At 39.3% G+C, this 118414-nt stretch overlaps 5 protein-coding genes and 4 long non-coding RNA genes across 12 annotated transcripts; 6 read left to right on the top strand and 3 right to left on the bottom strand.

The window, feature by feature from the left end:
- Positions 1–5457: 5457 nt before the first annotated feature.
- On the top strand, positions 5458–6691 carry LOC118438393. Its single transcript, XR_004836748.1, has 2 exons — positions 5458–5734; positions 5881–6691. It is a non-coding gene; the product is annotated as an uncharacterized LOC118438393 (long non-coding RNA).
- A 1964-nt stretch (positions 6692–8655) lies between these two features.
- On the top strand, positions 8656–33268 carry LOC118438388 (transcription factor LBX1-like). Its single transcript, XM_035858548.1, has 4 exons — positions 8656–11016; positions 12047–12353; positions 27623–27813; positions 29372–33268. The coding sequence occupies exons 1-4, from the start codon at positions 10585–10587 to the stop codon at positions 29645–29647; spliced, it is 1206 nt and encodes a 401-aa protein (XP_035714441.1). The 5' UTR covers positions 8656–10584; the 3' UTR covers positions 29648–33268.
- A 17743-nt stretch (positions 33269–51011) lies between these two features.
- On the top strand, positions 51012–52263 carry LOC110858154. Of its 3 annotated transcripts, XR_004836756.1 has the most exons (5): positions 51012–51201; positions 51280–51398; positions 51539–51659; positions 51764–51991; positions 52065–52263. It is a non-coding gene; the product is annotated as an uncharacterized LOC110858154 (long non-coding RNA). The 3 variants fall into 3 exon arrangements; XR_002548734.2 differs by having other exon boundaries at positions 51015–51398; positions 51536–51659; XR_002548735.2 differs by having other exon boundaries at positions 51017–51398.
- Positions 52264–52442: 179 nt separating this feature from the next.
- LOC110858011 lies at positions 52443–56099 on the top strand. The gene is made up of 10 exons (XM_022106636.2): positions 52443–52592; positions 52728–53707; positions 53775–53994; positions 54071–54197; positions 54266–54408; positions 54480–54883; positions 54976–55107; positions 55336–55564; positions 55624–55703; positions 55786–56099. Exons 2-10 carry the CDS (start codon positions 52748–52750, stop codon positions 55852–55854), a joined length of 2364 nt encoding a protein of 787 aa, XP_021962328.1. The 5' UTR covers positions 52443–52592; positions 52728–52747; the 3' UTR covers positions 55855–56099.
- A 7113-nt stretch (positions 56100–63212) lies between these two features.
- On the bottom strand, positions 63213–67026 carry LOC110858181 (homeobox protein zampogna). The gene is made up of 5 exons (XM_022106865.2): positions 66429–67026; positions 66076–66131; positions 65734–65829; positions 65214–65339; positions 63213–65102 (listed from the first exon to the last, which is right to left on the bottom strand). The coding sequence occupies exons 1-5, from the start codon at positions 66655–66657 to the stop codon at positions 64917–64919; spliced, it is 693 nt and encodes a 230-aa protein (XP_021962557.1). The 5' UTR covers positions 66658–67026; the 3' UTR covers positions 63213–64916.
- A 277-nt stretch (positions 67027–67303) lies between these two features.
- Positions 67304–71493, bottom strand: LOC110858177 (pituitary homeobox 2). 2 transcript variants are annotated; one of them, XM_035858597.1, is made up of 4 exons: positions 70420–71493; positions 69916–70087; positions 69553–69783; positions 67304–68569 (listed from the first exon to the last, which is right to left on the bottom strand). In XM_035858597.1, exons 1-4 carry the CDS (start codon positions 70749–70751, stop codon positions 67937–67939), a joined length of 1368 nt encoding a protein of 455 aa, XP_035714490.1. In that variant the 5' UTR covers positions 70752–71493; the 3' UTR covers positions 67304–67936. The 2 variants fall into 2 exon arrangements, with proteins under 2 accessions (XP_035714490.1, XP_021962553.2); XM_022106861.2 differs by having other exon boundaries at positions 69553–69774; positions 70420–71492.
- Positions 71494–81051: 9558 nt separating this feature from the next.
- Positions 81052–87506, bottom strand: LOC110858138 (homeobox protein vab-15). The gene is made up of 3 exons (XM_022106810.2): positions 86802–87506; positions 85071–85276; positions 81052–82410 (listed from the first exon to the last, which is right to left on the bottom strand). Exons 1-3 carry the CDS (start codon positions 87247–87249, stop codon positions 82234–82236), a joined length of 831 nt encoding a protein of 276 aa, XP_021962502.1. The 5' UTR covers positions 87250–87506; the 3' UTR covers positions 81052–82233.
- A 3206-nt stretch (positions 87507–90712) lies between these two features.
- On the top strand, positions 90713–92284 carry LOC118438404. Its single transcript, XR_004836757.1, has 2 exons — positions 90713–90845; positions 91966–92284. It is a non-coding gene; the product is annotated as an uncharacterized LOC118438404 (long non-coding RNA).
- Positions 92285–113242: 20958 nt separating this feature from the next.
- On the top strand, positions 113243–115194 carry LOC118438359. Its single transcript, XR_004836709.1, has 3 exons — positions 113243–113686; positions 113756–113951; positions 114098–115194. It is a non-coding gene; the product is annotated as an uncharacterized LOC118438359 (long non-coding RNA).
- The last annotated feature ends 3220 nt before the right edge of the window (positions 115195–118414 follow it).

The following is a 118414-nucleotide window of genomic DNA, read 5'->3' as shown; positions in this document are numbered from 1 at the left end:
ACGGACAGAGACCCACCACGGATGGATGAGAGAGAGAGAACATCATCTCATATTGCCACCCGGTTAGACGAGAGGAGAGTGAATAAAGCGAAAGCATTGTCAAAACAAATTGAAAAGGAGGAAGAAGACAAATGCCGTTAATTATGAGAGAAATGTCACGTTTTGACGAGCTTACTTACACTTGGAAGTAAATACGTAGGTACACGCTTAAAAGTTTCAAAATGGCGTTGACTTCTTCTTCTCCTGATGGGAAAAGAAGATTGGTTGGTGGATTGGATGATGCATGTCCTCGCTAATGATGCTAATGAAAAAGCCACCGCCACAGAAATAGACGCAAGTAAATGAATAATAACTCCTGGGAACAGAAAGAAACTTGTTCTTCTTATCACATTTATTCACGTCTTAAAAAGACCCTGTTTCTTGAGAATAATAATCGTCTCAAATCTATCCGTCCATCTCAAACCAACCAACCACGCCAACCGTGGCTTGCAAAGAGGAGAGCGAGGGAATAAGTGGAAATTAGGCGACTGGTGTCTTAATGCTGATTGTTGTGTTGGGAGAAGAAAACCATTTATTTCATGTTGAAAGTGTGGATGTCACTTTTAACATGTTAATAATCTCATCATCAGATAGGGCGACATACGTAATGATACTCGGAGATGGATATTTACCACCAACCAACCAACCGTCATGTGTGGCTTGCCTGGCGTGGCGTGAGTTGTGCAATGATAAAATATCATCTTGGTCCACTCGCACCTTGTCCAACTAAACGTTACTTATTACCCCAAGGACCAAAGTAAGCAATGCATGTACATCTGTAAGCATGGACGGACGGACGGAGGATGATCATCACGATGGTCGAAGGAAATCATAAATTCGTCAATTTTGCTTTCCGAAAAGCGTGAAAAAGTCATATTTCACTAAATATTATTTCTCTACCTCTCCACATCTGTAAATCTCTCTTGTACGATTTTCTATCATGTACATGTACGCAGCTCGACGTGCCCAAATATGTAAGCCATTCACTCCAACAACATCTGTTTTTCCTTGATCATTTATTTCCAAATAGGGCACAATAGAGGAAAAATTATGCTGCTGAGAAAAACTGGGAATGAGAGACTAATGCTCACTCCTCAGTTGTCCTTGTGTTTTGTGAGGACAACGCCACATTTATTTATTATTATTAAGCCATCACTAAACGAGGTGCTATTTATCAGAATCATTCTGAATTAAGTGAGTAAGGGACACTCAATGAAATGATGATGGATCCAGCCTCCGAGATCATACTCCTAATTTTCTAATCCCCTTGTTTTGTGTGACACAAAAGAGTCCAGTAGTCCAGCCCATCCAGTCAGATCAGAATGGAGAGACAAGAAAAAATTGGTGTGCAGCTACCTACTTATTATTATTTCCTAGACTTTCACACCCTGACTTGCCACATATGTACGAGTACATACATACATGCGTCTGTATTGTTTGTGGTCGTATATTCTTGGTGATGCGAGACCAATGGAGAAATTCGGCCTTAATTGAGTCAGCAGAGTTTCTGGTCCCTTTTTCAATTCGAATCGGTACCCCTTCGTGGCCACGTATCCTTCATGTGTGTGGAATGAATATGTCATTATTAAGTGCAGTTAAGCTACTTCCTTCCCCTCCTGGAAACTTTTGTTCTTCTTTTCCCTGAGTTATGTCTCCATCATCATCATCATAATCATGAAAGGTAGAGAATAACAACATACATAATCTGGGAACGGTCCTGTAACAAGAACGAACAAACTAACTGGCTCTCTCACACCACCAATAATAATATTAAAATCCACAGTTTTTCTCCCTCTCTGTCTTTATCTGGCTAGATTTTCAAAATTGGTGATGGTGGATGGATGCATATGTAAGTGAGGACTACGAACGAAACGAGCACTCTCCTTTACAACTTAATTAATCTCTGCATGCTCACTTTACGATACTTTTTAGTATTTCGTATGTACCATGGGCTTTGGGTCGAGGCGTTTATTCCTGTCCAATAAATCATGGTGAATTTCTGACTCGATCTTCTTCATCTTGTTGCCTTGCTTGGTACGGGGTATGATAATTTCTACATTTTTTTACTCCCTCCCTCTCCGTGCCCTTCTCAATATTCTATAAGAAGAGGTGATTTTATAGTCAGAGGATTTCAAAATGCGTGCTAAAAATGGGTCCATCGCTTACACAAAATTTGGCCGACCATGTATGTCTGCATACGATACCAAAGTAAGTAGTAAGTAAGAACTGCACCCTATTTATTCCTCTCCTATTTATTTCGCTTGTCGTCGTCATCGTACATTAGAAGTGGCACGATGATCACGTAATAATCCTCCTGCCTGCTTCCCATCTCTTCTAAATCTGTCTACATCATCATCATCATCAACGTCAAGGGAGCAGGGAGATACAAATCACAGTGTTCACAGTATAATGGTAATTGATGAAGTCCATCGTTTTTCACTGATAGTTAAGCGACTCTGTCCAACCAAATCTATCATCATCAGTTACAGCGCCTCATCATTGAACGGGAAGCTCGGCAGGAGGCTGCTATTTGCCAAGGATAAGAAAGAGCGACGAATATTATTATTATTGTTATTAGTCGATTTAACACTGATTCAATGGACGGACTAACTCGACTACTTCGCTCTCATCATCACGGCTTATTTTCTTCACCTCTCTCTCATTTCTAATTGACTCCTGCGACGACGTGCTAGTATGTGCATGGTTGAAGCAAAGACGACTAAAATACAAGGATAAAATCACACAAAGCCTTTTGTACTCGCGTTGTAAAGCATTGTCCTCCTCGATCCACGTTATTATCATATTCTTCTTAAACCGAAAAGAGGCGAGCACTGTGTAAAAAAAGAGGCTTCTTCTCTCTTCAATGGGGTTGGGATTCGAGCAAATTTTAGCAATTGTATAAGCATCTCGTTGTGTGGGAGCATGACTTGACACGTCAAAAGGATTTACTAAATCGAACAAATTGAAGCATGGCAAACACTCTACTCTGACAAAAAGTGGGGACTATATAATCTCCTGCACAATGAAGCACAAGTCAAACCGGGGACAAAAGTCGCCTTCATTTCATTGAGTCCGGCACAATGAGAAAGAGAGAGAGAAAAGTTGTGAGTTAATAGACCTTCGCTTGAATTCCGAAAAGTCAGATGTTGTTTGTTACAAGTTAATAACGTCATTGTTATGCCTGGGGAAAGTTGGTGCTTATGCAGTTGCTCTTCCTTCATCCGCATTGACTGACATGACATGGTTTTCTGTGTGTAAGCTTCACCCAGTTAGTCAGGGTTTGACCTCCTCATCGTTCGTGCGATGTGGCCTACCGCATTTCCATTGTGGACCATTATCCAACCTCTCTCCACTCCTTTGTCCTCTTTGAAAAGGTGCTGGGTGATGAGACGACGATGATCTGGTGGTGACTTGATCAATATAATGAACTAAAGCAAAATGCTGTATACACGGGATCAATGAGTCTCAATGGACGGATGAGAATCGAATATCATTTCCACTTCATCATCATCATCTGAATATGTATGTATCCACTGCGGATTAGTTTACCCAATTGTGCTCATATTACAATACACAAGCAGTTGTTATTCCACCTCAAGGGTCGCAATCTTCCTGACCGTGTGGATAATATACTCATTTTGAGGGTCACTTAACCACAAAGGTGTTATCGAGCAAAGCCTTTAAGCGACTTGCATGAAAGTGTGCTTAATTTGCCGAGAAGGGTGTGACCGACGGTTTATGTAGTATTCACCGTCCGTGTGGGTGAGTGAGATGCATAAGTAGATTGAGTAGTAAAAGAAATTCTATTCCTTGTACTTATTGTCCAATTTAGCCCATATTCAACTCTGGAGCATTGTTGCATTGAAATTTGAGAAGCAAACAGCTTTTACCGAGAAGTTGAACCATGCAATACAAATTAAGTTGGAGACATATTTTGGCAAACTTGTTGTTATGTTGGTGTTACAGGGATCGAATAACCGGAGGTGGCGGGGGGAGGAGGAGATCTGCGAATCTCTGCATACGCTCAAAATTAGCATGCATTTTGAATGTGCTGTGAAAACTTGGTCGTCAATCAGTCATGATCGAGAATCCAATCCAGTGGTCCAACTTAAACATGGTTAGAGACTGGCTGACAGAGTGGTGCGAAGTTGGGCTGATTGGACAAAAAGGTAGCTTCTAAATTGTGTGTAACGATTCCCCGATAAATACTTGTGTTTGAGAAGGAAAATATTGCCAACTTTATTGGCGGTCTCCTTTGTCGGTGAGATAAGTAAAGGGGAGTGAGTAAGAAAACACGATGATGAAGACCATAAAAAACTAATGTTACATCAATAATCAAAATACATCATAATGGGACAGAGCAAAAAATATGAAATAATAAAGATTCGACTCGTAATCATTTCTGAATGAGAGCAACGACTGGCTGGACGCAACTTCATCAGGTTAGTTTCACTGCAACAAAGCCGATAAGTCGTCCCCTCTTCTAAAGTCATCTCGTGCACTGCGACTACTAATAATCCCGACCAACACGTAAAACCAGGTGTGCATGCAAATTAAGCTAATGACCTATACAGCCTTTGCTTGAATGAGATCTTCTTCTTCTTCTCCTCCTTTTTGTTTCTCTCCAGCACGACAACACAGCATTTTAAACAATCCCTATCTACATATTTAGTAGTAAACTATTAGGTAAAACCACAACTGGTCGTTACACGAGATGACGAGTTTCTAGTTATATTGTCACTTATTTTTTACTCCAATTGTGAAGAAATACTTAATTGCTCCACTACCGAATTACCCACTTTTAATAATCAGAGTATTCAGTTACATCCATTTAATTGGAGACGTAGAAAACATGTAGCCACACTTAATTAAAGATATAGTGACCACAAGTCATTATTTATTTCCGGTAGTAGATACTAGAATGGTTTGATTGGATTGGTGGGTAGAATAGTCTTTCATAACAATTAAGACACTCGAGGGTCGGAAGTGGGGGGATTCCACCCAGACCAGTATTTCGTAAGATGTGAGATAATAAATATCCTCCCATGAAAGAAACGACTACTGAAAATGTATCACATTATTTGTTGCATAATCTCATCTCGAAAGGCACTAATTTAATTATTAGCCCCTAAATTGATCCGTATACTCCATCTGTTTGATCTTGAACTTGATGCCATTGATAATACATCGTCGTCTGTATGTATGTACACATGTAATTCTCCACAGCATTGGCACACATCGTCCACTTTCTTCTCCTCATTGTTGTGCAGCTCTTCAAGTAACAAATGGGAAACCGAAATATTATCTTCCTCCTCCTCTCTCAGTTTTTGTTCAGATTTGTATGTAATTGGGGTGTGGATTGATCACATCGTTCGTTCGCAGGATATTTATACAAAGCCCGACGAAGTAGTTAGTTAGTGGTGGAGAACAGCAGCAGCAGCAGCATCATGGAGGTCCAATTCCACCCCAACAACCACACAGATAGATCTTCTTCCTCTAATAATAATTAACACAATTACGGTTGAGGTGAGAGTAAGTAAGAGTTTGGGAGCGAGAGAGACCGTCCGGGTGGCAAATGTATGTTCGTAATAACAGTGATTCTATCGGGAATATAAAAGATTACGTTTTTTGATACCCTCTCGGACATGCGAGAGAGCAGAGGGAAGGATACAAGTCGGAATAGGAGGCAACAATGGTATGTATACCGAAACCCTTATTGTATCGCTGATGATGATGATGTATTGGGTCATATTAAACTATTATTAACAAGTAGTTTATGGGAGAAAAACACGAAAAAGTGGAGGATGTGAGTGAATAAAGGTTTTCGTTTTTTGGGTCTAGTATACAAATTAATGGGCCAATGTAGCAAAAATGTAATTACAATCCCATTCATCGGACGAGAGGACCATAACCAGACGACGAGGGAGAAAGCACAAGGAAATAAAGAACCCAAACCACCGCTACCACGAACCGCATTTATTTCGACTTTCATTGGAGAACAATACGCTACCAGAGAGGAGAGAGATCCAATCAAGCTACCGGTCTCGTAATTGGAGTCACCATTCCACTCTTATTGAATTACGCCACACAGTACAAACGAGAAATCAAGGAAGGTTTCTCCTCAAAAGAATGAGACCACCTCAAATTTTCAGGTTCCCCACATCAGTTATTTATCGGGACTCATTTTTTTTACTAACAATGTAAGTAATACAAACCCATTTGTAAAAATTTACTCGAAATTTTTTGTATTTACTCAAAATTTACTCAAAATGTCAGTTAATCACAAAATTTATTTTAAAATGTGGCAATTAAGTTTTAAAATTTGTATTCATCGTCACTAAAACGGTCCGTCCCAGAAGTCCTACCAGGTTTGAAGGACGTATTACGCCCATGCTGCTGCTGATGATCAATTAGTCGTCTTTTTGTTGTTCCGGTGTTGATTACGATGAATAACACTTTTACGCAATATGTTATTTTTTCCCTGCGTACGTAATGCTCCGTCATTATTTTCAATGTCTGGCCTAAAATTAGCACAAGCAGAGTAATCCAAGACAACGACAACACATTGTTGTTGCTCAATAATTGCGGTAATGATTATTTAATTTGTTCCTGAAATATAGTCCAGTGGCAGAAATAAAATAAAATAATCCAATTATTTTCGTAATTTGTTCCAAACAAGTGAGGACAAATAATGGGCCACCCACCCATCCACCCGTACAGCACGGATTTATTACAACAATACGCCATACGTAGCATACGCCATAGTGGGCTAATAATAAAAAAGTGCATATTATTATTTCACACAGATCTCATTTCCTCTCTGGAATGAGTTTTGTTTGTGCAATTCATTTTTATCATTCACTATTTGCCTGATCCCCTCATTATTATAATAACTTCATTTTCATTTCATTGCATTGTCCAATAATAAAAAGAAGTAGCTTTTCACGACGGCCAAGAAGGTGATGCATTGAGTCTTCAAATGCATGTGTACTAAAACGCATGTGGAGAGAGAGGAACTTCACTTAATTTAACGTTTGAAAAGTGGTTGCTACAATAAAACAAAATGCATCGTCGTCGTTGATCATTAATTACATGATGATATTAAAAATTAGACATTGTTGAATGAAATCATTACGCAATAACTTTGTGTAGAAGTGGATAAAACAAAATTACTATTACTCACTAATAATTCGCTCTCTCACTTTTCAGCCGAGTAATGAGCAAGGATTAAATTACTAAATAAATTAAAGTAAAAGATTTCATTTTATGGATTGGGCAGACATCAACCTCATTATTATACTTTGTGAGTGGTGAAGAAATAGCGTGATTTTTTTACGACTGAATAATAAGACAATACAGATGCAGGCGAAGAAATGTGAATAAATCAAGCTTGTACTAGGAGCGTTGCTTTTGCAGATTTATAAAATACTAGAAAAACCAGTTGTTTAAGGCGAGGATTTGTACACATTTTATTAGAAATTAGCATTTGAAACTTTCATTCTCTGTCCGTACATCATGTGTACATACAACGGTGTGGATTTATTATGGCACGGCAGGCTAATAGAATAATGTGCATTCACTGTGACGCTGACTAATACGAGGAGATTTCGTTACATGCCAACACACAAACCAGTCGCTAAACCAGCTAAACCAACCAACAACCAAGTAAAACTATAAACGCCATATGGATGTTGTTGCACATTTAGAAAAATGATGACCACTTTTGCTCAATGGCTTTCGAGAGGCATTAGCGTCTCCTAAATCAGACTGAGTAATAAGTGTGTAAAATTTTGGTCAGCATTTTAAAACTGGAATTAATCCGAGATGATGGGTAACTAACTAATTTAAATATATATTTCTTGTACTCTTCTTCTGGGTGGTGGGAGTAGATGCTGGCGGATGGATCATGTCATTATTATCATTATGCAAAATGCTGGAAGGGACGTAAATGTATATTCCGTCCAATATTATACATACATAATGATACATATGTACATACATCAGTACGTTGGTTGTCAGTTGAATAGTTTGCGGCGTCCTCGGCGTCCTCGTCGTCGTGGATGGAGAAAAAGTATCTTGAAGGAAGGAAGATAATAACGTGTCGGAAATATTTTATGGTAATGGTGTCATCCTGGTGAAGAGCTGGGTTAAGAGAATGGCTGTTGTTAATAAGAGATGTGTGTATCGGATTGGACGGAGAGGTGTGTGTAGCGTCTTCTGATTAGATGCTTGATGATGGAGATGAAGGATATTAATAAGAGAAATGATGAATAAAATGTATCGGCCACCCAAGAAATCGGGCCGTGGGGCCACCCAACCTGGTCTGCAGAGGACAAAAACACTAAATAGACGCTAATGAGCCTGGCTGAATACTGAATAGTGGTGGCGAGGGGCTCTCTCGGTGCAGTGGTGGTGGTAGCTCCAGACGACCAATGTGGCGAGTTGACTCCTCCCGACTACCTCGAAGGCGGCCCATCTGCGTAAATTGACCTGTCAAACACAAAACTCTTCGCCAACACCAAACCACAAGAAGAGAGCGAGACTCGTTCTCAGCTCGCTTGCCGTTTACCTAACGTTTCACCGTACCACATCTTGTGCTCAGTCCGCCTGGAACTGTACACGAAAGAGCAGCTTGTTGAAAACCAACGCCGAGAAAAACCAAAGCTGTAGCCTCAAGGTTCACATATTGAAGATATACACTCTTTTTTTTAGTGGGAGGCCTTGCCAAGGACCTCCCCGTCATCCTTCGTTTTCTTCGTCGTCGCGGAGTGTGTTGCGTTATTACCTCATTTTCAGTCCCGCAGAGAGAACAATAATATCGCGATAATAATAATCACACCTCACTGACATCTTGTCAGTTGCTGTCCTGCCACTGGCGTTGTTGGACGTTGTTGTTGTCTCCTCTTCATGCTCATCAATTTGCCACCTTGTTACCCTATCGACTCTGTTTACCTATATACGACGAGTGTATAGCACTCAAAGGCTCATTCAGTCATCAGCAGCATCACCGACTTCATACCGTTCCTTCTGGCGCGTATGCATGTCGTCCTCGTGTGGGTGCGTTTCCATCTCATGTCACAAAAGCAAAAGTCATTTCCCGGATTTGCCACAGATACAATAAATCAGTGCAAAAAAACAACGAGTTACCTCCTTCAATGAATCGCTTCGAGTTTGTGGGTCCATTTGCAATTTGGTTCATCGGTGGTGTTAATGGTGACGAGAATATTATTACACAGGATTTTCTGTCGTGTCACTCACCTGTTTAATCAACTCATCTCGTCGTCCCCACTCTACACAAGACAATAGCTTGTTGTCACTCTGTGAAAAATAGACGACAAAAAAAATTACGTTTTATCGAGAAAACATTAGTGCACGGTTCAAGCTCTCGATACATATTTTGACACTTGGGTGAAACTCGCTCGATTTGATTTTTTGGTGTGTTCTTTTTTGTTCCAAGTCATCAAGAACAAGTTCCTGTGGTGTTGATGAGACTGGATGATTTCAATTCATAGAGTGACACGGACAATTGTATTAACTCAACCTCAACGCAAATTTAGTGAAGCGTTACTATTCTACTCACTCACATTTGGGCAGATCACGCCTCGTGTAATTACACAAGAGACAAAAATAACCCTACCAATAAAAAAATATTATACGGATGAGAAAAACCATCAAGTGCTTGAAATTGGAAAATAAAAGGGATGAATGACTATGATAGGTGGCAAAACACACATACATATTTAGAAGAAGTGACCGGTTAATGACTGTAATGTATTTTGGTTGATACTCCAAAATCTAATCCACCCTTCTTAAAAAAGTGTTTATTATGTATTTGGTGACGATAATGATTACGTCACTTTTGAGCAGAAATAAAGTGAAGAAGTAGTGACTGAAAATTAAATACATTTCGCCGACTACGCCTACAAGACCCTGAACAAGTCGTGGTTTAGTCGAGTAAATTAATTTATAAAGTCTCAAGCGGAGAAATTAATTTACAACTGAAATCCGACAAACTGAAAAGCATTATTAAATATTGAGCCGTGTTTCTCTCCCGTGACAGGACAGACTTATACTTGTCATAATCATAATGTCATCAGTCAGTCACCACAGCCACAAATAACGACCACTGCGTCGTAAAAACTGAGGAAAGCGGACTAAACAATTATCGAATAATTTCCTCCATCCATTTTCCCCAGTTGCCACCTCCTCATTAAATATTAAGCCCCTGCGACATAGCCCTTTTCCCATCCATCCCAAATATCGAATGTCTGATTACGAATTAAATAATAGTGCGAAAAACGAAGGGGAGCTTTCTCTCGGGGAATCGCAGTGTCATCACATAATAATCATAATCGGCGTTCTCTCCCATTCCACAGTCCACCTCCATGTTAAGGATTTCATGTTATCGTCGTCCTTACTATTGTGCCGGGTAGTAGAGGAGGAAGACTTGTGTGCGAAAAACTATAATTTCCTGCACTCCAAATGAGTAAGGAATTGTGCATTTTATGAATTTCGCCAAGGAAAAAAGTGAGTGACTTGTTATTTATGCATCACAAAATAAGTTTTTGCTACACCAACGTGGAGAACGATTCCGCCCTGGCAGTCACACTGATTCACGGTGACAAAGTCCCAGAAGAACCAATGTGTGAGGCAAAAATGGACCCTGAGACTGCCGCTGGGAGTGATCGAATCGATGCCAAATCCCCCATTTCGTCCACTACTATAGCGAATGATGGTGGTGGTGGAGAGGGAAAGGTCACCACCACGATGACCACGACGTCCCCAGTGGTGGTGATGAAAGGACCCCTCACCCCTTTCAGCCAGGACGATGAAATGTCTTCCGATGACCTCATCAGTGTCGGAGGCAGCCCTTCCCCCTCCGTCACAACGTCCCCAGACACCTTCTCCAGAACCCATCCGGACGATGGGTGCGAAGAGGAATACTTCAAACCTCTCAAGAAATTGAGAATGCTAAAGGTAATTAAATCCAATTTTTTTGCTATTTATTTAGAAATTTCAAGTCGCACAAAAATCCTAATTATCGCAAAAGACGAGCCAGTAAAAAGTCTGAATGACGGGAAAGATATGATGACAATTGAGATAAGAATCAGGCCAAAGGAGTAGTTGTGACACGGTGAGAAGTTTGGTAGACAAGCGACGACAAATAGTAGAACTTTCAGTTCGGTGCTGTCACCCAATTTCAAGTGGAGATACATGTGTATGTAGTACATATAATCGTAGTAAATTACGGATAGATATGCAGTTCAGGGGGCAAAGATGAGACATTTTTTTGTATTCTCTTTGATTTTATTCTAGAAAATCCGAACTCTATTTTTCTACACGGTTTTATTCTCCCACTTTTACAATACAGTTTCTGAGCACAATTAAGTATTCGTAGAATTTGAATGAGATTCCATCTGGTGCATTATCATGGTCGTGTCTGCTCGTCTATAATTGCCGACAAAGCGTGATGATATGTGGTTGTTGGTGACTGAATGACTGACTGACTATTATGAGTGCACATCTTCTTCTTCTAATTCTCCCATTTATTCCTTTTAGTCTCCATTTGAATTGAAACACGTCGTGAAACGTTATTATGTCTTGAATTTAAAGCGATAAAAGGAATGCGGCAGAAGAGAGAGAAAGACTTACAGGATCATGATCATCATAGGTTTTAGGCATGCTCAGCTTTTTGTAAAGAATTTCTACTACGAAGGAAGAACAAGCTGTTTTATAGATGGTTTGGGTGCATTCTTATCAAAATGATACCATACGAATTTTGGCTCGTCAGATTAATTGGGGAAAGATAGGTATGCCCCTGTTTTGGTCAGACATGCAATGAAAAACCACCTTGATTTCATATTGAGGGACTAAAAATTTCTACCCTACTCCTCTCACATTATGGTTATGCCATTACTATGAAAAACACAGCTTCTACTCAACAAATAAGTAATTGTTGTGTCCTTGGCGTAGTACAAGTAATTAATCCCTTGTCGCCTTATTCCAGGTGGAGCCACCAAGTCAGGGCAACATTCCTGGAGTAAAATCCTTCTCGATAACGGATATTCTAAGTCACAAACCCGCCACGCCCCCCGCCCTCAGTAAAAGTAGTAGCCATCAGAGTGGGAAAGAGACTTCTGGTGGACGCCACAACAAGCAAGAGGTAGTCATCCAGCAGAGAATAGTGCGCCCATGGGACCCCCAAAGTAAATCGAACGGACGTCGCAACTCGTCAGATTCATCACCATTAGACGCTCTCTTCCAAATGACATCCAAAACCTTCGAAGGTCTCAACGGGCATCACGAAAACTCAGGTTTGTGCCCAATAAAATAAGTAATAAGCAATCCATTTTCCGAGACTCGTGCCGTCTTCGCATCCATCCATCCATCCTCACCTCAATCAATCATTAATCATTAAAATGCATGATCCTTTGAACAATGTATCTTTCTCACTGTGAGCGATACAGGTTTTACTGCAGCTGAATCTACAAAGTTGTATAAAAATCGCACACCATTTTTCTCTGAAACATTGTATTGTTTCTCGCTTTCTTTTCTTACCTGGTCCACGAAACGAATAATAATTATCGAGTATTGACAGCATCTGGTTTAATTTAAGACGTATAATTTATTCCGAATAACATTTGTTTGTTTGTGTTACTCCACGCTCTTTGTGTACACACACAACACCACAGCATGCACACCCACACACACCAGAGAGAGAGATGCCCATTTTTATGTCCTACCTCTGCATGCAACGGGAATTAAATAATTAACGGGAAAGGAAAAATGTAAGAAGAAATGATAAGAAAAGTGATTTTTTGAGCCACATGAATAATAACGAGGAGTGAAATGATAAAATTGGATTATTTTATTGCGACCTGTCGACGAGACCCTCGTTTGTTGGTGAGTAACAACGAAACGAAAGGGAAATGTGTAGCCTGGAAATGAATAAAACTCGTTGTGCATATAAAATATTGATTGGCCTTTCCGTGCTTAATAATGGATAATCCTGATGAACTAACTAAGCAGGGACGTAAGGACAAGAAACTTTTAACCTGGGGAGGTGAATTTTTAAGACACCACGTTCTCCTACATACACACACACAACGAGAACGACCCACCTACAATTAGTGGTTTGATTGACAGTAGAAGCATGTAGCGAACTGGACGACTTTGCGGTTTATTCATCACATAATGGTAGTTTGTAGTATCGTGGTGTGTGTAAAACCGGCATGGTGTCGGAGATCGATGATCTAACCCGTTCGCTGGTGTTTGTTGTGGTTGCCTTTTCCTGTCACCTCACTTACTTCTCTGAGCTGCAATTAAACCTGCCTCCGAGCCCTTTCTGCCTACCAGAGAGGGATGAAAGGAAAGAAAGAAACTTTTCGAGTCTCACCGTTTCTCAAGACGTGCATATTTGCCAATCATAGTCCCATTGTAAATGTGTAGGTAGGCAGTTGGTGGCGTATAAAGTGAGAGTAATCCGAGGAATAAATCCAATAATTATTTGGGTCGTGCGAAGCATAAATAGTTTTCTATTGGATCCTAGTTGTTGGAAAGTAAACAAGTAAACGCATTAGTATAAATCTTCCTATTTAGTTTGCTTTATTGGCATGCGGCAGGAGTGGTAAAAGTGCAGACCAAGGCGTTATTCATTTGGTTGGACTGGACGGTTTTTATTTTCCGTGCATTTCACCACAGTGATTTGTCCTCTCATTCAAAAAGCATAAGTAACTACGACGTGTACTACTGCATGCATGCAAAAAGCCAGGAAATACAACTCGAATGAACCACAATAATCAAAATGAACTGCACTCGTTGAGGTTTCCGTCTTATTTTTCAAAGTATTTTTCTTTCTCTTTCTCTCTCTCTCTCTTCACTTTGTAAGTAATAACAATTGCGTGTCGGAAATATTCTCTCTTTTCACCGGACCGCAGTCGTTTTCGGCTATACATAGGTTTTCGGTGGGTGGGTGGAGATGGTGTTTTTTCTTCCATCGCCGACTCGAATAAATGACAATGGAATGGTGATGGTGGTGGTGGATTATTCCGACCAACTCGATTTATCACTTGGTAAAAGTTGGCATGAACCCTGACTGAGCCGGCAGCATTTTTACTTTTTACTCACTCCTGTCCCCACACCTCATCCACTCCGTACACACACATGTATTGACTTTCTTCACCTTTGTGTCAGCCCAGGTTAAAAAAATGTGAAAGCATTGAGAAACTTTGCACCTGCTCTTTTTCTCGTTGAGTTTATCGAGTCCTATTTATTAAATGTCCAGCAGCAGCAGCAGTGGTGGCATGGCTGATTTCGTGCATATAGTACTTGACCCCAGTAAACAGGAGACCTGTCCAACTTGAAATAATAAATGGATCATCATCATCAACTCTATCGACCAAGAGACTTTTAATATTCTGTCAGGTTTCGGAATTATTATTTCAAGCAGCCATGACTTTTGCCTGCTTAAACTACTTGCTAACTAAACGACGACGACAGGGTATAGTAATAATGCGACAAAATTATTTGACGACGACTACTCGTCGTTATTGTGGGCAGGTTGTGACTTTTAGTGGGAGTGCGGATGGATGATGTGCGTCCAAGTCCAAAATGGTACACATGCATGAAATATGAAGTGTGGCTAAATAGCCTCAACTCCCCGTAAAACTCTGAAACGTGTACTTAGAGAGAACAGCTCATTAAAGTTTTTGTCGCCGAGAAGAAGGAAAGCAGGGAAAATAGTTGTGATGACGGAAAATAGAAACGCGCAGCTGTTTCGAGTTAACTCTGGTGCACCGATTAGATTGAGCATGTATGTATGTTGGCTTCCGTCGTTTGGTAAAAGTCACCGAGGCCAAACGGATACAGATTGGCATATTACATCCTCTTTTTTGATTCACCATCGCATACCAGCAAACGCGAAAACTGTCACAGAACGACTTTTTTAGTGTCGTGACAAGATGAGATGAGGGTGTGCCGAGTCGGCTGTCATGTTAACTCTAGACGAGGCGAGTAGTAGTAGTCGTCGTACGTAGTAGAATGAGTGGGGATACGTAAGTTTGTCCGTAAAACGCCAAAGTAGAAAAGGAGCGTCCATGTGACAAGTGTTGAGAACTTATCTGCGACATCATCGGATACTCTCTTCTCTCCCTTGTTCATGGCATGACTCTCATTAAGATCAAATCCGCACCACAATTTGTTAGGAGGACGATTGATGGAATTTTTAAGAATTAAAAAAAAACAAAGAGCAACAAGAGTTGGTTCAAGACAAGGACAATTTTCAACAACTCGACAACGTCCCACCAGACCAGAAAAAGATACTTAACTAGTCTCCTAAAACTGTGACAGCTTCTTCTTCCCACATTCTAAATTGTAACCGTCCGTTCTCCGTCCATCCAATTTTAACAAATCCGCATCGTCCTCTCACATTGATTGACTACGTAATGCACATATCTCTACATACCCACGTAATATTTCCCGTCCCTAGTTTGCATTACGTGATGACAATAATGAGCCCCATGTTCGCCCGGATACATGAGACAGACAAAATTATGTAATTTCAAAAGCCACAGAAATTAAAGCGTTCCTCTTTATTGGAACAAGCAGGCTTTTTGTGTATAATTACTCTCCCTGAGCATGACCCAACTATGTAGCGGTAATGTGCTCCATCCATAAATATAAAATTACATTCTTGGTGAGTGCCTCTAATGTGCCGACAGAAGTGCTCCTTGTGAGACTAATTCATTATGAGGCACGTCATAAAGCACATTCTTCTCGGCGAAACGTATGTCCTTCTCTGTGACAGAATTGGTCTCCACCATTTCCACCACCTTACATGTCCTCTCTCCAGCCTGTCTGCTGAATAAGGGCGACACAGTTAATAACACAGAGGAGAAAAAAAAATAAATCAAGTCTCCTCCAAAATTTGGACCTCATTACCATCTTAAATATTTGTGTTTCGGGGCCAGACTTTCACGACATGTTTTTATTTAACTCTCAACGAACCAAGTTTTAGTTTCTGCATTTTATTATGTAATATTTAGAAAGTGAATTTCCTTCCTTGACTTGGAACAGGTTATTCGCCCGACCAAATATGTCTGACACATAGCTTTTAATAATAATCTTTTTTTCCACCAGAAAGTCGAAATATGTGCGTCTATTGAATGGAATGGAATACTTGACCCAAGGCGAGAAGGGCTATAATAATAATTATTATTATCCCCCTCGACACGCTGAATAATCTTTTACGACACTACTAAACATTAATTTGGACGATAAAAAACGATATTCTTTTCCAAAATAATAAAATCACAGATAAACTGGGGAAGAAAGCGGAGGAAAATTGGCAATATCGTAAAAATAAATGACTGAACCTTTTACTTTGAAGCGTTATTATGAATCCAATCCTCAACAAAACACAGTACAAACCATCAAACTCAAACTACATACAAACACACCAGTCAACATTCCTCTACGTTTTTTTGTCCGCTCGTGCTTGATGGATTTCCTAAATAGTATTCAGCAGCAGCAGCATCGTGTTATTTGATCCAATTTATTTTTATTTTTACTTCACAGTGTGTCTCATGCATTTACAAATGTCGCAAAGTTGCTCCATTTGCATGCCTAATTCCGTAATTGTTTCATCGCTAACGTGACAATTTGGAGATGACGCCTCACCAACGAAACGGTGGCGAAATATCGACATAAAAAAGAACGAGTAGAGTCTCACATTTCAATAATTACGATTGTACATCTACCAAATAATCGGAGGGTGTAGGCGGACGGGTGGGTAGTTGGTTAAGGACCATCATAAAATCACATCCCGACCGAATAATCCCACCCAGTTACGCTGTAGCAGAGCAGCCAACTTATTTCGAAGAAGAAGAATGGACCGCGCTGACGCCGTGGGGTGTCGATCGGTTAGCGAGACTGGATATCGCTCCGTGCCGTGCACTTGACTGGGTTTTGAGACAAGTGTGAAGAATATAATATTGCTTTTCCTCCTCTTCTCGCCGAATTCCAATTACAATTGGAATTTATATATCCAAACCCATTTGCCTTTACGAGAAACCGTTTATCCCAATATTGACTTTTTCCACCTCGTTGGTCGCTCTCTCTTCTTCTCCTGATCATCCTCACACTTAATCGAACGGAATGAACCACCCTCGTGCAAATAAATGGTGTCTATCTCTCTCCTCGTCGTGCAATATGTATCCCGTCCACGCCTTTGTCGTCGCCATTCTATTCTCTCCATCCGCACCACCAGACTCGTCTTTGTGTCCTTGTCGTCGTCGTCGTCATGTCCCATTTTCACATCTCTTCGGCACCAAGGAGATGTGCAGTGCAATGTAGATAACGCCACTCCACTCGGAAGACGGGTAGTCCTTAGTGGTCCTAAAGTGCGGCACACAGGAAATCTCATTTCATTCATCGCCACGTTCTTCCCTATATATTTTATTGAATTGCATTGACACTGAATGGCTTTTCCTTCCAATCTCGTATTCTTTCGCCCATTAATTTAATACTCTCAACCAACCAAAAACCTAACCAAAAACCAACTTTGTCGTCGAAAAGGTATTATTGATCCTTCTCCACCAGCCATTAAATTTCAGACTCAAATTTTGTCCTCAACTATGTATAGCCAGCCACTCCTCGCTCCGGCATAATACATACATCCCCAAAGCGAAACCAAACCACTAATTATTTAATGTTTGCGTATTTAAGGTAAATCACATGGAGGGAATAATAAGGATTAGAGCGGAATAGAAAATTAAGATTTGTAAGATAACTGGAAAACCAGGCGCAATTAAAGTCAAGTCAGATGTACCTAATTTCCTCTTTCTCCGCTCTTTCTCTCTCCCATATTACCAATTTTCACCACCAACCACCCCATGAGTCAACAAGACTTAATACCCCGCTCGCTCCTGCCCTCCTTTAATCAAGTGGATTGGATTATGTTCTTCTTTTAATTTTAATTCCGTCCAAAAGTAAATTGATTAAAGACATCGCTCTTGTCTCCGCTAATAAATAGTTTACACAACGACCATCCAGAATAACAGAGGACAAGAGGATAGTAAATTAATGGGCACACACAACAAACACCATTTCAATTCCACATATCTGCCTACCCGGAGAGTTTTCTATTTTTAATAATTCCTCTCCTGCTTTATTATTATGCATACTTCTCAATTTGGGTGGAGAAATAAATTGTCACCGTAATTACTCCTATCGTTGAGATGATTAAGTCGAGCGTAGTTATTTGATCCAAATATTTCCTTTTCTAAGTTTTAAGTGTCGTCAATAAGCTCGTAATCTAAAATCTACAGCTCATATTTACTACACAATAATACCCTACGCGATATATGTATATGGGACGATATGCGATTATAAAATGGGTATGCACACACACACACAACTCTTCTGCATGGCAAAAGCAAGCAATTAAAACAAGTCTTTGTTTAAACGACTGAAAAACAAGGAGCTGCTCTGAACTCGCAACTCCCAATTGCGAGGTTGACTCAAATTATTTGGTCGAAATGGTTCATATGCATGCGAATGATATGCAGTAACACCGGGTTGTTTCGTAGTTTGCTTGATTATAAAAGTATTTATTAGCCAGGAGCAGAATAAGAGAGAGGCAAAAGCAGATATGGCGATGTGGACGTTGATTTTGATTTGGCTCTTTCTGCTGAATATTTCAGGAGCGTTTGAGCCTGATGACGGTTCATTTACGATTTAATCACTCTCAGTTTACTCACGCTTAGCAAAAGTTTAAACTTAAATTAATCACTCATCCTAAATTATCTAATGACATGGCACGATGTTATATTACTTACTGCCTTCATTAATTTTGTGACTTGCGAGACGGGGAGAAACGATTTTTGCATAGTTTCCTTCGAGTTCCTCTCCTATGCATTCATTCCCGTCCAAGCCATGCAGCAATACGACGTATGTAGGAGCATCAGCTAATTAAGTGTCATCATATCCTGGTGACTGTCTCGTCTCAAAAAATAAAATGAGCATAATATGTTCCTGTCACTTGAGATGTGAGTCTTTTTGGCATGTGTTGTTGTTTTGTTGTTAGTGGGTGACATAAAATTAGCGAGTGTTGGGAGGACGGGGACACACATTTTATGAAATGAAATGACATTTACGTGGCACCCACACCACCACCGTCGACACGACCAACACCATAAAGAGATTATTATTATGCAGGGGAAAAAACTAGTGGTTAGTCAAAACTCTAATGATTCGATACACAGAATACAGTTAGCTTGGATTTTTAAAGATTATTAGACTTTTGTTGAGTATTGACAGATGCAGATAAATACTTACGTTAGTTGAGCTTCCTACATTCCAATACTAATAATTGGTCAATAATCTAACCGGGTCACAAATTATCTGTATTTCACTCGACTACTGCCGTTCCAACTCGAGGTTCTTCCCCTATAACCGTATGTTGTTGTTGGAAAGTGTATACACAATTAATTCGCAAGCGTCGTCAGTTGGTGTTAAGTGTTTGGTTATTATGATATGCATCATCAATCCACTAAGCAAATAATCTCACCACCAGCTAGGCACATAGGTGGATGGGGTGGACGGCTGTCAATTAAATCAAGCAAATTTATTCTAATCCCATGAAAGAGGATCCGCTCAAGTCGTAAACGCTGTAATTATTGGTTCTCATTAAAATATCTGCCTTGTCGTGCCAGCTCCTTCGCTTCTTATCCTTCGCACACTGCAATTTTTCTTACGTTTCGCAATGCCAGCAAGCAACCAGTTTAGGTCAGCACTGCAGCAGCCAAGAAATACCAACATCTCTTCGCCTAATGAATATTATTATTCCATTTCTTTACATACTGTCGTATCCTAATATTTCTAATCCACACGGGCATTTGATTAATTAAGGGGCTTCCTTTCATCGCACGAACGTGGTGGTTGGGTTGCATTGGTGGTTGTGGAAAAATCCTGCTTTTTTTAATGCCGCTCTTATTGCATATTATTGTTTTTTTTCTGCAAATTAAGCAGTTGGATGGATTATGTTTCTCTGCAGGGGGATCGTTTCATACAAAGTTGTGAGTATTTCGTTCCATTGAACTGGACACGAGTGATGAGTTGTGCACACAACAGGGCGAGAAATATGAAACAAGAGTTCATTGTTTTTTGGAAGGTGCATGAAATGAATTGTGCAATTTTTCACGTCTGTAGCGTCACAGCTTTGGTGTGATGACTACATACTTGATTTCTTGCATTTATTACACGTCAAGAAAGGAGAAAGAAAATCAGCATGGTGAAGTATCCAACTAGTAAGTTCGCATAGATTGGATTATGTTGTGATGATGATGACGAACTGCAATTTCTAATAGAGTAGGAGTAACAGCCCATCGCCGAGAGGAACGCGCCCCCCATCGCTTTTATACATTCGCATAAATCCGTCTCATTTTCGATTTTCATGTCTCTCACTCTCATTCCACACTTGTTCTTACTGTTTTGTGTTCTCTTAATTACTCGTGCAGCCAGGAAAACCGTGTTGTTTGTATTGTGTGCTTGTTGGGCCTGCGTAGCGGAACGGAAGGGAGCAGGTGGTGATTAAATGTTGCTCAGTGACATGAAATGTATCTGTGATCGGGATAATAATATATTCATAATCATCACCACCACCACCACCAACCAGTCCCATTATTTGTTCGTTATAATTATCGTCTCGTTCACGGGCACAATTGACCGAAGCCTAAACGTTCTCCTACCTTCGTGCAGCTTCCTCTCACCCCGAGAACAACAGTAGATAACGTACTTCCCATTTTTAACTCATGATCTCGTCATCTCATCAGCTTGCTTCCACATTCATACGAAAAAATGGGAAACTCCTCCACTGAAAGAAAAAAATGGATTCATTCATTCAAACTTCTTCTCCTTCACACGGTCTCCACACGAGTATCTGTATAGGTAACAACATCGTCTTGAAAGTAAAAGTTGAGACTTTTTCCCTGCAAAGTAAATGTTGATTTTATTTACTCTCCGAAAGCGAGGTTTATGGGGCATGAATACAATGACGACTGGCTGGATGCAAGTGTCGAAGCCAATAACCAGCACAATGTCATCATGGATAAATCTCGCCCACGGATGCATGGCCACCTCAAATCTGTCCACATGACAAATGGTTGTAACTTATTGCTTTCTAAGCGTGTAACAAATACACTCGTTCGTCCTATCTATCGAGCTATCTATCCATCCTGTAGGTTGAACCTGCATCAGATTATTTCCAACTTTGTTCCATAGAATTCCAAAGGTGCACAGAAGCGAGGATGATTCATGGCCGTGTTCGTCTCCGAGTTTGTACAAGTATTACGCAACAAAACACACCACTGTGTATGTAATAAACCCGCACAAAGGCGACGATCCCCTCTCCATCCACATATTTATATACCCGGCCAGCAAACACTAGCGCTGAATGAACAGGAGCACATTAGTCTAGTCAATTTAACTCCCTTATTCATCTCCCGACTTGCTCTTTGCTGGATTGGACGGAGGAAAATAATGAGACAGTTAGTCATTCTGTGAAAGAGAGAGTTGAAGTGATTTCTCGTTACAAGACTCATCTTTTCACTTGATTAGCCATGAAATGTGCAGCCAAGTTCCCATCCGCGTTTTATTAGTGCAAACTTACTTATTACACCGATACATGGATGGAACATCATCAATCTTACTTTATGTTATTAATACCACCCAGCCAACCAATCTCGCCGTTTATTATTATTGCGTAATTTATAATTTATTTGTTTATTCCGCGTTCCTCTGTTTGCTTAACATGCAGACAAATACATTATGAATGAGCGTCATACTGGTTACTTTATCCTCGATATTAAACAGTTTGCCGTACAAATTCTCCATTTTTCTCATTAACACTGAATCAGTGTCGCTGATCCTGCGTGGAACAGGAAATGGTCAGTCGATTTATAACTGCCTGCGCGTTACAATTATTTTTTTCTGAAATTTGTCGAGCTGAAATAACACATCATGTCATCATCATGTTTCAAATTGTTGGTGTCCATAAAGCGAACAACGTTCCCATTCTGCTCCTGCCCTCACGTAATTAATAGTTGACAGGAAAGGAGAAATATTGAGGGATCGGTTACAAACTAAATAAAACTTGTACAAAAGTTATGGAGAACTAGTTAATCTTATTTGTTTTCCTCAAGCCCCTTTTCCACAACCTCCTCAGAGTCAACCCTTACTTGCTTAATGACGTCCCTTCTTCTTCAAAAGCTGACAATGTACCAACTTTTGAGAGCAGACAAAGTGGTGGGAGAGTGAAAATGAGAAGGAAAAGGCATATTTTTTCTCTCTCTCCAAGGGACCCAGCAGAACAACGTGATGTTATGTTTAAGGAAATGGATACGAAACGAATGAATAGCAACACAACAGAGAGTAAACTAAGCTAAACTAAACTGTGGGGGGTTTTAAGCAAGGCTTTAGGGCGCACAATGTAATGAATGAAGCGAGAAATGAGATTACGTCAATTTCTGTGTATTTCTTCTCCGCCGTATTATTTTCATGACCTGACTTTTTAATTCTGCTTTGCACAAGTTGTCCTGTCAAAGGGAAAAAATAAGTGGGGACGTAGATATCCATCCATGTTATTATTATTTTCGACGACTGAAATCGTCGCTAAATGCTGACTTAGGATAATAATAACGATGCCGAAAAAAACTCTCCCCGTAATTCAAAGATAATATAAATTTAGCCCCATTAGAAACTTCGTTATCCGTCACATCGATCAAAATCAGAATGAATTCAAATCAAGGGTTTGGGCCGTGCAATAAATATCGTATTATGCACAGGAGTATTATACCGAGTGACAGACTGGCTACGTGGGCAGGGTCGTATAGTTAAGTGCACATGTAGATAACAACAGCGCATCAATGATGTAATGATATCGGCTTAATTTGAGATTTAGTAGCAGAAACGATACGAAGTTGGCGTTTCTCTTGTCTATTAAATTAGGTGAGTATATTTAAGACTTGAGATTTATCTCGAAGGTAGGCAGAAGTGGGTAGTAGTGCTACTCGAGTCCGTGATATGATCTATAATTGCCTTGATTTATGACTCTTAATAATAATTGATCCAAGTCTACAAGGATAAATTATGGGGATGGTGGTGGTGGTGGTGGTGGTAGGTGCACACATAAATATTCCTAAGCAATATGCATATACGTACGTACACAGGGAAGGAATACTACCGGTTTTGTTTTTTATCGAAAAAGTGGCAGTACCGTTTGAAAGATTAATCAAGCTGCTGGATTTCCAATAACACGATTTTCTCAGTAGTAGAAAAATCTAGTAAAAAATGAAGAGGAGCTAAAACTGCTATAGAATAGGATCCAATGAAAGCCATGGTTAAATGAAGTGGTAAATGGTTCCTGGTTCTGGCTGGGCTAAGGAAAGCGTAAGTTTGTGGTGCGGTGGGAATTGGTTGTCACTGTTTCCGAGACCAATATAATTCACACATTTAGCTGAAAAGTGCTGAAAGCCAAAAGCCACTTAAAAATAAATGTGTGTTAATTGTTTGGACAGGGCGAAAAGAGCACAAGATGGGTTGTTGCAAAAGCACATGTACACGTAGCTGGCCTTGCTCACTCCCATGCATTTCCTTAATTTCCAACACTTCCAAATCGGGGATAAAGTGGGAAATTGGTTTATTTTATTATATGGATTTGTGGGATTGGTTAGTTTGGTTTTTGGGTTGTCGAAAGTGGTCCTCTTTTTGATTTTGAGTACTCAAATGGGTGAAATGAATATGTCATCAAGTGCCTCGTAAAGTTGGAGGCTTGTTCAGTTGTTAGTTTAATGGAGTAGTGAAAAACATGACCTCATATCTTCGACGCAGCAGCAGCGATGACTTCTTCTCTCCTTTCTAACCAACCAGCCAACTAAATGGCTCAATATCTTTATACCCACCAAACCACTATTAAAATTTTCTTACACTCGGCGAGGAGAGGAGGAGACTGCACGGGAAATAATTTTATGGGAATTAAAACTTGGCACAGGAAAACTTTTACTTTTCTAGGCCAGATCCTCCAGCACAACTTTTGTTTATTTTACAAGTCTCCAAGGAGTTAATGAAAAGTTGACAAGTCAGCTTTACAAGACTGTCAGCAAACCTACAAATAATTCTCCACTAAGCTAAATATGTTAAGGTCGCAGTCTCATCGGTTAAAAGACAAGCTCTCGTCATTCCCCGTTATGAAGACGTATAGACGTAAATCCAGGATTTCTACCATGCCCAAATTTTCATCTATCCGGATGTTTTAAGGGAAATCCAATAAGTGAATTTTGAACTGGGGAGGAGGAAGGAGGAGCCAATAAATCACGACGTGCACCCGGTGGGGTTACCAGATCGAGGAAAGTGTCAAGTTGGCGAGATTTATCATGCCTTTCGAAATTGATTTGCTTTCTTTCTTCTGTCGTCTACGGGCAGCAGGAAAATAAAGTAAAATAAAATAAATGCAATCAATTCGGTCTGAGGTCGGAAATCGTGTCGAATATTTCTCAATTGCTCCTGCCAAACTTTTTCACCCACCCTAAACCACGTGACGATAGGTGGCCCATAACACAGATAACACTCATTAGCATTAGGCCCATCAATAAGAAGCGAGTCACTTACTTTCCACAAATTTAGATTGATTTCATCTCGAAAAGTAGGAACAAACTGGATACAAATCCCAATCCTTACGCCATCCAATCCTATTTTGGGGGCGATGAATTATTCTAAATTTGAAGTGACAGGAGTCGTAATTCAGATTGATTTTGTGCTATTGACTCTTCGTGTTCAAACCCTTCCTTCCCATCCTCAGAGTCTGGTTGCATCACTTCATTACGCATTAAATCTCCTTTATTTAGGTAAGTCGAATCCCATAATCCATCAATCTCATCCTTCCTCGAGTAATATTGAGCTGATTGGTGCATAAGTTGAGTAGGTAATCATTTTCCCCGTGACACATTGTTAAAGGCAATTGAATAAAATTGTCTCCTCGGAAAGGGAGCCACATAATAATAATAATAAGACCATTATTGTACACGGAATGATGGAATCACTCGTCAAAACGGTGCATTGTGTTCCATCGCATTGTTCCAACACCACCACCACCTTGTGTTATGTGTCAACCGACGGGGTGGGTGGATGGATGGATGGTTATTTGGTTTAGCAGCGTATCATAAATGTAAGTAATAATGTATCCGACGACGACTCAGAATTAAGTTTTCACACACAATGAATGAGAATCCATGGTGGTGGCAAACAAGGCTGCTGGAAGTCTAACCAAATAATAAAGTAATCAACTAGGACCTCGTACATTAGAGAGGAAAACTATGTCTGCGTTTGTTGTTACGAGTCGGACACACAATGGGCCGCGTCCTCCGTGTCATGTCAGCCATTCGGAATCATCAACAACAACTAACTCACTACGACGACGACGACTACTTGCATCACTCATAATGTAATGGGGAGAGCCGTGGATAAGGTGCTGGTGGGTAGTGGATGGATTATTATACCTGCACATTGAGAACGGCAGGTTCGAATGGCTAGTCAGTTTTTTTTCATTTAAGTTGTCAGCCCCGAAACCGATGATGGGTCGTGACGTGGCAGCCATGGGGGAATATTTCATCCTAATAAATTATGATGGGAAGCTAAGCTGGATAAAATGTTGGGCAGTAGTCGGCTCAATATTATTTAAGGAGACGACGACGAGTCCCCCGCAACTGGACTGGGCTGACGATTGCATTATTGGTGATAAGTCTGTCACTACCACCATTTCGTGGTACATATCATTACGCTTTCACGTCATAATGGGAGACAGGCGAAATGCATGCATGCTCAGTAATTGAGATAACCACCACCACCACCACGAAAGGAGGAAGGGCGATGATAGTGAGACTGGTAATGAGGGGAACGCAGAATAGGATAACATAATAATATTTGCGCCCGTCATGATGGTGGTGAAAGCAGCATTCATTCGTACATTTACATACTTACCGTGTCTGCGAGGATAATGGCTCCCGTGTAAAAATCTTTCTTAATATGTATATCCTACCCAATCACCTCCACGTTACTTACTGCCGAGGAGGAGACATGGTTCAATTTCATGTCGTGACAGAAATGACATGCACACTTGACATAAATCGATAAGCCTCGATTTATTCACTCCTTAATCGAATAATGATTGCTCCTCTCTCTCTCTCTCCGAATATAAATATTACTGCTACATGCATATATTCGTCTCAAAAATGGACACGAAATATCGTCTTTTTTAAACGGTTACCCTCCACGGGTTTCGTTTGGCTGACTCGTCACGATAATTGGCGAGTTGAAATGTACATCCCTCTTTTTTCTGAAACGTGTTAACCAACCAAGTTCTAGTAGATTTTAAATGGGAGTAAGTACCACGAGAGTGCTATGGCCATGCAGACCTCATTAACTTAACAGACCAATTTAGCGAGGGAGCGATTCAATTAATTAAGGAGACCAACGACGACGACGAAAACGAAAAAATTATTCCATGTGTGCACGCTTGGTAACAAAAACAAAGGATGACGTTCTATCGAATTTTTCGTTAATTTACCTTTTTGCACATAATTAACTCGCGAGAGAGGGAAGCGCATGTGAGAAATGCAGTCCTTAATTGGACCCCGTAATAATAGTTCAACTTAAAAACATGACCTTTAATTGTCATATATGTAAGTTATGCAAGTTGCCTTTTAATGCATAACGTAACAAACTAGGTGTGTGCATAAAGAGGTCCGTTTTTCCTTATCGTCATCGCACTTTCTTTCTTTCCGTGGCAGAGGATAAAAATTAAGCGTAATCTCTCATTCTTTTGACGAGATAATGAACTTCTCTTCCCAACCAGGAGGAAGAGACGGGGTGATTGTTATGAGGGAGGTGAATAAAATGGACGTAACAGTTGCCAGATAGAGCAGCACATATACAGCGAGAGGCAGTAATGGTAATAGCCCGACCAGCGTTTTTTACACTATTAGAACAGATAGGAGAAGAACACACCTCACGGGATAAAAAATGACAGCACCATCCTGGATTGGATGCCTTCCCTTCCTTTTGGTCATCACATATCATGCAACAAGACCGGCCTTTGCCTGGCACGACACAAACACAGCCATCGTACCACTTATTTTCATAGTTTATGCATCTACGTCAAGTTTTAAATTTCTCTTTTCATCTAAATGGATGATAGGTTTCTGAGGAGAAATGTTAATATTTTATTATCATTATAAAGTAGCTACTTACAATAAATCTGAGTGTATCGGTATTTTAAAAGAAATTATAGTGGATTCATATTTCAGAAATGAAATAGTGACCCCAGAAATTAAATTCATGGACATGTTCATAATCGAGCAGATGGTCGATTTATTTTTAAGTATTTGCATGCATTTTATGGCAATGTTTCATACACCCTTTTTTAATAATGGTAAAGTGAAACTTTTGCACTGGAACCTTTCACGCAAAAACTTGTGAAAAATTTTATTATTTCAAAATGACTAATTTTTTGAAATCTTTGTACACATTGCAGATCACGGAAGAGGGGGAGCCGATCACCAAATGTTCTCTGGCCGACAACCTCCCAAAAAGAAGAGAAAATCTAGAACGGCTTTCACTAATCATCAAATTTTTGAATTAGAGAAGCGTTTCCTGTACCAAAAATACCTGTCTCCCGCAGACCGGGACGACATAGCGCAGCAACTAGGACTTACAAATGCACAGGTAAAAATACATAGAAAAAATGTCATCTTTTTCTACAGATAAACTATTCAAGTCCTTCTCTTCGTATGGATTTGACCAGCAACATTTATGTGGACGACAAAAATGGCTAAATATTAATAATGCTTACATGTAAATATGTAAATACACTGTGGATGGGGTTTGTCGTCGTATCCTATATTGTGCATGTCCAAATATAGGCAATTCTATCTCTCCGCAAAGCCAAAACCAAGAAACAAACTAATGAATGATAACTCACATTATTATAAATATCAGCTAAATGTGCAAATTCGTTCCCGTCGGCTGACACCTGACAAAGGAGGAAGACGAATAAAAAAAGAAGAGAGCACTTTAGAAAATCACCGTTTTAAGAGCACGCGTTCCAAGCATACACAGCCGCACCTCGTATTTGGAGAGATTATAAAAAGAAATTCGAAACCGAACCAAAAAAAACAAACCAGGAACGGATGCATATTATTCAAACGCTAAACAATCATGACTTTGGTTGGTTGGTTAGTTAGTAACGCAGCTGAATTGACTTTAATTCCTAATTCTCCTAATTTTGACCACGCTGTTTTGTTTGTGGGAGAAATTGGTTGGTTGGTTGGTAATAAATGCCTATTTTATGACGACGAGGGCACCTTCTGCACCTGCTGTCCAAAGTGGTGGTGGATTAACCGAACAGATTAACACTGTGCCTAAAGTCACAACATTATATACCTGCCTAGCAGACCTGCCCATTAGATTGGACCCATTTTGACTATTGTAAATTGGACGAGGTTTTACTACTACACTGATATTTTCACAGCCCGACCAACCAAAACTATTAACATGCATGCACGGACCATGATGATGAGATGGTTGTTTTGCTTTGTTCGGTGTGTGCTTCCTATTTATTACGGAACATGAAATCTCTCTCTTGAAAAGTAGTCAGTCTCACCCCAAAAGCGGTTTTCGAAACGTGTTTTCCAACTCTTGTGGTATGGTTGCGTCTTGTCAATTTTGGTAGTAATAGTCCCATTAAGTCGGTCGAGAGAGAGAGAGACGCAATCAGAATGCGGGATGGGCTTATTCTCCTAAAAGGGAAAATGTACATGTTGGTAAATAGAGCTCGGTCTCATAGCTCTTCTTCTTTCCTGGCCTAATAAAGCTTCATTTGTAGGCTTGGAGTGGACTTAATTTCCTCCTCAGCCTCATCTCATCCCAATAATTCTCTCTCCTTGATGATACTAAATTTAAACGAAAAATCAACCCTGAATAAATTAGGAGAGAAATGGGAATACTTTTCTGGAGGAAGCGGACATGGCACGAAAAAGAGTTTATGTAAATTTTTGGGTTCGTGTTCTTTAAAACAGATTTCTACGTCATGACTCCTCGTTCCACTTAAAAGGGTTGGACTCGGATGGATAATGTGCATCCATTTGCGTCTCTGATTATTGTACTTAACGTTTCCCATCTAAATAATTCCATCCACGCCACAGTTACAGATTTCTCATAGTAGATTTTATATGACGGTACATATTTTGAATACTTATGACATTTTATTTTTTTCTAATCGCAGGTGATAACATGGTTTCAAAACCGCCGTGCAAAACTCAAGCGGGACATGGAGGAGTTGAAAAAGGACGTCGAGTCGGCAAAACTCCTCTCAGCGCACAAGTCATTTCTCGAAAGCGCTCATGACCTCGGACTTTTAAAGAAGCGTCCTCAAAGTCAGATGGACATGAATGCCGCGACGGCTGCCTCGTACCATATCGCAGCCTCTCCAGCGTCCTCCTCGCAGTCCTCCCATTCGCCCATCAACCTCACTTCAGAGTCCCCTCCCTCGACCCACTAAGTCCACCCATCCATCCAGCCACCACCACCACCTCAACAACCACCGCCACGATACGCATACACACTGATCTCTGTCGTCGGCGTCGTCATTGTCATCATCTCGTCGTCGCTCGACCCGTCATCACTCGACAGCAGCAACAAGAACAACAATATTACGTAACAACGTAGTCGTCGTCTTCATCATGATCAACAACTAAAAATATGTAACGCCCGTCATTTCCATATTTCCAGACAATTTTTGCAAGTTTAGAAAATCCTGTTTCAAAAACCCACAAACTTGGCCACAATTCGTGTATGCATTTCATTTCATCCTTTCCTTCGGGATAATCATGTCTCGTTTCTCCCTCCTCGTCTATTTATTTATTTATTAAGTAAGTAACTGGTCTCTTTGTACCACAACTCCTGGGAAAAGGAGAAGGCGGAACGGAACGTAACGTGAAATGGAACCGGTTGACGTGTCATTTCTTATTATTCTACTCTTTCCATACTACAAAATGACAGCGTCACAAGTACAAGCAAACTTCTCATTCGTAGAAGTGAGCATCATGCAATCAGAGGTTTTAAACTTGGATCGGAGAGGGTGATAAGGGAAACTAGTTGACACACAGTACACACAAACGTTACCAGTTCGGTTTTAGAACGGTCTGCTGTTACTCGTGTACCCCAAATATTGCGTTTCCTTCCATAATAACTTAGTTCTGTCCAAGCAATTGCATTACTTCCGCTCCCCCTTTATCACAAACATACACACAAAAACATACTTACCACCACCCTACATATGCCGACCCAATTGGCCAACTTATTATTCCTATTGACGTGCTAAACTCCGGAAAGAATTTTAAATGATGAGGATAATTACGTATTCATTCATAAGTTCATGCTCTCCTTCCATCTGATATCTTAATTCGAGCAGTTTTTTTATTTATTTCAAATTTTTTAAACACTTTGTTTTAAGTAACGCGATGACGGACGAATTATATGTCACGAACACTTTATTTACTTACCTGAAATGCAATCACGAGTCAATTTTAACCATATACATAATACATATTTCGGGGCGATAAGACAATGCGTTAGTGCAAACAAATCATGCATTTTTTAGTACTATGAAAACTTCAATGTATAAAAAATTCACCACGCGTTAGTCACTCAGCTTGTGTGTAAGAAAGCCACAAAATTTTATACTATTCTTCTGACTCATAAATAATCAGAGGCGCCATGAAATGAATGCATATATTAATTGATCCACTACTTAGTTATCGAGCAGTGTATCGCATTACAAACAAATATTTATGATAGCTCAGATCACTGCCAGCAATTAACAGTATCACGGGACGACGACAGACCCTCCTCCTCCTCCTCCGTCTCATTAAGACTTGTTATTATTGTTCTAATAAAGCCCACCACGAAAGCTTGAAACAAAAAAAATGGATATTTAGCCCTCGTCGTCGTCGTCGTCGGGGTGTGTGCAAACATTCCAAAACTTTCCACCATACCATGAACTTTATTAATTAGCCGTGCACATATACCTACGACGCGTATATGCTTATGCGGGGGTGGGTGGGTGTAAGTGTTGATAGGTAGTAGAAAAGACACGTCGTCGTAGATAGAATTTCATTTGGGGCGAGTCAATATTCCGTATGTGTAGTTAGTCAAGAGGAGATATTAAATTATGGAATGAATCTCGATGTGTGGAGTCGTGTCGATGGGATTGCCTCAATAATCAGTATTACATTGTTGTTGTATACTTTTGTACCAAATACAATTACCTCATCTCTCTCTTCTCCATCCAATAATCCAATCCGTTAACTATGTGACCGACCACTATGCACGTTGGGTAGGTACGTACCATGCTTCATCATCATTATCACTTCTTTTTTTAGTCATGCGAACGAACGGCACGGCGTGAAATAAATCACCTACTTTCTAAATTCGTAATGTGGTGACAAGGCGTTTCATTATTAAAATCAATCCATTCTCTAAATGAATAATAATAATAATCGACCCGATCTTATGTTATTCTTGGTAGATAAATAGTGACACTGTTTTACATGGGAGAAAACGTGGGCAGAATTATTATTAGAATTTTTCAATTAAATTACCTCCACTAATGTAAATGTAGTCATCATAAATGAAACCAACGCCCATTTATTTTTGCGTCGTTACATCATCGCCGTTGTTAAATTATTAGCTATCCATCAATCCATCCATCGTTAAATACATTTCTTACGATATAAATTTATTACTCATTTTACTAAAAAAATATCTCAAAAGTTGCCACTTTTTACGAGAACCTTGGCAAATCCATCAGGTTATACTTTCCATTTCACTCATTCGTCCTTCTTCTTAATTCTTACAAGATAATGATTTTATTCGGGAAATTATTTTTTTTCCTCTTTGCCGACTCATCATTATCCCATTATTATTATGATCTTGTTGTTTGTGTAGTCATTAATAATGATAAATTATTAAGTCAGCCAGTCGCACTGTCACCGATAATATGTTGCCTGCCTCTCCATATCCAACGACTACTACAACCACTGTATGTATCTGTATGTACATACTTCTGCATGGTCTGTGAGGTTGGGATGATGATGATAATAATAATAATACAGAAGAATTGCGGTTTATTGTTCATTCCAAACCATACCACAAAAAGTTGCATTATTATTATTAATAAATTTGAACACTAAAAATGTCTCTGGTAGCTTCCTCACTCTTCTTACGTTGGATGTACTTCACTTGTTGCGGAACAAATTATGGATGGAAGACGATTTAGCATTATTATTATTGTGTATACACGTCTTGTATACCTGGGAAAATAATGCCGTCGTTTTGTTAAGCTGAACAATAGCTCGGGTTGCATATTGTTGTCTGTTGTCGCATCACATCACAAACCAAAGGAATACTATTTATACATGCATGCATACATACACACATAGAATATTTAGAAGGAAAAATGTTTTCGACTCGACTCGATGGTTTTTTTTATAGTTTTCGTTTAAAAAGATGTAGAAAAGTCGTTGTTCGTGTCGTGTGTATTTATTACTAAGAAAAAGAAACAGATTTACTTTTTACCCATTTTACTGGAAACGAAGGGAGAAGTAGAATTATTAATTTATGTAAACTATTACCGATAAGTCGTCCCTATTAAGACATAATTTTTAGTAACCTAGTACATAGTGTAGTCTATTTAGCTTTATGTCATACATATTTAGATGTAATGTAACTTGATACGTATTTTAGTCCTTAGGATTAGTGCGACGACGGCAAATGTCTCATCATCATCACCAACGTCGTTGTTTTCTCGTTATTGTAGCCACAAAATAATGCTAAGTTTGATGTTAAGTGTGCTCCTACTGATTGAGTATGTAATGTGAGTGAACAAACTACTATGTATGCTACGTTACGCCAAGTAGATACATAATCTAACTGCATAAGAATATGTATGTAGCTAAGTATACCCAATTTACGAAACGTATTACATGTATAACAAGTAAAAAATGAATGGTACAAGTTAAGTAAGTCCATAAAAGTAAGCAAGCTTGGCTTTAAAGAGTCAATCTGATGATGATATGATTAAATTGAAATAAAAGTCTCATGATGATCGTTACGATGAAAATGTGTGTGTGCGGATGTGCTCTATTTTGTGATCATATTTAAATCTATTTCTGCAGCCGTCGTCGTGTGGTGGGAGTGACTTTCCCCTCATTCATACACACGTCATTAACTCTTTGGAGGAGTTGTTCACCTCATCAACCTCGACCAACCAACGAACTGCTACCACCACGACTTGTTCTTCTTCTGGGGCTGGTTGACAAATGGCCTCGGGAATGATTTGTAGTTCTAATAAGATCAATTATTCGAGGACAGTTGCACTCGAGTAAAGCTGCCGTGACGACGGGGTGAGTAATTTCGATGCTGAAATTAGCAACAATGAGATTGATGACTCCTTTTTAGATGTGTATTTATAAATGGCAGGCCAGCTGCTGGGCTGTGGTCGTCATATATTCTGCATCACTGGGTCCGGTCAATACTGACGTGAATTGGTGAGGGAGAGAGACACTTGATTGACAACTGATTTGGTTTGTTATTAGCAAATCAGTGTATTTAGTGATGCAGAGATGGATGAACAGTACAGATACGCGTACATACATTTTTGCTAGGGGCGAATACGTGAGTGAAGTTATGCACACGATAAAAGGGGAGCAATTTGCACCATCATCAATATTATTGTTATTATCGCTTCTTAATCAGCTTTCGCACACAGGGTCCACCCGTCCATCTCATTTTACAGTCCATCCAGAAGTCACGCATAATAACGGCGTGGCTCAAATTAAAATCAATCCAGTGTCAACTTAATTGTGAAGAGTCCAACGTGCAATTATGTATGTACTGGCGAGACTCCTTTGCTGTGGTTAGTGCATGGGTGGTGGTGTGGTGATTGTGTAATGTAGATCTATATTCGCACGGTAAAAGCGATCATCGTCATTATTACAAGGTTCATTTACCAACTTGTGGGAGAAACATTACGTGACAGTTGGAAAAGCAAATCGTACAAAAAGTGTCTTGTTTATAGCCATCATGCCACCACCACCACCTCCACGACCACGCCATTATAAATGTGCACTTGCTTCCGAACACAACTGTGAAAGAAAAAAAAAATCTAAAATGAGTTTGACTCCGTAGTCCAACTAACTTAGTCGAAGTTGACGTTGGAAATGAACGGAAAGTTAAATGGGGCTCGACCCCTCTCTTTAGATTACCGACCGACTTGGAAGCATGTTGCGGAGAACAGCACCTCAATATGTCTCATAAAGTAATTAACCAAGAAAGAATGGCAGCGAGTCGTCGTGGTTGTTGTGATCTATGTGGTGATGATCCATTGCTTATTCATTACGCTCAAGTTTATTTCCGTACTTAAACTGCTCACAGAAAGAGAAAATAAATCGTTTAATCTCTGCACATCGTTTCAATCACGATGATGAGATGAGAGCTGTAAAGTATGAATGCCACGACCCACAAATAGTGAGTAGCTGAGAAAGAATGACTCTTTTAGTGAGTGCGGATCGTTGCAATATTACCATGGGCGGTCGGGCGGAAGAAGAGCATAGATCTTCCCGAGATCCAAATTAAACGCAGAGTGTATATTGACGACAAGACTACAAGATAATGACGAACTCAATGAATGTATGTATCACGTTGTACTTAATGCAGCACTGGTGAATTGATGGTGCATGCAATAGCTCTTCTTCTCCTGCTGGAAATGAAATGCAACGTGGAATGTTAACCTAACCTTACATGTAGATGAGAGAGAGAGAGAGAGAGAATTTACGGTCTGGCATGATTAGCGGAGACATGGTTCCCTTCCTTAGGAAAACTTGGTTGGAATGGAAAGTAATAAATACAGATTATAAAGAATGCATGTTGTTGTTAACCCAACATAAATTAACAAGGATAGATTAACATGATGGGTAAAAGAGCCGCAAATGTTTTCCTTGGCTCGCAAGAAGTCGCACACTCGTTGAAGCGAAACCAATTTCCTTCCCTGCGAGAGAGAGAGAGAGACAAAATGCTTCTTTGAGAGGACAGACGCGACTGCTTCCTTCGACGACCATTATGTAAAATGTGCCCGAATCTGCTGCCCGCCCTGCTAAATAAGGACGCACTCAATCCGGAGAGATATCACGAAGCCTACGCAAAGTTTTTGAGGAATAAGGACGACAACTTTCAATTTTTCGTATTCCGTCCATGCACAAATCCACCACTTTCTCATTCCGCCTTGATCCGAGTGGTGATCATGATTCATTGAATTGCAATCCACCCAACCTAATCCCTCCAAGATCAGTCAAATTAATCCACTTTTTCCTATTCCCGTATTTCTCTTCATTATATTGCATACATATTGCAAACACGTATATACATACGTGCATATTATGCATGTGTAGGCCTCAAGTCCGGTTATTTCGTCCCCTCCTCTCATCATCATGCCCAGTAATCAATCCCTGATCCGAAACAATTAAACCCAATAAATGGGTCTAGACCACCAACAACCACCAATTTTGCAGGTCAGGTCACTTTGGCCTGGAAAACATACAAGGTTTATTTTACGACCGTATAAATAACGCCTGCCAACAATACTCATACGTTCTAATAGATTCTCATCCACCTTTTTTTAGCATTCGAACCCATGTAAAAAATAAATTGAGCAGAGGAAACCATAATTATGAAGGATTCCGTGAACAAGTGCAATAAAAATGGAGAAAAAAGAGTGTTTTTTCAATGACTTTGAATAAACTGAAATGACAACTGCACTTTTGCATGTCAAATGGACTTAAAAAAATATGCCTTCTCGCTCATTGAGCACACTTATTTCGTCAATCCGTGCAAGTTTGGGAGTCCGGGGATCGTTTGGCATGTAGTAATAAAAAGCACCCTATTATTTGCGACAAACGGTAGCAGAAAACGTACGTGCACAGTCCCATCGTCATCATCATTATGTATCATTGTTAGTACGCACGTATAGTACTCTATAGTCCGTCAAGTCAATAAGTATGAGCAATAAATAGACTCCATTTTCATAGCGGAAGACTTGTAATAATTCTTGGTAATTTTTACTCAGAAGTTTTTACGAACTCGTTATTCCAATATTTTTATAGGTTTCTTTCTTCTCTGACTGGCGAAGTAGTTTTCTCAGGGGACGCCATAACGCCATGCAATTCACATTGCATTATTAGAAAGAAGGCAAGAAAGAGCAAATAAGGCCGAGATGTGGACGAGTGATTCTTGCGAGTGGGATTGGAAGGGGTGAATTAGGCATCATCACAAAAAGAAGAAGGTAATCAATAGAGGAATCGTTAGGTTATGATTACACTAATAAACTGGAGACAAACACGGTTGAATTCCAGCCGTTGCGTTGTTATGCACTGACGACGACGACGACGACGACGTGGATAAGAAGAAGTTCTCTTTATCATTTCATTTATTACTGCGTGTTGAAATTGAGCCGGGTTTCGTATGTACATATTATTCTGGTCTGGCAACTATACAAGATTTCCACCCATCCACCCACCCACTACATACTTATACTTATCCATATGCATATACTAATATTTTAAAAAACTCTGTTTATTCGCTATTCTTGGATAAATGCCGGATTGACTGGTGAAGAGAGTTGTTGTTTTTTATTACGAACGTGCAGACAGCAATAAGATCTCGAGGGAACATTCATAACTTTTGGTTTTTTAAAAAACGAAACGAATCCAAGTCGTCGGCACCACAGCGACCAATCTTTTTTAGAGCCGTGAGTTATTAATATTTTAGGAAAATTGGAAAGCGCAAAGTTTTAAGTAAAATAACTGCTACGACGGTTATTAGATTGTGCTGGAGAGTGAGAGAGAGAGAGAGTCGTTGGTGTTAATTGCCTCATTGAAGAGCTCATGTATAAATTTGAGAATATCTCCGAGAACGGGAATCATCATCATCATCTCACGAGGAGGAATGCGACTGAATGGAGAGATGTTTATGAATAATGTTGAGATTAGGAAATTACAACAATGGTGCTTTAGCTAAAGGGCCGGCCACTAAACAAGAATTTACTGCGTGCAATAGGCCGTGCTTTATAAAAAGAGTGGTTTTGTGTGTGTGGCCTTTATAGAGATGTAGCCAAAGCCAGGGATAAAGAACACCAGAGTCTCTCACAGAGAGAGTCGGACGGAATCATCCTGCCTTCCAAGACGAAGAGAATGAGAAGTGGTGGTGGTGGAAGGATAACAACAAAAACGAGTGTTTGAACCTTTTCCATGTGTGACGCGGCTTCGGAAGCTCCAAGGTCTTTCCCTGTAATTACCCCTAATCATTCCCCCTCCACAAAGGAAAGCCGATATTAAATATGCACTCTGATTCAAAATTTCTCTCTCTCTCTCCTCGTATCATGGTCAAATACTTACACACTTGTTTTAATTCATTTCAAATAATTTTTGGGAAATGTTCTCCTCACAAATTCGGATATTTTGATTGATTCCGTCAAATGAGGAGGGAAGGCTCGTCATTTTTGTCTGTACCCGATCGTCCGTCGGTCGGTCCAATTTGTCTCAGACTAAATTAATTCTGCTTAAAAAATAACTTCCTTGCTTACTCACACACTCAGAAATACAATGCGTAATAGTTGATGCCATTGTTTCGTTGTCACAGGTAGTTTTCTCAGTCGAAATTACGCCACCGTTGTCTTCGTCAATGTTGCGCCGTGGGATCCTTCCGCTTGCTGTTTTTCATTGTCAAATTACGAAAACATCATCATCACCGTCGTCATGAAGAGCATGATTGCAACGCAACGTCCGCTCCACCACTTATTCAATGATAAGTAGACAAAGAATTGTTAACTTATTTAGTTTCACCACAAATTTTTGGAGGAATGAACCATTACTTTAATATTTTTTGTATATAGATGAGACAAAAATTACGGTTTGAGATGAAGTCATTTCATTCCATTTTTTTGGAAGGGATAAAAATATATTAAAAACAATGGCGACAAGTTATGCGGTAAAACCGCGGAAAAGGATCTACTTTTTCCAATACCTAACGTATTAATTCGCAATCTGTGAGCGCGAATTTTAAAAATCGCAAGTAGTCCAAGGTTGATGTCGAAAAATGTGTTAATCTAACTTGAAGCTTGTCCTATCTGATTCTATTCAAATGTAGTTGGGAAAATTCAACAATATTAACTTTAAGCTTGTGGAGAAAATGAATACAACTTTTTGAAAATTTCAATGTAGCGCCTCAAAGAAGCCTTATTTCGAAAAACAGGTCCTAATGAGGGCACACCCCCACATCTCAGGAATAAGATTCAGATGAGATCCTGTCAAAAAAATCAAATTCGTGGTATGTTGTCTCAGTGAGAATGAAATGACACAAAATCCAACATTTTGAATTTTCATGCTCTTGAGAAGCATTCTTTCAAAAAATGTTTCAATATATACATATATTGTATGTATGAATACAATATTTGGCTATAGCCAAATGATCTGCGGATATGATAAGTTAATATTTGCAATGGTTCCCACCAACTAGTGGGGGTATACTGAGATATTCAGAATGTGTTTTATTTAAAGCAATCTAAATTTTCAGAAAACCAGCGATAACTTTTCAAAGAAGGCGAATTTCGAAAACATGGTTATTTTGAGGGCACTGCACATTACCCTCAGGAATATGATTCCAGTGAGAATGACTCAAGAAATCGATTCTGTGAACAATTTTCTCCAGCGAGAATGGAGCGCCCTCAAATATGACATTTTGAATTTTCCCGCCTTGGGGATGCTTTATTTCAAAAAAAGTTTCAAACGTTTGTTGTAGCCCAACTATCTCTGCATTTGACTCCGTCAATGGTTTTTGTCTATTTGTCACCCAGATCATTTGAAAAAATATTTTGTGTTGAGATCACGGCACAGAAATTATTGCATGTAAACGTAGATATTTCAAAAAGTTTTAGAAATTTTGAAAAACGGCATGCGTACCCTATCCCTCGATTTTAGAGATGGTCATAATGCCGGCGACCGCATTGCTCTATCTCTTAAGACGGACTCACACGAGCCCTCTCAAATTAACATTGGCTGTCGTGATTCCATACTACCTCTTCCACATATACTTCCATGAAAGTAAATGGGGAAAAAAGTAGAAAAATGGATGGATTGAGAGTTAGTCTCATTTTTTCCTGCACTCATTATTATGCATATTAAGTACTACCGACTCCTACTTGATGTCATGATGAGACAAGAGTTATTTATCGTTTTCTTGTTCTCTCGCAAATGAGGGAAGAATTGTGCAAGTTGAAGAAAAGTGAGCCAATGTGTGTGGTAAATCGTTTCTGATTTTTGTGTCTTTATTCATTATTTTTCCTCTCCTCGACTAATAAGCGAGTCATTTAGAGAGACATAAGGATGAAATATTGTCAGTGTCAGTGAGCCAATTGTGCTCACTTATGAAGTTACTGATACCCCTTTTCCACTAAATTACCATCTACTATTTGCCCTACACGAATCCTTCTGAGTTGTTGGATACTGAAAAAAATTGACTAGTTTCGCCTCCTCCTCACAAAAATGGTTATTTATCCACCTCATCACGGCCCATTTCGCTGGTGTAGATACGATCCAAGTTTTTGCAAGTGTTAGTAAAAAGCCAACATAAAATGAAGTACGATGTCGATATTACATACGCCGGAGAAGAGGACGATGCCGTTGCCGTTGCCCGGCGTGGATTGGCTGGAGGGAAGAATTGGTTCCAGTTAAAGAGTATCCTGTAATTAATGTGGATAGATGTAGATAAAGATATCTCGAAACGAAATGGCTGAGTTTTCGTACAGCTTTTAGTTTACTTTTATGACGTCCATTAAGCCGGAAATTGTGTATTAAGGTAACATTGATTGATTTATTACGGAGGATTGCTTACTAAATATTTATTTATTATTTACATGGTTGAATTGCGAGCGATTTTGTAAGATTGAATGAAATGTGATTTAAATCTGTCATTTTATAATGGACGGATTTCTTTCAACTGATTCGAGGTGGAGTAAAACCATGTCGTTATCGTGATTACGTACGTAACTGACTTTGTTGTGCAAACGATCCTTGTCAGTTCTCAACCATTTTAGAAAATTGAGGTGGCTCCTTACTTAGCAATCAGGGTTTCCTTGTGGTTTTAGGCAGAGAGAGAGGAAGTTGGGTGCACCAAGAAATTGTAAAAAATAAGACTTTTTGACTTGAGAGAGATCCAGCAAAAGTTACTTCTTTCTTGCTCTCAGAGTTCAATCCAATCCACTTCGTAGCGTTTGTAATGGAATGGTTGACGTTAAGTAATCTGCTCGCTCAGGCTCTTTGAGCTCAAAGTAAAAGTACAACCGAGTGATTAACTATCCTGAAAGGTGAGTCCAGAAGTCAGTCGAGTAAAATTGGCTTGTCACTAACTATTCGGGTGAGATGAACGGCAAGCACATCACGTATGTAGCTATATCACAACCTCGTGCATACACAGATAGCAGATGAGATGATGCATGAGTGGATGATAAAGAAGATGAAGAAAACCAACCAGTAGTGTTTAACCCACCATCACCACCGCTGTTAAAAGGAGTAAGTAATACATAAGTGAGCTCATTATTCGGGGGAAGGTTCCCAGATTTTCGCAGCTCTGATGCAGATTAGACATTTATCAAAGGAGCTTAAAAAACCGATGAAATATATCCCACGTACATGGCCGTGTAGGCATGCAACTTGTAATAAATTGCATTCTGGTCAAAACTGCGAGACCTGTTTGGACGAAATGAATTAAAAGTCCAGTCCGAGCATGTTGCGAAATCATAATAATAATAACAAGCCTTGTGCAATGACGGGAGAAGGAGGGTGCGCATAAATACAAACTACGGCTTTGAGCTGCTTAGACCGTCCTGCTTGTGGAATGGAATGTTTTTAAAGACTTTTTATTATATCGCGAATTATTCACTTTTGCGGGATATCTTGTAAATAAAATTGGTTTGATTAGACAAACCTAACTAGGCTCTGGATTGTTAAGGAGTGACTAATGAGAGAATTATTGCGTTAAGTTTGCATCACAAGGATTGAGCGAGAAGAAGGAGACGGCGGAGAAGTTGCTCAGACAGAGTTTAGGTAGGGAACAGGTGTGTTTGGAGGATGGTTTGTCGGCATTTTTCAAAGAGGCGAGGTGCGAATTGTTGTTAGAAGTGTAATCACGCATTGATGGCTGTTTTTATCAGTTATCCTGTAAAATGCCGACTTGTATTCTTTACCTTTTGCTTATTCTTTTACTTTTGCTCTCTTCTTCTTCTCCTCTCATTGGAAAAATCATCATGTTTGACTTCTGTCTTGAGGTATGTACTATACTCTTCTTCTTCTCACAATTTCTGGGTAATTAGCTAAAGAGGGGCACAGCTAGAGATGGCTTGTATCGGATCGGAAATCCCCTGTCAGTCTCTCTAAGGGTTAAAAAGAAAGGAAAAAAATGGGTGTCCCTTTCACCACCAGGCCAACAGACCAAATAATACTCTGCAGTGAGACCACTAACAAGAATCTCCTCACAAACCAGATTTTCCCAAAAAATCATTACCCTTGTTGTCTTGTCATAAACCCTTCCCACCCATCTCCGTCCCACCTCGAGTAACTCATAAGTAACTCACTCTTTAGTAAACGGTACGAAAAATAAGCCCATCTCGCACATACCCATCCGCCACCTTTCCAACATAAATAAGAAGGAGGGACAAATTGTGCCAATTCAACAATATCCGTCGAGATGCGATGAGACGATGCTTTTACAAAGTCATGAATTCATCTTCTATGATGATGATGATGACGACGAATGAATTTCTTGTGTCACCCATTAGTGTTAAAAGCCGATTAGACGAAATAATAAATTGTTTTCTGACTTGAATGGAGTGAAATCTTTCCGCTTTTTTGAGGAATTTCTCTCCTTGGGTAAAAAAGCGGTCGAAGAATGTGCCAAGGTGATACGTAGATACCGAGAAGGAGTTGGAGTTGAGCAAGGAATAAGACTTTTGGATCACCAGATTAGATAGCGTCGGTGGCATGGCATGATTAAACAATGTGTGATCTGCTAATGCTCACTCACACAATTAGCATGGATGAAGAGAGAGGATAAGAAAGAAGACCAAGCGGCAAGTTGAGAGAATGGATGGATGGGATCCTCATCATCATCATCATCATCATCGTCATCTTCTTCTCCTGAGTTGAAAAGTGGTGCGGACGAGTCAAGACAAAAGAAAGAAGGATTGAATTATAATAATGCTCTAGTGCATACATATTTCTGCTGCTGAAGATAAAAATTAGCTAAAATCCTATCTAACCCGCCTCGTCGTCGAGTAGTAGGCAAGTCAGTCGGTCACCTCTTCTCAGCAGCAGCACCAGAGCGAAATAATGGAGATTGTTACAGAATCAAAAGGGTTGAGTGCGAGTGTGGAATGCGATGTCGGTGATGCATTGCATTAAGAGAATTTTGTCTCTCTCGTATTATTCAGTCGACAGTAATGTGCACATTATTATCTCACTCACTCACTATTTATTCCCACTCATCCCACCCGCCCAAGTCATCATCCCTTAAATATGATCCCTTGATCTTCTTGTGGCCGCTCCCAAAAGGAACCGATTACACATGTCGTACATTTCTCGAAAACCGATTAAATAAGTACACTATTCCCTTACTTAGCGTATGTTGAACATGTAAATGCTACCCGTTGCGATGCAGTGTGAATAATGCCTCAGCGCTCTGTTATCTCGTCTCGTTCTTTAAATGATGATGATTCATGCAATTAATTGACTTGTAGCTTATATAGTCATCTCTGTTAATTAGTGAAAACTATGTGTGACGTGTGTAAGCGAGTTGGAATTATTTGCTAATTGAGTAAAAATTTGCAAGCCTTCACTTCACTCCCCCGGGGGAAAATTGGGTTAATTTGCACATTCGGGGGGACGACGGTGAGCGAGTTAGTTGTTTGTGGAGATAAACGAGCCTATGGTGGTGGTGGCTCGAACGCAAGGTTGTGGGCAGGGAAAGATGATGATATGAAGTGGTTGTTTGGGGTGAGCCCCTGGAGGGATGACCAAGACGACCATAAGAGCAGCGTTGCCGTGGTGGTGGTGGAGAGTGAGTGAGCATAAGCGTTTTGAATGCACGGCTTCGAAATTAAAGGCCTCTCTGGCAGAGTGAACATCTAACTCCCCTTTCACGCGCACCTCCATTTTTTTCTCAATTGATTACACTCAAGCCGCCGGTCGGTCCTTTTCATCCTCGCCGATGCCGACTCTCTTAAAAGGAGAACCACTTGCTGCAACACTTACATAATACACTCCTTTTGTTCAGCCACCACCACTTTCTTCACCTCAACCCGGAATGCATGTCTTCTCACAGTATCTTCTTCTCTAATTGTTACACCATTTATTTAACTCGGTCTTAAATAAATTCAACAACTGACTAATAAAAGAGTCGCCTAGTTAGTTATGCAGGCAGAGAGACAATTATGCGTGCTACGAAGGGATGAAATTTGTCAAATTTTTCCGGACTTTTGTTTCCATTTGATGTGAAAATTTTCACAGAATTTTCACAGAATTACTAATGAGTAATTGGGCATTTAGGATCGTTTTGGACTGCCAAAAAGTATCAAGACAGTGAGTGACTCTCCTATCATGGAGTCAATTCCACAGAATTTTATGAAAAGGGAAGAAAACGAGTTCCGAGGTTGTCTTATTCTTGAGAGAGAACTGTTTAACCGGGGTGTGTGTGTGTGAATAACAGGTGTGAAAACTGATTGGGGGGTCTTCTGACAAATCTCAAATTTTTACCATTTTCCATCCTCCAGCAAAAACTAAACCTGTCTAATTTTTTTCTTGCAAGTTCTTCCTCCATTATTCCCATCATCTCGATGTATGCATGTACATACATATTATATGCAAGTAGATGCTAAAAAGTTCATAACACACAATTCTAGAGGCCATTCAAGTATTACTTCATCAAATTGAGTAGTCAGTCGTTTATTTCTGTCGTCCTATCTCCCATGTTTACATATGGGATCCGTCAGTCTTTTTGTCCATGATTTCTTCCATGGCGTAATACCTGAACGGTGTCCGATCACTAGTGAACGAGTCAATTAGTTCCCTGATTATCATTCTCGATGAATTTTATACATTCCAACCAATTCACATCGCCACTTGTCAAATCTTAGCCAGTAACAAAACGCGTATGCATATGTACAAGGGACCGAGTTAAGTTATTAGATCAGTCATTTCCACTTCCGCTGAAAATCCCCTCCATGCGCCCAAGCGGGAACAGTGTTTCCTACCGAGGTCAATGGGGCCTGGGACCCAACGCCTTTTCTGACGATGAATAGCTTTCGTTACAGGAGCGTCTCTGAATTAAAAAAATAAGCACCAAGCTAAGCAATTGACTACAGTGAAGAAAGGAAGGTGGGTGAAGAAAGCAAGTGTCACTGGCCTGCTGGCACCGACCGAGTGAAATGCGGGCACCTGCGTGGTAGATTGAAACATAAGTTTAACAACAACGGATTCGAAACAGCATAATTAGACGGCAACATGACATGACAGTTATATGACACCAGTTATTGTACACACAAATAACGCACACGAGCTCATCCTCCTCACTCTCATGCTCGCACACACACTCTCTCTTTCTTTCCGTCATGTCATAAGTGTCTCTTTATGAATTCAGACGTGTATGTATCTCTCTCCAGTCGGATAAAGCAATCATTGTCATTCGTGGTGCGGTGAGAGGGAAAGGAAGAACAGGTACTTATTTCCAGCACAAATGGAACGCTACACCACCACTTGTGTCACACATTTTGCAACTGAAAAAAATGTGGAAATCCTAGCATTATTTTCATCGGTGATGATAATCATCATTAAATCCACAAAACGCGGCGATAGGACAAAAAAAGATTCACACAGTGGATAAACCAGGAGTGGTTGGAGTATATTGTGTTTGTGTGTGTGTATTCTGTTGTATTTTGGATTGCATGTCATACACTTTGTACTAATTTTACCTGGCATGGAGTGCAGACTATGTTTCATATTGGCATGCAAAAATACGATTATATTGTTACTTGAACTACAATTGTATCAAATTTTCACAAATTACTTAAGCTAAGTGGGAAAAAGTAGTTTCCTTTTCGGCTTTCTGAGCTGCACACAAACAAACAGAGACACACACGGTGAAATAAATGGGAAGTGAATCCAATCCAATTCAGTTGTGTAGTTATGTATCATGGTAAAAGAAGGAAATTACACGGTGTGGTAAGTAGCAGAGGAATGCGATATTATATTCGACCAATGGCTGGACTCCAGTATGTACGTTCTCCTACTATTATTACTGCAGGGATGATATTTTTAATGGGGCTGTATGATGTGTGGATTGGATAGTGCGTGCAAGGACAAGATGTCATTTCAAAATTCGACAGGAAATTTGGACCAATTTTCTGCTGTGTGGCCCTATCCTTTATCTTCATCCTTATTAAAGTAAACCAATAATGGAATAAGCTAACACCGTAGCTCGATCATAATTCCGCTGTATCATGAACACTGCACAACAATGGGAAAAGGTGTGTGTGATCCCTTTTTCATTGTTTAACCGACGACGAGGTAGTCGCCGCCACCGCCGCCGCCGTGTGGTAGATCAAATGTTTATTAGTTTTCTGAAAAATTGAGAAACAAACAATGTGTCGATGATGGACATCTGTGTGCATACCTGGTTAACTTGTTACATGACTTTATGACTTTCTGTTTTGTAGAGGCAGCAACATTTTTTCTAAATTAATTGGTTACCTGGCTTTTTTTCCTTGCCAGAATAAAATCTCACGATTGAAACGATCTTCTTATTTATTAAACTTGTTAAAAAATAGGAATGAGTTCAGTTACAGAAAACATGTCTTTTTACATGCTCATCCAACCCGTTCTTCTCGCATGGATTGGTCTCTCTCTCTTCCTTCGTTGGCAATTTAGTGTCAGTAGCGGTCAATTAATTGAGTTGTTTGTGGGCGAAATTCAGTAGCTGGTGAAATGACAAATAACATGGCACCACATAAAGAAAATGGTAAACTGCAGTGCTACCTTCGAGCTCATTATACAGCACAACGTGGCGAATAAATCAGTCCATTCAGTGCTCGCGATATAATGAGCCGTCTCATTTGACAAGGGCAGGTTTACTTGAATTTTATTACTCGTCGAGCGGAGAAGAGAATATTGAAAAACTAAAGGTTTTTCTTCCAAAGATTGATGTAAATACGTACTGATTAAAAAAACTCTGAATTTCTATACGAATTCTGATCATGTGAATGGATCGACATCAGCGCTTTTTAACCCAACATGCACATCATCATCGTCGTCATTATTGATATCAATTAATGGCTGAGCTAATACATTCGTCAGCTTTTGTTATGCAGGCAAAAGTGGGAGCAACTCCTGTCTTTCGCAGGAATAAAGAAACGTAACAATGCTCACTTCCCGTGACTGCGTTCAGGTTATCAAGGCATGGATCACACGTATAAAACGCAGCGTTCTAATTTATTAGCAGATGATTATTACGGCATAACAAGTGCTCTGTTACAATTTTACGTGTGTATGTGTATGTAGTAACAGCAGTCGTTATTGTACTGTTCTGGTTCTGATGATAAAAATTCCCTAATTATTTCGTTACCTTGCTACCTACCTGCCTGCCTTGGTCCTAGTAGCTGTAATGATTACCATAAATCTTAATGTGTACACCTAATTAGGCAATAAAATGACTGACTGACTGACTAATGTGGCTAAAAAGGTTGAAATAAGTAAGTAATAGATATTAAGTATTCCTGGTTCAACATTATTGCACGTGCACATAAGATACACAAGTAAAAGTAGGAATGAATTTTATAGTTAAAAAAGCACTGTGCGGATTATGCTTAATCAAATTATTTACGCATGATGGAGAGAGGATTTCGAGTGGATTTAGTGGAATGAGATTAATTACAATTTACACATTTCAACAAAAAACGAAACAACTATTTTTACATATTCATGCTGCTACCTACCTTTCAACCACTACTGTTTACTACTAATAAAATAAAACAAGCTCTATCATCATCATCATCCCAATTCCACTTGATGACAGTGGTAGACCTGCCTATAAATAGCAAGTCATTTCCTGCTATTGAGAAATTCTGAGGAGCCTGCTCATCTGTGGATTGGATAAATTAGTCAAATTTCTCTCTCTCCCTCAGTTTCAAAGAGTGCAAAGGATGCCGTCAATCTCCGACTAAGTAATCATGGTGTGATACTGTATGAGTGTCTCTATGAGCAAACTTAATGATCCCTTAGCTCTCTTTATTGCCTTGTTTTTATACGCATTAAATTCATAAGAATAATATTATTATTACGAGAGCTACACTTTTTCTTCCTCCTCCTCATAGTAAACGTATTGCTATTACACATCGCATGCAATGATATTCTCTACAAGGCAGTAAAACATCTAATTATTCGCAAATCCGTGTACTTGGCGCATGCAGGAATGAGTTCAACTGCAAAAAACAACAAGATCATCTCATCGTCTCACATGATGACACGTAACAAGTAGGAAAATATGTGTGTCGGAGATATTATTATAATACTAATTTATCCGAAAATGGTACCCACATATTATTTTCTTCCAGTGAATGCTCCCAATTTGTTTTTCCGCTGTTGTGTGACTTTCATCGCTTGAGCTTTCATCCCGTGCCGTCGAATAGGATCGGGAGGACGGGACCCCCTCGACTGCAACGTTCCTTTAGAATTGGGAGCCCTTTTGTTAAAAGGCCGACTCAACCCGTCATCTCTTATTATATCTCCGTTCCATCTTCGCCTCTCCTTCAAACTCACACGTTATTGTTATTATTATTACCATTATGTCATGTCGTTAACTTCATACGTCTCTACAGGTGAGCTTCCTTTCTGATTATCCGCTCCTCTCCGCCTTCACGCACCTTTGCATTAGTCCATCCACTCGGTGTGTCTCTCCAGATATACAGTACTGCTCTCCTTCAGACGAGCTTTCTCATTACTATTAACCCACACTTTACTTATTTTATGCCTTTCATAATATCACCTGACTCGTAAAACTTGCACAAAAAGATCAACGCTTCCATATCCATCCAGATAATGAAAAGTTTGAGAAAGAAAATTCAAAAGTTAAAAATTATGGATACAAATTTGGACTAAATTGCTTAAATTACCTAAATGTCGATTTGCGAATGAAATCAAGACAAAATGTGTCTCAATTTTATGTAATTGCAATTCAACGTCTCATTTTCCATCCCCGTTCCAACTCGCAGTTTGAGATGTTACTAATAGTAACTTACTATGTGAGCTGAGCTGACTGATGGTTGTGTGAGTGCCGGCCGCCGGGCTGGAAAAACAATGGCCAAACTTAAAAAAACAGTTGACTTTTAATTTTGAGGAGACTACTTTGTTTGTTAAATTGTTAGATAATCAAAAACTCATAAACGATGGAGGATCCATTGGAGGATTTAGGTCCCGAGTTCACGGCAAGTATTTGTTTAGCGAAATTTACTACGTGATTGAAATAGTTTATAGTTTGTAGTCATTTTAAATCATAAAAATATTTCTTTTATGTGTCCTCATAGTTAAGGTTGAATAAAGGATCCGAAATGTGCCTTTCGGATTACGTAATGAAAGCAGTCAGTATGGATCTATGGATAATTGCAGCACGGAAGGACCGAAGAAGAACATATTTGCATTCCAAAGCTGCCAAATTAAAAAACAAGAGGATGTACTCTTCCCTGCGTCCTACGTAAGTTGTTATCTATTTGTTATTATTAATACCTGCAACTTTGATTCTACTTGAACTAAAGCTTAGTAAACTCAACACCATCAATTTACCAAATTAACACTGTGACTTGCCAGAAATGGAACGATTTGTTTTGTTAATTCCTCAGAAATACGAGTTTCTCTCCTCATCTCTCCATTATCCGTATTGCTTTGTTATGTTGTTTGCTTTCTTAAACTTTGGCATTGTATTTGGGTGCAATTAAGAATCTGGATCTACTTTACAGAAGAAGAACCGTTGAACCATGACCATTTAGCAGTATGGATATGTAAGGGCATCATCATCAGTGAACTAATTACTGTGAGGATGCGATGAGCAGGCTCAAAATATTTATCTTTCCTTTGGTTACAGTCTTCAGAACTTTTTTGTTCCAGGATGACGGAATGGATTAGATACATACATACATAGATGAGTAGAGCCGATGAGTATATGTTCATACTTGGCCTTTGTTTGTGCTTAAGTGTGTGTGGTTTGGCGTTTGGGAGAACATTATCATGGGAGTATTTTAGTGTGTGAATTGAGTTGAATGATGTATTTGTAACAAATCCGAAAAAAACAAGACGGAACAAGGAGCCTGGCTGGATAGTCAAGTTAGTCGTAAGTAGTTGATCCCAGTTTAGTATGTTTACGTGTCAAATGTATTATGTCATGAATTGACTGAGAGACTTGGTGAGGTTCTCGCATTATTCATCTTCTTCTTTTTCTCATCATCATCAAGAACGTTGTATTAAAAAAATCCTTCAATCCTTGGTCATGTGTGATGTTTACAAGAAGAAGAAGGATGAAATCCGTTCCTACATATGTACCTACACCACCAGATACAATGCATGATGACCAATTTTCTTTGTATAAAATGTTTCAAAAGAGATCTGGTTGTTTGAGTAGTTTATAAGGTTTATGCAGTTGCCTTGTTCTTTTTCTCCTTCTGCGGGCTCCTTGAGAGTTAGTTGTTTTTGATGATGTTCTGTTCTGGTTCGTAATATCATCACGAAAGGAAACAAATTTAGGGAAAAACAAAGAGTAAGCAACACTTGAGTAAGCAAAGGAGCACCGCCGCCGTCGTTTCTTCTGCTTGTTTCACTCCATCCTTCTTAAAACTAAAAGTCTTCAAGAACATCAGTAATCGGTTCGACTCGCTATGTAACAATTCACCAGCTAGCAGCCAGGCATACACCTTAATCCGGGCTATCAAAGTGGAAACAAATTAAAACAAAACCACTTCATATGTATTTACAATCTCTACAAACTCTAATTTCTTTCTTTTTAGGTGGACAACTTGCAGACTTAGGAAGAAGTTGAAGAAAAAGGGGTATCCTTTCAAATAATCGTATATTCAAAATTTGTACAGCCTTGCAAAATTGTATTAAGTCATTTCATGTCTCTCTGTTTAATCGAATTGTATTTTAATGTGTATTTCAATATGTATGTAAAACGATAATAGTTAGTTAGTTGTCACAAATTTGGAGCATAAAATTAATTATAAAATATTGTGGATTATACACGATCAAAACTCTTTATATAGAGTCATTTTATACTTTTATTTGAAAATAAATAGCGAAAAATTTAGAAGAGCAATTTGGCAGTAAAATGCGACACACGTATTATAAATATTCATGTAAAAGCACATTCACGTCTGCATGACAAAAAATGGTCTCACATTTTATGCAAGTTTTTTCAGAGGTAGTATGTAGTACATGTCACTTTATCCCTCTAATCATTACGATGAGTCTGTTTTGCTGCTGATGATGATGTCTTGATCATCACTTAACTTTTCTCATATCGTTCTTTTCTCATATCGTTCACGTAGTCGATCTGATCCTGAGTTTTACTGTTGTTTTTGTGACTTGTTGGCTTCTACATATGTATTGTACATAGGTACTTACCGTAGTAATAAAATAATGTAACTTAAACCAACTAACCATGCACTCCTTAATTGAGATGCCTTATTTTAACTCCTTTAGTATATAAAACGAGTCAAACTGGAAAAGCCTGGAAAAGAATAATAAATAATCAATGTTGGTGCCCTACCTGTGCTGACCTGTGTAAACAAGTACCTGGGCTACCTCTTATAACGCACGAAAAATATGACAAAACCACATAATTGGAAATCATTAGTACATATGTACTTGCATGAAAAAAAACTACCGACAAGACAACCGAAATAAAATATTCCAGGTATTATGATTTATTTGTTGCAATTGTTTGGCCGTAATTGTGTGGTACACAAATTTGATACAAAAAGTTTTTAACCAGTATGGAACTGTGGGAGAGAGTAAGTAATTAATAATTTTGGAGTCGAGCCTATGCAGAAGGCGGAAATTGTCGAGTATGTCACAAAATTGGCAGGAGCTGTTATCCTGCCCTCGGTGATGGTACGTATGTACATATATACATCATACACACATACATTATGTGTATGCATTATATATATACACACAACACAAGTTGTTACACGAATGTAACAACTTGTAATTGAATTTGCATTAATAAAATTAAGTGATTTTCTAAGTAGGAACCAATGATGTCGCGATGATCGAAAAGGAAACCAAACGCTAAAAAATGTGCGTAAAGTTATCGTTTAGGTTAGGCTTCACAAACTTAATTGTTCAGTGTCGGCATCTCTGGAAACGAAGGTATTTATTTGAATATCTTCGAGAATATGTCATTTTACCGGTGGGCTGCATAATAAGCGTAACAATTATACTATTAATAATTAATATTATTATTCTATTCTAAGGCCTCCAAGCAGCTTGCGCCAGTGACTATGCCATCGCCCAATTCTACTACTTGAAGAAACTACTCTTCGTTCATGGGGCTTGGAACCACGACAGGATTACGAAAGCGATATTCTACAGTTTCTACAAGAACATTTGCCTCATTCGACCAAATAGAAAAAAGATGACCAGAATGATGATGATCAAGAAGCCAAGGTTGATTGAGTGATCTCATGATCGATGTGGGTGAGGTTCGTTAAATAATAAATTCCATACAAATATTGATATTTCCACTAATTAAAATGTATCTTATCTTTCATTCAGATAACCTGTTTGCGGAATGTGACAGAGGGAAAGCATTTTTCAAAATCCAACAAAACATTCAGAACTGCCTTCGTGTTGACATATTTTTAAATGATTTTTAAAACGTTTATAACTGTTTCGTCTTGACCTGGACCATCCTTAACTTAAACACTTTGTACAGCAAATTGTGACCAATAAACTACTTTGAAACAAAAAAAAAGATTTTTTATATTTTTTCAGTGGTAATATAATAGCAAAAAGTTAAATTTACTTACTATTATTTTCATCTCATCACAATTTATATAATTGAGATGAATTCTCAAATTCCTCAAGAATTCGAGATGTTTTGTTCTACCGCATTTTTTTCACTTCGCTTCCCTCTCCCTCTTTCTTGCTGCTCTCAGTCCAGTCTCCACGTGCTGCTCGGTCAGTTCAGTAGTTCAGTCAAAGTAGATTCCTCGCCATTTTTTTTACCATTTCACATTTTTTTTAGTTCATTTCAATTGTCTGCACTTATCATTGCGGGGGAGCTGTGTGGAAATTGACGTGGTAATTCATTCATAATTTGTGACTAAAGTTGATGAGAAAAGAATGAAGTTTTGAATTGTTGAAAGTCCTGATTTTCTTGGCATAATTTGTAATTAATTGATAGTATTAACACTTTGGGTTTATAATTATTTGCAGATTTAAAGATAAAAGCAATCATGATGGCTAGTTGTATCGATTCATGGGAGGAGGATTCACCTAGAAGCGACGGGGAACATTCTTCAACATCGCCGGAACCTACGAGTAACGTCGCCGTGGACGACTTCACTGGTGGAGAGAAGGATTATCGCTGTATGTACGTAAGAGCTATTACAGAGGAGGACTTACAAAATTTGTCCAAGTCGTTGGTGGTACTAAGTGACGACGATGAAGTTAGCGAGTATGAAGAAGTTAATGTAGAAGAACAAGGAGGAGAACGACCGCTTTTGTATAAAGTAGTAACTTATGAGATGGCTTGCAAATTGGCACAACAACTTGTAGTGCTAAACCAATCTTCAGAAATATCGGAACTTAATATTCCAAGTACAAGTAGGTTGATAAGTCATCCGAGTACTGGAACTGAAGGATCTCGCTCCTGTTGTGCATCAACCATTAGTATTTCGGACAGTGAGGGTGAGTCGATTCAACCCATTTTTGTTGGATCACATGAACAGGTGGAAACTCCAAACCTCTCTTCCAAAAACAATGCAACGAAAGGCATGGAAGTGCAGAAAAATGAAGGCGCTGGCAAAAGTGCATCATCGAAATCCAAACAGTCGTCTACGACTACACCTGGTCTCTCGGCGGGTGGCGCCCTTGTAAAGGAATCGAAAAAGAAAACTCAACTCGAACGTAAGATTAAAAGTTCGCCTCATGAATCTGAAGAATCCACAGCACCGTCAAAACGGCGTCGGCGTCGTCCTCGCCGTTTTTGCACCACCTCCAGTTCAGCAGGAGAAGAAGAGCAGCATGATTCAGATTCCAGCTGGTCTAAATCTCCCACCAGGAAGAAACGACCAACTTTACCAAAAGTTCGCGTCGAGAATTCGCGTCGACGAACTGCTTCGGCAAGAGGAAAGTCTTCTACAAATAAAAGAGTTTCTCGAACCACTAAAAAAGCGACTTCAGAGGAAATAGAGGTAACTTGTTTTACTAAAAAAAAATAATCTAATCATTAACTCATCCAATGTTTCGTCGCTTTACCAGGCGAATGATGCAGTCCCAGAATGTCAAACCGTCGTAGCTATGATGGACACTCAGCGACACACACGTTGCGGCATCAAGACCGGTATTTCTTGCGAACAACTAAGTTCAAGTAAATATCCCTGCCGACGATGCAATCGAGAATACTATTGTTCTGTTGAGCATCAACTAGCCGATGCTAGCCGTCACAAGCCGTTTTGTAAAATTGATGCACAACTGGAAGGTATGTTTTAATTATTCGTATTCTCATTTATTGTAATTTATAAATGTATTGCACAACTAATTACAATACTTTCTAGTTATACCTTTCAACGAAGAATATTCCTATTGGCTCGAGCACAGTGCCCCTTTACTTTATGAGAGATGTCTCAACTTCGTTCTTGTATGGCCGTCGTTGACGGTGGAATGGCTTACAGAAACAGTCAAGTAATGACACTTTATGGAATTGTCTATAAAAAGGAGAATAATTTTTGTGCATTATATTTTGTACGCAGTATTGGGCCCGAACCCCAACTTTTGCTAGGGACCCACACTGGGGACAGCGAGCCCAATCATTTGCTTATCTGTGGGGTTAATTTGAAAAAAAATGATGCACATGAAGGCGAACTTCATGTATTGAAAAGAATCACTCATAAAGGTAGCACGAGACACGAGTTAATATATTTAAAAATTATGTTGTAATACCGAATTATGTTTTGTAACAAACAGGCCAAATTTATCGAGCCAGACACATGCCCCAAGATAGCAGCATTATTGCGACAAAATCGCCATCCAAAGATGTCCATGTCTTCTTTACGCATGATTTTCCGGAGGTGGCTGAAAATGACGGATTTCGTACGTCTCTAGTGTTGCGGGGGCACAGTCAAGGTGGATTTGGATTAGCCTGGAACATTAAAGAGCGGGGAATATTGGCTTCGGGCTCCAATGATGGAGTGATTTGCTTATGGGATATTTGTGCCAACCCGGACACAACTCCCGAGCCCACCATTTATCTTTCTTCTCCAAGAACTGTAAAAGCATCAGTCAAATATACTGAACATACTTCGGTGGTGGAGGATGTTGCTTGGAATTTCTTTCAGCCACATGTGTTGGCATCTTGTGGTGATGACAAGGTATGTGTGGTAATTCCATGAAACAATACACATTTTAAAGTAGCAATAATGAGGAATGAGTGGCTAAATTTTTTAAACAATTTATGGCGTAGAAACTAATTTTTTGGGATATTCGCACTACGACGTCTGCCCAGACTAAGGAAAATGCTCATGATGGAGATATCAATTCAGTTTCATTGTCTCCCTTTATAGAGTCCTTGGTTTTGACGGGTGGTTCAGACAAGGTACTGACTAACTATTTATAAGGAGAAATAATTTAGTATGGATGTACAAATGGGAACAACTTTGTTATTTTTTAAATGGAGTCATGGTTTCGATTTCGATCGTCATCACTACAGAAAATAACTAACCTAATCCAACTATTTATTATTACTCCAGGCTGAACATTTAATTTGCTAATGAGTACAAACTGCTTTTATTTAATGCAATTATTTAATGACGATTAATTTCAGTTGGTAAAGATTTGGGATACTCGCGTATTAAATGACCCCGTCTATACAATTCAGCCATTCAAAGATGCTGTGATGAATGTACAATTTTCTTTGTATGATAATACCTTTGCATCCGCTGGAGACGATGGGAAAGTCTATATCATGAGTACCACTAGTTGTTCATCTACCAGTTCTTCAAACGAGAGTGACGATGGCAGTATCCCCAAAGAATTTGAATTTATACATAGCGGTGAGTTGGGTTTTTTAAATCATACTTCGATTTATTCTTAATTATAAATTTAATTCCAGGGCATGTCTCCCCAATACATGAGTTCTCGTGGAGTTCTGGAGGAATGATAGCATCTGTGTCAAACGACAATATTCTTCAGGTATGATTTACAAATTATACTTATTGCTTGTAGTAGTCAGTTAACTAATTTGTTAATTTACGTTATCCTTTGATTGTCTTAGATATGGGAACCCGCACGAAAAGCTGATGAAGATGAAGACGAATTGTTCGTGCCACGTGAAGACAAATAATACACTGACCAATCATTCCATTAAAAATCAACTATAGAATTTATTTGTTAACATAACATGTCAAACGTTTGGGTTTTGTTTTTGAATTTCCAATACAAGTTGTTAATGTTCTTAAATTGACTATTCATTCATTGGTCAATTTTTGCTTAGTTTTTATCCCTATATATACTCATTGGTTGTACTATTTTTAGTTGTGTGTTATAATTTTAAAATTACCTACAGCAATAAAGAATTTTAAACGTAACTCATCAATGAGCCCTGTCAATGTTTTATTTTCAACAAACCATTAATTTGTAGGTTAAAAAAATCAAAGATTATCCTATTTTCTGGAATTCTGAATAAACTTAGTAATTAATTTCTCCCATTTTTACACTGACGCATGCACACGAATTGAAAATCCAAATGACTGCATATTAACTTCGTAATCCAAAGAAATTACTGCATTTTATGGTCTCATCCTGATTGCTAAAATTTGAGAAATGTGACATGTGTAAATTTAAAATGATGTAAGCCAGTCAGAAACCTTTCCGATGAGACGATGAGAAATACTTACGCTTTGTTTGAAAAGCATCATTTTCTCCCCCTCGGAGGAGAGCACGGCATCGCAACGTTTCTCACTCGCTCGACAGGGAGTGCACACGGCAGAATTACAAACCAACGCGCAGCGAGAGAGACCGTGCCAGCGTTTTCATCGTTTTTATATACTAATCTAAGGTTTTCATGGACTTTTTTGTCCCATACATGAAATTTTCATAAAGCATCCACTCAACATGATATTCCTCATCATCTTAAAATTTAACACAGTGTTGACAAGAATTACGAAACAATTTGAAAATTCGTCTCGTTGATAATGTGAGTGATCATATCTTTGTGCAGAACGTGAAGTTTTGCAAGTATAGCTTTTTTTAGAGACCAGAAAAAACAAGTCTTAAAATTGGAGGGATTGCGGACGTGCATAAAGCATCTCGTCATTGGTTGCACGTAATAAGAAGACGACGATTGAATTGGAATAGCAGAAGAAGAAGTCGAAGATCGAAAATGACTTTAGCTGGGCGAAGGAAGAAGATGCAGTCAAGCGGAGGAAGTGGCTCATCAAAAGCCACGTGTGTAAATATGATGCTCTTGTTATGCCACTCCAGACACATAATTCGACTTTGCCAGAATCTGTTTACCTTGAGTATTAGGTTCATTTTCCATCAGTTTTCAGTCTAATTGACGAGATTCAATTTGAAGCACACGCCTCATCCCCATGTTACACATTATGCAGGCATGCACGTCATTACAGTTCCACTGTTGGAAGTAAGTGCATACGTACGTACGTATGTATGGTGTGTGGTTGGTTGGTGTCTGATGCCAAGATGAACAACTAAATAATTTAAACATCCCAATAATGGTTATTGGCTGCAGGTCGGTTAACTATTTAACTGTAATATTCATTCAACGTGCGGCATTCTACATAATGTGATTGTGATCTTTGGCCTGCTCACTCCTCACATCATAATAAGAAATACACTCACGCCAGGCCAGAAGCTATGAAAGAGCACATTGTGATTCAAGAGGCGTTTAATAGCTTGGAAACAAAAACTAACAAATTTGACATATTGTTGGTCACAGTCAAAACCGAAGGTCTCAAGGAAAAGGAGAAGGAATGGATGGATGGATATCTGGGAAGTTTGTGATGTTTTGTCGTTGGTACATCTGGCCGGACTTGAATAGTTTTCCTATTATTCATTATTCTTTCCTTGATTGGATCCAAGAGATAGAAGAGAAAAAGACTTCTCATTTGACCGTCAAAGATGTGTTTAAAAGTTGATTCTTGAATAAATAAACTATTGTTGGTGCACTAAGCGTCTTTCGGTTTAAAGATGCTCAAACAGAGTGTACGTACTCTCATTGGCTCATGAGATGACTTGTAACACATACAAATGTAAATGTAGGTACGTATTTATGCATGTAGGAACACATACACAATTGCCTTCGTAATAAGAATAACTCGTCCTGTCAAACTATGTACCACTGGTTAAATTGAGTTGCACAATTCAACGCCAATTTTATTACTAGAAATTTATCCGTAATTCATTTACGGAGAGCATATTTAGATCCAGATACAATTTAATTACTGCTCAATATAGCCTCACACATCTCTCGAAGCTGAAGTCCTGTTGAAGGGGCAAAATCTTGTAAATTGGTGGACACGGGCAAACATCAAAGTCATCCATCCATACATATTTACCGATTTGTGTAACTGATACAGCACAAAATGCTTTGCCCACACTAAAAGGGACTTTGTACGCTTAAATCTTTGGTGGTGGTCTCTCGATCCTCAACCTCATTTCCGTTGAAAAGGTCGACTATACAAGTTAAGGAAATGCTTTTTCCTCCTCCTCCTCCTCGTCGTCCTCGTCTTGAGAGACTGGGAGAAGTGGGAGTGATGCTTTCTAATGGGTCTGTGATGACAATCGAATGACAGCACCCAGAAAGAAAACACTTTCCCAGATCGCTTGTGTAAGAAGTGACCTCAACAACCACACGAGCCACAAGAAGCCAAGTCTACCACGCATAAAACGGGAGCAATCTTTCCAACCACAAATTACTTCTCTCTCAGTCTCTCTTTCTACTCAAACAGTTATTCTGAAAAGTAAAGATGGGATCGGAAGTGCCTCACGAAGCAGGAATGGCTCATCACTCTGACTCGTGTGTCCCCGCAATATACGGAGGACAGACGGATGGATGGATGGGACAAGACAAGCCAAAAACTCTCTCTCTCTCGAGGGGAGGAAAAATGGCCAATTTTCAAAAATCGTGTTTCACCAAGTGAATGAATGAAGGAGACTCAAATTCCGAAAAAGAAAGTCAACCGGAAGAAAGATTAGCTTATTTGGTTGGTTCTTCTCCCACTGCGCGTTGGTTATACTGACGCTTACTCCGCCGTAGGAAAAAGTGAGACGCGACAAAACCAAGCAGTTCGACAAGCACTGGAGGGGATTTGATCCTATTATGAATGTACATTCGCTACAACCTCCCCCTAATCAAGTGAATATTGTGTGGACCAAATTGAGCTGAAAATACGATTCGAGAGTTGAATAACTGATTAGCTAAAACCTATTGACTTCACTCACTCAGACTCAAAAGTAAAGCTGTCTCACTCTCCTCCAGCACCAGAAGAGTGAGTTAAGAGCATAATAAAGAGTGGACCAAGACCACTTTATCATTACACGGAGTGATGAGCCTCCTCTTCTCTAAAATGACGTCAGGCTTTAAAACGTGAGCAGTTTAACACACTCGACTACACTTTTCCTCTCATTGCATCCCCCTTCATTTCAGAAAATAGAATCGACCACAAGTTGCGGATTAAAACAAGTGGTTGATTGATACAGAAAGCCAATTCATTATTGGGTACCCCAGCCACATACGTGTGTTCTTATGCAGCTACTTTTGCACCCACTGTACATGACACGACCGCGATTGGACTGTGCCACTCTAAACTCGTGGCGAAAGAATGAGCCTAATTTTCAATGAGTGAATGGAGGATTGACAAGAAAAGTGCTCTACTTTTTAAACACATTTTACTTCTTTACACCAACTTGCCAGCCAGCCAGCCTTGAGATGGTTGGGTGCAGTCGTACATAATTGAGACGACGGGTGGATGAAGAGCTCACTCGAATGCGATAAAATAAAAATTGGCCCAACTTTTTGGCTAATTGAGATGAGACTCTAAATTTTCTCGTAATTCACAAGTGAGCCTGATTATTGCAAGGACGACGGGACGGGAATGCTCAATCCCAGCGTCTAAGCAGACATCAAGAACTTTTTTTCATAATCGTTCCTATTACATGCACCCCAAGAAGACCAACGACGAGTCAGTCTGCTCCTCTGTCTGCCGAACTGACTTATCTAACTGGACGGGATGTTGGATGTGAACGTGAAGAAATTGTGGAGGAAAGTGGTGCTGAGAGTGGAGAGTTGAGAGAGATTTAAGTGATCCGAATAGAAATTCATATGTCAGCAGCCAGTTGACTTCCATCCGTTCTCTCATCTCATCCCCATCCACCATCTCATTTGTATCTCATCGACTCCAACTTAGCAGAATTGCTTATACCCTCAGCAAAGGAAAGCAAAGCCTGCTCTCCTAATTACGCCGTGTTACGATTGCGAGGACGACACGGTTCAGTTATCGTCGACATGAAACCCATACCTTGTCGTCCCTTCCTCCCTGCACCGTGCGTGATGGTTTTAACACCCGGTGAACCCAACAAGAGTCATTTATTCTATTCCATTCAAATTTTCCATTTTTTCAAAAAAATCAAAGAAAATATTTTGTTTTCATAAAATTTCACTTGGTTCGATTTCATACATAATTGTTCTGGGAACATTTTGAAAAGAAGAATAAAAAGCAATGATAAATAAATGAAATATTTGTTGCGTAAAATGGACCGTTTTTCCTGCAATGAACGACCTATTTGCTTACTTTGTTACAGATACTTGAAAGTAAAACTGCACCGAATTTGATCCCATTTTTATACAGGATTGAAGAGGAATATTAGAAGAGGACCAGTATGCATGAGAGTTGAGTGAGAGTATCGGAAATATTGGGCAAACCAAATGTCAGGGCGTTAAATTGTAAACGGAATGCGTGTGGGCTGAGAGATGTTTACATTTCTGGAGGAATCTTTACAACATAAGAGTTAAATTTGGTCTCTACTTTCATCCCACTCCCATTATACGTGGTACATACGGCTTTGGGATCCTTTTTATTTCACGACCATCATCATCATCATCCCAAGGAAACTACTACGACTACATCAAACAACTCCACTCTTACTGCAACTTGACTTAATTTGAGGCTTGTAAATACGTCTCTCTCTTCTTCTCCCTCCGATACTTCCGTGTAATGTAGAGCAGCGCCCATTCAGACAAGTTTGCAGTTCAGAAGACCATCTTCTTCTGCTCTCGTACTCTCACTCCTGCTGCTGCTGCTGCTCCACAAAGGCGAGACCTTTTATGAACGTATGAGAAAACAAAAGAAGACGAATCCCTGCAAAAGAACAATGAAAATGTTGGACGCAGAACGCGGGCGACTATGTAAAAGTTAGTTTCATGCTGGTGGTGAAATTATGTTTTATGTGCGAAACAGCTATAAAATGGGTTGTTACATGTACACACTGACGAGACTGTCGGTCGGTCAGGCTGCTGGTGAAACTACTGCCAAAATCAATTCAAGCTGATCAACAACAGGACGAACAAAGGCCAAAAGTTTATTTACATTTCGATGGCTGGGTTGATGATGCAGACAATAAAAGTATAAAATAAAACGGAGCGATGAATAAATGGCGAAAATTCGTGGAGAAAAGGGAAAACCCATTATGAGAGTAAAATAGTGGAGGTCCACTCCTCCACGGCACGACTCAATTAGTGCACGCTTTTATTATTAAATGTATAATGTTACCGGTTGAGAGCTTCTTCTTACCTCTTTCTTGGAACGGGTAGAATCAGTCCACGGACAAGTTTTGTGCCTACCTTTGTGCTCTGGAGAAAGTTATGAACATCACGACTGCCATGCTACGAGGACATAAAGTAACACAATGCACACTCCTCTCTCGAATCCAATATCGAGTAGCTTTCTTCTTTATGCAATATTTATTGTTATCCAGCCATCTCCCTCTCTCTCGCTCTCTGTCTCCCTGTGTGTTGGTAAGTATGCGACATTATAAAATAATGACGGGCCACACGTAATGCAGATTTTCCTCCTTTTCCCAGATTCCATTAAGCAAATTGCTACTTTTACACATCAACACCTAGCACCTGTCCTGCCCTGTGATATTATATTTACACTGGGCTGATGAGACCCTATTCTTCCTCACTGCATATTATTATAAATGTTGGTAAATATCAATAAAAGACGCCAGTGCACTCACTCACTCACACTTATTACCAGTATCCATCTCATCATCATCATCATCATCATCGGAGAAGGCCAAATCAAAACGTGTGTGACACCGAGAGTCAAGTCAGCCCGGCACGCAAGAAAGTAAAGTAAAGTAAATTGCCCTTCATGACGATGATGGCGAAAGCAAAATGTTTTGGTTGGAGAAATCAAAGCACACACACTTTGGTGGTGGTATCAGTGGCGAAGGTGGATTGCATTTTTTTGGCCAGGACTACACTACGTATCTCCTGTTCCCACTAGTGCAAGGTGGTACCAACACGGGCACCAACACATCCGCTTATGCAACCCTTCAGCCCTCCAGCCACCAGCAGGTCGGGCGACCGACCGCCCGCATGTCTGACCATCTCACACCTTCGTTATCCTCCTCTTGAGTCTCTTCCGTGGTGGTGAGACCACTTCCTCGTCAGACCGATGCCACTTTCTCATTCATAAAAGGAAAATGCAATTTACAAAGTGTTCCAGGAAGTGAGAGACATACATTTCAACCACAGGAGAGAGAATATCAATCCTGACTCGTAATCAGTACAAGTGTGTCTTCCGAATTATATAACGTTATCGAAGATAAGACCACTCTAGTGCTGAGAGTAGTGTTAAGAGAAAGTGAAGCAAGGAAACATTTTAAATGCAAGTGTGTCTCAAATCTGAGCAAACTTATGTAATGGATGATCAGATAATTATGGAACGATGCAACTGTAATGGTAGTGACCAAAAAGGAACGAAAATTAATCTTTGTTTGTCCTCTACTCAAGTTTACCTAGTTGGCTTGGGCTCATTTACCATCAAAAAATCTCTCATTCTTCTCTCGTGATGACTGGGTGAGCTGGCTGGTGATCGGAGCGTTCAAAGTCACCCCATCGAGCGAGTGAAAGTTAAAAAAAGCACAACAACGACGACCCTTCTCTCATTTCAATCCACTTGAAAGCTATTGATCACTCGGATTTGATGACCCTTCACTCAACAACAATTCAGCCATTCATTCATCCACTATCATCGCAAGTTAGTCCACACACCCTACTCCCACCCAGCCCAGGAATAAAATAATACAAATCGAACCCCCGGTTAAGCAACAATGTTACCTTGTCCCTAATAATATCTCTGTAGGTATGTTATATTTGCGTATTACGTAAACTCATAATATTGGGAAAAATTCTAATAAATTGCTTCCTGTGAACTTGCTCTTACTTATCGTTGCGTAAGAGTATGATGCCTTTTTTTCTAAATAAACAACTTATTAAGGTGAGGGCGATGCAATAAGAACTTGAATAGAATTCAAATTCTGGAAAATATTTAGAGAAAGTTGAATAATTATGACAATTTCCAATTTATTTTATGAACTCTGTAGAAAATGTATGCATCTTAAGTAAGGTACAGAAACCTCACCTTAGAAAAAAAAACTTGGTCTTTCTCATTCTCTCACATTTCCATCCAGTTTTATTATTTTCACGGATTTCTTTTTCCTACTCGCATACATAGTTTTAGCAAATAATATATATTCATCATCTTGACATGTGTCCACACAGGGGTAATAGTGCGGATAATATATTACGGTAAAATTACATACAGTTACAGTTACAGCACAGCAGTGAGTAATTGATAAACATTTGTTCATCTAAACACATAAGAGTACTATGTAAGTAAGTAAGTAATGTGATACTCTTCAATCCACTCGAAGCCACTCACCCACCGTGCTAATCCTAAGTCTATCCACGCCGTACGTACGTATGTAGTAAGTATTTTAGGGCTTTAAACACTGATTAATTGCATTATTTGAACATCTGATTCTGACATGGATCGCATTATCGGCTTGGCTCCACGGCCAAACCCATTTTCCAATCGTACATACATATTCCCAAAACGCATGCATATTTTATTGTGTGAACGAATAAAGCCAGACAAACAGAGCAGATTGACTTTTCAACTTTTACGCAAACATAACCCTTATAACGGATTATTTATATTATTATCAACTAAAATTATTTAAACAACTATCTAAATAACGAGATCAAACCGTACGTAGTAGTAGAATTACATAACAATAATGTAAACGTGTCAACTAGCCCCCGAGATTAAACAGCTTCAATTTGATGCACTAACACACGAAGGAAAAAGATGAATGGTTTACAAAAGTGAAAACCATTTCTCCGATAAGTGAGAGGATGACATGCCAGATTCGGTGGGACGTGAAAGTGTCGAAATTAGAAATAAATTGTGACTCGGGCAAGACGTGACCTGGGATTCAAACAAGTGTCACAATCCACTCGCCCTACTCCAACTTTACAAAGAAAGAATAAGGGTTCACTTCATTAATGGAATCATAATGAGAAGTGGGACTGGTGGTGGGGGATGAGACGAGGATGATAAACTGATAATTATTACACTTCATGAATGAATACGCATTTCACTTCACGCCAAAAAAGACTTGTATACGATTGGAAATCACACTTTTCTGCTGCTTCTCTTGAACGTATGTAGTGTTTACGGATTGGATACAGTCGTCGTGAATGAGGATGAGTTGAGAGAGAGCGTTTCAGAATAAGGATCCCTTTTTCTCTCAAACAGATAAATAGTTACCTAATCGTTTTACCATGCAGTCAGCACATCACATCAACCAAGAAGATGAGGGCTATTGCAGCTCAATATTCGTATACAACTTCCAACTTGTTTTTGCCATTTATTATTATCCACATTCATTTTTAGAGGCTATAAGAGACTCGTTCGCAGCAGAAGTGAAAACTTTGACTATAATAATAATAAATGAATAGAAGACACACTTCTACATATCTGAGAGTGAGACCAGGTTCATTTTCCTACTAAAATCACTACGTACGTACAATATTGCACAACATATCATAACAAATATTAACTAACTAACGCCACTCTCGATTGGGTGAGAACGTAGTAATATTTATATTTATGACTTAGAACGGGGTGTAATAAGTGCGTACATGGGGTGCACAATACTTTCCTTCCTTCCCGACTTCTCAGAAATCACTCGTTAAATATTTAAGTAAATCAAGACCGACGAAAAACGACGTTTACTTATGTTTTATTATTGAACGACACCTTTGTTCCTCTACGACCGGACTGAAGTTTGGTGATTTTGCACTCGATGTGACTACTGGAGAATGGGTGGAGGTGGTGGTAGCGTGAGGGAGAGAGGCGGGTGTCCATGACCCGTGGGGGGTGGAGGTGGTGGGTACTTGCCAAATTGGAAAGGCCAACAGTAATACGAGTAGAAAGAGTTCAGCAGCAAATTGCTCGGACTTAGATAAGGCTTTACCTCTTCACGGTTGTATATAACCTGGAAACACGCGGGGAGAAGAGAACAAAAAAATATCGTTAAGAATTTGAAACTAATTCGAATTAACCTTTTCCCCCTAAAAAATATGGCAAGAAAAATCAGATCACTTACTTTATCGTCTTTCATGAGGATTTTAACAGCTACTTTCCTCGCCTGAGGGACTTGGCAAGGAGAAGTCATATCCTGTTGGAGTTTTCGTTTGGTTTTGTACCTTCTATTTTGAAACCAAATTTTCACCTGGAACCATTAAATTGAAACTGTAACTAACTTTATTAGCAATTTTTATGAATTTAAGAGAGCTACATCTGTAATTCGTCTATCCACGAATGAGTGAGTTCCAATTGGGCAGAGAGAATTAAAGGGAGAGAGAGAGCATACAACTCCTTTATGTGCGACGAGTGTGTAAAGAACCACTTAAAATAGTTGAACACTAGCCGATTAACGAAAACCATATGACCAGCAAGAAAGGAAACTTATCATGACCACTCAAAACATGCACTTTGCTCCCCATCCAATATTTGTAAACGTCGTCTCATCTCTCTTGTCTCATCATTCTCATTCCAATTTTCAAGAATGGCATAAAAATTTGAGGAAAACTTTTAACCAGAACTTATGAAAAGCTTTTTATTACCTGTGTTTCCGTAAGTTTGAGGACTTGGGCAAGATCTGCTCTTTCCGGGCCGGAGAGGTACCGTTGATGACTAAATCTTCTTTCTAGTTCGTATACCTGCGAGTGAAAAATTCCATAATTTGGTGAAATTTATTGCTACTTATGCAAAATAGGAATGCTATGTAGTAGGGAAATAGCAATTCTAGTCGAGGCATTTGAGCATATCTCACTTCTCGTTCATACTTAATATCGTTTGTCCCGTAATCCAAACTTAATTTGCATAAGATTTAAGATAGTCTTACAGCGTATTTAACAACAATAAAATAAGCAAAGTGCATGCAAAGTGACTATCTTTGTTCTTACTTGTGCATGGGAAAAGGCAGCTCTGGATCGTTTCTTCCTCGGTTTCATTTCAGGGTCTGGAACGCATAACCAAATCGTCAAATATGTGCTTATTACATAATAAGTTCTCCCAAATGGGTGGATGGAATTTGTCATCATGATAACAAGGTTGTACATGGCTCAACTTAATTTGTGTATTAGATTAGAATTGCGATGCACATTTTACTCAAACAATAAATATGTATGTTGGTAAACACTTCGGCAAAATTCCAAACAGGTTATTACCCAATACATTCGGGAAGAAGTCTCTCAATCTCAAATCTCCACCTCAATTTACACTTTTCAAAATTTTCAAAATTCTCAAAATTTCTCACCTTTCAACTGATGCTTCATCCTCATATCTATCGCTTCCGCATCCCAGTCGGTAGCTTTGAACATATTATGATGCGAGGTACTGCTCCCCTCCGGCGAATCCAGGGGACGTGGACGACTCGACAAAATCGTTGTCCAAACACCATCGTAATTTTTATTGCCCAAAATGTTCTGGATGGAGAAAGGTGTCGACGAAGTGTTCTCATCCTTATTTGAGGATGACGACGACATAGTGACAAAACTTTACTAGTAACAACCAATTAACAATTAGTGTTTTCACTAATAACAACTATTATTTCACTGGCTTAACACACAACCACAAAACTCGTATGGTGATGACCCGGTCCAGATTTTATTGCCATCGTCGACCACTTCGAGAATGATACTAATGGGTGAGAAAGCTGATTTTTAAAGAGAACGAGATGAGGCCAGAGGCTGAAGAGGAGCGAGCGAGCAATTTGTGCATGCATGACATGATCCCGAGATGGATTGCTTTTGGTGAGTTGTTGGAGTGGGCTGGGTTCTTGGCGTGAGGGCCGCCTCGGCTCGGGTCGACTAATCAGCGCGCATCCAGACGCGATCACTTCACTCCCAGCAATCTCAAAACCGTTCTTCTCAAAGCGCACGCCCATGCCACACAAATCAAACGTGTGGACAAATAATGGCCAAGATGAGGGCACGAAACAACAATACCGGAGGAAGGCATTGTTTTATGGGGGAGAAATTTACGTAGAGAGCGAATACTGTTTTATTTCCATAATATGCGTGGTAGTGGCATTTTTAAGCGAAAAATTACCATGTTGAAGGAGTACTGTCAACTTTCAAGTACTCATATGCATAGGTTTTGGGTTTTTGAGGAAAGTGAGATGAAAGTGAATGTGTGTATACATATATAATCTCAATATTTATTTTGCGAAATGGCTCGCAACCACACAGTTTAAACGGCTAAATTAATTAAAGCTGTGTTAGATTGATACAAGTGTGTAATTTGTCATATTTCAATTATGAATAATTTTAGTGAAAGCAGTTATGTTTATGTATCATCACTCCGTAAAAATGATGACATACTCATTTAGCAAAATTGTCAATACATACATTTTTAAAACCTTTCACTTATCATGTGGTGGTGAATTGTTTTGATGGTGAAAGTAGGATTTTTTATATTTAAAATTTCTATTTTTTTCTTACTAACATGGTCCACTTTGCACTTGGGTAAAACTGAACCCACTAAAATTTAGTATAATGCTTAATTTAATCTTAGACTGGGGACATTGCTTTACTGAAATATGAAGAGAATACTGTTTCAAGTCCAAACAAATTATTCAAAGTACGCAAATAATGACTTGATAAGTTAGCTAAGTAACTACATTCTTTTACACTACGACATTCCTCTAAATTCTTGTCTCCAAAATGAGAATTCACACATTTCTTCCAATACAAACTAAGTAAGTAATATATGCATAACTCCAAATCTTAGATTCTAAAACTTAGGTATTAAACTACAATTTCATCAGACCAACATATTACTCGGTTGTGCAGTAATTTCGCCATGTATCATTCCATACGATGACGACGACGAATTTGCCATCTCTACCAAACCACCACCACCACTGCTCAACATAGCTGCGTCGTCAGTCTGAATTCCTACACAATTTCTAAAATCTGAGGATAAATTGCTATGAAAATTTGTAGCATAACAACAAGCATACGTCGAATCTGACTCATTATTATAATTATTATATTGTGATAAAGGCACGAAATTGGTATAGGTCGAAGATATCATTCCACGATTCTGACTCTGCTCATCATCCGATACTGTTGGGTAGGCCATAGTATTATTGTCGACAGGATAAGTATTTGCAATGCCAAAATTTGCACCATTTCCTTGCAAGACGCATTGTTGTTGCTGCGACGATCCGACAACAACAGGAGCAGTGTCACATCCTCCGCCGACCAACTCGACTTCTTCCGAGGTTAGAATTGGGGACGGCGATTGACACTTTTTCGACTTGTAGCGGCGATTTTGGAACCATATCTTGACTTGATTTGGAGTTAACTTCAACTGCTTGGCAAGTCCGTCTCTCTCGTTGGCGGAGAGGTAGCGTTGCTGTTGAAACTTTCTTTCCAACTCGAAAACTTGGGTCTGAACGGAAAGAGAACGAAAATACATTTTAGCATTGCATACGAGAGACGTCTTTTACATTTACAGGAGATGAGGGAACAAAGTAACGGCGGACAGGTTTCCCCCTGCAGCTCGAGTTACGCAACGCGTCGAGGGTAACGTTTCGTGTGGGAGAGTAAACCCATTCCACGCCACGAGAGACCCTTCCATCAGTCACTGTACGCGGACGGGTACCTTCTCGTCAGGGTCGAATTCAATGTGCTTGCCTCACTGGAAAGGTTTCTAAATACGTAGCGATTTTTTACTACACGCAAAGTTGCGAAACGACACCTAATAATTTACTGCATTTCCTAATTTTAATTATGAACCAAAAAGTCAGTTTGCGTAAATGTGACGACCAATACTGAAGTAAAATGCAAATTCGAAAAACATATTGGAGATGTTGCATTATTTTGAAGATTTTTTAAAAATTTACAAGGGCCTCAGTTTAACAAAAGCTGTATGCAGTGTACTGACTTTGCCTGATTTAATCATTCCAGCTGACCAAATATTTTAGTTTACATGAGGAAAGGCCAGCATTTTACTGGAAATTTCCTGACCAATGATAAAAACTCAACTCCACAATTTGTGCACCCTTTGGACACAAATATCCACGTTAATTATTTTGAAGGTTCGATTTTTTAGTGGAAAATAGTTTCTCTGAGCTAGTTCGTGAGTACTTTATTTCTCCAACACCACCACCCTTGAGGGAGAAGAGAGATGATATCTGAGGAATTTCCCAGTAAAACAAAGAATAGTTTCATCTCTTTTAAAAACATTGAGCATTCCATGCCCTTTGGTGTCCCTGTTTTTCATCAGTCTCATCATCATCATCATCATCCGTTGCTGATGAAGATCTCCGCCATCGTCGTGGTTCTACATGCGTACATCGAGGACTGAAGGGTCCCTCATTTCTTGGCTGAGGTGATACCAATCAGTTTGTGTAAATCACGTCAAGAGATCACCTGAGAGAAGAGGACCCTTGGTTTCCTCTTTGGTTTCGAAGACGAGACCCCTTTCCTCATGCTAATGGCTGTGGGGTGCTTCTTATTGCCGTGATGATGCTGATGAAGATGAAGATCATGCAGGGAGTTGACTTTGTCACCTCGGACGAGGACCCTGCCACCACCACTCCGCGGTTCACTTTGTCCATCCCATCTCCTTCCTCGCTCACTGGGTCCCTGCACCTGAAATAGCTCAAGTCCGATCGTATCTCTCCAATCATCATAAAATTAACCCATCAATCCACACGTTTCAGTAACTGGGATGACGAGGATAACAATTAAGAATTGTTGATACGTGGTTGCTTAGTGTGTACGAGAACCTACCGAAAACAGGGTGGTGGAATGATGACGATGATTATCCACCCCTCCTCCCAATGGGGAACACAGATCGGTCAAATGGGCCAAGTGCGGGGAGGTAATTATGGAGCAACTTCTCGGAGGTAGTGGTCCAAGTTGTCGTGGTGCTACTGCTGCTGCTCCTGATTCTTGTCTTCCTCTGTCATGAAAAGAAACAAACACCAACCAGTTTTAAATCATTGGGCAACAGAAACAGCATTATTTCACGGTGTTCTCTTTCCCGTAATAATCAAAATGCTTATTAGTTCAAAAGTGCACCACATTCCCAACCGGTCACCCCACCATCATCGTCACGTACTTATTTATGCATGATGTATGTATCCAAGCATCTTGTGCCATTTGCTCAGTTAATCTGATTGCGTGGGAACATTTTCCATCGCCACGTCCAAATCGAATTTACAACAATTAGCCAAGAAACGATTCTCTGCATGACAGCGTTTAAAAATCTATAAATTTTCTTCTCCTTCCTACCTGTTATTGTTGGATAAGCTGTTATCGCCGCCAATTGTGTCCCGGCCATAAATGGGGTTGGTGGAATAATCGGTGCAAAAGAAGTGGGAAGAGTCGTGAGACATATTGTTGCCGTAGTATTGCTGCTGCTGCTGCTGCTTGTTGGCCGGCTTGTTGGCATCATTGTGCATCAAGAGAGGCGGAGATGTCATTGTTGTCCCAATCGAATCCTCATGTGACCAAAAAACCGTACTCGAATCTGTTCCTGACGGTGTTCCTGAGGTTGTTGTAACAGCGTCATGATCGTCTTCGTCCTCATCGTCATCGTCGGTCTCTCCAAAGAAGGGCACCATCCTTACTCCGTGGTAATAATGGGAAGGAATGAAATGAGAGTTTCACTCCATTGTGCCGAGGTGTTGGTGCGGTCACAATTATCGAGATAATCGCTTAATGGAGTGGTCAATTCAAGTACTCCTTGATATAGCATCAGCAGAAAGCGCTACACTCGTCGTTGTGACTTTCTTGCTACGAAAAGTCACGGTCATCAAACGAATCATGTCACACGAAAAAGGAGCCGAATCTTTTTTTACCGTCGTCTCAAATAAAATACTAATAATTCAATCAACCCAAAACATGAACTGAATGACACAATATTTCTGAACAACCGTGACAGAGTTTCTTTCAAATTTTTGAAATGTTTTATTGCATTCTTCTTCTCTCCATTATTGTCAAAAAAGCTGGTCTTGTTACACACACAGCTATAAAAGGACACTCAAAACTTTCTCACGACACCACCACCACCACCATGAAAAGAAGAAGGGAACAAGAAAATCTTATTCCAATGTCAATTTATTCTTCGTCTTTGCCAAACACCTGACAAATCTGTTTAGTCACCGTCGTGGCCGATTTCACAACTGGAGGAATGTTTTCCCATGTTTCTAGCACCGTGTGTGCAGTATGGAATTTGTCTGGGTGTGATTGCATGGCCAGGCATTTATTTTATTGCTAGGAAAACTGGAAACACTTTTTATTCTTATTTTAGGAGAAGGAATATATGCATACAGATCTGAATGAACTGAACGCAGTGTGACCACACCGCACAAAAGCACCAGTACCAAAGGCAGGGTTAAAATTAAGCATATTGCTTCTTTAATCTTTATAAGTAGTTCAATCATGTCTATTTTTCCTTAAATTCTTCCTCCCGAGCTGTGTCTGCTGAGATGGGTGGATTTTTATGTAAGTGATGAATGAACCAGCAGAATACGAATATCTTGGTAAGCACCAACACCACCAGGCATATGGATGTCCGACTAAAGAAACAGTTATGCATTCCAGAAATCGCGTCCTGATAAAGGGCAAATGTTTGGCACGTTTTGTTATTACAAGGCGTAGAGTGTTTTTTAATCAGAAATTATTTCAGGATCTGATCATTATTTTGAAAGAAAAACTGCAATATGGAATTACAAAATTTGTGAAAATTGTGTAGAATTAAATTTCATAAAAGATTTCACCCTGAAAAAGTGGCGTCTCCTTTTGTGACAGAAATCTTTGGTCGTTCGCCTTCCTCGTTTTTCTGTCTCCGTTATGTTCCTACTTTTACTCCTTAATCTGACAATGGATGAAAGAAAACAGACATAATTAAGACAAAGTTTACATTTAACATGCTCTCTTCTTCTCCTCTCCGCTTTGGTAGAGATGGATGTTCCACATTTGTGTAAACATTGATTTAAGGATTATGATAAATAGAGAGATGGATATAAATATACGTGTTTTGCTGTATTTCTGGTTATTACGCGATTTCATGGAGCAGCAGACTTGTTATTTCCCATACTGATACATGAATTACTAAATATATTCTAATAAACCATGCACAAACTGATGCATAATCTCAGCATGGGAAATCGCAGTAAAGCTGCATTATTACAGTACAATTCCACCCCACTGACAGAATAAATCAGGTTCACCCTCCACCCACCCACCCACTCACCATCCTCGCTATTCGTGCAGAGGGAATAAATATCTAAATGGAATCACTTAGTATAGGTTTGCCAATTGAAAGTTAATTGAGAAAGGGAAAGTGTTCTTAAAAAGGGATGTGTATAATGCCCACGTGCAGAAGAACAATCGGAATCGGAAGAAGCGACTATGCATTTAAAAAAAGACGCAATAAAGCCAATCAGCTCTTGAATAATCGAGCAGTCTTCTTCTTCTAGAAAAATAAAATCAGTCGACACGAGGCAAAAAAAAGAGAGGAACTCATCGTCGTCGTTGTCGTCGTCGTCGTCTTCGTCGTCGTTTGGTCTCTGGGAGTTTCCGTTATTTGATTTGGTCTCAAGGCAATTACAGGATAACAATGGGACGAGAAAAATGGAGGAAAAGAGAATGCTGACGAATTCTTATTGTTCCTGTCGCCCGCTACCCGATCCGGGTGAGATAAATGATTGTATACGCATGCAAATAGGTGCCCATTGCCACGAGGGAAAGTGGCTGAGGCAGGATTTAAATTGCATTGTCGAATGTTGGGACGTGTAAAAAATAAATGTGACGAAAAGTAAGTGCTACACGGTAAGTAGGCAGTAAGTGAAAGCTTCACATGGGGAGAGTAATAAATGAATTCATTCTCAAAGAGGGACACGACAGACCGTGTAGAGCAAAGAAGGGGCTCGGGAAATGAGAAAGAAATTGAAATCTGCATAAAATTTATAGCGTCTCGAAGGTAAAAATAGCAATAAAAATGAAAAGAGACTAAATCCTCAAAGAGTAAATTGAATTGGAGAGAAACGACTTCAATTTAAAAACGTCGAGAGAGTCAAAGACGACGAAGAAGAAGAAGTAAAAGTAACTTTTTCCATTTTTCTACTCTCTCCACTTTCCTCGATTGTGGGAAAACATAGGCACAGAAAGAGTCTCTAAATTGAATCGAATTTATTTTAAATGTACTTTTCCTCCTTTTCACCCACAATTTACCGTATATTATTATGTGCGAGTGGAGTGAGAGAAAAGTTTGGGCTCGCCTCGCCTCTCCCTTTTGGGTCTCAGGGATAACCAAAAGTCTCCCAAATCCGAGTGAAACATAAAAATGTAAATATGGCCAATCTATTTTGCATCCCAAGTTCCGGGAGCGCAACACTTTTCTTTGCGGAAATTGCATCTCCTTCTCGTCCTCCTCCTCCTCCCAGGAAAGTATATGGCGTAGGAGCCGAGTAGTTGGGTGGGAGGTTGGTGGGTGGTATATTGGGCCGACATTATTATTGCTATTATCCATCCGAGAGGAGAAACTTAGTTCGTGTTAGACTCTCCATCTTGCCCCTTTCACAACGACTTCCTCCGTAATTTATCCAATGACAAGCGAATCAACGGCCTTTTCCCAAATTCTTACTCTCAACCCTTTCCACCACTGCCATCCGACTGAACCAAATCATTATAAATTTATTCCCCTCCAACTAATGCAATATTCGGGGAATTGGTCTCTTCAAAATTGTTTATTTCTTCTCCACTACATTCTCCATGATTTTATTACGTACCGGTACTCACCCAGTTTTATGAGCAATATCCCCGCTTGCTTCTTCTCCCAATAATAGCCACATTATTATAACAATGTCATTTATCTTCTCTCTCTCCTACGCCAGCTTCACACCACCCAAAACCCAGCCAACCAAGCGGCATGTTCTACATGTATGTAATACAGAATTAAATGTGGAATCACTGAAATGAAATCCGGTCGGATTTTCTACTTTATCTCCTCTCCTTCCCGTATGTGATGATGATGATGTGATACATGCGATATGAATGACGATGATGATGAGACACAATTTCATACATACACACAAAATCCTCAACAAGCCATTTCATTTCTGTTATTTTCACTTAAACTCTGAAATTGAAATTCTACCCTTTACGACGCAAAATTTACAACGTGGCCAAGAAATCATAAAACCTTAAAGTGTCCGTAATGTGAGAAATGTGCAGAAATCGTAACAATAATGTACTCACATTTACAGATGAAATACAATTCTACCACATGACACATTTCCCCGTGCGAAAACAACACGTTTATGTTCATCCTTCTGGCTTAGGCGGATCGTTTTCTTAAAATAATAAGAAAAGGCTCAAGGCAAAGGAATCAATGGCGAAATAACCATCTGGCTGCTACCTCTGACAAAGCTACCTGGTTGCCCGAGTCGATAAGACTTGTTGGCCATATATACACACACCTTGAACAATCTGGATTGATTGGGCTGGTGGTGATGACAGAGCGGAGGTTCTCTCATTATACAGTTGACTACGTAATGTTTCGGCACTCGCGATAAATAGTGATTAGTGTCCCGAAATTATTAGACTATTGACTTTGAGTAAAGTAAATGAGTAATGAGCCATTTTGCACAGGTGGATGGATGGATGGATGGATGGCTTTGAGAATTTATATAAATTCGATGCAACCACTTTGTCATAATTAATGAGTATTTCCACAAACCGTGCAGAACGACGGGTTGGACTTATAATTATTCAAAACGGATAATAATTGGGTGTGTGAAGTAATAATTGCACGAGACTCGAGTCAAGATGATGATGTGGAGTGTGTTTTTCCTCCACGGCTACATGGCTCTCTGCACCAGCTTAAGAATACGTCCATACATATTTAGTCTTCCTGCCATACTTAATTGATGCCTTTGAGCTGACTTGGATGAGAAAATTAATGAATTTGATTCAAGACGTGGTAACTAAATATACACGTAAGCGTCTGACTGAAGAGAGGCATGACGAGGTTTGAGAATGAGAGGAAGAACGACAAACTGGGTAATTGTAAGGTGTGTGCATGCCAATTGGTACGAATTGATTTTCTGTTGTGTCGACATATGCTGCAAAACAATGATATGTTTCCCTGTTTTAATGCAAAGTATAAATAAATATGAACGATTTCAAGTCCAGACTCTGTAAATTATGCAGCAAAACAAGCCGCCCATTTTTGCGTGGGTTGTTTGTTACACAAGTTTGTAATAATCATGCCTAGTTAAATTTTAATCCGCTATACAAAAATATCACAAATATTTAAACTCTAAATTGGACTAGATTTTGACCAAATTTATTTCCCACACCAGTAAAATTACTTGCGGACATTTTGAAAATTGACGGCAACAAATATTTACACAATTTGATTGATTAATTTATCAGCTACAAAATTTGACTTGTTGCTTCTCATCATTACAAATGTACACATACGCGTATAATATTCAGTCAGATTGGATTATGCAGAGGAGGATGTGCCGAATTTGAGCTTATTTTGCCTCCTAGAGCCATTTCCTTCCCTTAACAATGCTGATCCATTACCCAAACATAAAATGTTACTGATTTCTGAACATAATTCTTATCTCATTTCCAACTCAATGATAAAAACTGATTGTCATCACGTCACAAAGGGAAATCTCTCGCAGCAGGGATCATGAAGTGGGATAAATAATATGACTTAATTGCTCTATGTAATCATATCACATTGTTGGCATTATTATTATTGAATAGATGCGATATATTTTGGCTGGATTGATTCGAGACGGGCATGTCATGAACCCCGCATCACGTTAATAACTTGCAAGAAAAGAAGAATCTCAATAAATAACTGTGCACCTCCCTAAAAACTGATTCCAACGGAACAATCAAGTATTTTCTCTCTATATCCAATATTATTCTGGTGGCGAATTAAATTGTAGCATTCTTATTGTTAACTTATCAAGATCACATACTTGATACCGTGCCAGAGAAGAATTTAGTTAGCAAGAGATGATTATTCTTGATTTGATAAAGAAATTCCCGTTTTTTTCTCTCTCCGGTGTTTAAACTCAAATCATTATTATCTAATTACGACTCGATTGTTTGATTTGTTGCGGCCAGAGTGCACACACAACGCATCGCATCTGTTGGACTGTTTTTTTTTACTAGAAACTAAACTTGTGGTATATGTACCACGAGAGGTGAAAAGACAGATTGAGACGTTACGTACATATTACTTGACAGATAATGGAGCTGGTAATGAGCTGATTTTCATTTTCTTTTCGTAACTCTGATCACTAACACGACATCATCATCCTCCGAGGAGCAGCAGCATAACAAACTTGTCCTCCGTCAGAGGAGGGAGAAGTGAGATGCAAAAGTTAATACGATACAGCACTTTATTGCGAAGGGAAGATGATGCCGATATGTAAGTAAGTACGTAGAGAAATGTGTGTATGTACGATTAGATTCCAATGAAGTCAAGTCAATAGAAATGATTTCCAGTTTGACAATGGCCCAGCGTGTGGGTAAATGACTCTCTTAATGTCCATTACTTCAATCCATTAATTTTTACTCCCCTTCTTTCCCCCGTGTTTAAGTATGTGTTTGTGTGTGTGGGTCTAATCTCGGTCTCCTCGCGTATGTATAGAAGGAAAATCAACTGTTGGTTCTTCTTCCCTTTCCCCGTTAAGAAGTATGTATGTTGGTCTTGATGATGATAATAGTAATTTTTTCCACTCGGGTTCGGATTGAACGTTGACGACGATGGTGCGGTTTGGTGTGAGACGTGTCGTGTTTCATTCCCTGATAGGAAAACCATGAAGAGATTGATCAAGTTAGCAGGAAACCTAAATGCCCTGTCTAATTGAGAATCAATGACAATCCCATTAGTCCTCTCTTCTTCTTCGTCTTCATCATCATCGTGGTCGTCGTCGTAGTCTTCTTTTTTATTCTTGGGCTGCATTATGCGTGCGTATGGATGTACATTACATATCTGCTCATAAGCATTTACAAAATCATCATGCCTCCAGTCATGATCGCAATAAATGTCTTAATCGCGACAATAATGCGGCAGGAAGGGGCATGTGTGTGTACGAATCGTTGATATCGTCTCATTTTTTTGCTGCATCATCAACACATTATTTTTGTTCTGGGACTATCATACGAAGTAAATATGTACATAGTCATCGCACACTTTAGCCTTCATCCAAGAATCAATATTGACAATGTGAGACCTTTTCCACTTTTAGGGGTGTAAATAAGTGTGAAAAGCGAGACGAAGAACTGGATGGGTTAAAGTTTAGAGAATTGGCTAATTTCACTCGATAATGAGTCAATAATTTGAACAAGTTATTTCACATTTTCTATTTGCAGAGCGTATTACTAACCAACGCCTTTTTCTTGTACCCACCCGCCATATAAAGTACTTATAAATACTGATGTGCTTTCAAGTTACGTAAATAAGCATGGGGAAAGGTAACATTTCATGAAAATACAAATATATATTGGGCTTCATTACTATCACCCAGACACAAACAATCAGAATAGCTGGACAACAACAACAATGTGATAAATTAATCGATCAAGTTATGACACGTACGTGACGAGACTTTTTCGTCACTTTTTCTCGAAAGCCAAGTCCCAGACGGCGATGATGGTCTGGTAGGTCTTAAAGTTCGAGTAAGGGTGGTGTCATCCTCATTCTGAGAGATCCTTCACTCTCGGCTTCTTCTTCTTCCGTTGTTGTTGTTGCGGATGGTGTGAGAGCGTCAAAGGGCTAATGGTTGATTTCTACAACGCCCCGAAGTATAATGAGCTTGTAGCTGATTGAACCACTAAAACAAGGCATAATCATGGAAATGAATTTGAAAACAAGTTTTAAGAGCTTCTCTCATTCCATCCACGACGACGACGACTGACACATGGATTACATTTTGAGGGCCTGCTTTTAAATACCTGCGGGAGGGATCAAGAGAACAGAACAACAAGGACATGGAGAGTGAGGGAGAGAGAACTATTTAACTGGCGGTGGTCAATTACACAACATTTATATCCTCATCAAGCTGTGGTGGTGGTGGGATTGATGATACTATAATAAGAAGGTCTTGGTTCGTATATGTATAATAGTAATGACCGCCTTTAATTTAAGACGTGTCGTGTGGTGGTATTTCTTGGTAGGTTCAAATTTTAACGAATCTAATCTGAAAAACGGGCCGATGAGATGTTGCTGTCCTGAGAAGAAGAAATAATAATTAAGCCGAATTTAAGTCAACGAGCTGCTCCCACACGGAAAAACAGGAAAATAATGACACGCAATGATAATGCCATGCCACGAAATATTAAGTACTTGTCTAAAAACTCAATTAATTCCCGTTTCATCATCCTCCTCACCTCGCCACCATAAATAAAACGAGTAATGAGAGTTTCACATTATCATAATTTTAATATCTCAATTGTCATTCTGCCAGTTTTCAGAGAGAGAAGCAATGCCTACGTCTTCACGAAACTAAATCATATCAAACTCAATCGCATACATATATGAGCACAATAACATTTATTACAATAACAATACAGGGAGAGAGCCCCCGTTTTACGGCAGGAGAGCAATTAAACCCACCAAGATAATGATTGCTGATACTGCTGGAATGATTATGAGCTAGTGATCCTACTTTAATTCAAGTATGGGGCATGAATAATTAAAAAAACATGCATAATCCCAGTTTGTTCCGTGGTAATTGTGAGCGGCAGTTAGTTCATGTCGGGTTTTGGGCGCAATCATCCCCATTATCTGTCCTCTCCTTCTTCTCCGCCTGGAATATTAAAGGAACAAAGTAGGCTTGTGACGAGGGAGTAATATGCCGTGTGTGTATGTACAAGTGGTGAATTGGTCGTGGTGACGGTGGACTACTGGCCGGTAGTTAATTAATGTTTAATAAAATGATTAATGAAACACATGCATGGTGACAAAGTAAGAAAATCAGCTTCACAACGCCACTCGGAATTGGCTGGTTTTCCGTATTAAATATTTGGAAGGCACAATATTATTAGTGTAGTTTTTCCCTCATCATATTTATACAGTGATGAGGACGCCAATTCTTGGGGCTGATGAGGATATAATAATTCGATGAGCAGGTCGCAGAGTCGCAGCAAGGAACAAACCCCACCTTGACTCATTCGACCAGTTAATTTTCACCAATTTCTTCTCCAATATTCAACAGCCAGTCGTCAAAATCAACCAACTTGCCTGCTTGCCTGCCTACTTATTACTTGCGGAATGAACGAGTCCGCTTTATTAATGAAAACTTGATGAGTTCTTCCTCTCAAATTGGGTCTCTTAGAAGTAAATCGTTGCCACAACAAATAAATTAACGGCATAATTTATGCGTCGAGTTTATTACAAAGAAGAACGTGGTTTCTCATCCGAAATCCAGAAATATGACACAAATCCGAACAAATAATGAGCGGAAGGAAACGTGTCATGTTAAAGGTTTTCAATCTTAATTTTATTTTACTTTGTGAATTTATCTTGAATTTGGAAGATATGTAAAAAAATATTATGAAACTAATTGCTCCCGAATAATAAAATAACCGATAAAAGTCACAATATTTGAATAATAGTCCGTCCCCTTACATACATAATTGACTCGTATTTGCACACTTTTAATTTAATTGTGCCAATGCAAATAAAAATATATTTGCCCCTTAAACACTTTGTTTATTTGCCCTGGCCCATACCGGATTTTGGTTTAACTCGGACAACCGAAACCAGGAAAACCTGGGAAAAAGAGGAATTGATTACCTTATAATTCCCGTTTATGACAAAATTGTTATCGAAATTGGTTCTGAAACGTTTATTAGGTCGTGAAAGGAGGGAAGAGAAAAGCGATTATATTAATGGTTGACAGACGACCTTTTAATCACACTTAATTTTTTATCCTGATAAAACCATCCCCATTTATGCTGCTCCTCGTGTACTCTCATAATTCGGGTACGAGAGCAGTAAACAAGACATTTTTATACTCGTCAAGGTATCCACCCGACTTAATTTGATGAACTCTTCACTGCTCACTTACTTTCTCGTTGGTCGTAAATAGCAAAAATAGTTCCGCTGCGAGAATTGATTGCTCACACGAAGGCAGCAAAGAAAAAAAGATGATCGGGGTAGAAAGTCTTTGTGTAAAACAGGCGTTCATGTCAAGAAAAATGAGTTTCCGTGTTGCATAATGGACAGAAAGTGCCACGACATAGGCCAAGGTTGCATACGAGACATTGCATTATTAGAAATGCCCCCGATGTGGCTGTGTGTTTGCAATAATGACGGAATAAAAATTCCTCACTATTTGTTTAACCCTTTATACACACTAACTGCTACTTATTTACTACTACTGTCCATCGCCACCACCACCACCACCGCCACGACAGGATAAATATGACATACATACGATGCAAGGGTTGCACACGCCGAACAATAAAGAATATTGAATTAGCATTCCCCTTCATGTAATTAGACTAAACTCCATTTAATGCTAATCTCCCAACCCGGGATCGGGCAGCAGCAGCTTTCTCTCATTAAATTGTGCACACCACCAAAAAACCATCAAACCCTTCGTACTGCTTCTTCTTTCACTTTTCATATGTACGTACGTATTTACATATGCAAACTGTTTGCACAGGGCGGTTGGTTGGTGGGTTATTGAGAATGGAATATTGATGCTCCCTTCCAGACCTTACAACTTTGCCTGCACCCCTTCATGGCGAAATCATAAAAAGAAGCCGTCCCACCGATGAAATTGGATGAAATTTTCAGACCAGAATTTGATTGTTTTCCCCATATTTTATGATGCGATATGATATTACGAATGGCCTTTTTTACTGCAGGATTACTCGTTCGGTTCATAATTTGTTTATTTGTTGGCACACAGTCTTAAAATTATTTCAGTAGTGTCGCCCTTCCGCTAACAGTACATACGAGTATAAGTACACAATTAAACCTACTACTGGACACAGTTATGGTATATCAATTAGAATAATATTAAATTAAACTACTAATAATAATTACGGCGGTGGTGTTAATTTAAAATAATCAACGAATTAAACAGACTACAAAAACTGTAAACCTAAAAATAACGATAATATCACAAAAAGATTGTCGCCTAGCAGAGTTTTACACACACGTAACGTAACGTAAAAAAACGGTAAAGGTGAACTCACTCCAAAAGTCAAAACTCATGATTAAAATAAATCATTGCCGAATTCATGGCATCATATTTCGTTTAATCTAAACAACTCTGATATGTAAATTGAATCGTACATCATGCTTTTTTATTTAAAAAATTTGGACACAAAGTGCAATACTTTCTCCGCGAGTAGTAATGGGTCGCTGAGAAATGGTGCCAATTACCCCGTAACTTATTAAACGGAGGTCGACGTGTGCTGCTGTGTGGCTAAGAAAGTTTACAGGTGGGGAGCAAGAAGAATTCCGAGTAACAAGAACTTTTTTATGACTCATTACTTTGTATAGGTTTCGACTTGTGACATAATAACATAATTATAATTCGCCCCGTCCGCTCCCAAATGTGGAGAGAAATAAAAGAAATTCAATTATACGATCTGCATGAAATAATAAAATGCCATACTTTCCAAGGAAAACTGAACTTTGAGAAAAAGACAGGACGACCCACACGAGTTTTTTAAAGGGAGAGAGAGACACATGGAGAGATCATTGCCTAAATGTATTGATTAGACCACCAGGAAAATGTGTCGCTTTTCTCAAAACTAAATTTTTTAGAAACAATTCAGAGTTACATTACACGTGTAAGTACATTATTATTTTGAGGTATTTTTGGATGTACAGGGAAAATTTATTGCTAAATACTTATTATGTGCAGGCAGGGTAGATTCAATCAACTACTTGTAAATATATGTACCCAATAATTTTGTATGTAATGTATGTAACGGACGAACGGATTATGCAACGAATATTAATAATTATAAATTACACATGGTAGACTCTTCTTATCGAACTCTGTGTATGATAACTTATTTAATAAAAACTATGCATATTGACTTTTAATGAGGAGCAAATAGTTGAGCACTATTTTGCATTAAAGTATTAAAATTAGCGGCGGCTGCTGCTGCGGCAAAAGCGGCTGCAAAGTGGGGACGCGTGGCCATTTTGATCTTCTCAATCTCAGCTTCTTGAATCCTCTTTGCCTTGGCGCGACGATTTTGAAACCAAATTTTGACCTGCGAAATAAACAAATACAAGGATAAATAAAAAAATTGAATCCCTTGTTAACTTTTTAATTGAATAATGGTCACGATGACTAATTAACAATGAGAAAATTTATCTGAGAGACATTTGAAGGATGCAGATACACGAATTGATGAACGTTTAACAATGCAGCGTGACATGCATGCATTCACATTAATGAGAACAATCATTGTGATTGTTGTTAAGTTGAAAGTCGCGTTAATTGGGGGTTGCTTATCTATGCATAAGTATATACAAGTATGTGACGATATCTGAACATATCGGCGGAACTGTGGTGCATATTTAGTCTAAAAAGCCATCTTTTTAGTCAACATCATTTTGCCAACATGCGTGTGCATTTAGTCAACTCTGTTAATTCATTAAATGGCTTACTTCTTTGTTAATACCGACTGCATGGTGCTCTGTAAACTTGGCACAATCAAAGGGGCGGAGAGATCGTAATAATAATCTGACGTGGTCAAAAGTAAGCGAGGTTTAGTAAAAAGCTGAGATAATCTAGTTGTGATTGTCGCTAAAAACACAATGGGTTATGTCAAGCGTTTTTGTTTTAATGCTACAGCAATTATCTTGTTGTGGGGAGAGTACCTAAGACGCTATTGCTTTAAAGGAGGAGGAAATTGGTCAGGTTTTTAGCCTTTAGTTTTTAATTTTTTTAATAAGCTTATAAAATAACATGCGCGTCGCTGTCGTTTGTTCGTCATCCATAATATAATAATAATCTATCATCATTCATTTCATGAAGGAAATAATAAAGAAAGAAAAGTGGGCTCGTTTCAAAATGGAGATTAATGAGTTAATTAAAAATGTGGAATACCTAACCTAACCAGCATTATCATAATGAGCCGTAATTACGAACGACGACGACGACGACTGACTAACAAAGACATGGTTGAAAACCCAGCCACTCTTTCGCATATTATTAAATATGTATGTGTGTGCATTTAAGTATGCATATTGTACATAAGATCAGTGCCAAATTTAGATTTTAGAGTACCAAACGACGACGACGACGACGTGGCATCCAAAGCACAATGGCCTAACTATAGCATATTTCTCATCATGTCGCCATTATCATTATTAGTATTATTATATCGTATGGGGGCATACCGTATATCGTTTTCATTTCAAAAGTGGGCAACGAGACTGCCAATTTTCTTTGTCAATCTTTACACAAAAGGGAAATACTAGAAACCTGTCATTAGTCTGCCTGCACAACAAAATGCTACATTATGAGGCAACAGCTATTGTAAACTTGTAATAAATTTTGAATCTAATTATGTACGAGACGTTGTTGGCTAGCTGTCAGTCATTAGAAATGTGCTGTTAGAAATGACTGAGCTCCAGGTTTTAGATTTCGTCAGAAAGAATGCCATACAAATATTAATACATCCTTATCAAACAATTTTGCTACATCAACCCCCAAAATTTGGAGCCAGCCAGACAGGAACTTGAGGAATGACAGGTTGGATTGGATTGGATGGAGGAGGAGGAATGCGTGAAATTCTGATTTCGCGATAGGCCAAGAATTTTCAGCCCGACTCTCACCCCACGAAATGAATTAGCTCAAATTAATAATCACTTGAGGAATTAATGCAAAACTTGAATCGTAATTAGGCAACAAATTCCCACTATCAATAAAAGTATGTGGTCGAGTCTATCATTTGTAGGCAATTTAAATATTTTTATAAAGTTTGTCTACCCAACGGAAAAATGGGTACATATAAATCTAATTATTACGGCGATAAATCTATCTCACGGATGGTTTAGCCCAACGAGTGTCATGACATGTTACACTCCTGCCTATTTAGTTACGACGAGGATAATAAAGTTTTGACAGGAAATGACCACGCAATTCTTTTTTGGCGTTAATTCCCCAAAAAAATGAGAATAATTGAGACTAGTCTAATCGTAATGGTGATGCGATGATGACAATTAATGTGCAGGCATAAAATGTAACTATAACTTTTGATGGGATGTCCTAAATATGGTCGTGTTTGGTTGGTTGGTGTCTCTTTTGTCATAGAATTTAGTATGTACATATCTCTATCTAGCTGAAATCCAGCACTTGGTAAATAATGGCTGACCACCCAATTCTAGAATAGAATATAGCTACACAGGCCTCAAGTGGTGGTGGTGGTGGTGGCCATTAGAGTGGGATTAAGTATCATCATTTCATTACATTCCCATCATCATCATCATCCCTTTTGCTTCTCTCAACAATGAGAGTGATAATTATTATCTATCCAGACTTGTATTTGAGATCGGCCCAACCTCCATCCACCAATTCAGGCCGGTAGTTGACTGGACTGGACGCCACGCCACGTCCATTTTATTATCCTCTTGGCTTTTACTAATTTAGTCATCATCAAATGAAGAAGGAGAAGATTCAACACTGTTGAGTCAGCCATTAGTCCCACTTTTTTTATAGATCAACATCTATACCCACACACCTTTCGTCACTTCCTTCCACTGGATGCTAACTAACTATGTAAATGGTATGCATGCATCCTTCAAATGTACAAAATGCTCACTAATCAGTCTCCATTAATTACTTATTAATCAAGTAATTGCATCTTTTTTGAGGAGAAAGTACGTAAAATGCAAGTAATTTTACGGTGTAATATGAATGTACCTGAGTTTCAGTAAGACTTAGGGACGACGAGAACTCTGCCCTTTCGGCAATGGACAAATACTGCTTTTCCTTAAACTTCCTCTCCAACGCTACAAGTTGTTGTGTGGTGAAGGGCGTTCTCGGCTTCCGATTCGGCTTGTGCTTCCTCAAATGGCATTTCATGGGCGATGGGATTTTAGGAGGCGATGGAGGCTCGTTGCTCGGACCTGCAATTTAAATTTCAACAAAATTTTATATACAAATTTGTGTAATGTGTGATTCATGACGAGGGAAGAACAATGAGGGGATTGTGACTCATTCACTCAGTCGCACCCTTGAGGGTCCATGTCACTCAGAAGAAGAAGAACCGTGTGGATAGACATAACTGAAGGGTTGTTCTTGGTTCATTTTTGAATTCACGTTTTAAAAAGACAACCTCGGCTTCGTGCACTTTGATGTCTACATCTTCATACACAAAATCCACCGCCGCGAAGAAGACTGACTCCGAAGAATGGGAAAGCAATGCATCACGACATCCTAACAAGTAATACGTAGCTCCAGCTAAATAACCATCCAACTAATAAATCCTCTTTCCTCGTCACCCACCCTAATAATAATAATAATACTGCCTCCACCCCTCCACCCTCCCCGCATTGCAGTCCAGCAAACAGGGCTTTGTTTATCTTGAACTGTCAGTCCATTTTCCCAGGCTAATCAGTTTCAATGTTCTTACAGTAAATAAATAGTTCCTGTTTTATTGCTCAAGATGCCAATAAATATACAAGACGCCATATGCCTCACACTTTTTCATAATTGATCATCATCCCACCCATGTCAATGGCATAGATCACGTCATTGTCACAACTCTGCTCATCATTTTTCATAATAAATTCATAATTCACAATGGAGTGAAATAATTCACGAAACCAAACCCACCAGTCCGGACGAGGTGACAGAAACTGCATGGCGAAAATGACACGGGGAAGAGAGGACGACTATAAAAATAGGAAAGCATTTTGTACCTCTTATGAATGATGATGATTATTAAGCTATTGTGACCGTTGCCGTTTATTATTTATTGCATGAGGACTACAGTGTGCACCACAATGTTCCGCCAGTCAACTCCCATAATGGATTTCTAATTTGATTTAATTATCAAGGATTTTGTGAGAATTACGCCAACTTATAATAAGTCGTTGGTGGATGGAACAATAATGTGCATGACATGAGCACAAACGAATGAACGCGACTATACACCAAAAAGATTCATGACACTTTGCGTTTTAGTTCTGCATTCGTGGTCACCACAGTTTGATAAAAAAATGCTGTGTGAGAATTGAGAATGGACGGATGACGTGTATGCTTGTGACACGATGCGTGTTTTTAAAACCATTTTTCATGCGATTTAATTGCCGAGAAAATGAATGTGTGAAACCTCACTGTTGACGACTTGATTGTGGTGAGTTGAGGGATCGAGAGCAGTAGCAAACAGCCCAACAATACGTACTTATTAGACACTCAACATTCATTTAGTCCAACTTATTAAAGGGTAAAAAATTCTGTATGCATATTTTATTCATGATGATGTGACCCTCCTCCAACGACTTCCCCTTTACCAGTATGTATGTCCTATCTATCACCACCACTAATTTTGCTGGACGCATAGATTGAAAGATACTCAAGTATGTGTGCATTTTATGAAAAATGAGGACACGAAATAAAATTTTTAGTTTAAAATATGCATGTACTTACTGGAGGGAGCATCACTCAAATGATGATTTCCGGATGATGGGAACTTGATCCCCGACCAGGAATGGATAGACGCCGGATGTGGAAAAGGTAACCCGGGTATGAGCAAATTGCCCGGTCCGTACGGTCCAAAAGGATAGTGGGCAAAAAGTGGACTATTCGACATGGGTGACGGTCTCACGATTGCAGGACTTGGCGGAGTCGCGGGTGGGGAGAGGTCGCTAAATTCATGTACCGGGTGATGGTCCCTTGAATTGTGGTGGTGGTGATTATTATTATTGTTTTGGTGATGGCTGGCTAGGAGTGAGTCGACAGTGAAGAGGGATGACTTTTTACCCCCGGCGTCTGTCTTGGGCGAGGGTGGTGTCCTCCTCCCACCCGATGGCGACGTCGACCCGGACGATTCTCGCCTACTCCGCTCCAAGGATTTCAGATCGGACAACATTTTCATGAGATGATAATATCTCTTATCTTGGTTTATGTTTAGAGTGTACAGTTCACCAAAACACGGTCACACAAAAAACTTTGTACTAGCAATGCACTCAAACAATTAATACTTGTGATTTTCTGTGGTGGTCATCATGCCGATGGGACTTCTGAGACTACTGTGCTAAAGAGAGACACATTATTTTATGTACGATCTGGCAGCAGCAAGAGTGACGACTTGACTGTTGGGAACTGAACCGAAGAGTGAATGTCAACAAGATTTTGCCTCACCGTTTAAGCTCTGCGAGAGAGAGCAGGCGGAGTCCACGTCCCGTCCCCACAATAGACAAGACCAACTCGCTCTCACTGCCATGTACGTACGCAAATGGTAAAATAAGGCTCTTTTTACTTATGGCAGTGCTGCTTGTGGGTGCCTCCTACAAAGTCCTACTACTACTTATTTCGTTCCCTTTGCTGGGCTGGAGGACCCTTTTACACGCATAATGCTACGCTCTGTCTCCTTCCAGGAACGCTTCATGTCCCAAAAACCCCCGAAATCCGTACTTATTTATTTTTACTCCCTGGTCACAAAGTCACTCTCTTTGCAACAATGGACAATCCGATTACTTGTAATTACTTGTCGTTTCTCGCTATACAAAGAAATGCGGATAATCCACCTGGCCTGCGGATTATGGAGGGATAACAAATGTAAAGTGTTCAATATTTCGTTAAAAAGTTATGTTAACTGCTATTTACATATTTTAAATATGCAACTAACTAACTTAACAACTAACGTGCAACTTCTTCTTATGAATGAATGTTATACATCCAGGCATGGGGTCGTTTGTAAGTAAGTATTTTAAAATAATTTTTGGTTAACATTCTCTACTGGACTGCAACTGGGCAAAGAATTTAAAGAACTTGGCTTGACTTTTAGGTGGAAAAAGTACACATAATAATAACCAATTCATTATTCAGACCATTTGACACTGTTCCCATTCATTGTTGGTCGTAGAGGCTGCTTCTTCTTTTCATAAAAATACACGCACTTACATTATTATTTGGTGACTGGATGAACTCGACATTATTTTACTAGGGAAAAAATATGAATACTTTGTATATAAAAAGATGAAGTACGAGGTTGTTCTCCGTGTATTCTTGTGCCTGGAGCTTTACGTAGCTTGGAAACATTTTAAGTGTTTTCATAAATGTGTAAGGTCTAGTTCATTGGAAATTGGACAAATCTCAGCATGGGAGCGAACAAAGATGATGATTTTCTAGCTTTTTCTTCTTCTTCTTCTCCGTCTTATGATTTTGTATCATTTTACATAACACACAACCATTAAGTAGTTGTCCGTCTATTCGTCCATGCACTTTAAACCCCTCTCGAGTCCTTTTTACCTCAGTTTTCGTCTTATTATGAGTATCATCATCGCTGTGGACACAAAAGGTGGGTCCGATATGAATGGCGAGTAGGTTAGAAGAGGAAAGAATTTTATGTGAATGAAGTGAATCGAGAGTCAATTATTGTGCAAAGAAGAGGTTGGATGGAATTCTCTCCGCACAATGCACTTGTTGTGATCCTCATCTTCTCCAGAACATCCATTGTTGGCTTCCAAATTGTTATAGCTCGTCGTCTTCTTTTGCACCAGAAGCAGCAGCAGCAGCAACTTGAGCATAACTCGAGTAAAAGTCAACCCGAGGAGACCTTTGTCCACCCGCTAGCCTTTATTTGTGGGCGTCTTTTTACCCCCTCAAAAACTCAAATTGTAAAGATTTCTCGACAAATCTTACATTGTAACGGGCTTCAGAAACTACGAGCTAGCTCTTTTTGCGCTATAAATCATTCTCCTCCTCACTTTTTTCTCATCGACCCAAAGTAATTGTCAAATTGTCTCCTTGCATGACGTTACACTCTGCGACATGCATATTGCACACGAGTAGCTAGTTCTAGCTTACCGTCCTTTCAGATAAACTGTTTGCTAGAGATTATCAGCAGCAGTTATCACTGCTACTGATAAATGGGACACGTTTATGCGGCACACACACTTAAAAATTCATACCAATCCCCATTTAGCTCAATCGACTGCTAGCTAACTAAGTATTTAGTAGTACATTTCTAGACTATTATTGAAATTGCTCCTACCCACTAGCATACATATTATGGGAGGATTTGTTGATTTTGAGGAAAAAGTGACAACTTTTTCTCTTGAACTATATATTTCTCCGTCCAAAAGTCAGAACAATTGAGGAACAATTACAAGAATTCAGGATAAGGAAATGAGAAACAGTTTTGTGGAAAAGTTGTCAAGAATGTGAAATAAAACATGAAAACCTCCTTGCAGCAGGAGGGGTGGACTCATTAAATCGATCCATTGTTAATGAACGAGCATAGGATTTAAACCAGTGCAACAACGTCTCGTCGCATGGCATGGTCTCGCATCCAGTTCAAAGCGTAAGAGAGTAATAAGAAATTTGGAAATTGGATGAACATGATCCACCGAGTCAGCAGAGATGAGGAAAAAACAAGGAAAGTTGAAGTCGGACCCTTTGGTCCAGCTTCCACCCAACGGGAGGGAATGCTCTCTCGCGTATATATATTTCCTTAAACCCAATTATAGATTATTAGGCCTGGCGTTTAATTAGGAGAGGAGACAGATTTATTTTCCGGTCGGTTTGGGTCCTCTCTCTTCAGCCAAAACAACGCCGCCACTTCAAAACAACAAGGAACACAAACTTCTATCGTCGTTGCCGTCGTCGTCGTCGCACCAAAAATCCCAGTAAACATTTTGTGCAGTCGGTGTATGTAGGATTCAGTACTGGAAGAAGACCAGTAGTGGTTCGGTATGTGTTTTACTTTAAAGTGGACTCATCATAGTGCAACAACATCCACACAACTCCTTCTTCAATGTCGAGAGAGGCTATCAATTAGTCCAGCCACACATGTTTACCCTACTTAATTGCACACTAGTCCAGTAAAAATAATGGCCTCTCGGCGCAAGCAGGTTAAAACCGTTCAAATAAATGATGCATTTTATTACTCTTAACTTTATTTAAGGGAAATTATCAGCCCAATAAATTTAATCATTTATTGGTCATTCCGTCCAAAAATTATGCCCAACGACGGCGCTGTTCATTGACGCAGAACGATGTGAGACTAATAAGAAAGTGTAATGTATGGTGTACGTATGTAGGTATATACATATACTACGGATAGGTACATATGGATGGAGACCAGTCAGGGTCAGTCTATGCAGAGGAGAGGTCACATACGAGTTGAGCCATTTTTATATGTACGATGACATTAGAGGTGTCTGGCCGGCCACCACCACGACTCAACGACACAACTGCGGACATGAAGAGTGAGCAGTTTACATCTATAAAGGCCAAATGATAGTGTCACGTCTACAACGCTGGGAGATGACATTTCCCACTTAACTCTGATGGGTTCGTGCCATGTCGCCAAAATCCTTTCCCTTCCTTCCTTCCTTCCTCCTTGTTCGCACACACACACAACAGCGAAACGACGACGACATGGAAATACAACCACTTTCTCGAGACGAAGAAGAAGGTTGGGACAATTGTGTGTAACGCACTCGTCGTTCGTGTCCCGCAAAACGGGTGGGTCTTACTTGAAACTTGTTGATTTGCACATATTTATTTGCCAGTTAAGTAGTGGGACGCTTCTTGGGGTATCGATTCATAGTTTAATGTCCTGCTTTGTGGTTTTGTTTAAGTGGCAGTTAAGAGTCATTTTTCCATAAAGTTGGAATTTGATGCATGGCCGAAAAACTACCCTAAACTGAAGTGCGAATGGTGGTGTGATGGGCTTAGAATAATAATAAGGGTCAATTTGGTAGTAAGTAAGGTCAGTCAGTCAGGGAAAAGGGACGCAAGCCCAACCCGGAATAATTTACAGTGAACATATTCAGTGTGAGGCTAACTTTTTGGGTCATTTTTGATGAAATGACTCCTTGTTCTCTGTGGCTGGTGAGCATGTCGCCACTTTGGTACGAATATATATGTCCTCACTCCATTTGACCCATCCTCATCATGACACTGACCAAAGCTCAGGCACACCACACAGTCCATCCAATTGTCTTACGGGCAATAAATAAATACGACAAATGAGACCCGATGAGCCGGCGACGACAGACTTGAGGACCAAAGTGCAATAAACACATCAATATGTTTCTGATTGTCTCCCAAAACCTAAGTGCTCTCCAGTCCAGCAATTCGTTAACACCGGTCTGAACATCGTCTGCATGCTACTGTTTTTGGGAACGCTTGCCTTATTTGCCTCATTTTGTTCTTTATCTAATTTCACCATGGATGGTGGACGAAGCACGTCTGAGATTCTTTGCCCTTAAGGCGCCCAGATCCATTAAACGAATTGACTTACAATCGATACGGGTATGCGAGATAAATATGACCAACGAAACAAGTATAAGCATTGTGCGACGACGTAAATACGAATTTGGAAAACAGGATGGAAACAAAGTTTACCATGATAATTTCCTTATTCGTTTGTTCCCTCAGACTCCAAATTTAGGCTCGAGTTGTAATTGCTCATTGCCAAATTGGGAGCAGACTTGGTCCGTATCATAGAGCGTCATCGTGGAGAAAGTAAAGTGGTGCATGAATGGTGGTGCTTGGCTGGCTGGTTGGTTGGTGGGGTTTTCGGGTGTATGGATGGAGACACTTTCCAGTTAAAGACTCTCATTTTCTCAACAAATTACAGACAGATGGAGAGATAAAGAGGAAATAAAGGGCCATCCCGTGATTGAGGAGACTTCTTGAGAGAGAGAGGAAACCAAGAGCCAGGGACAATAAAGGGTGGTGTGAAACGCAATATTATTATTATATTTAGTACTCTGAGGATAAGTTAGCATAGATCTTTGTCCAACCAACTAACTAGAAACTAATAATGAGACAGAAAGCCACTCGTGCATTATTCAATCTCAAAACTCACTCGAAACAATTACTACTACGACCTGAATAATAATAAATAAATAATGACGCCAACCAGTCAGCACAACTTTTCCTACGGTAACAACAAACCTCATCTTTTTAGACATCACTACTATTCGCTTATCAAGTTGAAAATTTATGAAATTCCTCTCTAAAAGATAATATTTACTACTCCTTAATTAGCAAAATATTGCAGGATCGATTCTTCACAAAGGGTGAAGGAACCTGTAAATACTCCATAATTAAGCCTACGACTCCATTTACAAACGAATCATGAAGGAGCAATTTTTTCCACTCAATTAATCCAATCTTGTAGCAATAAATGGAGCCTCAAGCAGCATAATAAATAACAAAGTGATTATTTTAGCAAATGTGAGAAAACTGGTTGATGACTTTGAAGCACGTGTCATGCAAAACTGTATCTATTTCGATGAGCGGAGGGGAGAAGAGAAGACGTGAATCGCGCCGCTGCTACTTTCTCCAAAGAACCTTTCGGCTTATCACTTTTCCCTCTATACGAAATCCTTTTCAGAGAATTACCCTCCATCCAACTAACTAATGTGATCTATCAGCTACGTATTTAAACCATTGGAAAGTGTGTAACTTTTAGCTGTCACGGTTGCTGCCTCCTTTCCGTCCTCCGGGAATAAATCATCCGGATTCACTCACACATAACAAACTGGCATTAAATGGTAAATAAAGTGTGAACGTTCAACCACACCACACCACCGAATCCCATAGCAGATGGATAAATGGATCAACATCATCATCCTGACTTTTAGCTATACACATGTACATACGTACGTATTCCTCCCATTCTGCCGTTATCTCTGATGTGTGACGCGTAATGTAATCAAAATGGTGACAACGTATTGAAATAAAGACGGAATAGGGCTGCTCCTGGGGTCGTCGTCGCCTATTTTCCCGTGTCGCTCGTAATGGGAAACGATTTTTAGTTTGTGATAATGACTCCAATCCAATCCAGCACGGTACACGAGTCGACGGCAATAATATTCTTCATCGCGATAAACGGCTCATTCTCATGATCTCATCTGCACACATGCAACACACCCGGCAGCACAACTCACTATCTGCCCGTGTATGTCCGTCCGTGATGATGACATAATCATTATTGACAACGAAATGATGATGATGACGATTCCCTCCACAACATAAGTTGCAAGGTTTCGCAATGGAAAGAGACGACGAGAAGGGTTGTGTCGTCGTCAACATTATTATTGTTATATTGCGACGACCCCATTTGAATTGGGAACAAGACGAAATGTATGCAATGTAGGAATTAATGTCTCTCCAGGCAGCGTTTCCGCTCTCTCAAATGAGTTTTCATCAACATTTTATTTACATTTTGAGACAAGTGATCAGTGGCAGGAATCAGATTGCCGTTCTTGATTTCCTCTCTCCCTCTCTCTCCAGCAGTATCTCGTTTTAATGACATTATTTCGCTATTTAAGGGCAGGGAAGGATTATTATTCGACTCTTGTGTCTAAATTTAGTCCTGATGGTGGTGGTGATGATGATGAAGGGATATTTGTTTGCTGACAGGGTCGGTGTTTTCCTTTGAATTAATTTGGAATTAGTGCGGAAGGAGGTGGTATGTGTCATGGAGGACAAGGTAGTGGATTGGATATGTATGTGTTTGTACCGACGACGACGACCGGTGTTCTGTGGGTTCCTTCTCAGAATGTCACCATTTTCCCTGTGAGGTCTTTTCAACTAGGATGCACCCAAGCTCCTTTATTATCCGAATGACAAATCCTTCAAACGCTTGTAATAAGATTATCCACAATACCAGTTGAGTCGACCTACTCGATATTATTACCTGTGTAAGTCAGCGTGTTTGTTATTGTTCTCTTTTCCTTGTAATGTCAACCCCTTAAATGCAATCCTACAGCGACATTAGGTTCTGGTCGTATCGTGGATTCGAGTGGATCATTAGTCACGGTGGATCGTTAGTCATCACGATCATGTTCTTCTCACTTTGAGAAATGATGTGAAATGATTGAAGTAATATTTCGGATTTAGAGAAACCTAAAAATTTTCGGATGGTGCAAGTCCGTTATTTTTATTGCACATGTGAACACTATGAGAGATCAATGTCGTTCATTTACACCCAGGAAATTTGTTACCTTCCCCGTAATAATAATAATAATAATAACAATTATAATTGGTCACACTTTTATCGAGGACATCATTAAACGAACACTTATTTAAGGCAGCAGGGCGCACATCCAACTTTCGCCCACCTGCCCAAACCTTCCAAGAAGGTGGTCCACACTCGTAGTTCATAAAGTTCATAGAAAAACTGGAAAAAATAAGAAAATCATCAACTCCTGAATCCATTGAGACTTTGCAAGTGGGCCGTGCAACCTCTACACTGTAAATAATTGGTGCGTATTGGAAAAAGTAAGTTTAAAATGACAAATCCCATCCCATCCGTAATTGCAGAGAGAGCATGAAATAAAACACGAAAAGAAAAGAATTGGGACCTTTTACTGTACTTGTTTGTTTGGCAGTTTACTTAAATTCGAATAAGACTCTTCAAGTCAGTTGCTGGTCCTCCTCCTCCAGTGCATTTCACGACAATGGCAACGATGATGCTACAAATAGCGAAAAGGACTCTACTCCACTTATACATACTACAATCGCAACAATAAAGTAATACAGTGCACATAAAGGAGAGATGAAGTGGCTCAAGAGCAGAATTTATTTACCAGGGACCATAGAGTCACTTCATTCACAACGTGTTTGTTCATAACTTTTGTAGGGCTGAAAAAAACGAAGGTTATCCATCCTCCAGTTCATGAATTGAATGTGGAGGTGATTGAGAAAGAAGAAGAAGGAGAAGGAGAAATAATGCTTCATTTTGTTACGATTTTCCTCTCCTCAAAGGAATTAGGGGATTCTCGCTCATTCTCCGATTTTAAGTTGTTGGACAGTTTATGCTTTTTGACTGATTGGAGTGATCTCATTCATTTGTGTGGAGAAATGATCAGTCTTCCCAGACCGTGGGTGACATACACTGAGTATAAATGTACGTACGACTTTAGTAGTCGTCCCCCTTTGTCAACGTCCAACAGGCAAGAATGGAAATGTAGGAAGAAGAAGAAGAGGACGAATTAGAGGAAGGGACACTTACAGTTCCAAGTGTCATTTGTCCATCGTGTGAGGTACACTCACTTTGAGAATCACTCGAGTCACTGAACATGCAAACCGCGACTATATTATTCTTTTATTACTCGGCTCATAGTTTTTTGGGGGAGTGGTCCCACTTCATTTGGACGTTTTGTTACAACTGCTCGCTCATGTGAATGATATTCTCACCGTTTTGTGCGGGGCATGGATGTGGAATTCATGAAATTAACAGCTCCTTTGTCACAAAGGATTGTGTGTGGCTGTGTAATTTCGGATATAATGGAGCTTCATAATAATTTTTATGTTAATTCCCATAATCTTATTGTGCATAAATGACGGCTTATAATTGTGGGAAATTTTTGTTTCTTTTTTCTGAATTAGGGCCAACTAAGGATTTGTATTATTTTTTTTCGCTATCTCGTGTCACGAGACTACGCACAAACTCTGAAACTGATGCTGGACCCTAAAAGTGATGCTCTCCGTTAAAGATATGTAGTTCGCAAAGCTGGAGCTGTTCCGATCTGCGTTGTCCACATTGAATCTGCACAATGACAAATACACCCACGTTGTTCATCAGCACAATGTGAATCTCAGAATAGAAGACATTGTTTACTCTGCTTATTCTTTTGCACTCAACTTCTCGGGGCTACTGCCATTCTTAAAATGTCCAGTCAGGAAAAGTCAGTTTGTTTAAGCACAATAAAACGAGGAAGAGCAGCAGATGCTCCAAAACACTATAAAATAAGAAGATTGCTATCTGCCACACCAATGAAGTGTCCTTTGTTGCATTATTCCAAGTGCTCCTCTCCTTCGTCTGGTTCATTAAACCGGTATTAACACCGAGTCAACCAACCACGACTGAATAGTTTGGGTGAATCCTATTCACTTTTCAATATACAGCAGGGAAAGGTGAAAAGGTGACAATACTCATCATTCATGACACAATATATAGTGTGCCGTTCTTGGCAGAATTACTGCACTGATCCTGGCTTGGCATGAGCCATAATAATAAATATGCACATTTCTTTCCACTCTCCTCCTAGAATCAGAGACCCGTCCAAGGCGTTGTTCGCCTCCAGAAGTATCACCGTCGTTTTGGGTGATACTCATCTCCTCCAGATTTTGTCCTCTTTTTCAATCTGCCCTAATCAATTAGTCGGTTGACGTCGCCCCCTACAAAAGTCTCAATGGTGTAGATTCGTTCGTAGTATGGGACGAGACACACGGAACAAAAAGTGTATTGACGACGACCAAGAACGACGAAGCAGCAAACCAACAGTTCAAGGTTTACGAGTAGAAAGCTTTCTTTATTATTGGCTCAAGCCCTCTCTTCGTTGATTAGTGACTTTGTTGTTGCAATTCAGTTTGCTATATCCACTCGCTCGCACAATCAGCTAATGAACACTCAGGTAGAGGACCTTCTTTATTTCTCTCATTCTTCTCTGGGCAGAGAGTTATTTGCTGCAATCGCATAGTCGCATTCGTATAATAACAATTATGATAAGGGTCTCCCTTTATTCGTACCTGGCGTACCGTGCAGCAGAAATAATTGCTTAAAGTACACAACTTTTGACGTAATTTCTTCCACGAGAAAGGACAAGGAGCGAGTGGGTGGGTGGGTATCGTCGTCGCCATTGAGTTCATTTTGTTAATATCTGACCAGGTGAAAATGATGGCCTCCCAAGTTCTTTTCTTACGCGTGATGCATGAACACAAAATCTCTCTGATTCATTACTCATTATTGAAGAATTGTGTACAAATTTGTGAGCCTGTGAGACTGTGAAGTAGCCAAAAATAAATAAAAATCGTGCCACCGGATAGATCCACTTCATGTCATAACATATGTAAGACTGCTGCACTGGATGTGCTGTCATTTAACGTCTGAGAAGATTGTGATAGAGTTTACGAGCACTTGTCTCTGGTGTTCTGGAAAAAGTCTCCCAAAAAGAAAGATTATGATAAGAATATGCCACACAGTTTTTTGAAAGGGTACAAGTTTCCAGAGTCGGGAAGGAAGTTCAACTCAATGATCTCTCCAAAATTTCTAAACAGTTTTTCCTCCTCGGATAAAAATTATGATTAATTATGCAACAGCGTTGTTCTTGTCGTTTCCTACTCTGCTAGACACATCTATAGCGCATTATTATTATTATTTAGTATTAAAAAGCAAGCAATCTCTCTCTCCATTTGAACATTATTCTCCTCTTCTTCTGGGCACGACTTGACTTTCAACTTGATCAGACAGCTGAACAGACAGACAATCGGAATCAAATAACATTCTTCTCCCCTAATAATTGATCGTATTGAGAACGAGGTGTTTTTTATTGAAAAATTAGTTGAATGCGTAATGTTTGACAAGTGTGGATCGATGCTAATCAAGTGATCAAGGAAATATTTAAGGAAAAAATTAAAATTGAGTCGTCATTGAAATTGGTCTTGAATGAGGAGGAATTAATAACCCGCTGTTCAACTATTAATATAAATACACAAGGAATATGCAGCCACTACCGGCGGATATAGATATCAGCGCGATGGATGGAGGTGTAACTAACTATTAAACATTGATTGGATCAAGACCAAGCAAAAGCAGGAGTGATGTTTATCCAAAATTAATGCAAGGTCTATTAGACTTACATGAAAGTTTCATTAGTTACTTGGTCGGATTGTTGGGTGTTAGTGAGCGAGTGTTTATAGGGTCCACACACACAGGAAACGATTGAGTGGTAAAATATATCTGTATCTGTACGTATCACGGGATAGGATTGATTTTTTTAGGGAACACGAACTGAAATGGGCACCTATTAAGAGAGGAGGATGCATTTTAAAAGAATTTTATTGTTGGGCTTAGACCTGTCAGAGCCAATTATCGTCGTATTCACAAACCATCTCTCTTCAAAACGGAATAAAATAACAACACACACAATGCGACGCTTATTCTCTCCCTGTGTGCATTTTTTGCTCGTATATTTTATAATAATAACAAATAATATTACACTCATTAACCCATCTGACAAACATTATACTTGATTGCGAGAGTTTATCTCTCTCCGTTTATAATTCTCATATGCAGCATTTCTTCTACTACTATTACCACGGTGGTGATGATTTAAATGATGATTAGAACGAGACAAAAAATGGTCTAAAAGCATTTCAGCTGCATTTCAGTACAACACTCTGTAGCGGTGTTGGCCACAATTACTTTTACCTTCGCGTCGATTCACTTAACACTAGAATTAACTAAATAGTGCATGTATTCCATAATTTGAGAGTATTCCATTCTTGGAAATGTATCAATATTTCTGAGAAAAAGGTGCATACGTTATTTATACGCAGTGATCTTGACGCTTTGTATGAATCATGGATACACTTTCTTTCTTGTGGAGGAGTGGAACATTGCCTGCATGCATCATCATAATGAATAAAGTATGAGATTAATCCGAGATAGGGGGCAACATGAGGCGAGTACTAGTACCACAGGGTGATTAGCAAATTGCACTACTCCGTTTTCGTAAATTGGCACTCAACACGTATCACACACACACACACATCATATCGTATTATCATCATCATCCCCATCATGGCGAATTCATGCAACTTCCCATTTCTTATTACGACCTGGATTTATGGAGTGTGTCGGAATTGTGCTGTGAGCAAGAAACCAAGTAAAAAATTAAGTCTTTCCCATTTTTGCGTGTTTCCCTTACATTATTGCTCGCAGGACCTGTTCACAACGTGGTAAGACCGATGCTGGACTTGAAAACTATTGATTGAGATGATGATGAAAACAACAATAGGAAATTGCCACTGGTTGTAAATTCATCCATCCATCCATCCATCCACCATTGAATATGTGCATATACCGAGAATCGAATGGCTGGCTACATACACCGTTTTTGCTCACTTTTTAAAAAAGATTGTGTGTGAGGCAAATTGGTCGTTTCCAATATTTAGCCCATATGTCTAACCGTAATACGAAACAAATTCAGATATTCAACCTGGAAATGCATGTGCGTAGTCACGCAATCAACCGACCCACCAAATGACGGTGAGACATGCTTTTGCTCACAAAAGTTGGTTGCCTGTTCTTATTATTCGATCCCTTCATTCTTTTCTCCATTTCAATTCCGACACCACGGAAAATTTAGAATGCAATGCAACCCTCTCGTACGCGTAAGTATTATCACGCTTTCATTATATTATTTCGACTAATGTCGCCGACTGGACTGGACTCGGCTGACCAATAATTTACCACCACAACTACTAAATTCATGTATGTATATGTCTACCCAATTATCTCCATGATTCAATTCAATCAAAATCAACACTTTGTAAGTAAATAAACGTTTCAATATTTTTCCAGTTTTTTCCCCTCTCAAACTTTTATCACAAATAATATTTTGAACGAATTGAGGAGAAGAGTTTGTACATAAATATTTAAGTAAAATTATTGCATGCATGCATTTATTCTTCTTCTTCATCTCGAAGGGACTACTGCTCATCACTTTTGACGTGAAGAATATAAGACAAAGTTGGGTTCTGGCTTGACGCTGCTGGCTGAAAGTCATTAGCTTATTAGATATCGGTTAGATTACGAGATGATTGTTTCGCTCACTGCACTTTTGGAGTCACCAAGTTGTCAGTGAACTTTTCACGAGTCGTGACTGCTGGATAAAAGCGTAGGGAAAATAAGTGCATCTCCAGCAGTTACGTTATGGGCAATTAACGCAAGAAACAGACTGGAGACAAGTGTATTTTTTCGGGTCAGAGAAATCCCCCACGCACAATTTTGAGGGTGCAAGCTCACAGTTTTCTTGGCTTGAAGGACGACTTTATTCCATTTACGGGTTCAGCTGAGCATGAAATAAACCCAATCTGTGAGACTTGATTAGTTTAGTTTATGTAATAAATTGGATACATGTGTTGTGCGGAGGAAAAGACGCCAAAATTAAGTAAGGTGTCTCCACTCATAAGCTGTCCATGCATTTACAAGCGAGGGAAACAGATAATTAGTTACATTTTGTCAATAATACATATTCCTTATTTCCAATAATAATAATAATAATTTAGTCAGGTCATGAAAAAGTTCCTTATCAATCATGAACAACCAGATTTTTAGATTTATTAGTGGCGGAAATAATTACACTTTTTTTTTAACGGAAGAATTTACAAAAACAGAATAAACTATTTAGGAACAAGATAATGCATAATTGTTGCTGCGATGAAAACACAGATAATCGGATTAAATTTGACAGTCGCCCATGGGCGCATTGTGCTGCAACTACTACTCGCCTGCCAACAATGGGCTAGCTTTGGCTGGACCCCTTATTACTTACTAATACGGACTGACGATGATGCTGCTGCTCATCCCGTTTATATGTATATTTCATGCACCGACAAATGCTGAAGGCAAGCCGAATATAATGCGGATTAAGTGATTTGTACACGGCTGAATTAAAACAACTTAATTTAAGCGCATTATCAGCCTAATATGATTAATAAGATTAAATTGCGACTGGAAATAAGCTCATCAGTTTTCATTACGTTGTTGCTAATTCATGCTATTCACTCCCCTCAAATTTCTACCTACGCCATGGTATCGTCCCCGTCCCGTGAAATTTATTAGTAACAAATTGCACATTAGTACACAGTGCAGATGATTGGTGGTGAAGAAATGTTTGGAATTTTTGATTGAGTTGTTGTAGAATTGCGGAAGTTGTAAAAAAGGGCTAAAGTATCCGATAAGTAATTGTGGTGTGTTTGTTGGGCACAAAATACTTAATAAAGTGCATGGCCTAGCTCGATGGATGGAAACCGTACGTACATACGTCTGAACTTGTTGGGTTTACGATTTTGTTACGCGAGAACTCATGAATTGATTATGACATGAAAATTGATGGTGAGTTTGAATGCAGCTCTCTTTGTTAAATAATCACATACTTGCGAACAGAACAAAAAAAAGTAAGAAATAGCTCGTCAAAGTATGAAAGACTGTTAGTTTCCACCCATTCACAACATGCAATGCTCGACCGACTAGTGGTTTTCACTCGCTGAACTATTTACCCACCGACCATGCGATGCACAAGGTCCAGTCCAGTCCACCTTCAAAACTTACATAATAACTTAACTACTGTTTCTCCTTTAGTGTAACACTCGCACATTTACATCCACTGGTCGTCGTCGTATTAATATTGTGTTTGTTGTGTGTACTGTGGCATATTTTGAATTGGTCTTTAACTCCACGACATCCGCTGCTCAATTACCTTTGTGAAATGTATCTAGTTTTTCGTACTTTTTAATTCCTCCAAACAAAGATGGGACCGAGGGGACGAAGGGAAAGTGCGCCAAGTCTCCCTTTCTCTAGTAAAAGATTAGACGACGCCACGTCGAAAACGCAGGAGAGGAAGAAATGTGTGAAACTCTGAGACATGATAATTACTCCGTTTACTTGCACATAAAAGAGAAAAATTGAGATATGAACCATTTTATGGGTTGTGATTACAAATTTTGTTACGTTTACGCTCCGTTTTTCGAACAGCTTCAGTCCGTACAAATACATTCTCGTAGTAAAAATATGCAGAGAGCGAGCGTGTCGAATTGTTCAACGCACAACCATCACATCGTATTTATTAAAACAAGGAAACGTTCAAAGTGAACAATTTCCTTAGTTCTTGTTACATTTTCCAAGAGTGTGCATGCGTTTCTTCTCGAATTGTAGGAGAGAGAGAGAGAAACGACTGTTTTTTCGCGTGCTGGTACCTCTTACCTTCAATCTTCTTGTGTAATAGAAAGCTCAAAATCCAGTCCTGGAATGGAATGATTGTTCCCTTTTCCTCTTGTCAAATTGAAAGGTACTAATTACATTTCACGCAAAGTCTAATTCTCTCTGGGGTAGTAGCATCGCAATTCGAGCTCAAAAACTACTCCTGCTATGAGAAGTAGTAGTGGTGGTAATATCTGTAATAATACCATCGCATCAGGATTACTAAAACACAACAACAATTTTGTGATACTTTAATAATAATATGAAAAAAGGTCTCCGTATTTTTTCTTTGCCTGTCTGAAAATAAACTGTAAATAAAATTGTATAGTGGAAACAATCCCCTAATGAATTGAGTTATTAGAAAATACGGGGAAAATGTGTTTGGGAATTAAATTGTAAACAGGTTTCAAGAGCAGGTAGTAAAACTATGCTAATTTGTTCATCTCAAATTAATTACGGCCGGTTTTATACTTTTACTAAATACTTTATTATCATCGTTTCACATTAGCAAGTAGCATTTACTTTTTATCAATTTATATTCTGAACACAAATCCTTATTAATTTTTTTCCTAAAGAACGCAATAAATATTTCACTTGTTAAGAAGATACATTTGTAAAAATAGGAACTTTTGACGAGTGGGAGAGCAAAATGGATGCTGCTGATGTCTCAACATTTTGATAGAGAAACCTCCCAAAAAAGAATTGAGACATTATATGTACACACATGTAATTACTGGTTATGGCGTAAACGCTTTTTTGGTGCGGACGGAGCCCTTTTCTTTACTCGCTAGGAAGAAGAATGGGTTAATTTATTTGAAGTTTTTTTTATATCTTTTAGTTTCTGCTGCTTCTGCTGCGGCTGCTACTTCTTTACTGGATCTGGTGGTCTGCTAGCTAGCTGGTCTAGTTTTGTACCAGTTTTGTACGTACTGCGGATGAAAATAATTGAGTCTTAAGTTGAAAATACCAGTTGGGCCCAGCAGTCAGTCAGCCGAGGCATGGATAGCTTATCATTATTATTATTATTGCGTATATTATATTTTGACGAAGGGCTGAATTACATATTAGCTAATTGGAATAAGATTCTTGAGGGTTGAGACTTGAAACAAAAATCTGCTTGTCATGTTTTAATTATTGTACTCAAATCCAGTCAGTGATTACTGTTAAACTTTCCATAATCCAACATCAAAAACGCCAGTAGCATATCCTTTGATCATTTTAATTGCCTCGTTGTCCATTCGCTCTTTTCGCTTGTTGTGAGTACCGTTGAAGGAAAGGAGGGAGGTAAATAATCCGAAATTTGTCTGCCTTGAAGAAGAAATATGTTCGTTAAATTGAGTCGTTTCACTCTTAATTGTAGGGCTCTAAATTACATAAATAAATGGTTCTAAAGAAGTTCATTTAGTTGCTCCAATTTTGCACACTTTTTGACTCGTGGGCTCTCTCCTCAAATATGTTATGGCATATACGAACGATACCGGTGAAGAAAAAAATGAAATTTCCAGCATTTTGAGACCCGAAATGACAACGAAATGATACGAGGCTGCCGTTTTTGATGCTGAAAAATAAGAGGACAGCTGCCGTACTGCTTGAGAGAGTCTGTGCCTGATGTGTTGTGTGCGTGCTAGCAATGTAGCAACACAATTGAAACGATTTGAATTAGAATTGCCGACATTTTCAATTAACAAGGACTCATGCAAGCGAGCTAAACTCGACTAAAAGGGGTTCTTCTCGTTATGCGAGTTGTGATGTGATCGTGGGAGGCGAAGAGGAGTCAGGAGGATGAAAGTTCTGCTCTGTGAGAGGAACGGAAGGGAATTTTTGACAGTTTTTCCAGTCAATGTCACGAGTGCCACTTACTTGTCAATCAGTAATCAGTTTATGACAGGAATCAACTAATGAAATAAAATGAGTTTGAGCCGCTTGTCATTATCACAATGAGTGCCCGGAACATTTAGGCTTTGTTCCTCACGTATTTTCCAAAAGGCATGAAATTCCTTGAAATTGAGCCATTGTTTTCCTCCCACCACAAACTGTTACAACAAACACACTCACATCACGTCAAGGAGTTTGCATGGCGAGTAAATAGCATTGTTGGTGGAATCACTTTCTATGCATTGTTTCCTCCCCTGTAGTAAGAGTCACATTCAGCACTGACCACTTAAAAGTGGCCGAATTCTGTGCATGTTCACATGTGAGATGATGATGAATGGTGGTGCACACTTCAGTAATTCTCAATCGATTACTTTGGATTCATTCAAATAATCATTCTCCGTGTTTAAGGAAATTCTTCAAAAAGTCAGACACCAGATTCGACAACAATGCTAAATAGCGCAAAGGGCCCATTTCATGTTAAGCTGCGCTTTCATACGTTGGAGTGGAAATAGAGGGACAAAAGCCACTTTTATTTATGTGCTTATGCACTTGTACTCCGTTTTTCATCGTCACTATCACAAATATTATTTATGCTGCTGCTACTGCCACACATCTGTGTGTATCCCCGTAATTCGACACATTTATGAAAGAGTAAACTATTTATGAAAACTTATTTTAAGAGATTTTCACACAAATTCCTCACATCAACCTTTAAACGTCACTGGACAATAACAATACACGCCTTTATCTTGTAAGGAATGGAATCCGGGGAAAATATTTAGGAATGTGTTTACAATTACGACATTATGCAAATGTGGGGGCGATCCGGAGTGCTGGGCAATTTTAAAATTAGTCGCGTTGCACAGGGTGGAAGTTGTCGCACGGTTCGACGACACGGCGCGTTATCGGACGGCGCCATCACTCTCATTAAACGGCACTCTGCACCAATAAGTCTCCCATCTGAAATATTGCGACGAGAGTGTAACACAACGCAACAAAGTCCGCCCTTTGTTGTACCCACTTCCGTCTTCAGATTGGGCAGAAGATAAAGCTCATCAAGCCAACCCAGCACAATTATCATTGGGCCACCAGCAACGCGTTAAAAATAATACACATTCTGTCCATTCTTCGCAGTTGCGTAACGTCATCATCATGATCATGAAGGATTCGTGACACTGGCAAAGTCCTGGTGGCGTGCATAATCCCGCTTCTTCCTGTGACCAGAGACCATCAGCATCGTGATACATATCGCCCACAGGTTTAAATAAATTGACTCTTATTTTAATTGTTCGCACATTCACAGCTCATCTTTATTATACTTTCCACAAATCACCACACCATTATTTTATGCTTCGTCGTGGCTAATGAAAATCAGCCTCTCGTTTCCACGAATAAAAAATCAGACCTCAGTTTTTGTCTGAGCCCGGCACGTCATCTAAAAAAAGTAATAATTACGGAATAATCAAAGCGAGCAAGTTAATTATGGTCCTACATATTTGTGAGAAAGTTATTAAAGCATTTCAGGGGACGGACGTACACATTTATTTACGTGCTAAATATGCATAAAAGCGAAGGAGAGAGAGAAAGATGTTGCATATTAAGCATTATTATTATTCTACACGATATGCTCCACTATTGTCTGCCTGTTTGCTTCCACTCTATTCATTATAATTTAGGACAGTGACGAGATGAGAAGTTTCATGTCAGAATTACTTGCACATTTTCTCAATTATTAATGAGACGGGAGGAGGAGGAGGAGAAGAGGAGAAGGTTTGTGCAAAATTTACTGGCTAAAAAGCGAGCCAAGTTTGTGATCGGTATTGCATTATTATGATTAAGCTAGTAACCGTTAATATATGATAAGTACATCATGATGTATGTCTGACTACGATACAGGGGGCCGGCGTATAAATATGTGATGTACATGTGTACCCATTTAGTTGTGAACCTAATAATAATGAGCCTACAAGCAGTGTACATATGAGCACCTCACGTTATACGGGATAACGGGCAATTAAAATAAATTAAGATAGTGTCATCATAATGGGGATCAAGATGAGAGATGGATGCTTATTGTGTCCAAGTTTAACAATCAGCATCAAATCAACGTCACATTTTACAATGGAGACGTTTGAGCAAAATTATGAACACGTGAAGTGCTTTCCATTCAGCCAAGAGTTGAATAAATATTATGTGCAACAGCAGCGAGAGGATTGTCGTGTTATTTTCGAATTGTCCTCGGATAAAGAACTTGATGCAAAACTGCCATGTTTTTCTCCCTCTTATTACTTGTTACCTTACCTCAAACCCATTCAAACTAAACTATCATGTCATTCATTATATTATTATTATCAAAAACTTGACTCACTCATTGTCATCCGTATATTCTCACTAGTTCATTATCTCGGCATGCATGCGAGCTCACCACATGCAGACGTATAAACTAACTCCTAAATGCATACATATATGCACATAGATCACACAAATCCAAATCAAATCCATGCAAACAACAAGATTTTAATTCGATCTGATACAGGATGATGACGATGAGAGCGATGAAAGTTTACCGTCAAATGTATGATTTCAATTTTAAACTCGCAGTCATTTTGTTAGTAATTAATGGTCGTCCCTTTTAATGTCAAACATTTAATTAACCTTTCCATTAACGTTTGTGTGCGCTATTAAGTGACTTGCATGTCATTAGGTACACGTCATACATACATGAATGCATAAAGTTTATACACTATTAGTCAAGATTTAGTGCTTTCTTCTTCTCTAATAAAAAAAAACAAAAAGTTTACGACTTTGCAAATAATCCTTTGCAACTAAGGAACGAATAACCAGCCCATTATTTTATTGGGAGTGAATAATAATACTTAGTCAGACTTTTATTGTACACAGGTATCTACACAACAAATGAGGGATTCATTTCATTCATACCCCCAGAATTTGCATACACTTTGCGTGTCCAATTTAGACGTGTGCATATACGAAACGTTAAAATATTAGCGGAGCACGACGACGACGACGACGGTGTAGATTTTTTCTTTAAAAAACATTATTATAGGAGTCAGCAAGTTGCCAACAAGGCAAATGTAATACAAAAGTCCAATTACTTTTGCGCTAATATTCGCACAGAAATTGCAAGTTTCTTGTGCATAATCTATCCCGCCCATCTGCGCTGGACTGGACCTGGTTTCGTGTAACAAGCACAAAATCACAAAAATTATTTAATAGTCCAAGTTCACAGCAGTTTATGTATTTTTCGTGAGAATAATTTCTAAAGGTAGTAATTTGCGAGTTTATTACCAAACCTATTTGTATGGAACAGATTGAAATTCGCAGTCATTTCGGGGTAACCAATCATTAAATTATTGATGTTGCAAATTGCCTGGTGGCGTGGATTGAAATGTACATACACGTATCGATGATATGTATAAATGAGCCTATAAATTTGTCCTTTTCGCAACAGATGCTTCATTTATTTGGCAAAATATGTACGATATATGCAAAAAGAACAAGGTTTCCTTCCCCTCCTAATAGTGACATGCAATTCGCCAATGTTTCATATTTACATGCACACACATTTTTTGCATGTGCAGATATTCACACATACACTGATGATATCTGGATGCATAAAGGGTTGCAACATTTAACGGACCGACTAGAAAAGCGGGGGCTATAAGAGAGACAGAGATCCCCAACCAATGTAAATTCCCCACGTCCAAAAAGTGAAATGGTGATACCTATTTACTCAAGGCATGCAGTCGTATTATTGAAGTCGTTGGAGTTGGATGACAGATTGAGAGCTGGGAATATTTATGTGTCGTGGTCGTGAAACTTGTTAAAGGATATGAGATCGAAATTGACATCTTTTTTGAAGCAGCAGCAGCCCAGCCAGATTTATTTTTTAGCACGCACTCGGATTTGTTTCAGAGCCTCACTTTATGTACATTGGATGGTGTGGAATCTGTCATTCTGCTAAGAATTAAATAATTCTCTCTCTCTCCTGCGCTCTTCTAGACAGTCCGCGACTAATGAGAGCATTCATTACACCGCGCAGAGTATGTAGAGGAGCATGAACGGTTATTAGTATCGGGTGGGTGCGACTGCATAATAACTTTAGTCCCATCCCACTAATGATGATGAGATGTTTTAAAGCCAGCAATTTTTTTAACTCGTCGACTAAAATATCTTCCCTCATTAAGAATCAAAATGTCGCGACTATCACGTTAACGGAGGTTCGTCTTCCGTGAGCAGGTGGCAACTCTGTGGATCACAACAATTTCGAAACATTATTGTCGGAGCGTGTAAAAGCTGCTTCGTGGCTCAAATCCGGCCTTTACGGCTAATAAAATGTCGTTGCAATCTCTCTCTCGCTTGCTCTCTCTCGAGTAATTTAGCTGTTCAAGCTGTTTAAAATATTTTTAGACTAAATTATTGCTCCGTGAAAAAAAAACATCCCTGTGCATACGCGCTACTGGTTGACGGCTGGTTGACCTCTTTGGCAGATTTGTGGTTGCCGTATAGGAACACACGGTTTGGAATCTTATTAGGCAGGCGCATGCATCCTTGCTTGACTGTCGTAATAGCGGAGAGGGAGATTGTGTAAGACGGCTGATTAGTGTGTGAGCTTGTGGAATGGAATGTTTTTCAAGAACAAAAGGATTTGTCCCTTGTTAAATTGTGCAAACAAAGAGCAAATAGCTAATGCTGGGGAGACGTATCCATTTGTAATTGCTGCTCAGCCAATTATTTCATTCTTAAGCTTAGTATTCACCTACTTTTTTTTCGGCCGAAAAAATTCCGGGCGAAAATTTCAACCGGAATATTTCGGGAAGAGAATTAAAATTGGGGCGAAAACCAAAATATTTTCCTGAATAATTTCTGCCTGAAAAGGCCACGGTATTCACCTCTCGGAAATTTTCGGTAGACACGATCTCAGCTGGGAATTAAACCACTTAGATATTTTAATTATAAACACATTAATTAAAATGTGTAATTCAAGTTTAAGATTTATTAAAACTAGTTAAAGAAATAAGAGTTAAAAAAATGCGTAATCTGAATTTATAAAAGAAAAATAAAGTCAAAATTTGAAATTGGCGCATCGAATTTCGGCCGAAAACGATTTTCAGGCGAAAACTTTTTCGCCTCACTTCAGCCGAAAAAATCAAGTAAATTTCGTTCGGGCGAAAAACCGTCGCAAGTTTTCATCCGAAATATTTTCCAAGGTGAATACCGTAAGGCGAAATTTTTTCACTTTTCGCCCGAAAAGTGTGTTTTCACGCGAAAAACATGAGGTGAATACTTGGCTTTAGAGAGAAAGTCATCATTCTCCCTGTCAAACGGGATGGATGGAGAGATAGCAGAGATGCTCGGAAAGGAATGAACACTGCAAAACCAGCCTCGCCAGGTTCCTGCTCAAAAAGCAGATTAAATTTGCTCTCGACGACTACACACAAATTGAGTCTTGGCTCTTTATTGGGCATTATTATTAGAGCTTAACGACTATAAAATTCTGTTTACAGTTTGTCAATTGAACACTATTATTAGACTGATAGGCTCCCTAATTGAACGAAATGCTTGGCACACACACTGTAATTTTTTGTAAATTATATTGCTCCCCACTTTTACACTGGCAGCTGGGATGATGGTGTAAAGAAAAGCGAGTGAGCTGCTGCATTAGAAGAGACAGAATAATAGGAGCGAGTCTTTAGTCGAGAGCATGTAATCGGACGGTAAATTGCTTTCTTTAGTCTATCACAAAATTGTGTGCTCTTTCTCCCACCAACCAACCAAGGGCTCAAATGCGTCCCACTAATCTCCAGGACAGGACCACAATGGTAAATATATAGGATTTCGAGAGACGCAATTTCCTCCAGATTTGTGAAGAGGGAAGCCAATTGTGCAATTGGGAATTAAATATACTTGACTGTTTGTTTGCTGTGAGACGTCTCTTTTTCCTTTAGTACTTAATAACTGATTATTAGTTTGTTCAACTAAGTTGTCTCCTTATTATTATCATTATTATTACGAATGGAGGGAAAATACCCCAATTTTGAGCCACCACCTCTTAAACGATTACTTACATAGACCAAATTCTTAGCAGGTCATCAATAATAAAAATGAGCAGCAGTTGATCAAATACATATAATTTTTTTAAACTATGAAACCAAAACCTGTCACATATTTATTACCCGTTCACACAAATGGGTCTCTAAAGTAAGAATAATTTAGTACGGCGTCTCTCACCCATTGTGTCCCTGCCCCCGGGATGATAGTTGACTGCGTCGATTAGGCACAAGGGTAATAACAATTCTCATAATAACGTAAATTCATTAGAGAGTGAACTCAAATGAGTTTCATTGTGTGAAAATGTCATGCAATGAGACGAGAAATGCGGAATTGATAAACGATTCGAGTTGTTGAATAAGAGAGCCACGCCACGCAGTCACAGTCACTGCATTCATTCTCGTCGTCGTCGTCGTCCTTTTAAGTGTCCCGTGTATAAATATCTCTCTCCCATTATGATTAACAGTATTATTATTATTATCGTTATTATTACGACTTTTACATACGATGCCACGGAGCACACATGTCATCCCGAGACTCGGATAGGCACATATTTACTACTACGACTGCATCGCATGGTATCGGTCTCACTTCATAATCAAGTGATCCCACCGACGAGGGACGACCCTTCAGCCCGGTGTTAGTTACTCCTTGTTGTATTCGAGTACAAAAAAATGTGTCACCTTTTAATAAAAACGCACGTAGGATCCTAAAGAAATTTCCCACTTCGTACCCGCACACATATGGACATACGTGAACGTACGTACGTAGGAACGGATCATACAAAAGTTGAGGATGAAAAGAGCTCGGGAAAAATCTCTCGAGTTTTGCTTTGTGTGTGCAAACTAACCATTGCGACGAGCATTGTGTCGTTATTCACTTCACAACGTGTAAAAGCATGATGAAGTCAGAGAGTCACTTATTTTATCGACCTATCACAAGTTCATATTGCGTTGGGATGGATGAAGGTCGTCGTCGTGTTAAATAATGGTCGCGACCTTATAACTCTGCTTTCCTACCATATTTATATGCTTTTACTTTATTATACTTACACACACCGAGTTGGGAGAGCAGTAAATAATAAGCAAATTGAAATATGTCCTCTCTCTCTCTCGGCGTATTACTTTACGAGGAAAAAGTTATAAAATAATCTTTTGTGTCGCGGAAAAATCTCTCTCATTTCTCTTTCTCTTTTTATCAACTTTTATTTCTACAGAATGGTGACGATGATAAAAGATTTGGATCCATTTATATCATTACAAAGCGATCAGAGAACAAACCGGGCGGAATTTTCTTGGCTTTTATTACAATTCCTTGAGCTCTACACACATGGCGGTGGTGCAGACATATGAATATGGGAGCATACCTAATTTCCAGATAAGATCTTGTGAACGGAGCAACAAAAGGGTGCACACATATTCGAGTCGTAATATCACTTTTTCTTCACCCTTCCGTAAAAAGGTAGGTGCATCACACACACACAAATAAATAGTTTATCAACCCGAAGGAATGGAATGGTCGTGAATACCTCAACATTAATTTTGTTGGATTGGTTGGACAAGTCTGGATTTGACGAGGCCTTAAATTATTACGGGAGGAGAAGGACAGTAATTCAGCTGGAAATTCTTTGCACAGAAGGATGGTGTGATGGGCAGCCTGGGAAAAGGTCACGGCGACGCGACCTATTCGTCAGAAACCTATTAGTTATCATCATCATCGTCATTGTCACCTGAAAAATCATTCCACTTTTAAATTTCCTATCCGAAATCATTACGCACCATTATTATTAAATCATGATTTATTATTAATTTGTTGAACCCTGATCATAAATTCGTGTCGTAAAAATTATTCTCGTAATTTATTTTATCTCTTCGACGATATTACAAGTGATGTAATTGTGTCCAAATAATAAATAAATTTGAAAGGTGCTAATTCGATGGGTGAGCAATAAACTTATAATTCACGTCGTAATGATGATAATTATGTTTCATGCTCTTTCAACTTTCAACAATTCAGGTTTTCAAAGTTGCAGAATAAATAAGACATTGGCATGGATTGTAAAAAGTTAAAAAGTTTGAGCCGGTTTTCCTAGATATGCAGGCATGCATTCCCGTCAAGGAATTATTAAGGTGAGCTCCGTCCGTTCTTCTTGTCCATGTTGCTTATTCCTTCATGAGATTTGAACTCCACCGACCAAAACAAGAATGGGAAGATTCGGTAGAATACAAACGAGATATCAACCTCGTTTCACTTTATTAAGCTGTGTCGGAATCTTTCTTGGCATGTCGTATGTGTCAAAATGAGCTTTGTTTGATGCACGTGAAATTATCGTCTGCAATTAAAAACAAGCCCCGAATGCGAAGAACCCACACCATCAGAACCACACGGAATATACGTAATCATACCAGATGCTCAATTGGTCTGCCTGGAATTGGATTTGTTTTTTATTCCCGTCTTACAGACCCAAAGAAACATTGATATACGGCGGAGAAAGGTGGTTCTAGTGGTACATATGTATGTTCATACGTAAGTAGTTCATTGTTGGTTGGTGGTTTGGTTTGGTTTGGTTTTTAGTGATATGACGTGATCACGTTTCTTCTTAAACACGTTGTCTCTGGAGCAGAATGAGAAAGTTTTACGATGAGACTGGTCGAAATAAAGGAGAGGGTTTAATAGTGTGTAACTCAAACGACTCGTGATGTGAGGTTCATCTTCTTCCGTTAAGTCGAAACTTTGTCTGTCAGTCAGCCAGTCACTGCTCAAGGTTTGTGTCGTTCTCAAGCATAATAGGTTCAGTCGTCCCTTGGCATAATACTTTGTTACATAAGGCGATGAGAAACAAAAGGTGGTGGTGTATTCCGACTTGATATTGTGATACCTGGCTCTCGGATGTTGCTGAAAAGTGGATATGCACCGGAGAGAGCAAATAATATCAGTACTGGAAGTAGGGTGACCATATTTGTCCTGACTAAAACCGGGACATTTTTTGGCGAAAAAATTTGCCATAATATCTAGTGCTTGGCGAAAAAATTTGCCATAATATCTAGTGCTTGGCGAAAAAATTTGCCATAATATCTAGTGCTTGGCGAAAAAATTTGCCATAATATCTAGTGCTTGGCGAAAAAATTTGCCATAATATCTAGTGCTTGGCGAAAAAATTTGCCATAATATCTAGTGCTTGGCGAAAAAATTTGCCATAATATCTAGTGCTTGGCGAAAAAATTTGCCATAATATCTAGTGCTTGGCGAAAAAATTTGCCATAATATCTAGTGCTTGGCAATTCAAATATCACTGAATTTTGAGAATGAGCCAGGAAAGGAAATTAAGTAAATATTACATGCATGCTACTAGTATTTATGTACAAAAATATACTTTTTCATCAATATTTTGGCGAAAAAGTGAAATAATTTAATTTTTCCCGACGATTCAAAAAACCGGGACACTTTATCAAAACCGGGACATTTTCGGGACGCCGGGACAGGGTTTGAAAAGCGGGACATGTCCCGGCTAAACCGGGACGGATGGTCACCCTAACTGGAAGGATGTGTATGATATGATTCCAGCAGTCTGTCGTGCCTCCAATGTAATCCTTGTGATAAACGTTCATCATTTATTATTACGTGGAAAGAGGTAATCAAAGGGTTGGGAGCTGCATTAAATCCTTGTTTAATGTTCTTTAAAGTCTCTTTATTTGTTGAGATCCCTTATCAGATGGACTCTCATGAGCTTCCCCGCTAGGAAAACGCGACTCAACCTGATGGTTCCCATTTTACTGCTCGTCTTCCGATGGAGAAATGATATTTCTATTATAATTCAACACACTCCTACCACTCACTTACTTGCCCTGGTGGACACTTATTAGGCCACATGTATGGCGGAAAGATGGAAAATAAGGGTAGGTGGCCTGGATGACATACTCACTCCGTTTAACCCAACATTGATATGATGATTCAACAATTAATTCTCATTTTGTGGAACAAGTTAACGACACAGAGTCTCCTTTTTTATCATAATTACACGATTTGTACTTGTTGTTTGTAGTATCGCTCTCCTCCTCCACCTTGCCCACGTCGTAGGGCGAGTACGCGTTTCAGAATGTGCAACGCGCTGATTGCGATTTTATCGTGAAAGAGGACGACTGAATATTTATGAGAGAAACAGAATCTTGAGACGTTTCACTTTACATAATTATTACGACCCATATCATTATCCACCATCCTGACTCGCCATTTGCTCATTTATGTGATGTTTTATTTCTAGTCTGCCACTCACCCAACTTTGTCCATCCATCCATCCAATCCAACCCGAGTAGAGACGTCTTTTATACTCGTTTTTTTATAACTTTTTGGCTTTTCTACTCCTCCAGCCACCAAGAAGAAGGAGAAGATAATACTAAAATTTCGTCAAGTTTTACCCCCGCTGCTGAATACGTACGTACACTGCACGCACATCCATCCATTCCGTGGATACACATTTCAACAGACGGAGACGACACGACGATACTAATAAACAGGTCTTCTTCTCTTTGGCTTAAATTAGGTGGAACAAATCGCTCTCGTTATTGCGTTTTCTCAGTAATTACCAAATGTTTACAGTTGCTCTGCTCCTTCGTCTTCGTGGTCGTCGCAGTCGTATTCACGATATGATATAATAATAATAAAAATAATGATTCGTACGTCCCCACTTCTCGAACTGACTGCTAGATATTTTCCGACGATGATGATGACTGACTTGGTATTACTAATTTCATTAAAAACCCATGCATACCTACGTACGAATGTACATACGAGTACCTACCCACGAGTCGTACGTATAACTCATCCACCAATGTTTTTATTACTCTTATCATCATTACTTTTATGGTTGGATAATATTTTAAATTAAATGGTCATGATAACACTCAGCCCACATCGCACTACGACGAGAGAGAACATGAGACGAATAGCTTTTAACTCTTTTTTTACTCGTTTCATTAAACTTGTCAAATAAAAAAATGAGCGTTTCTTCATTTCGAATCATTAACCTAATCGGGACCAACAGGAGGTTTGTTCTTTATGAAATAATAACGGCAGCAGAATCAACTTTTAGTATACGCACAGCTAATTAAGCTTATCACGTTCAAGCCAAAAGTATTATTACCAACCACGCTAAGTTAGTAACAGGCACAAATTGAAATAAAATAAAAATAAAGATAATATTTTTTTGTCTCGTTAAATTTGGTCATTTCATTACGAAGCAGTAAATAAAAAAGGGTTTAAAAGGTTCGCGCATTAAAATGCAGAGAAATTTGGTCAATTATTTTAAATATTTGGCCAAACGAGTCACAAACCATTAGTCGAAGGCACGCTTCCAACAACGCAAGTTTTTAACTATTGTCGACACATTATATTTTCACACTCAATCTGGTTTGGTATGCATTTATAAATGTTAATGCGATTCGCTAAAATGCCAGGTTGCAAATTCCAAAGAAATTGGAGCAAGGAATGCCATAAAGTTGCAACATTATTATTCCGATAACTTAATATTTTCGGCAATATGTCGACAACTACCCAGCCGAATATCCACCTATGCACGCATTTACATAAGTAAGAAGTTGGCTCGCTACATGTCCACATTTCTCCTCCATGCACACACATTTCTCGTGCACATGAGAATTTCCCCAGAAAATGTGAGGAATGACGGGAACTGATTTCATAATAAGGTTCAAGTTGCACTAAAGGTGTTCAGTTTCGCGTTACTTGTTGACTCGCCTTTTGGCTGCACCTTCCAATTGGCATTCCTTCATTAGTTTAACCTCTTAATTTATACAATCCTGTCCTTTACTCGCCTAAAACTAACCTTCTTACTTTGCACTCATTTCTTCTTCTCGTTTGCAGCTTTACACGGATTTTGCTGTGTGTGCTGTGGTTGGTTCTGGCTTTCGCCACCCTCGGAAGGAAGGGAGGCGATATAAGGATACATCATGCTCTCTCGATTACCGTCGACGACCACGGTGAGATTCTCTCCACAACAAAAACGTACTCTCCATTTCATTCAAGTAAGGCTCGAGGAGGGTTTCTTTCCTAGAAACCCGTTCCGACCTCTCTTTTACCATCGTGGTGCTTTTTAGATGCGACGAATCTCATCATCTCTCGTGTCATCTTTATAAAATCGCAATTCTATCCGATCCCACAATTTAATCCGAAATTTCTTAAAATTTCCTAAAATTCAATCTCATCAAATGAAAGCTAAATCTCATCACTGATGTCATCATCACTGGTGGTATGTCACCGCTCGTTCCCAAACTGGATTTTCCAACAGAGATGAAACACTATTATTCTTGGTTGGGCCAAGTGAGGATATGAATAAATTGAAAAGAGGTGCAATAACATCGGACTGAGATTTGTTGTTAATACAACCACGTACGTGCTCAGGTTAATTAAATGGGATGTAGCAATAGGAAGAGATTAAACGGTGAGCTTTTTGGGTGATAATAAAACGAGGAGGACATGCATACTAACGGGCAGCAGGAGGAGGAGGAGGACGTAGTAAAAGTACCACTGGCTGCGAGGAGGACGCAGCAGCAGAGTCTATAGCAATAAATAATGGTTCAACTACTTAGGAACACATTAAGTATTCAATGTGCCATAACAACACGGGTGAAAAATGAGCTAGTGCCATTTCCACCAGGGTATTTGTCTCCTATAAAGAGGAACATCCCGGTGGGACTAGAAGTGCGTCGTCCATACACCGTTCGCAGCATCGTGATTATTATACAATCTGCTGCGCGAAACAAGGGACAAGCACTTGCACATTATTCCATTATCACGATCCCATTAAATAATTCTCCCCGTGAGAACTCTGAGAGACTAAAATATCACCAAGAATACAACAATGGGAGCTCAATGGGTAGGAAAAAATGAAAAGTCTGACGTTATTAGTTAGTAGAGAAATATATCGAGAGAAAACTATTAACCAACACCAAGTAATTGAATTAGTAGGTTTGCGGACAAATGGAATTGAATACACAATCCATTCACCATCCATCCATGACTCAATATTTCATGGCGAGGCGTTCAGGAACAAATAGAAATCATTTTCGTAATAATAGTAATAATATAATGACGACCGTATCATTTCTGGTTGGTTGTTCTCCTCCTGGTATTAAATATATGGCCTAATATCGCTCCGTATTATTATTAACTATGCATGTAAAATGTATGGCTTAGCTGGAGCGGAACTTGGCTCTCGACTGTCGAGGGGATCCACTGGGCTGAATGGAAAAGGGTGTTTTTCTAAATAGCTCTCTGTATCATTATTACTTTTAAATTGGACCCAGAAGTGTCCTCTCCCCATTGGAGGAGAAGGACGAGGTATGGATGCCCACTCAAAATTCATAAGCAGATGGGTTAAATTTGTACCATTCAATGCACTTCAGTCATACGAATTTAATCCACGCTTCACTGAGCCTCAAACTCAAGGAGGTCATGATATCAATTTGATACAATGAATGTAATGGGGAAAAAGTTGGAGAGTTTTGTCTCGCTTTTTCCATTCATACATAATATTAACCAATTCAGAACAGGAAGTAGTGGCTGCTCCAGTTTAGAATCTTCCCACCTTTCTACCACCAATTTGAAAATTTCTTCTCACATTACACAAAATACATTCTGAAAAAAAAATCTGGGGGAAATCACGACATAATTTTTGACAGATGACGAAAAATGCAAGGGTTATAGATACATAGTTAGCTGTAAATAATGTGAGTTAGATTTCCAGGAAGAGAGAGCGAGAGGGCTCATCTCACTGGGAGCAAGCACTATTACGAAAGAGAGAGAGAGAGAAAGAGCAGGGATTTCCTTTCCTCTTGCTGCTGCTGGAACGGGAGATTAGCAGGCGAGCTGGTACAAGAGACCTATAATTTGAAAGCATAAATGATGCCCAGGCAGGAACAGAGAGTGGAAAAAATCGGTTTTATTCACTTCTGCTGCCGGATCTCGTCGGCCGGATTGGAGCTGAGTTTGTTCAAACGGGCGGAGAACTGGTTTTCAGGCGGAGTCTCTCTCTCCTCGCTTGAAACAAACCCGCACACCACGTTCCTTACGTAATATATACCACGACGACCAACTTTTGTATATTTCTCCCCCACCTGAACCTTCCCTGCTTACCAAATATTATCATCAGCACGACTTTAACAGAGCGTCATCCTCTTCATTTCTCTAATATCCCTTCGTTTCATTATCCTCCACGCTAGATATTTTATCTCTTCTCTCCGTTACCAGCAACGGCGGAAATCCATTCCCATACACACGATGAGACGACATGCTGCAACCCAATGTGAAACGACGTGCCCTCAAATTTGACCAATTTTTGAGACAA

Source organism: Folsomia candida, unplaced genomic scaffold, assembly GCF_002217175.1.
Source record: "Folsomia candida strain VU population unplaced genomic scaffold, ASM221717v1 Fcan01_Sc020, whole genome shotgun sequence".
Classification (NCBI taxonomy): domain Eukaryota; kingdom Metazoa; phylum Arthropoda; class Collembola; order Entomobryomorpha; family Isotomidae; genus Folsomia; species Folsomia candida.
The sequence above is the reverse complement of the archived record's forward strand: the minus strand, read 5'-3'. Positions and strand labels throughout refer to the sequence as shown.

Coding starts and splice junctions, on each gene's coding strand:
- LOC118438388 (XM_035858548.1), top strand. CDS start 10,585: ATGCATCACAAAATAAGTTTTTGCTACACCAACGTGGAGAACGATTCC. Junction 11,017..12,046: donor AGAAATTGAGAATGCTAAAG/GTAATTAAATCC, acceptor GCCTTATTCCAG/GTGGAGCCACCAAGTCAGGG. Junction 12,354..27,622: donor CGGGCATCACGAAAACTCAG/GTTTGTGCCCAA, acceptor TACACATTGCAG/ATCACGGAAGAGGGGGAGCC.
- LOC110858011 (XM_022106636.2), top strand. CDS start 52,748: ATGATGGCTAGTTGTATCGATTCATGGGAGGAGGATTCACCTAGAAGC. Junction 53,708..53,774: donor CGACTTCAGAGGAAATAGAG/GTAACTTGTTTT, acceptor TCGCTTTACCAG/GCGAATGATGCAGTCCCAGA. Junction 54,884..54,975: donor CATCTTGTGGTGATGACAAG/GTATGTGTGGTA, acceptor TTTATGGCGTAG/AAACTAATTTTTTGGGATAT.
- LOC110858181 (XM_022106865.2), bottom strand. CDS start 66,657: ATGTCGTCGTCATCCTCAAATAAGGATGAGAACACTTCGTCGACACCT. Junction 65,340..65,733: donor TCAAACTTACGGAAACACAG/GTAATAAAAAGC, acceptor TAATGGTTCCAG/GTGAAAATTTGGTTTCAAAA. Junction 65,103..65,213: donor TCCTCATGAAAGACGATAAA/GTAAGTGATCTG, acceptor GCGTGTTTCCAG/GTTATATACAACCGTGAAGA.
- LOC110858177 (XM_035858597.1), bottom strand. CDS start 70,751: ATGGTGCCCTTCTTTGGAGAGACCGACGATGACGATGAGGACGAAGAC. Junction 69,784..69,915: donor ATTCCACCACCCTGTTTTCG/GTAGGTTCTCGT, acceptor ATCGGACTTGAG/CTATTTCAGGTGCAGGGACC. Junction 68,570..69,552: donor CAAGGGTCCTCTTCTCTCAG/GTGATCTCTTGA, acceptor CTTTCCGTTCAG/ACCCAAGTTTTCGAGTTGGA.
- LOC110858138 (XM_022106810.2), bottom strand. CDS start 87,249: ATGAAAATGTTGTCCGATCTGAAATCCTTGGAGCGGAGTAGGCGAGAA. Junction 85,277..86,801: donor TTTGAGTGATGCTCCCTCCA/GTAAGTACATGC, acceptor TTTAAATTGCAG/GTCCGAGCAACGAGCCTCCA. Junction 82,411..85,070: donor TAAGTCTTACTGAAACTCAG/GTACATTCATAT, acceptor TTTATTTCGCAG/GTCAAAATTTGGTTTCAAAA.